At 40.2% G+C, this 129,974-nt stretch overlaps 1 protein-coding gene across 1 annotated transcript; it reads right to left on the minus strand.

Moving 5' to 3' along the window:
* Window positions 1-18,521: 18,521 nt before the first annotated feature.
* On the minus strand, window positions 18,522-118,998 carry cenpi (centromere protein I). The gene is made up of 20 exons (XM_063060812.1): window positions 118,819-118,998; window positions 110,297-110,422; window positions 109,856-109,974; window positions 109,397-109,504; window positions 104,807-104,855; window positions 102,558-102,604; window positions 100,876-100,965; window positions 97,386-97,508; window positions 97,024-97,173; window positions 95,414-95,534; window positions 93,299-93,390; window positions 91,830-91,941; window positions 82,932-82,996; window positions 67,338-67,447; window positions 65,858-65,993; window positions 52,092-52,216; window positions 40,124-40,172; window positions 30,908-31,141; window positions 28,269-28,307; window positions 18,522-21,936 (listed from the first exon to the last, which is right to left on the minus strand). Exons 1-20 carry the CDS (start codon window positions 118,907-118,909, stop codon window positions 21,829-21,831), a joined length of 2,094 nt encoding a protein of 697 aa, XP_062916882.1. The 5' UTR covers window positions 118,910-118,998; the 3' UTR covers window positions 18,522-21,828.
* Window positions 118,999-129,974: the final 10,976 nt, after the last annotated feature.

Here is a 129,974-nt window from a genome sequence, read left to right on the forward strand (position 1 = left end):
AATCTCCAGGTAAACTGCACTACCCAATGCAGTATTTCTGTAAAGCCTTTAAAATATCTAATTTCTAGTAAAGTATTCTTTGACTGGTGATATCTCAAAAATGTCTGGTACATTATGCGTTTGTCCATTTTCCCCATTTCTAACATGTTTCATCAAAGTTTGGTTTTTGTTTCCCCAGTTGTCTTTATTTTTTATTGCTTAGCTGAACAATAAAATTGTAATTTAGATTTGATCATCTGATTGCAGTTTACATTGTTTACTATGTTCCTGAGAATAATAAACAACCCTCAACCTGTGTAGTCCACACTTCTGGCAGGCAAAGTGTTATGTCCAAACTGTCACTGGGTTGCTTCTGACAGGTTGCAGCTGTATTTCTAGTTGTTTCTCTCACAGTTCAAACACCATTGTTGTTTATTAAAAGGAAGGGAGGAACACAATCCATCACCACTCTGCTTAAGAGCCAAGTAGTTTCATTCATCACTACCAGAAAAATATCTATTTGAAATTCAACAACTTGAACAAAAGACCTATCAGTGGAAATGATGACCTTCTTTCCTCAACTAATCAAACTGACATCAAACCAATATATTGTGAGTGTGATATTACAACAAATTTTTGCTTACAGTCTTTCAATGTGTAAAATTCACAGTCAAAAGCAAATTGGGCATTTAGACAACACACACAAAAAATGCCAGTGAACGCAGCAGGCCAGGCAGCATCTATAGGAAGAGGTAACAGTTGACGTTTCGGGCCGAGACCCTTCGTCAGGACTGCTGGACATTTAGAACTATAATCAATATCTCCATGAACCTAAGGAACACAATATTTAAAATTACACCTCAATTGTTTCCAAGCTATTTCTCAAACTTTGAAATTTGGGAATACCTTATCCAGAGTTAGTTCAAAGTTCAAAGTAAAATTTATTATCAAAGTACATGTACATCACTATATACTACCCTGAGATTCATTTTCTTCTGGGCACTCACAGTGAACTTGCAGTTTGAGTCGCTGGTGAGAAAGGCAAATGCTATATTAGCATTCATTTCAAGAGGTCTAGAATACAAGAGCAAGGATGTGATGCTGAGGCTTTATAAGGCACTGGTGAGGCCTCACCTTGAGTATTGTGAAAAGTTTTGGGCCCCTCATCTTAGTCGAGATGTCCTGGCATTGGAGATAGTCCAGAGGAGGTTCACAAGGATGATTCCAGGAATGAAAGGGTTATCATACGAGGAACTTTTGATGGCTCTGGGTCTGTACTTGCTGGAATTCAGAATGATGGAGGGGGGGATTTCATTGAAATCCTTCAAATGTTGAAAGGCCCAGACAGAGTGGATATGGAAAGGATGTTTCCCATGGTGGGAGAATCTAGGACAAGAGGGCACATCCTCAGGATAGAGGGCCCCCCATTTCGAAACAGAGTTGCGGAGAAATTTCTTTAGCCAAAGGGTGGCGAATTTGTGGAATTTGTTGCCACATGCAGCTGTGGAGGCTAGGTCTCTGGGTGTATCTAAGGCAGAGGTTGATAGGTTCTTGATTGGACATGGCATCAAAGGTTACGGGGAGAAGGCCTGGAACTGGGGTTGAGGAGCAGATAAAAAAATGGATCAGCCATGACTGAATGGTGGAGCAGACTCGATGGACCAGATGGCCTAATCTGCTCCTGTGTCTTCTGGTCTTATGGTCTAAGTACAAAGAAGCACAATGGAGTCAATTAAAATCCACACACAACAAGATGGGCAAACAGCCAATGTGGAAAAGACAATTGTGCAAATATAAAAAGATTTTTAAAAAGCAAACACAATAATAATAAATAAATAAACAATGAATATTAAGAACATGCAACAAAGAGCCCTTGAAAGTGGATCCATAGGTTGTGAGAACAGTTCAGTTTTGGGGTGAATGAAGATGAGTGAAGTTGTCCCCTCTGATTAGAGAGTCTGATGGCAGTAACGAGAAGAGAGCATGGCCTGGATGCTGGGGATTCTTGATAACAGATGCTGTATTCCCCTCAACATTGCTCCTTGTAGATTATAGAACATAGAAATATAGAAATCTACAGCACATTACAGACCCTTCGGCCCACAATGTTGTGCCGACCATGTAACCTACTCTAGAAACTGCCTAGAATTTCCCTAATGCATAGCCCTCTATTTTTCTAAGCTCCAGGTACCTATCTAAGAGGCTATTAAAAGACCCTATTGTATCCGCTTCCACCACTACCGCCGGCAGTGCATTCCACGCACCCACCACTCTCTGTGTGAAAAACTTACCCCTGACATCCCCTCAGTACCTATTTCCAAGCGCCTTAAAACTATGCGCCATTGATGTGATCACTGATTGGAAGGGCTTTACCCCTGGTGGATTGTGCTATATCCATTACTTTTTGTAAGCGTTTCTGTTCATGGACATTGGTGTTTTCATACAGGCCATAATGCAACCAGTCAGTATACACTTCATCATGTATCTATAGAAGTATTCAAAGTTTTAGATGACATGCTGGATCTTTGCAGATTTCTAAGAAAGTAGAGGCGCTGACATGCCTTGTTTGTAATGGCACTTACATACTGGACCCAGGACAGATCCTCTGAAGTGAAGAATTTAAAGTTGCTGACCCTCTCCACCTTTGGTCCCCTGATGAGGACTGGCTCATAAGTCCTCCAGTTTCCTCCACTTGTTGTCAATAATCAGCTCTTTGGTTTGATGCAAACAGAGTTTAATTCACAACATGAAGTGAGAGTGACTGCCTATAAAATTTAGGGAGTATTTGACCAAATATGGCTTTCAGCTGCTCTGGTCAAGCTGAAGTTAATGGATGTCAAGGGGATAACCATTGCAGTCATATCATGTACAAAAGAAGATGGTTCTGATGGTTGGAAGTTTATCATAGACATACCCAAGACTTCATTGCAGGGATTCCCCCGGGCAATCTCCAAGGCCAAGCCATCTCCAGCTACTTCATCAATGACTTCTCTTTCATCCAGAAGTGGGCACGTTCACTGACAATTCCACTCTAAGTGCAGTTTCGACAATTTCCTTTATTGTTGCTGCAACCAGAAATCTTGTACACATTTAAGAAACATTTGAGTGGTACAGTGTGTGGAAAGTGGGAACTTTCTATATGGACAAATTAAAATGCCAATATTGTTCCCTGTATGTATTTATCTTTGCGAGTTGTAACAACAATCTCCATTCCTTATGGTGTAAAATGTATTTTTATCTAATTTTTCAAGGTTTTTCATTTCTGATCAGTTAAGTGTGTGAGCTTCTGTATTCAGTTAATAACTGATGTGCATTTTCAGCTGTGCAATTTTCTATAAATTTTTATGATCAAGAAATAGTAGTCTGCAAGAGCAGAGGTAGATAAGTTGAAGCTGTCCCCTGTTGGAAGTAATCCCATTTTTTTCAAAGTTGTGTTGTCAGATATAATGCATAGACGTTTGAGATGTTGAAGTTTTTTTTCTCTCTCTGAACTGCTTTCTTATGATAACTGCAAGTAGACTTGACCTTGTTTTAATACTGACGATGAGGTAGCTTCTAATTGCATATGAGTTTCTAGACTGGTGTGGTTTTACTGAAATTGCTTTACCCAGTTCTCTGATCAGAAATGTAAGAAGGATCAGTTACACAATCTGTGATGAACTGAACTGAGGCCTTTGCAACAATGTTTAGCATTAATATTGTATGTTTAATATGATGAAATAGTCAAAGATGCTTCAACAGTCCAGTAGCATCATTTACACATTTTGCAATCAGAGGAGGACAATTCCTATATTTATCTGCAATTCTAAATACATAATTGATTCAAAGGGTTTTAAAGTACATTTATTATCAAAGTATGTATGCGATATACAACCCTGAGGTTCATCTCCATACAGACAGCCACAAAACAAAGGAACCCATTCAAGGAAAACATCAATCTCCCACGAGCAAAACACAAATTACGCAAACAGCAACTATAAACAGAATGAGCGAAAACACAGAATCTAAAACACAAAAACGAAAGGGTCCATATTCGCTTCAGCTCAGTGTTCATTATCTGCAGGCCGACCCAATTAAACGTTGCCCAAAAATAGCAACAGAAAAAGGAGTGCCCATAATTATAATAAAACACATCATTATGTGAACGACAGTCCAATCCACAAACTGCATTGATATAATCCTGCTCTGGCACCATCCTCCAACAGCATCGAGAAGAGAGAAATTATTCAAACACCAGGACTTCCCTTCGAGAGCAGTGAGCAAGAGGGGAAGAGAGACTGTCATACGCAGGCAACTTCTCCAGCAGCAACAAGCGAGAGGGTGGTAGACACTCATTCACCTCTGCACCCACCTCGATGTTTTCAATCTTCCTCGGCACTTTAATCAGTGAGAAATGGAGTCGATCATGGTCTCTCACCCTGACTCCAAGCTTCTTGGGCTCAGGGAGGCCACTCACAGCCTGGAACCCACTTGGAGACAGCAAAGCTCCACATTGCTCAATCAGCCCAAAAACACATTATCAAACTGTAAATCATAGGCTCCAACAATACCAGAATCATATTTGAAAGAAAAAGAAGACGTAAAAGAAGCAGTTTTGTGGTCCATCTTGAGGATGTCATCCATGGTAGCATTATTCGCTGGCGCCATAATCTTCAACAGATGCAGCCAAAATGTTTCTGGCTGTATTTCAGCTCAAATTTTTGGTTACCTGATACGTGATGAATGGAGCTGGAAACTGATCATGACATTGGCAACTGAATTAGAGAACTTTCTATTCTGTGGCAACCAGTGATTAAACTCATTAGTGCAACATATAGCTACTACAAATAAATGGTTGGCCAGAAAGAACGAAAATCAGCAAACAGGAATGGAGGTAGCCAGTGTGTGAGACTGTCACTGCAGCCCCCATTTTGTGAACTGTTTGATCTGATTCTTGCTCTGAGATTACTTAATCAGAGAATTGAATGTGAACTCAAGGAGTTTCAGCTAATGACCTGCAGAACCTGAGACCTTTCTCAGACGAGTAGCTACTTATTATATAAAGTGGCAGGCTTGCAGGAGAAGTAATCTGTAAACTCATTAGACTGTGTCTGGGTCACCTGGTTTGAACCAGTCAGAGCTGAAAAAAACAAGGTCACAAAGCTGAGGATACAGACCATAGAACAATGCTGGTTGTAGCCCTGGACCAGAGTCAATAAGAAGGTGACCCAGGTAGGTCAGGTGACCTTGAGCCAACAGAATGGAAATATATAATTTGAACTGATGAAAAACACTACAAGAGTCAGGAGGTTCAATGCAAAAGAGCAACAACTCTCCAGAAACCAACTATTGCTGATGTGGAGGACCCCATGGACATGTGGAAGTCAGACTGCAAGGAAGTCCGGCCAGCATAGACTCCTTTCCCAGGTATTACCTTTTCTCTTCATTGACTATTCATGGAAGGTCAGGAAATTCTAGTGGGTGTGCACACAGGTCAATAATTTATGAACCCACGTGCCTTTAGTTGAAAAAGTAGAGGTTACTTGTTGATAAATACAGATTCTCTCTCTGATCATTATTAATAAGTGGCAAATCCTTCTAACAAAATCAATTACAAATGCTCATGGTAATCTGTTATTGACAAGGATACTATGGGATCCTTGAAAAATCTGGCTGAGTGGTGTCACGACAACAACCACTGAATGTTAGCAAGACCAAAGGGTTGATTATTGACTTCAGGGAGAGGAAACTAGAAATCCATGAGTGTTGCTTTGACCCCAGCATCTGCCGAGTATTTTGTATTTAGAAATCCATGAGTCAGTCCTCACTGGGGATCAGAAACTTTAAATTCCTCGGTATTACCATTTCAGAGGTTCTGTCCAGGGTGCAGCATATAGAAATCTCAAGGCTACTCAGTCCTGTGTCACTCTCATCACTATCAGATTTTTCATCAACAGCATAGAGATTAGTGCTCTTTTTGAAAAAGCAACATGTCTTTTTATCTTTTATCTCTTCCCTGTGCTGTATGTTTATTTTTGTCTGCCCAACATGGTCTTTGCATGTGTCCTATTTTGCATTTTCTACAAGTTTTGCCTTTAAACCTGCTTTGGTCTGGTGTATATGCCACAACCGTAGCACAATTTGTTCAAACTGGCACTCATTTGCTATTCTATTTGCTTTAAAATACTGCTTAAATCAGGGATGTCAAACTCATTTTAGGTCATGGGCCGGATTGGGCAAAATGCAACTTCATGCGGGCCGGATCAGTTGTGCACGCGCGTGTTCCCACAGCTTTCATTGCCTTCATTTTTTCAACCTGCTGTCATGTGTCTCAGGAACTACAAAGTGTTTCACTTTACAAATTTTGTTTCTTATGAAGAAGATTGCCTAGCAAGCATTATTTTTATGATTGGTATTAACTTACAGTCGTAGGCTACAAGAAATTTGTGACGAGACAGAGAGAAAAACGATGCTATTTTGGCTAAGAGTGTTTTGGGAGCCACACCCTTTCCATTAATAAACCATTTGAAATCAAACATTAGCAGACACAAATGTAGACCTAACGAAACAAATTGTAAATGTAGGCTACACAACTGCACCTAATTTTTATTAGCCTGCTTCCAGCAATCAAACTCAGACAATGAACACAGTTAGCCTCTAATTTTTATTGGTGATCACATTTACAATAATAGAAGTTAAAAAATGAATGAATCACATTATTATGACACTCAATATTTCATAATGCATTTTGCTGATGTTACATACCCCATGGGTATCTTGTGACTGTCTTATGAGCATGATGTAATAGTCTTGTGGTGGTCACATGATGTAATTTTCTTGCCAGTGTGAGGTCACATGATGACCTGTTCTCAACAGGTATAAATGAGACCCCTGTTGTGACGCAGTTAGTTTTCAGTTTAGTTTTATGTTAGTTTGTCAGTTACTCCATTATGCTGCGTATTTGTCACAATGCAGCTTTGTTTTAAAACGGAGTTTTCCTTTCTATTGTAAGGTGGAAAGATTGGTGCTGGCAGTTTCGCCAATTGCTGCCAGGTTTGTGTGCTGCATCTATAACTTTCCCTTTTCAGTAGTATTGGAGAGTAAAGACATTATTAAAGGATGGGAACCTGAAGGATCAGAATAATGTTGGAGTCATTTGGCAGCTTTATAAAGGATCGACCTTATTAAGGATTCATTCATAATATAGTGACCTGTATCTGAGATAACTCCTGCAAGAGTGGGGAAGTTGTGCAGTGTTTACTCACCAGGAAAAGGTCATATTATTTCCATATTATTAAGCCGTATTATTTCCTTCGTGGTGAATCCTTTGGAGAATCAGCAGTAACGTCACGTCTTCGAAGAAATCCATTTCAAGAGAAGTCTCTCCTTATTGACTGTGTAAATCATTTGGACTTTCAAATTTACCACGTTAAGACTGGGTTCGAATTTACCACTTTAAGAACTGTTTTCGCATTTACCCTTTTAATAACTGTTCCAGGGTTGCCGTATAGCAGTTAACTTCCAGTTATGTTAGTTGTCTGAATACTTTTCGCTATTTGTTGAGCAGAGTTTAATAAATGTTTGTTTGTTTTTATGAAACCTGCCTCAATTGATAATTCATTGTTGCCAATCACGTCACACTTACATGTCTCAGTGCATCGAACAGTGTCACTCATTTTTCACTTGCTGCTTCCTGACACCTGATATCTCTTGGCTTTAACCAGCCTATCAAAATCAGGGACCAGTTTCTGGGCAGTTGTGATTTTCATAAGGTCATTCAGATGTCTGTGTGTCAGCTGCGAGTGCAGTTTGGATTTGTTAATATTCATTATGGAGAACGCCTGCTCACAGAGATATGTTGTCCTGAACATGCAAAGGATCTTTGAGACAAAGTCTGTCATCTTGGGGTACATCGGTCCCAGATATTGGTAGAATGAGTCCGGACCCACAGTCTCAAATTTATATTTCAAAGCCGAGTTACACTGAATTTCAATTAGTTCCATTTGGATTTCCTCTGATGCTGCGTTGATGGCAAACGGCGAGCAAAATAGTGAGAATTCCTTCTCGAGCTGAGTGAAGACTTGGAAACAATTCTGAAACTCACTTTTCAGCCGTCATATTTTGTCCTTGTACCTGTCCATGTTGTCATTATTCCCATAAGCGACACACATGGACTGCAAAGAGGGGAAATGAGCTGGGTTGCTCCAGGATAGTTGCATCTCCCACAGGCCTAATTTAATTTGAAAGGCACGAATGCTGTCGTAGTATTCTGTAACAAGTTTGTTGCGGCCTTGCATGTTAACATTAAGCACACTTAAGTGCCCTGTTATATCCACCAAAAATGCAAGATCATGAAGCCAATCTGGGTCATCCAACTTTGCCACTGGCTTCCCTTTCTCGTTCATGAATAGTCCAATTTCCGCACGTAATTGAAAAAAACGTTTGAACACAACCCCTCTGCTCAACCAGTGGACTTCAGTGTGGTAGGGTAGGCCGTGTCCAATATTACTTTTGGACAAAAGACTGTCAAATTGCCAATGGGTGAGTCCCTTGACTCTAATAAAATTAACCATTTTGATTACTACATCCATGACATTGTCCATTTTCAGGCTCCTGCTACATAACGCCTCTTGGTGTATAATACAATGAAAATTCCAGAATTCCTGCTCTGGATTCTCTGTCAGAACTTCCTCTCTGAGTTTCGCAACACCACCTGCCTTTTTCCTGACCATGGACAGTGCGCCATCTGTTGCTACGCCAACAGCGTGACTGCAGTCAACACCCAGTCTGTCCAAGGCCTCGATGAGGCTGGAGAAAACGTCGTTTGCCATTGTGGTGTTTGTCAAGGGCACCATCTCCACAAACTCCTCAGTGACGGTCAAAGATGCATCAACACCACGAATAAATATTACCAATTGAGCTACGTCAGTCACGTCGGTGCTCTCATCAACTGCAATAGAGAAGGCAATAAATGACTTCACTTTGTCTTTTAGCTGACTGTTCAAGTCTCCTGCAAGGTCCCTGATTCTCTCTGCCACAGTATTTCTTGACAAGCTGATATTACCAAAAGCCTGTCTCTTCTCATGGCACACCAGCTCAGCCGCCGTCAGCATGCATGCGTTGATGAATTCCCCCTCTGAGTATGGCTTCGATGCAGCAGCTATTTTGTTGGCAATAATATAGCTGGCCTTGACAGCTCCATCATGAGCCTCTCGACTTTTGGTGAATACTGATGCTGTTTTTTTCAGAGCTGCTTCAAGCTCGTTTACCTTTTGCGTTCTGAGTTGTCCTGCGTACTTGTCATATTTTTCTCCGTGTGACGTCTCGTAGTGTCGTTTGATATTGTACTCTTTTGCCACAGCATATCAGACACACAGGTTTGCCGTTGACCTCACAGAAGAAAAAACGATCTTTCCAATTATCGTTGAATATCCAATCTTCGATGTCAACTTTTCTTTTTTCTTGGAAAGCATTTTGAACCACAGCAGCAAACGGGCTCAGCCTTGCTACAGGTGTTACTTACCTGAGTACTCTATGTGTTTATACTGTGTCTGACGATGTAAGTGGGGTCCTAGTGGTCTTCAATGCAGGGTGATAGGTGCTTATGCACAGCGGGTGGTTAACTGCTGCCTATTGTTTTCTAAGTACACACAACAAGCTGCCGGGTCAGCAGGCGGCACAGACAGCAGTGGGAGAGAGAGCGGCTGCTGTACAGACACAGAATAAATGGTCATGAATATACTTTTTTTCCCCCAAATCATCCCGTGGGCCGGATTGGACCCCTTCGCAGGATGGATGCGACCTGCAGGCCGGTAGTTTGACACCCCGGCTTAATTCATTCAGATCCAGTTATCTGTTGTGCAATTGAAAGTGTCTATCTTTCAAGTGTAGCCAGTTCTGCTTTTTAAAAATTATTATTATCATCCAGTGCTCACTGTTTATGAACCATATTTTTTCTATTTTCTGCCTTTTTCGTAACTCAAACATCTTTTTGCCCTTGTGAAGAAACACAAGCTGTGCTTTTTAAAATTGAAACTTTTCTCTCTATCTATCTATCTCAGAAAACAAAATGGGAAGCATTTGTACAGGTAGGTAGTCGCTACTATAATGTTTTGTAATTCCAGAAACTGATTAAAAGAAAAAAACACGTTAACCAGAATAACTCATGTACGTTTTGTTTTACTTCAGTGAGCCGCACACATACAACGTGGTGGCATAATGATATATGCAGTCACGTACTTTTACACGTAACTGGTGATGAATTATGTAAACAACAAAGAGCGCTTAATCAAACAATATATTTGCAATATTACAGAAATATTAAATACACTACAAGAGCAGATATCTTCACTCAACTTCACTGCCTCCATCACTGAATTTTTCCTATAACCTATGGATTCACTTTCAAGAACTCTACAATTCATTTTATTAATATTTATTGCTTATTTATATATTATTATTTTGTATTTACTGTTTGTTGTCTGTCTGTCGGTTCTGTTTCTCGTATTTACTGTGAATCCCCACAAAAATGAATCTCAGGGTTTTATATGGTGACATGTATGTACTTTGATAATAAATTTACTTAGAGCTTGAACATTGAACACAACATGCTGAACATCCTACACACCTCCCCATCAAAATCCACTGATAGATTCAACATATGACTCATTAGTCAGCTCATAATCAACAGAATTATCCTGTGATCAAGTCATCCTCACCCTGAGGAATTCCAGAGAAGAAAATGACACAAATTGCAGTAGTTTTTGTTAGAATGAGACTATTAATTTCCAATCGATTTGCTGGAGAAGGGACACAGGTTAAGGTCTTCCAACAAAAGAGTGCTAAAGAGAGGCCAAACATTTATCTCTTAAGAATTTTGTGGTATATACATGGAACAGTGGAATACAAATGCTGACTGATACAAAATTTGAAAAGGAAATGAGTAAATTGTAAGTGTAGAACACAATTCAAATATCAGAATATGAAAACCTCAAAGCTGTCATCTGCAGGGCAGGCGTCTTCATTATGCCTAGCTACCTTTACAACAGAGGGGTCGGAACTACTGCCAGCTGTACAAGACATTCTCCCCCCACCCCCCATGCCTTCTGAGTTCAACCCTGCCTACTCATGGTGGTCATTCTGCTGATGATCCAGTACTGTAATGCATATCATGTGATGACTATCTGAGTTGAGCTCTGCAGCCTGACTCAGTGGACTTCTGGTGATTGAGCAGGCATACCTCCCTGACTGCATTATCTAAGAAGCTTGGAAGTTGTTCCTTTTAAACCAAACTGCTGGCCATTATCAGCTTTCTTCACTGGTTTTCCTTTTATCCTCTAACCGATCTCACCAGATGCAGACCCTTCTTTCATTGGCATGAAATTCAAAGTAAATTCTTTATTAAAGTATGCACGTCACCATACACTACCCTGAGATTAATTGTTCCACTAGCCTGATTTGAATCAGCATTATATTTGACATAGCACAATCCAATAAATCACAAATCTACAATTAAGTTACACTCTGTATTTGAGATTAGGTTGGGCGATTCACAAGTCAGTCAGTTTGTTGTCATTAAGAAATAGCATTGTTTAATTTTGATGGATTGATGGGAGAAATTCTGGGCATATTACCCTTTTGAAGAGCTGATGCATGCATTTTTAATCAAATGATGATTCTGACATTTAATATTCAAATATTGATGGAGGCAAATCAAAACATAGTAAAAATGTGCATATTCTTTATGTGTATTAAATGAATCATGTTGACAGTAAGACCATAGATGTTCAGAAGAAAGTACATAGTTGAACTGCAGTGGGGGAGGGGGGGCGAGGAGAGTGGCCACTATTAAAAGGGGGAGGGAAGGGATGGAACAGGAAGTAGCTGGTGACAGGTAAAAGTTCTTCAGAAGTACAGAGCCCCTTGGTTCTTTCCAGCATATTGAGATGTTAATTTTGGCTGTGTGTGTTCGCATGCGTGCACAATAAATACCTTTGTTGTACTGTATAGCCCCTTTAATGTTGTTGATATGTACAAGTGTATGCAGGAGATTTGGCGTACTTGTAGCTGATAAATTTGTGTGGTTCTGGTAGGCCCGAGAATCTCATTACTCTCAGGCTCAGGTAGTATGATTATACCAAGATATGGAGCCCAAGAGGGCAGGTGTCTTAAGAACTTAGCATGTATACCAAAAGAGGCATTGAGGATAAAGTTCAAAAAGGAATAAATAAATAAACCTTCTACCTGTCCTGTCCGTAAGCACATCCAGAATAGTCACAAATGTCAGGTAGATGAAAAACAACCCCTGCCCCATCAGGCATCTCCTGTCCCATCTGAGTTGTGTTTGTCACTTCAGTCACGTTGAAATCTGGAAAACTGGAGCACAATCCAGGGGACTACCCAAGAAAATAATAATGAGAGAGGGAGAATTGCATATTTAATCGATTGTGGAAAAACTCCAGCCTTTATTTGTACAGTTGGAAAGCTCTGATTGCTAAAATTATGTTGATAGCAAATAATTCTAATAGAAATGAAGTGTCATGGCATTGCATAATACAAAGTATTCAACTTTCTATAAATCTTAGGCCAAGTATAACCGTAAAGAGCAATCTGTAGACCAACCTACGCACTACTCCCTCCCCAATCAGCAGAAAGAACATTCAAGACATTGCAAAATGCAGCTTTCCAGTTATACAGCTCAAGCATTTCCCAGATTCATTCCAAAATGTAAGCTTAGCAATCTGAAATCATCAATACTTACGTAACTGTCTGGACATTTCTTTATGTTTGTATTACAGTTTGCTTAACCAGCTCAAAATAAAATCCAAAAAAATGCTGAAATACTGTTTTTGTTTCTATTTTTATTCCAGATTTCCAGTCGCTACAGTATTTGGCTTTTCTCGTTTACTGAATTCTGCTTGAACTTTAAACACAGTCAGCTTCAGAAATATACAAATTATTTCTATACAAATGAGCAGGAAACAATGTCCAAATAAATGAATGACAAAAGAATTACAGAACATTTGAATCTACATGAATCTTGTGTGGTTTCATAGTTCAGAACAACTGGGTTTTAAATAGCTCAACAAGACTGCATCCAAAATAGGTATAACAGAGTCAGCCCCAACATTACTATTTTAAACCAGACTATCCATTAAGTGCTTAGTACACTCTTGTCCTGCACAAAAAGCCAAAGTAATTAAGACCCTGCTTGAAATATTTGCATATCTTTATATCTTTAGTAACTTGTGGAGGATTCTTCCAAGTGCGGAATGCTTTTATTATTATTAATATTCCCATTCTGTGGATGGAAATAAGATCACAGATACCTATAAAATGTATAACCCACATAATATGATTTGGCACAAGATGCAAAGTTCAGTCAGGTTATCAGATTTCATTCGGGAGAGCCAAAAACCTAAATTTATTCTTGGGTTAGAGAGTGTATATGGAAAGGATAAGAGACTTCTGCTCTTGTTCAATACTAGCCGAGAAAAATGAAGTGAAATATATAAGCATCATTCTGAAAGCCATACATGCCAAGGACTCACAGATATAGAATTCATGCAGGAAAAACACCCAGCAGAATGACTTCAAAACTTTTTTTTTAATTTTAGCACTTATTAAGTCTCAAAGAGATTGCTGGAGTAAATTAAGTAAGAGCCACACAGCACAGAAACAGGGCCTTCGGCCCAACTGTTCCATGCTGACCAAGAGACTTACCTAAGCTAGTCCTATTTTCCCATGTTTCGCCTACATTTTCCGATCTATGTACCTGTCCAGGAATCTTTTAAATGCTGATAATGTACCTGCCTCAACCATTTCTTCTGGAGTTCATACCACATACTGACCACACTCTGAGTGAAAATTGCCCTCACTATAAACCTATGTCTTCTGGTTTCTGATTCCCCAAACCCAGGGAAAAGATTGATTACATTGCCCTTCATGTACTCCTAGGACCCCTGTTCCACAATACTGCCAAGAGTGTTACCATTCACTGAGAGTCCTATCCTTGTGTCTTTTCCTAAATTGCAACAAGCACTTAACCACATTAAAATCTATTTGGTGTTCTTTGGCCCACTTTTCCCAGCTGATCAAGATTCCTCTCTAGCTCCTGATAGACTTCTTCACCGTTTTGATTCGGAGCAAGAAGGCTGCAGGTGAACGGCTAAGGATTTCCAGAGCGAAGCCAGTTTTACTACTCGGGGTAAAAGAGAGGCAAGGCTGTGCAGGCGTGTGACATCAGCCACTAGAGCGGGAAAAGTTGAAAAAGACCACCATATCCAGCGGGCAGCAGAGTGATAGGGTTTTGGCTCAACAGGCTTAGGAGGTAACGAGGCGAGGTAGGTCCACCTGTGTTAATTGCGGAAGGGAAGTAGTATGTGTGTGAGGCCGGTTTTCTGTGCTCGGTATCAGATGTGGGAGGTCCTGGAGTCTCCCAGCCTCCCGGACGCCATATCTGCACCCGGTGTGTCGAGGTGCAGCTCCTAAGGGACCGAGTTAGGGAACTGGAGTTGCAGCTCAATGACCTTTGTCCGGGCAGGGAGAGTGAGGAGGTGATAGAAAGGAGTTATAGGCAGGTGGTCACACCGGGGCCACAGGAGACAGACAAGTGGGTCACAGTCAGGAGAGGGAAGGGGAAGAGTCAGGTACTAGAGAGTACCCCTGTGACTGTACCCCTTGACAATAAGTACTCCTGTTTGAGTACTGTTGGGGGAAGCAACAGTGGCCGTGCTTCTGGCACAGAGTCCAGCCCTGTGGCTCAGAAGGGTAGGGAAAAGAAGAGGAAGGCAGTAGTGATAGGGGACTCTATAGTTAGGGGGTCAGACAGGCGATTCTGTGGACGCAGGAAAGAAACTCGGATGGTATTTTGCCTCCCAGGTGCCAAGGTCCGGGATGCTTCATATCACGTCCAAGATATCCTGCAGTGGGAGGGAGAACAGATAGAGGTCATGGTACATATTGGTACCTATGACATAGATAGGAAAAGGGAAGAGGTCCTGAAAAAAGACTACAGGGAGTTAGGAAGGAAGTTGAGAAGCAGGACCGCAAAGGTAGTAATCTCAGGATTACTGCCTGTGCTACGCGACAGTGAGTATAGGAATAGAATGAGGTGGAGGATAAATGCGTGGCGGAGGGATTGGAGCAGGGGGCGGGGATTCAAATTTCTGGATCATTGGGACCTCTTTTGGGGCAGGTGAGACCTGTTTAAAAAGGACGGGCTTCACTTGAATCCCAGGAGGACCAATATCCTGGCGGGGAGGTTTGCTAAGGCTACTGGGGAGAGTTTAAACTAGAATTGTTGGGGGGTGGGAACCGAACTGAAGAGACCAGGGAAGAGGCAGTTGGCTCACAAATAGAGAAAGCTTGGAGACGGTGTGTGAGGGAGGACAGGCAGGTGATGAGAGAAGGGACTCACTCAGATGGACGGTTTGAGATGTGTCTGTTTTAATGCCTGGAGTATTGTGAACAAAGTGGATGAGCTTAAGAGTGTGGATCAGTACTTGGAGCTATGATGTGGTGGCCATTACAGAGACTTGGATGGCTCAGGGACAGGAATGGTTACTTCAAGTGCAGGTTTTAGATGTTTCAGAAAGGACAGAGAGGGAGTCAAAAGAGGTGGGGGCATGGCACTGTTGATCAGAGATAGTGTCATGGCTGCAGAAAAGGTAGACGTCATGGAGGGATTGTCTACAGAGTCTCTGTGGGTGGAGGTTATGAACAGGAAGGGATCAATAACTTTACTGGGTGTTTTTTATAGGCTGCCCAATAGTAACAGGTGTATTGAGAAGCAGATAGGGAAATAGATCCTGGAAAGGTGTAATAATAACAGAGTTGTCGTGATGGGAGAATTTATTTTCCCAAATACCGATTGGCATCTCCCTAGATCAAGGGGTTTAGATGGGGTGGAGTTTGTTAGGTGTGTTCAGGAAGGTTTCTTGACACAATATGTGGATAAACCTACAAGAGAGGCTGTACTTGATCTGGTATTGAGAAATGAACCTGGTCAGGTGTCAGATCTCACAGTGGGAGAGCATTTTGGAGATAGTGATCATAATTCTATCTCCTTTATGACAGCATTGTAGAGAGATAGGAACAGACAACTTAGGAAAGTGTTTAATTGGAGTAAGGGGAATTATGAGCCTATCAGGCAGGAAATTGGAAGCTTAAATTGGGAACAGATGTTTTCAGGGAAAAGTACGGAAAAAAATGTAGCAAATGCTCAGGGGATATTTGTGTGGAGTTCTGCATTGGTATGTTCCAATGAGACAGGGAAGTTATAGTAGGGTACAGGAACCGTGGTGTACAAAGGCTGTAATAAATCTAGTCAAGAAAAGAAAAGCTTACAAAAAGTTCAGAGAGTTAGGTAATGTTAGGGATCTAGAAGACTACAAGGCTAACAGGAAGGACCTTAAAAAGGAAATTAGTAGAGTCAGAAGGGGCCATGAGAAGGCCTTGGCAGGCAAGATTAGGGAAAACCGTAAGGCATTCTACAAGTATGTGAAGAACAAGAGGATAAGACATGAAAGAATAGGACCTATCACGTGTGACAGTGGGAAAGTGTGTATGGAACCAGAGGAAATAGCAGGGGTACTTAATGAATACTTTACTTCAGTATTCACTATGGAAGAGGATCTTGGTGATTGTAGTGCTGACTTGCAGCAGACTGAAAAGCTTGAGCATGCAGATATTAAGGAAGAGGATGTGCTGGAGCTTTTGGAAAGCATCAAGTTGGATAATTCGCTGGGACCAGATGAGATGTACCCCAGGCTACTGTTGGAGGCGAGGAATGAGATTGCTGAACCTCTGGCAATGATCTTTGCATCATCAGTGGGGACTGGAGAGGTTCCGGAGGATTGGAGGGTTGCGGATGTTGTCACTTTATTCAAGAAAGGGAGTAGAGATAGCCCAGGAAATTATAGACCAGTGAGTCTTACTTCAGTGGTTGGTAAGTTGATGGAGAAGATCCTGAGAGGCAGGATTTATGAACATTTGGAGCGGAATAATATGATTAGGAATAGTCAGCATGGCTTTGTCAAGAGCAGGTCATGCCTTACGAGCCTGATAGAATTTTGTGAGGATGTGACTAAACACATTGATGAAGGAAGAGCAGTAGATGTAGTGTATATGGATTTCAGCAAGGCATTTGATAAGGTACCCCAGGCAAGGCTTATTGAGAAAGTAAGGAGGCATGGGATCCATGGGGACATTGCTTTGTGGATCCAGAACTGGCTTGCCCACAGGAGGCAAAGAGTGGTTGTAGACAGGTCATATTCTGCATGGAGGTCGGTGACAAGTGGTGTGCCTCAGGGATCTGTTCTGGGACCCTTACTCTTCGTGGTTTTTATAAATGACCTGGATGAGGAAGTGGAGGGATGGGTTAGTAAGTTTGCTGATGACACAAAGGTTGGAGGTGTTGTGGATAGTGTGGAGGGCTGTCAGAGGTTACAGCAGGACATTGATAGGATGCAAAACTGGGCTGAGAAGTGGCAGATGGAGTTCAACCCAGATAAGTGTGAAGTGGTTCATTTTGGTAGGTCAAATATGATGGCAGAATATAGTATTAATGGTGAGACTCTTGGCAGTGTGGGGGAATCAGAGGGACCTTGGGGTCTGACTCCACAGAATGCTCAAAGCAACTGTGCAGGTTGAGAAGGTATACGGTGTATTGGCCTTCATTAATCGTGAAATTGAATTTAGGAGCCACGAGGTAATGTTGCAGCTATATAGGAACCAGGTCAGACCCCACTTGGAGTACTGTGCTCAGTTTTGGTCACCTCACTACAGGAAGGATGTGGAAGCCATAGAAAGGATGCAGAGGAGATTTACAAGGATGTTGCCTGGATTGGGGAGTATGCCTTATGACAACAGGTTGAGTGAATTCGGCCTTTTTTCCTTGGAGCAACGGAGAATGAGAGGTGACCTGATAGAGGTGTATAAGATAATGAGAGGCATTGATCATGTGGATAGTGAGAGGCTTTTTCCCAGGGCTGAAATAGTTGCCTCAAGAAGATACAGGTTTAAGGTGCTAGGGAGTAGGTACAGAGATGTCAGGGGTAGGTTTCTTACTCAGAGAGTGGTGAGTGCGTGGAATGGGGCGCCAGCAACGGTGGTGGAGGCGGACACGATAGGGTCTTTTAAGAGACTTTTAGATAGGTACATGGAGCTTAGAAAAATAGAGGGCTGTGGGGAAGTCTAGTAATTTCTAAGGTAGGGACATGTTCGGCCCAACTTTGTGGGCCAAAGGGCCTGTATTGTGCTGTAGGTTTTTTATGTTCTATTTACACCACCACCAATTTTAGTGTCATCTGAAACCTTAATAATCATGCTCTGTATATTCTCATCCAGATTATTGATAGTAAAGAGTCAGCCTACAATCCTTGGGGCATATAGGAATGGCTTTCAGTCTTAAAAAAAAACCCTTCCAGAATTGTATTTTGCTTTCCATTAAGCCAATTCTGTATCTAATTAGTTAGTTCTCATTGGATCCCATGTGATCTAACTTTCCACAGCAGCCTTCCATGCAGAATCTTATCAAAAGCCTTACTGAAGCCCATAGATTGTTTACTGCATTGTCATTATCAGCCATCTTGGTTACCTCAATCAAATTCATCAGATGATATCCCACACTCATAGCCATGTAGATTATCTCTAACCAATCTGCCTTTCCAAATGCATATATATCTTATGTCTCGGAATCCCCGTCAATAACTTACCTACTAGATATTAGGCTAACTGGTCTTTCATTCCGAGGTCTTTCTCTGCAGCATTTCTTAAATAAAGGCACTTTAGCCACCCTCCAGTCCTCCAGCACCTCACTGTCACTAATGAAGATGCATAAAATCTCAGCCAGGACTCTCACAATTTCTTCTCTAGCTTCTCACAGCATTCTTGGATATACCTGATCAAACCTGAGATTTATTTCTCTTCATACATTTTAAGACACGCAGCACCCCCTTTTCTGTAATATGAGCTATCGGCAAGACATCACCATTAACTGTCTCAGGTTCTCAAATGTTCATGTCTTTCTCCACAGCAAAAAGAGGAGAAATATTCATCACAAAACTCACACATCTCCTACAGCTCATGAAAGCCCATGATATTACAGGAAAGATACTAGCATGGACAGAAGATTGGCTTCTGCCAGTCAACTAAGGAGTGGGAATAAAGGGAGTCTTTTATGGTTGGCTGCTGGTGTTCTGCAAGGGTCAGTATTGGGTTTGCTACTTTTCAGGTTATACTGTATGTTAATGATCTGGATGATGGAATTGATGGCTAAATGGCCAAATATGCAGATAGGTGGTGGAGGGGCACATAGTGGAGGAAGCAGGGAGTCTGCAGAAAGACTTGCGCAGATTAGGACAATGGGCAAAGAAGTGACAGACGGAATACAATGTTATGATATGGATGATCATTCATTTTACCAAAAGGAATAAATGTGTAGACTTTTCTAAATAGGGAGCAAATTCAGAAATTGGAGTTGCAAAGCATCTTCAGAGTTCTAATGCAGGATTCTCCAAGGTTAACTTAGAAGATGTGTCGGTAATAAGGAAGGCAAATACAATGTTAGCATTAAATTCCTACTTTGTGTCATTAATAAATTTAGCAAATACACCTTTGCTGCCTTCTTTTGAGTTATTTACACAAACTGTAAAATAGATTTGCTAACTTACCATTTTGTTTTACAAATATTACAAATGAATTTTTGTATCTTCATTGTATTCTGCTTTTATTTAAAGCAACAGCAGAAAGACCCACTCCTCCTCTATGGGTCAGAACTGTTCCAATTGTAAATTTAAATTTGTCAGGACTAAGTAATTTAAGTGCTAGTGAAATAAACTAGAATTAGAAACAGAAACTATTTTAAATACCTAGTTAAATCTGTACATACACACATAATGCCAGGCATTATCAGAACATGTATAAATTAAAACAGCTTGAGTACTTCTTATAAATCTTCAGGATTAAATTTATTCAGGTTGACATCTACAACATCGGCAAAAGTTTTGCTGATCTCTATTTTGACAGGCAGAGTAGAAGAGGTTGTTGGCAAGATCTTTCCATCTAGATATAAACTCCTGACATGGAAGCAGTGGACAAAGCTTTAATAAATTGATCCAATTCTGATGAAAAGGGAATTAATCTGAAATATTGTTTTATTATTTCTTCATATAGGTCCCTAATGTATTTCAAGCATTTTCTATTTACTGGATTGATTCCTGGTTAGACTAGAAAGGACATACAATAACCTTATATTCCACCTGATATGGAAGATATTAAAGGGGCTTATTTGGGCAGCGAACAGATTATTTCCCTGCGTCAGAGTCAAAATCTAAGAACAGAGTCGCAAGGTAAGTACTTGGGCATCTTGGTCTGATGATAGGAGGAATTTCTTCATGCGGGAGGTTGTGAATCTTTGGAACCTAGATGCTGAATATATGTGCAAGGCTGAAGTGAAGATATCTTTAGAATGCAGGGGATGTACGTATTGAGTAACAAAGTGAAGTTGAAGGCAGATCAGTCACAATCGAGTCTTGGGTAGAGAAGCCTGGAAGGCCCATGTGGCCTACTTCTATTGCTGAAGCTATGAATCCCTGGGCCGAGGGAGGGAAAAAAATGAAATTTTGCTTCCTCCATCAATGCCTTTTTCTTTCTAACTGCAGTGGGAACTGAATTCAGAACATGTGTCAGGTAAATATACTACAGCCCTGTCATCATCCTTGCCGTTAAATGCAGTATTTAAAATAAGAAGTTGCTGGAACCACAGATATACCAATAAGAAAATGAGCAAAGGCATTCCTGCACAATTCATTTTTATACAGTATGCTTAAAGGACGCTTTAATATAACATTCATCTATTCAAGGAATAAAAATACATTTTTTTACATTTATTAAAAAGAACTCCTTTTCAACTTAAGACAACCATAGGCTTCAACATCTAAAGTGACTCTCAAGATCTGTTTCAGAGCCTTCTTTAATTGTTAGAAATAAATTTCTATTGAAATTACAACATATTTGGAAGAAAAATGCTTTCCCTATCTGATATTCCGTGTATAAAACTTGTTTTTTTGAAGATGCTGCTATTAATAAAAGTTAAAACACTGCAGTCACAAGTGGGGAAAGTCACAAAAACATTCTGCAAACATTTAACAATACCCTCAGCACACACTCTTTAGATTCTCCTCATTGATGTTGAAAAATTATGCACTCTTTTCACTTGTATTCCATGTGCCCTTTTCTATTGTATTCCAATATTATTTGCCACAGTAGCATTTCAGTTCAGAAAACTCTTGCAATCATCCATGCCTCGCAAAGAAACAAGCAATGCCAGAGAATACTAAATCATTTTTCTATTAAGTCTGTGGCTCAATTATTTGTGACCATAGTATCTGAAAGTTAAGGTATTCTCAGAATGATTATCTTGTCCAGTACCATTCTCAACCACTTGACAATTTCTACCAGTCTCTACTATTTCTTATTTACACACTTGCAGATTTTTCAAAATAGCACAATGTTTTACATTACAGGTACCCTTACTGGTATCATCCTTCTCAATAATGAGAGATCATCACAGTTTACCTTTCAATATAACACGGTGCATTCTAGCTTCTATAATATCCTTTGCAGACTTCAAGTTCCTTAATAGCCAACTTGCAAGAAGGATGTGTTTGGATTAACATGAAGACAAGTTTCCTTTCTGGAGGCTTTACCAAATCCTTCATTCAATATTACAATTCATTAATTCTGATGCCGAACACATTGCATGTGTAATTATTTGTAAAGCAGATGGACAGCCTGTATGTAAGCAAAGAGTAATTAAGTGCTGCGATATCACTCAATATGCAGATCTCTGCAGTGCGATGCTGTAGCTTAATGTCTTGAGCTGGATGACATACGGGTGCTGCCTTCAAGGAAGTATTTAAGTCCATTAAGCCCTTGGTTGTACAGATATTTCACATACCAGTTCCACACTTTTCCCTTAAAACAAAACAAATTAAAGAGTCAAAATCCATTCCATAAAATCAGTTCTGTCACTGGATAAACATGCTTGTTGAGATAAAATCTTCCACTTTATAATTACGGGACTTACATGCTTATTATTTAGAAATGATAAAAGCCGAGCTTTATAAGGCATTGGTCATACTGCTCTTGGAATGTTCTGAGCATATTTGGGCCCCTTATACAAAATCAAGGATGTAAAGCTAAGGCTTTATAAGGAATTGTTCAGACTGTATTTTGAGTATTGAGAGCAGTTTTGGGTCCCATATCCAAGAAAGAATATGCTTGTGTTAGAGAGGGTTCAGAGGAGGTTTACAAGAATGATCCCAGAAATGAAAGGGAAAATAAATGAGGTGTATGTGAAGGCTCGGGAGTGTACTTGCTGAAGTTTAGAAGAATGGGGGAGAATCCCATTGAAACTTCCAAATATTAAACACTTAAAATAAACTCAAGGCAAAAGTAACTTAAAAGGATTTCAAAATAAAGGAAAAATGAGTAAAAGAAAATACAGTTTGCAGGCAAAACAGGAAAGGAAACAGATTTAGCTAGAAACGTGAGACATAAGCAAACAAAGTGAGCCAAGTTATATTTATATTATATCTTTCATGTTCTGATGAAGCTCTTTAGAAACATAGAGACATAGAAAATAGGTGCAGGAGTAGGCCATTCGGCCCTTCGAGCCTGCACCGCCATTTATTATGATCATGGCTGATCATCCAACTCAGAACCCCGCCCCAGCCTTCCCTCCATACCCCCTGACCCCTGTAGCCACAAGGGCCATATCTAACTCCCTCTTAAACATAGCCAATGAACTGGCCTCAACAGTTTCCTGTGGCAGAGAATTCCACAGATTCACCACTCTCTGTGTGAAGTTTTTCCTAATCTCGGTCCTAAAAGGCTTCCCCTCTATCCTCAAACTGTGACCCCTCGTTCTGGACTTCCCCAACATCGGGAACAATCTTCCTGCATCTAGCCTGTCCAATCCCTTTAGGATCTTATACGTTTCAATCAGATCCCCCCTCAATCTTCTAAATTCCAACGAGTACAAGCCCAGTTCATCCAGTCTTTCTTCATATGAAAGTCCTGCCATCCCAGGAATCAATCTGGTGAACCTTCTTTGTACTCCCTCTATGGCAAAGATGTCTTTCCTCAGATTAGGGGACCAAAACTGCACACAATACTCCAGGTGTGGTCTCACCAAGGCCTTGTACAACCGCAGTAGTACCTCCCTGCTCCTGTACTCGAATCCTCTCGCTATAAATGCCAGCATACCATTCGCCTTTTTCACCGCCTGCTGTACCTGCATGCCCACTTTCAATGACTGGTGTATAATGACACCCAGGTCTCGTTGCACCTCCCCTTTTCCTAATCGGCCACCATTCAGATAATAATCTGTTTTCCTATTTTTGCCACCAAAGTGGATAACTTCACATTTATTCACATTAAATTGCATCTGCTATGAGTTTGCCCACTCACCCAACCTATCCAAGTCACCCTGCATCCTCTTAGCATCCTCCTCACTGCTAACACTGCCACCCAGCTTCGTGTCATCCGCAAACTTGGAGATGCTGCATTTAATTCCCTCATCCAAGTCATTAATATATATTGTAAACAACTGGGGTCCCAGCACTGAGCCTTGCGGTACCCCACTAGTCACCGCCTGCCATTCTGAAAAGGTCCCGTTTATTCCCACTCTTTGCTTCCTGTCTGCTAACCAATTCTCCACCCACACCCATACCTTACCCCCAATACCGTGTGCTTTAAGTTTGCACACTAATCTCCTGTGTGGGACCTTGTCAAAAGCCTTTTGAAAATCCAAATATACCACATCCACTGGTTCTCCCCTATCCACTCTACTAGTTACATCCTCAAAAAATTCTATGAGATTCGTCAGACATGATTTTCCTTTCACAAATCCATGCTGACTTTGTCCGATCATTTCACCGCTTTCCAAATGTGCTGTTATCACATCCTTGATAACTGACTCCAGCAGTTTCCCCACCACCGACGTTAGGCTAACCGGTCTATAATTCCCCGGTTTCTCTCTCCCTCCTTTTTTAAAAAGTGAGGTTACATTAGCCACCCTCCAATCCTCAGGAACTAGTCCAGAATCTAACGAGTTTTGAAAAATTATCACTAATGCATCCACTATTTCTTGGGCTACTTCCTTAAGCACTCTTGGATGCAGACCATCTGGCCCTGGGGATTTATCTGCCTTCAATCCCTTCAATTTACCTAACACCACTTCCCTACTAACATGTATTTCACTCAGTTCCTCCATCTCACTGGACCCTCTGTCCCTTACAATTTCTGGAAGATTATTTATGTCCTCCTTAGTGAAGACAGAACCAAAGTAATTATTCAATTGGTCTGCCATGTCCTTGCTCCCCATAATCAATTCACCTGTTTCTGTCTGCAGGGGACCTACATTTGTCTTTACCAGTCTTTTCCTTTTTACATATCTATAAAAGCTTTTACAGTCCGTTTTTATGTTCCCCGCCAGTTTTCTCTCATAATCTTTTTCCCCTTCCTAATTAAGCCCTTTGTCCTCCTCTGCTGAACTCTGAATTTCTCCCAGTCCTCAGGTGAGCCACTTTTAGGTTCAAAGTAATGCATCTTAAGTACTTTTGAAGTGTAATTCTAACGTAGGTTGCTATTTTATTTTAAAAATCCTTCAAATCTGAAAGAAAAGTAAAACCTAATGATAGCTTTTCATAATGGTATTGGTGGAGGGAGAAATGTCAGCTTGGATAACTCTTCTGCTCTTGTTTTAATCTGAATTTGGAAAGTTTTACATTCGCCTTAAAGAACAGATAGAGCCTTGGTTTAATTTTCTCCTCCAAAAGACATAGCTGTTTTTCTGCAAACAGAAAAATAGTAGGCCATTCAGCCTCAATAGTAAATTAAATTGAATTCTCCATCCCAGTCCATCATCTCTGGTTTCCGAAGTATTTCAAACTGAAACCCACATCAGCAAAGTAACAGCATCTTATTATCCTCCTAGGCACAGTGCAACCTTTGTAACTTCATATTGACTTCACTTTCAAATAACTAGCCTTTCCTAGCTACTCTGATACAAGGCCATTGCTCTCCCACAAATTCTACCTGACTTAATCACAGAGTTCTACAGCATAGAAATAGACCCTTAGGTCCAGTTTGTCTCCACCAGTACTGGTGCCTATCAAATTTGATCCCATTTGCTCACATTAGGCTTGTATCCCTCTACTCCTACCTATCCAAATGTCTTTTAAACATTGTAATTGTATCTGTCTCTTGTACTTATTCTGGCAGCTCATTCCATATAACCACCATCCACCGTGTGGAAAACCTTGCCCCTCAGATTTTCTTTGAATTTTCCCCCTCACCCTAAACCTCTGCCCACTAGTTTTAAAATCCAAACCTCAGAAAAACTTTTTTATTATTGTAACTTACAAAACAAATCAAACAACAAAAACAATATATTTTATGACAAATGTCAGTCATAATAAACCTGATTCTGGTTCTGCCGAAAGTAGATACCCTATTTCACTCACTAGGCAGCTCCAGTATTTCCTTTTATTTCAGGGTTTCCAGAAATTGCTGTATTCTACATGTCACAGTATTTTGCTTTGTTTACACTTCCAATCTTCTGTCCCTCCATTTGTATCTCCTCTGTACAGATCATGTATGATAAGTGCTCAGTCACCACCCTCTTAAATGGCATCAACAGCATGCACCATCCCAATTCTCTTGATATCTACTTCATTATGATCACTCATTTTGTTTTCTTCATCCATCTAACAAGTCAAAACACATTTTCCCTTTGTTAGAATTCTGATAAAACTTTAGTGATCCAATACATTAACTGTTTCTCAATCCCCACACACATCCTGGCCTACAGACCATCTCCAGCATTTTCATTTATCAACTATCGCATTTTCTGGCTTTTAGAAAAGCAGATGCAGGTTGGCTGACTGCTTGACTATTGCATCACCATTAGCAAGCAAGAATGATCTCATGCTTTCAGCTGCTTGACAAATTCTCATCCCACTCCTACTTTGATCCTGTATCTCAGTCCCAAGCAGCTGTGTGCAAACTCAAGGAACATTATTTCATCATCTAGCTTTCCAAGCTAAACATTAAAGTTAATTTCTTATAATCAGCAATTTCCAGCATTAATTATTTTTCATACTTTGATATGACAGAGAAGTAGGTCATCCAGTCTATCAAATATATGCTGACATTTAAGGCACTCCCAAGTATTTCTCTCTGGTACCAAAGTGGCAACTTCTCAGGGTAATTTCATGTTTATTAAAATTTCTACACCAACACATTTTAATGCATTTTTTTTAGATTTTTACACAAAATGATACATTTTCTAGTGAACCATCCAAGTTCAAAATGAGCATGCCATTTTATTTGGGATGAGGGAAAAACCCTCAGTCAGAGAGAATGCAAACTTCACACAGACAGAACCCAAAGTCAGTATCAAACTAAGTCATTGCAGCAGTATGACAGTAGCTCTACCACCTGTGTGTGCCAGTGCTGCCTTCTTCTAATACCGCTACTTCTGAGGAGGCTGAAGAGAGCTGGACTATGCACATCCAAACTCACTTCATTCTACAGATGCACAGGAGAGAGCATCCCAACAAGCTGCTTCACTGCGTGGTATGGATATTGCACTGCGGCAGACAGGAAGGTTCTACAACAGGTAGTATAAACTGACTAACTCATCACCGGTACCAGCTTACCTGCCATAAAAGACATACATACAGAAAGGTGCTGGAAAAGGGCCATTAACATCATGAAGAATCCCACCCACCCTATTGTTTGTCCCGCCTCCATCAGGGGGACGAGGCTACGTTGCAATCACGCTAGGACCACCAGACTCAAAAGCAGTTACTTTCCCCAAGGAGTAAGGCTGATTAATACCTCCAGCCACTAACCCAGCCCTTCACACCACTATTTTATCATTTCCTCTCAGTCACCTTATGTACAGAAACTCCCGTGCCTAGTGTCACTTTATAGACATACAATCTATGTTTTTTATTATTATGTATTCATTATCTTATTATGTTCTTTTGTGCTGCATCAGATCCGGAGTAACGATTATTTCATTCTCCTTTACACTTGTGTACTGGAAATGACATTACACAGTACTTAATCTTGACTAATTGCTAATTTTATTTGTCGTCTTCTTCTTACACCTCCCTCAGCTGTACATTTTGTAATTCATAAGCCGTCGTCACCTTCTTTCAGGCTGCACTTCCACACGACAACTCTCCTGGACTCCAACATATCTGCACTTCCTTCCTGTTCGCTTTACTTTTGCCTAGTTTTTCTGCTTGAATATTTTCGGCATTTTCTGCTTCTGTTTTTGAATTCCAGCACCTGCAGTATTTCACTTTTCCAGGAAAAAAATCCATTAAAGTTTATAGAAGTGAGGGATTTTAGTGTTATGATCAGAAAGGAGAAGATGAAGTTGTTTGCCAGAAAACAAAATAAGTTGAAGGACGTGATAGAGTTGTACAATACCATGAGAAGTTTGGGTGTGGTAAATAAACAGAGAATGCTCTTCTCATTAGCAGACATTTCAACACAATGTACAGACCAAGTACAGTGATAAAAGATATAGAAAAAATTCAAAGAAAAACATTTATGATAAAACCAGTGAATGGTTATGATCCGGAACTTGCAATGAGAGAAATACAATCTATTGTAGCATTTAGAGGTCAGTTAGATAGGGAATTAGAAAATGATTTACTAGAGTGCAATACATGTAAAGAGTAGGGAAATGAAACTGTCTGAAGAGATGGTATGTACTCTTTGGACTGAATGTCTCTGCGTCATGACAATTCAAAATACTGTAAAACTCTGCAATTCACTAACCAAATATTCAGAATTCCCACAGTAGGGCATCTGGCTCACCAATCAATGTTTCCTATACCTCCTTCCCACTCATCTGAGGCCCCAGTTCCTACACCTCATTTTTAACCTGCCTGGATCACTAGAAAAAGTTACCATACAAAAATAGGTTGAGGTATTAACAGAAATAACATCTATTTGAGTTTTACCACGTGCATGTTTCATCATACTGTAATTTTGGAAAATTCAGTAATTAAATCCTTAAAAGCCAGAATTTTAACACTGACCCAACATGAACAAAAGGATGTTAATAAATATTTTGTATAAGAGATGTTGTAGGAGCAAGAGACATTGAGAGAATAAATTATTTATACAAAATTGACCAACATCGTCAGATGCCGATGAATCAATGAAAGCTTATTTTCTCATCCACACTACATTCCAGGAAATACATTTTATTAGCATACCTGAATTACACGCAATCGTTTCTTTTCATTAGGCCAACCCTGCAAAAAGTTTAATAATGGAATTATCAGGAGTAAAATAACCAGGCACTTGACAAGCAAATATTTCAGCTGACAACGTAGCAAACTGGCAAAATCTACCAACCATTGAAGAATGCACCACTGTGAAATCAAACACAAAACACTTAAAGAATAATTCAATTACGAATATATAGAAATACTTGGTGGGAAATGTAGGGCTGATTTTATAAAATGTTAGAAACAAGTACACATAAAAAATGTAAGGAAAAATCAATTTACCCTAAAATCAAATGTGGCCAGTTTTTAGAGTTAAAGACCCTGGATGTAAAAAAATAACATGGAACAGTCTGTTGACCATGACACCAAAGTCAGTCATAAGACCATAAGATATAGGAGCAGAATTAGGCCATTTGGCCCATCAAATCTGCTCCGCCATTCAATTATGACTGATCCCTTTATCCCCACTCCTTGGCCTTCTCCCCATAACCTTTGATGCCATGTCCAATCACGAACCTGTCAAGCTCTGCCTTAAACACACCCAATGATCTGGCCTTCACGTCTGCCTGTGGAAATAAATTCCATAAATTCAGCACCTTCTGGCTAAAGAAATTTCTACGCATCTCTGTTTTAAATGGATGCCCCTCTAACCTGAGGCTGTTGTCGTAGACTTCCTCACAAGGGAAACACATCCTCTCTGTCTAGGCCTTTCAACATTCGAAAGATTTCAATGAAATGCCCTCCACCCTATATTCCAGTGAGAACAGACCCACAGCTATCAAACGTTTCTCATATGACAACCTTTTCATTCCCGGAATGATCCTTATGAACTTCCTCTGAACCCTCACCAATGCCAGCACATCTTTTCTGAGATGAGGAGCCCCAAACTGTTCACAATACTCAAGGTGAGGCCTCACCAGTGCTGTGTGAAGCCTCAGCATCATATCCCTGCTCTTGTATTCTAGACTTCTTGAAATGAATGCAAACATTGCATTTGACTCCCTCAGACTCTAACTGCAAGTTAACGTTTCGGGTATTCTGGATAAGGACTTTGCATCTCAGATTTTTTTGTATTTTCTCCCCATGTAGAAAATAGTCTGCACATTTATTCCTACTACTAAAGTGCATGACCATGCATTTTCCAAAATTGCATTTCATTTGCCACTCTGTTGCCCATTCTCCTAATCTGTCTAAGTCATTCTTCAGCCTACCTGTTTCCTCAACACTACCTGCCCCTCCACCAATCTTCACATCATCTGCAAACTTGGCAACAAAGCCATCTATTCCATTATTTAAATCATTGATATCAGCTGCAAACAAGGCATGCATCTACAATATACAAATCTAATTCTAAAATATTATCATGATTACAATATTTTCTCTGAGTTAACTATTACATATTTTATTTCAATTACTTACAGTAACAGCAATATTGAGGTTAATTTTCAAAAATTGCAGAATTTATATGGAATCATTTGTTATTAGTAAACAGTTATACTAGGATAGGCCACACTAGGTTCACTCTAACTACATTTAGACAGCCATACAATAATACGCTTCAAACACTCTTTGCAATTTCATATGCTGTAAAAATTCAAACAGTCATATTTCCATAATGGAAAATTATTAGTTATGCAAAATTGTAATAACCAGCAAGAAGGTGCAATACCCATTTAAAATAATTAAACAGTAACACTAACTTTAGATAATAAACAATATTCATACCAGCAAAATAATTTTTGTCTGCATTTCAAGAAAATCAAGCGACCTTTAGTTTTGACAGTGGAGGGGAAGAAGCTGTTCCTAAAAGGTTGAGTGTGCATATTCAGAGGAAATAAGGATGTTGAAAGCATTAAAGTCAGATGCTACTCAAGTTGGCAAGTAATATTAGTGTTGTAAGGTCACATAAAAGAGATATCTGGAGTAGCTTTTTGCTCCAGCTAAGTTAGGGAAGTTGAAAACAAGCACAATAAGAAACGAAACTAACTTGACCCTCAATTATGGTATGACATTCTAAATTAGCATCAAAGGGCTATCTCGGAGATAGAAATGTGCTCTGAGCAAAAGGAGGCAGAGTTGAAGGGCCCATACAGATTTACTCTTTATGCAATATGGACATTGAAGCACAGACAAGAAAGTAGTTCACTACTAATGTTCAAATAAAGCTTAAGATGACAGGGGGAGAAATGATACTGTAGCAGAATTTGTCTACTTTGCCTTTAAAAAAATCTGTTGGATAGAACTTCTTGATACCACTTTAGAAAGTTACTGGAGCTTGTAGTCCTTAGCCTCATGTTGCCTTTATTAACTTACATGACAAAATGTTGCAGTTTCCCCCTTCTAAAAAATTAGATTTGTACAAACATTAATTATGAAACTTCTGTTTTGCTCCATTACAAGGGAAAGGAAATAAAATCAAATCACAGTTGCAGACCCAGCTTTGGACTACTGCAGTTTCAAACTCAAGACTCCTATGAACATCACACTTAATTAATAAGATTATTCCACAATAATGATGGACCTATACCAATTAAAAAAGAAGACTCACTAACACACAAGTACATTTTGGCATTGATTGCTTGAAACCTCTGCTTTAAAGCTGTCAATTCTCAATCCACATTTACCTTCTGGACAAAATTTATGGCATGCCCCATGAGTGCTGGATGATTAACAATAGTAAAGCTGTCCTTGGAATCTGTAATCTTAGTTTGTGCCAACAGATCGTCTTCAATCCCAATACCCATCAGGCAAATATCTTGCACAAAGTTTTCAGATGTCCACAAACAGCTGACTGCTGCTTTCACAAATGAATTGTATTGCTGAAATGTTTTCCTGTTCACCTTTAATCCCATATGCAGCTGAAAAACATGGATATCTCAGGTTATCAAATGAATTATCCAAATTTAAATTTTAATACAAGTTCTAATTACGTCTGAATATTTTCACAACATATGAAAAAGCACGTAAAACACGTGAGTATCGAAATTAACTTGAATCTTCAGACAAACTCTGTATCTACAGGAACACTTCTAGAAGGTGCCTAGTTAATTTTTAGTTCCCTTAAGATGTGATGTTGCTGTAAAATATATTGAGACAATGGCTCAAGAAAGCCACAGCCAACCCATTGAGCCTAAAGTAAAAGCTGAAGAGCAAAGTTTTCTTGAAAAGAATCGTTTTCACTATTCTTACCAGAGCTGAAAATATTCATATATAGGCAAATACAGCAGACTGCAAACCTGAAAACCCTTTATAGTTTTCATAGTCATAGTCATACTTTATTAATCCTGGGGGAAATTGGTTTTCATTACAGTTGCTCCATAAATAATAAATAGTAATAGAACCATAAATAGTTAAATAGTAATATGTAAATTATGCCAGTAAATTATGAAATAAGTCCAGGACCAGCCTATTGGCTCTGGATGTCTGACCCTCCAAGGGAGGAGTTGTAAAGTTTGATGGCCACAGGCAGGAGTGACTTCCTATGACGCTCTGTGTTGCATCTCGGTGGAATGAGTCTCTAGCTGAATGTACTCCTGTGCCCACCCAGTACATTATGTAGTGGATGGGAGACATTGTCCAAGATGACATGCAACTTAGACAGCATCCTCTTTTCAGACACCACCGTGAGAGAGTCCAGTTCCATCCCCACAACATCACTGGCCTTACGAATGAGTTTGTTGTTTCTGTTGGTGTCTGCCACCCTCAGCCTGCTGCCCCTGCACACAACAGCAAACATGTTAGCACTGGCCTCCACAGACTCATAGAACATCCTCAGCATCGTCCGGCAGATGTTAAAGGACCTCAGTCTCCTCAGGAAATAGAGACGGCTCTGGCCCTTCTTGTAGACAGTCTCAGTGTTCTTTGACCAGTCCAGTTTATTGTCAATTCGTATCCCCAGGTATTTGTAATCCTCCACCATGTCCACACTGACCCCCTGGATGGAAACAGGGGTCACCGGTACCTTAGCTCTCCTCAGGTCTATCACCAGCTCCTTAGTCTTTTTCACATTAAGCTGCAGATAATTCTGCTCACACCATGTGACAAAGTTTCCTACCGTAGCCCTGTACTCAGCCTCATCTCCCTTGCTGATGCATCCAACTATGGCAGAGTCATCCGAAAACTTCTGAAGATGACAAGACTCTATGCAGTGGTTGAAGTCCGAGGTGTAAATGGTGAAGAGAAAGGGAGACAAGACAGTCCCCTGTGGAGCCCCAGTGCTGCTGATCACTCTGTCGGACACACAGTGTTGCAAGCACACGTACTGTGGTCTGCCAGTCAGGTAATCAAGAATCCATGATACCAGGGAAGCATCCACCTGCACCGCTGTCAGCTTCTCCACCAGCAGAGCACGGCGGATGGTGTTGAACGCACTGGAGAAGTCAAAAAACATGACCCTCACCGTGCTCACTGGCTTGTCCAGGTAGGCGTAGACACGGTTCAGCAGGAAGACCATGGCATCCTCAACTCCTAGTCGGGGCTTGTAGGCAAACTGGAGGGGATCTAAGTGTGGCCTGACCATAGGCCGGAGCAGCTCCAGAACAAGTGTCTCCAGGGTCTTCATGATGTGGGAGGTCAATGCCACTGGTCTGTAGTCATTGAGGCCGCTGGGGCGTGGCGTCTTCGGCACAGGGACGAGGCAGGACGTCTTCCACGATACAGGAACCCTCCGGAGCCTCAGGCTCAGGTTGAATACATGGTGAAGTACTCCACATAGCTGAGGGGCACAGGCTTTGAACACCCTGGTACTGACACCATCCGGTCCTGCAGCCTTGCTTGGGTTGAGACATTTCAGCTGTCTTCTCACCTGTAGAGCTGTGAAGCCCACCGTGGTGGTTTCGTGTGGGTAAACGGTATAGTCAGGAGAGCAGGGTGGGGGACTGTGAGGAGGGGTAGGAGGGGAGAGTGGAATATGTGTTGGTTGGGGGCCGACAACAGATGGCTCATGTGTGGGATGGGCAGGGGCCACACTGTCAAATCTGTTAAAGAACAGGTTAAGTTCATTGGCCCTGTCCACACTGCCTTCCGCTCCTCTGTTGCTAGTTTGCCGAAACCCAGTGATGGCCCTCATCCCCCTCCAGACCTCTCTCACGTTGTTCTGCTGGAGTTTCCACTCAAGCTTCCTCCTGTACCTGTCTTTAGCCTCCCTGATCCTGGCTTTCAGGTCACTCTGTATTGCCCTCAGCTCCTCCCTATTTCCATCTGTAAATGCCCTCTTTTTAGCGTTCAGGATGTCCTTAATGTCCTTTGTCACCCATGGCTTGTTATTTGAATAATAGAGGACAGTTCTTGTCGGAACACTGCAGTCCACACAGAAGTTGATGTAATCAGTGATGCACTCTGTGAGCCCATCAATATCCTCTCCAAGTGGCTCACAGAGTGCCTGCCAGTCTGTCACCTCAAAACAACCCTGGAGCGCCTCATAAGCCTCCTCCGACCATTTTCTCACTGTCCTCGAGGTTGCAGGTTTACTCTTCACCAGAGGCACGTATCAGGGTTTTAGATGCACCAGGTTGTGATCTGACCTTTCCAGTGGGGGGAGGAGAGAGGAGCTGTATGCATCCTTAACGTTAGCGTACACCCACCCTCACTGACCTGCACAGTACTTACAGCATTCTTTGTTGACAGAAAGAAGAAAATATTCCAGCTTAAAATTTGAAAATAAAATGTCAAACAAAAACTTAGCATTATTGTGTACAATGCTATGCATGGGTTTCAACTCAAGAATATGCTGCTTTATAACAATGATTGTAACATGGAGCAAAAGTTCACACAGCACAAAACATCATCAAAAGCAGGTCAAGGACACAAGAAAAATGAGCAGTTTTGAATTACTTGGCTTCTTGTGAACGTTCCACCATTCATCAAGATCAAGCTGATCTTCCAACTCAATTACACTTTCCTTGATTCCTCTAATATTCAGAAAGCTTATCAATTTGTATTTTAAATGCAATCAATGACTGAGTTTCAACAGCCCCGTGGTCTAGAGAATTCCAAAGATTCACCACCAACCTATGAGAGAATTTGCCCTCATTTCAGTCTCAACCTACCCCTTATTTTGACACTATACTCTTTAATTGGGGAATCATCCTCCCTGCTCCCACTCTGTTAAGATCCTCAAGTATTTTGAGTATTGGGGTAAAATTGCTTCTCATTCTTCTAAATTCTAGACAATAGGCCCAACCTGCTCCACATCTCCTCATACGAGACTGTCCCACTAAGAACCATTCTGGTGAACCTGCACTGTACTCCTTTCTGTAGCAAGTACATCCTTATTTGTTAAAAGTAAGAAGACTATATTCCAGGTATCGCCTCACCAAGGCCTTATTTAGATAATTCAGTAAGACAAACATAATTTATCTTCCATAAATAAAAGTCAACTCTGCTCAGATTATTCTTTGAGTGTCTTGATATCACATCCTTTTACTATTGCCCCCCATGCTGCCATCAGAATGACTACCAATATCAAGCTAAAGAGTTAGCAGACCCTCATTTTCTCATTCACCCCCTCCCCTTTTAAATAGGGTTCATATTTGCTATAACCTGCAGAAACCATTTCAAAATCTATAAAATTTTGGAAGATGATAGCTAGACTATCTATTAGGATCACAGGCACTACTTTCAAAACTCTAGGGGATGAAGATCATCTTGTGCGAGGGATTATCAGTTATCAAGTGCTCTGGTAGAATTTCAATACTTGTACTGATTTGTCTTACTTTTTCCATTTGTAAAAGACCCTTAATTTTCCTGTATCCCAGGTAAGCTTTATGTATTTCATGTATTTATTTATCTACCGTTCCCAATTATGAAATTCTTCTATGTCTGTAAGGAACCAATATTAGACCACAGTACTGTTAACTCTTCTACATCTATGATCCATGCAGGTTGACTCCCTTGTTCTACTTTCCCTATAGGAAAAATAAAACTGTCAGGCTTACTGCTTTTTCTGGCCTCTTAGATTTAGTATTGCACTACAAGGAAATATACATTTGGTATATTTGGTATATTAACTGAGTCATTTCTTTAGGTGTTAGACATGGAAATGTATGATGGTGGAGAAGCATATAGTTCCCCAATTTTACGTATCCAACCTGCACATCAAGATTCCTTTTGTTTAGATTTAAAACCCTGGTTTCAGATTGAGCTTCATTATTTTGAAATCCATGTAACATTCTATCATATTATACTTGCCCTTTCCCAATAGCTCCTTTACAAGATTAACCTTTCTTGCTCAACATACTGATTTAGAAACTTCTTGTATACATTCGACCTTGTTATTACTATTCTGATGACAAGTTTTTCCTCCCCCCTTCCCAGTGATTACTGTACAACCTATTAGATGCATCTCTGATTTCCTTTCTCATAACATATCCTAAACCATAACTATTATTCAATCTTATATACAATGTTTCTCAATGATTTCTGGTGCCCTCCTGCTTTGTTCCATTCAAAATTTCTATTTTACAATGCTATCTGCCAAGCCAGGTTCCTTTTAACCATTATACTGGATAATCCCATGAAAACACCATCCCTCCCCCTCCTCTTCCCAAATGTCAAATTTTTGTTTCCAACTTTAGTTGCCATATTTCCATCATGCCAATTCGATGAAACCCATTTGTGATTATTTGCATGATGAATTCATTCACTGTTAGCAAGTTTCCATTCTCCAACTCTTTGTTTCCACTACTTGTGTTGCTCACAGTATTCCTAATTTACACTTCCAATTTATTTTCCCTCTCAGCTGACACTTATTTCAGGTTCCTATCCTTCTTCTGACCTGTATGTATCTTACTTGCCTCAGTAATAGCTCCAAAGTCCCAGCATGCATGCATTAACTTGCTATATCCTTCTAGTTCTGTACTTATTAGCATGAAGTGCCGGGGGTAATTATGGGACAAAAACCTTCAAGCAGCAACCATCTTTACCAACATCTTCAGCTTTTCACTTCAACAGTTCACTGACCCCCACCTGTTTCAAGGAAACCTTCATTCCAGGCCCCAAAATAATTTAAAGTGTCCTGTCTCAATGTGGAATAACCAGTTGCTCTAACATTGGCTATATTGAAATGTTTTGAGAAATTGGCAAAAGGCCCACATCAGCACCAACCTCCAGGACAATCTGGACCCCTTGCAATAGACATACATGGAAAATAGGTCTGCAGAGTATGCCATCTCCCTTCAGACCATCTGCAACTGGGTTCTAAATTTTCTGACCTTGCGTATTCAAAACAAACCACCAGAAACCATAAACATTCATTGTCCATCAAACAACTCCACCTCATCACAGTAACCAAGCAATTTTGTAGTCAGTAGAAATCCAAAAGTCAGTCTCATTCTCTCGGCATTTTAAAGTGACAGTCCACAGGAAAAAAAAAATGAACCCTAGGGGTATATAACACTGTGCTCGGTGCTCCTGGTGTGGTCTCCTGTACATCGCTGAGACCCGACGTAGATTAGGAGCCCACTTTGCCAAGCATCTACGCTTTGTCCGGCAGATCAAAGGGGATCTCCCTGTGGCCACCTATTTTAATTCCACTTCCTATTCCCGTTCCAACATGTCCATCCATAGCCTCCTTCACTGCCGTGATGAGGCCACTTAGGTTGGAGGAACAACACCTTATATTCCATTTAGGTAGCCTGCAACCTGATGGCATGAACATCAATTACTCAAACTTAGAGGTGCCTGTAACAACATTCATTTACATATCCTGCATATTGGTCAAACCAAGTTAGCAGTAAAAGCGTGCAAGATGAATTCAGAATGTGTAATGTGGTAGACAGCATTCGGACTGGTTGCAGCACAACAAGATATGGCAACTCCAATGAACAGGATTACAAGGTTGTTGACTCAGCCAGTTAAATCACAGCACAACCAATGCTCCACACCATCAGGGACATCTTCAAGAGGTGGTGCCTCAGTAAGGTAGCATCCATTATTCAGCAGCCTCACCATCTGGGTCCCTACCCTTTTCTCATTGCTGTCACTGAGGTAGTGATACAGGAGTCTGAAGACCCACACTCAAGATTTAAGGAACAGCTTCTTCCCCCCGCCATAAGATTTCTGAATGGTGCATGAACACTACTTCAGTACCGTACTTTTGTGCTATTTATTTATTAGAGCGTAGCGCAGTATGAGACTTTCAGTCACTGATGTTGTGCCGATCTTTTAATCTACACCATGATGACTCTAACCCTTCCCTTCTACATAGTCCATAATCATCCATTTTTCTTTCCTCCATGAGCATACGTAAGAGTCTTTTAACTGTCCCTAATGTATCAGCCTCTACCACTATCCAGGCAGTCACAAGCCAGCATGTCAGAAAAAAAAACAAAAAACAACCTCTGACATCTTCCATAAAGTTTCCTCCACTCACCTTAAAAGGATGACCCCTGGTATTAGTCATTGCGACCCCAGAAAAAGGCACTGGTTATCCACTCTAGTTATGCCTCTTATAAGTCACCTCTCATCTTCTTTAACTCCAAAGAGAAAAGCCCTAGCTCAAGCTTCAAGAGATTGGTCATAGCTAGGATCAACTCCTGCCCAAGGACCTGGACCTGCTTCAAGTTACCTATCCCCACAATAGGTCTATAGTGGATGCAATCACACTGGCTCTCCACTCGGCCTTGAATCACCTGGACAATAGCAATACTTATATCAGACTACTGTTTGTTGACTGCAGTTCAGTGTTCAACTCAATCAGTTCTAATCAAAAAGCTCCAAAACCTGGGCCTCTGCAACTGGAATCTCGACTTCCTCAGCGGGAGACCAGTCTGTGGAGCGGAAATAACATCTCTTCCTTGCTGAGGATTAATGTTGGTGCACTTCAAGGATGTGTTCCCAGCCCACTGCTCCTCTCTCTACACCCATGACTGTGTGGCTAGACACAGCTCAAGTGCAGTTATAAATTTGCTGATGACAACTATTGTTGGCAGAACATCAGATGGTGATGAGGTGATGTACAGGAGCAAGATAGATCAGCTGGTTGACTGGTGTCGTAGCAAAAACCTTGCACTCAACGTCAGTAAGACCAATAAATTGACTGTGGACTTCAGGAAGGGTCAGGGGAGCACACAGCAGTTTTCATGGAAGGATCAGAAGTATTCATTTCCAAAGATGCTGCCTGACCTGTGAGTTCCACCAACATTTTGTGTATGTTGTTCTTGATTAGTAAGGGTATCAAAGCAGATGAGGCTGAAGAATAGGGTTGAGAGGGAATAAATCAGCCATGATCAAATTGTGGAGCTTACTCAATGGGCTGGATGGCCCAACTCTGCTCCTATGTCTACGGTCTCAAAGGGGAACAGACAAGCCATCAACAAAATGTTGGAATCCATATTAACAGCACATTTAATAATAATACTAGTCAAATCTACTGTTTCCTGAGGTTGCAACAAGCAGGGTGGATCAACAGAAACTCATGGAAATCATAGATTTGTATTCTCAAAACAATTTGATCAGGCATGCAAAGATTGAGGATTAATTAAAGACCAGGAAACAATAAATGGGTAGTTTAAGACCATAAGATATAGGAGCAGAATTAGGCCATTTATTCCACTGAATCTGCACCACCATTTCATCACGGTTGATCCACTTTCCTCTCAGCCCCAATCACCTGCCTTTTCCCCATATCCCTTGTTGCCCTGACTAATAAGTTGGAAGACTGGCTCTAGTAGGTCTCACTGAGCTCAGTATCTTTGGCCCTTTGTCCATATATGGTTTATATTAATAACTTCAATGAAAAGACAGTAACATGACAAATTTATTCATGATTCAAAGCAAGTTTGCAAGTATGCTATGAAGATTTGAAGTTTCATAGTCTTATCCTGCTTTTTCTTTTGGTCTTACCTTTAAGAGACCTTAAAATCTGAGTGTTTGACTTAGCCCAATAAATTAGACTGCAGCCAAGTATACTGTATCTTGCCAGGTGGTATACAAATTCAAACTCCTTCGAGGAGGATACAGGAATGAACATTTCCCTTCTAGTACTCGATTAAATATAATGTAATATTTACTTTTAGTCATATGGTACAACAAATCACTGAGTCATTTCAGCCTTTTTGTACACTTCTAGCATTCATTTGTTCTCTCCCCTCTCGCAGCAATTTTAGATTTCATTCATCTCCCCTACTTGCACATCTTCCAGACATGCCTTTTAGTAACATCTAGCCTTTATTATCTTTTTTCCTCGTCAGAACTAGCACCATTTGTCATTTAATCTCTCCAGTCTCTTCCCTATCACAGACTCTAGTTACTTCCATCTCTCCCAATTAACATTAAAGTTGTTTCATTTCCAACTGATAACTACTGATAAAAGGTTATCCATTTAATACAGCAACTCTCTCCCCATTTCCAGTCTTTTTAATTTTGTATTTCAGAATACTACAGTGAGTTGTATTGAACAAGTTGGTCATCTGTTGTCAAATTAAATCAGCTATAGTTGAAGGGTAGTTTTGGGAGGCTGCTATGTCTAAATCATAAAACTAGTTCCCAAAGTATTTGATTTACTTACAGGGACTCACCTTCTAAGACTGATCACACTTATCCAGCAGTTTACAAAGTATTCTGGAAGGATTCATATTTACACTTATTTAATAAATAAATAAAATAACCAGAGTTATTAGACTCACGGTAAACTTATCAATACTGATAACCATCCATGAGCAAATCATGATTATACGATTTTAATATACCATCAAATATGTGGGCTTCATACTAGCTAAGTGATTAGTAAAACCAAAATAGCATTTCACTATTTTAAGAAAGCATCAGAACCACACTGCGATGCAAATCTGAAAGATACAATTTTGCAATTCTCAAAGGCTCTTCTGCTATAATATCCTTACATTTTTGCTTGGATCCAAAGACTTCAAAGCTACAAGATTTGTACGATACCTGAAAAATAGAGAATTAATGTTTTTCTGTACATTTGTATATTATTTGTACAAAAGTAAGCTGCAGACAGAAATAAATTTGAAAAAGATTAAATATTTTTCTTCCTACCTATTTTGTTCAAAAAGACTAAGATTCAAAGAGGGTGTCTTATTCAGGTTGAAAAAAGGCTCAAACAACTAACATTTCAAGTAAACATTCATTTATTGGAATTGATGAGACCATTTTAATAAAAGTTATTGACCTGAAACATAATCCTAGTTTTTTTTTCTGCAGATGCTGCTGGCCTTGAGTATTTTCAGTATTTTATTAATATAATTTTCAGTAAAATCTTGCCTTTTCTACCAAAGAAGGGGGCTTGAATATTTAATTAAACAGGTGCTTTTAATCAGAATAGGGAAATGGGGAAGATTTGGGATAACATTATTGGACTACAAACTTTAGAAGACATGCTCAATGAAGAGTGAAGGGAGACAAAATATACAAAGTTAGAGTTATAGCTGCAAAGATTACAAGAGAGGGAGGAAGATGTCGGTTTGGCAGAGTTTCCAGAGGTAAGACGACACCAAGCCATGGAAAGATTTAAATGATGAAATCTGTATGAAACCTTGATGCTTAAATGATACAGGAAAACAGAAAAGTGGCATAGACAATGATACATATTTATTGGAAATAATCAACGTATATGAAACAAACACCTATAACCAGTCTCAATATTACTTGTTAGTGGCATCTGTTGATCAGCCTGAGCCAGCAAAATGCATTGAATCCCAAATTCAGATTTCCCCCTCTCATTAATATTAGAAATCCTGTTTTACGTGCTTCGATATTTTTAAAAATTTGATCGTGCTTACTAAGCTCCCACATATATAGTGTTATTCGGGGTGATATCCACTATTATCAAACTTAGTTTGTTATTCTGTAAAATTGTCAAACATCTCAAGCACTTGTCTAACCAGCAAATTGGAAATGGATAAATTAGTTTAGTGCAAGATATGATAGCACTGGGAATACTGTTTTGGCAGAAGCTTATCAAGCCACAGAAAATGTGCAAACTTCACACAGACAGTATCACAGGTCAGGATCAAACCTGGGTCATTTCATTGGAGCTGAGAGGCAGAAGTACTAATAGCTGTCCCACTGCACTACCATGAGTTGCAATAATTACCACTGAACTGCAAAGCTCTGTACCCCTGGTGTGAATGGACTACTTAGTGTGCTCACCCAGAGCACATTGCACGTTAAAGGCAGAACAAGAATAAGCATACTAAAAAGGCTTTAAATCATGATAGGAATCTGCAGAGAGAAAAATATTGCTGACTCACCATTGTCATGGTCAAATGATAAAACTACAATTAAGTAAGGCAGCACTAGAGAGACAGGCCGTAAGATGTAAATGTTTCAAGCAGGAGGCAATAATTATGGAAATTGGAAGGTGCATTACCAGCTAACTTTGCCAAATAGAACTCAAAGAAATTGAGGAAGGTGAGCAGTGTTTTTTCTTAAATTGAAAAAAATACAGAAAAGGTTTCAGACAGTTGTTTGCAGTCATTTGCATTCACAACCAAATTTAAAATTCCAAGTTTCAATGATGGCGAGGTAAAATATAATACTTACGCAAGGCCATTCAAGTTTGGTGACGCATCAAACTACATAAATCTTACGTAGTCCCTTACAATCAACCATAACTTGCTTCTCCTCTGCTTTATGGGTTTTGAGGTACATAATGAAGCCAATACAAGGATCAAAACTCTTTCACATCCAGTTGACAGGTCAGATGAGTAACTTTGGGTTGGTGCACTGGTTCTACCATTTATTCGGGACTTCTTTGTTCATTCAATAAATGGCTAAGGTCATTAACAGGTTGTCACTATCAACTCATATTTCTCCAACAATCCATTATTTTTCTTCCCATTTTTTATTTCCAAAGACTTTCCCATCATTACTGAGTGGACTACAGTTGCCTGGCATAAACTTCTACATTTTTTTGACAAGGGTGACACATTTATCATTTTCCACTTCTCTTGCACATGCCTTACATTGAGATCTGGAAGATTAGGAGCCCTCTTTCCCTCAGCAACTACAGATTTATTTGACCCTGACCAGGTGACATTTACACTGAGGGCAGACAACCATTCCTGTATTCAATATTCACCCCATCCATTACCTCCATAATTTTTATTGAAATTTAAGCAGCATTCTCTTCCATGATAAAAACACAAAATAATCATTTGGTATACATGCCTTGCCTTTTGCTCAATGCACAAATTTAATTTAGAATCAATTTGTCTCCATTGCTCTTAATATGTGCTTACTAAATTACTTGAAATCTCGAGTTAATAAGGGAAAGAGAGATAAACCATAAATTCCACATTATTCTTTGGCAAGAAGTGACAATGAACTTAAGATTTATCCAATCCATTTTGGTTAAGATTCCTACAAGTCTATTACATACATTGCACTACTGGAAGTAGCAACTTTTCATGCATGTGTATAGCTGAAAGATGATGGTCAACAACTTGGCTGACTATGGACTTCCACTAGTCTGTAACAGGTGCAAATGGAGATAAATAGTATTTGGGAGCAGAATATCAGCTATTTTTCTGATTCATGAACCAACAATTGTCAAATTGCTACCCTCATTTCCATTGATTAATTCAACATTTACCAAAGTACAAACTTGGGACCCCAGTCTATAAGATTTTGCAGTGTTACGAGATAGTACCTCATTTTACTAACTCACATCAATCAGTAAAGATACCAGGAAGATTACTTATTTCAGAAATTACAATCACCAAATAATAAAATCATTCTCTCATACTTGAGATGAATCAATAGTGCATTTCTCTAACAGCATCTTAAGTATAACAACAATTCAGAAGGTTATGAACATAAGAGTTTTTAAGAGGCGTAAGCTAATTTTCAAGTTAGTCACACACATCAAAGTTGCTGGTGAACGCAGCAGGCCAGGCAGCATCTCTAGGAAGAGGTACAGTCGACGTTTTAGGCCAAGACCCTTCGTCAGGACTCAAGTTAGTAAGTTAGTCTCTAACTTAAATGGAATCAGAGTGATAGGGCTGAGGATGGGGCAGTTGATAAGGTAAAACTGCAGTCAGTGGAATGAAGTGAAGTAAAACACAGGGGCAAAATTGAAAAGGGTGATGAATACAGAAATAAAGGAGTTATATTTGAATGCACAAGGTATATGAAATAAGACCATAAGACTTAGGAGCAGAATTAAGTTATTTGGCCCATCGAGTCTGCTCCACCGTTTCATCATGGCTAATATATTTCTATCTTGGACCCAATCACCTGCCTTCTCCGCGTACCCTATCATGACCTACCAACCTCTGCCTTAAATATACCCAATGATTTGGCCCTCACAACCACCTATGGGAACAAATTCCAGATTCACCACTTTCTGGATAAATGCCCCCTCATCTCCGTTCTAAATGGACGTCCCTCTATTGAGGTTGGGTCCTCTGGTCTTAAGATTCCCTCACCACAGGAAACATTCTGTCCATGTCCACTCTATCAAGGCCTTTCAACATTCAATCAGTTTCAATGATATTTCCTGCTCATTCTTCTGAATTCCAGTGAGTATAAGCCCAGAACCATCAAGTGCTCCTCATACAATAAGCCTTTCAATCCCAGAATCATCATAGTGAATCTCCTTTGAACCTTCTCCAACGTCAGCACTTCCTTTCTTACACAAGGGGCACAAAACTGCTCACAATGCTCCAAATGGGGTCTCACCAGTGCCTTATAAAGCCTCAGCATTACGTCCATGCTTTGATATTCTAGTCCTCTCGAAATGAATGCTAACATCATATTTGCCTTCCTAACCACCTGTAACTTCCTAAAATAACATGGGCTGTTAACTTGTTAAGCATCCTCTTTAATATTATTGACTAGCTTAACTTCATATTCGATCATTTGCTTCTTTATGACTTTCTTTAGTTGCCTTCTCTTGGTTTTTAAAAGCTTCCCAATCCTCTAATTCCCCACTAATTTTTATCTATTGTATGCCCTCTTTGGTTTCATCACATTGGTTTTGATTTCTCTTGTCAGCCACAGTTGCAGCAACCTGCCTTTAGAATACTTCTTTGGGATGTTCAGTATCTATATGTGCTTTCCGAATGGTTCCCAGAAATTGTTGCTCTGCATCATCCTTGCGAATGTTCCCTTCCAATGAATTTTGGCCAGCTCCTCTCTCAAGCTTCTGTAATTCCCTGTACTACTGTAATACTGATGCATCTGATTTCAGCCTGTCCTTCTCAGATTGCTGGGTTAATTCTATCAAATTATGATCACCATAAGGGATCCTTTACTTTAAGGTCTCCAAATCAATTCTGGCTCATTGCACAACACCCAATCCAGAATAACTGATCCCCTAGTGGGCTCAACTATGAGCTGCTCTAAAAAGCCATCTTGAAGTGAATTCTACAAATTTCCCCTCTGGAAATCCAGCACCAAACTCATTTTCCCCAATCTACCTGCATATTGAAATCCCTCATGACTATTGTAATATTGCCCTTTTCATGTGCACTTTCTATTTCTCGTTGTAATTTGGAGACCACATCTTTACTACTGAAAATACCACCAGGGTCTTTTTACCCTTGCAGTTTCTTAGCTCTACCCACAACAATTCTACACATTCCAACCCTATGTCACCTCTTTCTACTGACTTAATTCTTTTCAACAGAGCCACGCCACCCCACCCCCTCAGCCTACCAGCCTGTCCTTTCAATACAATGTGTATCCTTGGATGTTAAGCTCCCAGCTAAAATGTTCTTTCAGCCATGATTCAATGATGCACACAAGGTCATACGTGTCAGTAAGGTAGATGATCTTGTACTGCTGAAAAAAGATCAGAGTTGGGAGCTTACACCTTGTATCAAAATGACAGGCAGGTAGGCAGAGGGAGTGGAGTGGCTCTTTTGGAAAAAAATAAATCAAGTCATTAGAAAGAGGTGACACAGGATCTGAAGATGTGATTGAAAGATTTCCTTGTGGGTAGAGTTAAGAAACTGCAAAGGTAAAAAGACCCTGTTGAGTGTTATATACAGGCTCCCGAACAGTAGCCAGGATGTGGGATATAAATTTCATTAGGAAGTAGAAAAGGCATGGCAATATTGCAAAAGAAATGGCAATATTACAATAATAAGGGGAAGGATTTCAATATGCATGTAGTTTGGGAAATTTAGGTCGGTACTGGATCCCAAGAGGGAATTTGTGGAATGCCTACGAGATGATTTTTTGAGCAGCTTGTGGTTGAGCCCACCAGGGGAAGAGGCAATCCTGGATTGTGTGTTGTGTAATGAACCAGATTTGATTAGGAAGTTTAGGGTAAATAAACACTTAGGATGCAGTGATCATAATAATTCACCCTACAGTTTGAGAAAGAGAGAAGATAAAGTTAGATGTATCAGTATTACAGTAGAGTAAATGCATTTACAGAGGCATTAGAAGGAGCTGGCCAAAGTGGATTGGAAGGAAACACGAGTAGAGATGATGGCAAAACAGCAAATGCTGGAGTTTCTGGCAGCATTCTGGAAGGCACAGGATAGATACGTCCCAAAGACAATGAAGTATTTGAAAGGAAGATGAAGCACCCATGACTGATAAGGGAAATCAGCGTAAAAGCTAAAGAGAGGGCATATAATACAGCAAAAATTAACAGGAAGTTAGAGGATTAGGAAGCTTTTAAAAACCAACAGAAGACAACTGAAAATACCATAAGGAGAGAAAAGATGAAATATGAAAGTAAGCTAGCTAAAGATATCAAAGAGAATAATAAATGTTTCCAAATATACGAAAAGTAAAAGGAAGGCAAGAGTGGATATTGGACTGCTGCAAAGATAGTAATGGGAGACAAAGAAATGGCAGACAAACTTAATAAATATTTCTTGTCATTCTTCAATGTGGATAACACTAACAGTCTGCCAGAATTTTAAGTGTGCAAGGGAGCAGAAATGAGTGTAGTTGCTAATAATAAGGAGAAGGTGCTTGGGAAGCTGAAAACTCTGAAGGTAGATAAGTCACCTGGACCGGTTGGATTACACGCCAAGGTTCTGAAAGAAGTGAAGAAATTGTGGAGGCATTAGTAATGATCTTTCAAGAATCGCTAGATTCCGGGAGGGTTCTGGAGGACTGGAAAATTGTAAATATCATAAGAAGGGAGGGAGGCAGAAGGAAATCATAGGCCAGTTAGCCTGACTTCAGTGGTTGGAAAGATGTTGGAATCCATTATTAACAATTACTTCATTTTCCCTTCCGGGTTGAGCTGGTGGTATTCCAGGTGCTGATGCAGCAGGTCCCGGTCCAACTGTAAGCGTTGTTTGGGAGAGTGTGAGAATGAGATTTGGTTGGTTTGGCCTGTAGCATTCTTTTGTTCCATTAAAATTTTGGATGCAGCTGCTTATATAACTTGTGTTTGATCGCCTTACAAGGGCTGCAAAGGAATATTTTCCCAGCCTATCTCTTGTTTGGGTGGCTGGTTTTTTCGCTTTTGCATAAGCAGTTCACCAGCACTAGCGGTAATAGAGGTGCTTAGAAAAAAGTGAACCAATAATTAGAATAGTGGCAAAGTTGTTGTAGGCCTAATAAGGCGGGACCAAGAGTCGCTTCACTGGTATAGTTTACTGGCAGAGAGAGCTGAGTTTATCAACTTTGGCTCAAGAGGCTTCAGTGAGGAGGCACAGGAGAGTAGCAGGTAAAGCTTTTGTAGTGGTTGAATAAAAAAAGTCACCCAACTAAAATTAATTAAATAAAGTAGGGAAGATGCAGGAACAGGTGATATGCTACAGCTGCATGAAGGGGGAGCTGGTGGACCCCATTGTGTTGGCTACGCAGGCTCAAGGTTGATGACCTGGAATCTGAGCTTCAAACATTGCGACACATCAGGGAGGGGGAGAGTTACCTGGACGTTCTGTTTCAGGAGGTAGTTACACCCATTACATTAACTGCTTCAAATTCAATCTGTGGTCAGGGAGAAGAGGTGCGAGTGAGGCAGGTAGTGTGATGCAAGAGACTGCCGGAAGAGCCTCAGCCCTTGAGCTTGTCCAACAGGTCTGTGATTCTTGCTCCCTGTGCGGATGAAAATGAGGTCTGTAGGAAGAATGAGCAACCCAACTGTGGCATAATGGTTCAGGGAGCTATTCGGGGGGGGGGGGGGAAGAGAAAATAAATGTAGTGATAATTGGGAATAGAATAGTCAGGGGAATAGACAAAGTTCTCTGTCGCAGGGATAGAATGTCCCGAAGGCTGTGTTGCTTGCATGGTGCACGAGTTTGGGACATCTTATCTGACCTGCTGAGGAATTTGCAGTGGGAGGGGAAGATCCAGTTGTTGTGATGTATGTGGGTATCAATGACATAGAATGAGGAAAGAGGTTCTGCTGAGGGAATTTGAGCAGCGAGGGACCAAATTAAAAAGCAGAACCAAAAAAGTGGTAATCTCTGTATTACTACCTGAGCCACATGCAAATAGGCACAGGGTCAAGAAGATTAGAGAGTTAAATGCGTGGCTCAAGGATTGGTGTGGGAGAAACAAGTTTGAATTCATGGGAAATTGGTACCAGTATCGGGCAAGGAGGGAGCTGTTCCATTGGGACGGACTCCACCTGAACTGCGATGGGACCTGGATCCTGGCGAATCGCAAAACTAGGGCTGTGGATAGGGCTTTAAACTAAATTAAGGGGGGGGGGGGTTCAACAGATTGGAGAAGTATGGATAACCTAAAAGAGAAAAGTAAGGGTGGAGTGCAGAAAAGTCAAGTGCAAAAGAGACAAAGATTTCTATATCTTAAAAGCACAATGACTGTAAAGGCACTTTATCTGAATGCCTGTAGCATTCGAAACAAGGTCAGTGAACTTGTGGCACAAATCAGAATAATGGGGTATGATTTAGTGGCTATTACAGAAACGTGGTTGCAGGGTGGAGGGGACTGGGATTTAAATATCCAAGGGTATCAGGTAAAACAGAAGGATAGGCAGGAAGGTAAGGGAGGTAGGGTAGCACACAATTAAGGATGAGATCAGGTGATAGTGGGAGATGATATAAGATCTAAGGAGGAGAATATTGAGTCCATCTAGGTAGAGATTAGCAATAGTAAGGAGAAAAATCACTGGTGGGAGTTGGCTATAGACCACCGAATAATAACATTACAATAGCACAGGCAACAAACTGAGAAATATCTGAGGCATGTAAGAACAGAACAGCAGTTATAGTGGGGGACTTTAACTTGCACATAGATTGGGTGAATTGAGTGGTTGAGGCAGTCTTGAGGAGAACTTCATAGAATGCATACATGATAGCTTTCTTGAAAAACATATTACTGAACCTGCAAGGGAACATGCTGTCTTGGATCTTGTCCTGTGTAATGAGACAGGTAAAATTAGCGATCTTGTAGTTAGGGATCCTCTTGGAAACAGAAACAGTGATTTTAGTATGATTGACTTTCTCTTACAAAGAGGGTGCAATAGCGCAATTATGCCTAAACAAGGGAGACTACAACGGGATGAGGGAGGAACTGGATAGACTGGGAACACAGGCTATATGGTGGGACAGTTGAAGAACAGTGGAAGACTTTCAAGGAGATTTTATACAGAGCTCAACAGAAGTATATTCCAGTTAAAAGCAAGGACAGTAAGAGTGCAGGGAGCCAGCCACAGATGACTAAGGAAATAAAGGAAGGCATCAAACTAAAAGTTCATGCATACAAAGTCACCAAGAGTAGTGGGAAACCGGAAGATTGTGACTATTTTAAAAAGCAACAAAGAACCACCAAGGGAGCAATAGAGAAAGGGAAGATAGATTATGAAAATAAACTAGCACGAAATATAAAAATGGATAATAGAAGTTTTTATGATTATATAAAGCGAAAAAGCATGGCTAAAGTGAACATAGGATTCTTGGAGGACGAGAAGGGGGAGTGATATTGGGTAATGAGGAAATGGCTGAGGTCTTGAATGACTATTTTGTGTCGGTCTTCACGGTGGAGGACACGTCTAACATGCCAGAGATGATATGGATGTGATCGGAGTTCAGGTCCTCAACACAATAGCTATCACTAAAGAGGGAATGCTGCACAAACTTGTGGGCCTAAAGGTAGACAAGTCATCTGGTCTTGATGGAATGCCTCTCAGGGTACTGAAAGAAATGGCAGAGGTTATAGCAGAGGCTTTGGTGATAATTTACCAAAATCCTCTGGGCTCTGGGCAGGTCCCAACAGATTGGAAGAAGGCAAATGTCATGTCACTGTTCACAAAAAGGATGTAGGCAAAAGCCAGGTATCTTTAGTCTGGTTAGTTTAACATCTGTAGTTGGAAAAATGCTTGAAGCTATCATTAAAGAAGAAATAGCGAGGCATTTGGAAAGAAATGGATTCATCAGGCAGATGCAGCATGGGTTCAGCAAAGGTGGGTCCTGTTTGACAAGCTTATTGGAGTTCTTTGAGGATATAATGAGCGCAGTGGATAGAGCGGAACAGATAGACGTTATTTACTTGGATTTCTGGGAGGCGTTTGAAAAGGTGCCACATAAAAGATAGAGGATTGGTTAACCAACAGAAAGCAGAGTTGGGATACATGGGTGTTTCTCTGGCTGGCAATCAGTGGTGAGTGGTGTGTTGCAGGGGTCGGTGCTGGGCCTGCAACTGTTCATGCTATACATTAATGATCTGGAAGAGGGGACCAACTGTAATGTATCTGAGTTTGCTGATGACATTAAATTGAGTGGAAAAGCAAATTGTGCAGAGGATACAGAGAAATATAGATAGGTTAAGTGAGTGGGTAAGGGTCTGGCAGATGAAATACAATGTTGGTAAGTGCAAGGTCATCCACTTCGGAAGGAAAAATAAAAGAGCAGATTATTACTTAAATGGTAAAAAACTGCAGCATGGTGCTGTGCAGCAGGACTTAGGAGAGCTTGTGCATGAATCACAAAAGGTTGGTTTGCAGGTGCAGCAGGCTATCAAGAAGGCAAATTGAATGTTAGCCTACATTGCTAGAAGGATTGAATTTAAGAGTCGGAAGGTTATGCTGCAACTGTACAGAGTACTAGTGAGGCCACATCTGGAGTATTGCATGCAGTTCTGGTCTCCTTACTTGAGGAAGGATGTACTGGCTTTGGAGGCAATTCAGAGGAAATTCACCTGGTTGATTCCAAAGGTGAGGGGGTTAGACTATGAGGAGAGATTGAGTTAACTGGGTGTGTACTCACTGGAATTCAGAAGAATGAGAGGAAATCTTATAGAAACATATAAAATTATGAAATGGTTAGATAAGATAGAGGCAGGAAAGTCATTTCCACTGGTAGGTGAGATTAGAACAGGGCACATAGCCTCAGGATTCGGGGGAGTAAATTTAGGACAGAGGTGAGGAGGAACTGCTTTTCCCAGAGTGTGGTCAATCTGTAGAATTCTCTGCCCAATGAAGCAGTGGAGGCTACCTCAGTAAATATACTTAAGACAATGTTGGAAAGATTTTTGCATAGTAGGGTTATGGGGAAAAGGCAGATAGGTGGAGATGAGTCCATGGCCTACTCCTGCTCCTATTTCTTACGTTCTTATGAGGTTTTGGGGTACTTGGAGGCACATGATAAAGTAGGCCAAAGTCAGCATAGATGCTTAAGGGGTAATGTTCCCTGACGAATCTGCTGGAATTCTTTGAGGAAATAACAAGCAGGATAGACAAAGGAGTCAGTGGATGTTGCATATTTGGATTTTCAAAGGCCCTGGACAAGGCACAGCACATGAGGCTGCTTAACAAGATAAGAGCCCAAGATATCACGTGAAAGGTACTAGCATGGACAGAAGATTAGCTGATTAACTGAAGGTGAAGAGTCAAAATATAGAAGGCCCGTTCTGGTTGGCTGCCGATGACAAGTAGTATTCCGCAGGGATCAATATTGGGAACACTTCTTTTCACATTATATGTCAATGATTTGGATGGCAGAATTGATGGCTTTATGACCAAGTTTGCAGATGGTACAAAGATAGGTGGAGGATCAGGTAGTGTTGAAGAAGCAGGGAGTCTACAGAAGGACTTAGACAGATTAGGAGAATGGACAAAAAAAAAGAGGCACATGGAATATAGTACCAGGAAATGTATGGCCATGAACTTTGGTAGAAGGAATAAAGGCATTGACTGTTTTCTAAACGGGAGAAAATTCAAAAATCCAAGGTGCAAAGGGATTTGGGAATCCTTGTACAGGACTATAAGGCATTGGTCAGACCACACTTGGGAGTATTATTAGCAGTTTTGGGCCTGGTATCTAAGAAAGGATGAGCTGGTACTGAAGAGGGTCCTGAGGAGGTTTACGAGAATGAAAGGGTTAAGTCTGAGGAACATTTGATGGCTCTGGGCCTGTACTCGCTGGTGCCTAGAAGAATGGGGGTGGGGGGGCAGGATCTCATTGAAACCTATTTAATATTGAAAGACCTAGACAGAGTGGACAGGATGTTTCCAATAGTGAGTGAGTCTAGGACCAGAGGGCACAGCCTCAGAATAGAGGGAAATTCATCTAGAACAGAGATGAGAAGGAATTTCTTTAGCTAGAGGGTGATGAATCTGTGGAATTCATTGCGATGGACAGCTTCTGGGGCCAAGTTATTATGGGTATATTTATAGCAGAGGTTGATATTTTCTTGGTTAGTCAGGGTGTTAAAGATCACGGGGAGAAGACAGGAAAATGGGGTTGAGAGGGACAATAAATCAGATGGTATGACAGAGAAGACTCGATGGGCCGAGTTGCCTAATTCTGCTCCTATCTCTTATGGTCTCTGTAAGCTTAAAGCATTTCCTCCCTGGTGGATACCACTGGGAGTTTCCTTATATATTAGGATGACAAACTTTAGGATATTATATGTATTTCACAAATATCTTATACCAGTGGGATGCAACAAAGATAAACTACTTACCTATGCATAATATGGCACAGCTGATTCAGAGTCACTGATTCCAAACTCAGTAGTGCTGGATAGAAGATACCATCGGGTGGCATAATTACCATGGGTAGACCATATTTCAAATACATCTCGGAAACCTGAGAACAAAATATGATAGAACTATGACAGTATGAAACATGAAATGAAATTAAAAAGGGGGGATAAATTTCAAGTAAGTGCAGTATGAGCCAAAGGTCTTTAAGAGCAGAAAAATTTAGTCAAAAACACAGCTTTATGTCAAGACTGAAGTGTTAGTTTCCACTGTATCACTCACAACACGCTGGAGGAACTCAGCAGGTCGGTCAGCACCCATGGAAAAGATCGGTCGACGTTTCAGGCCGGAACTCTTCGTCACCCTCCCCCCACCTTCTTTATAGGGCCTCTGCCCCTTCCCGCTACAGTCCTGTCGAAGGGTTCCGGCCCGAAACGTCGACCAATCTTTTCCACGGATGCTGCCCGACCTGCTGAGTTCCTCCAACATGTTGTGAGTGTTGCTTTGACCCCAGCATCTGCAGATTATTTTGTGTTTAAGTTTCCACTGTATTCTGTATGGATCACGAAAGACATATGCTGTATAGAAAGTAATCATGAAGGCCAATGGTTATGTTCATATCTATTGTAAGATATTTGTATTTATAAGTAGAGATGTCTTTTTCTAAATATATAGAAATGGAAAGACCACCTCTGGAACCTTATGTACAGATGGGGGAAGCAGAGTTAGGGAGTACAGGCCAAGGATTGGTGTAGTCAGGCACAAATCTAAAAAATTATATTAAGTGAAAGGCGTGTTGGACTAAATTAGTAAAAATAAAAATTTAAAGGCGAGTAGAATAGAAATTTAAAGGCCGCATCTATCTGAAGGAGAATCGACACCTTGTAGCTCCCCAACAGGACCCACATGCAACACTAAAGCCTCAAACATTCTGTTGATGCACTTCACATGCTTGGCAGAATTTTACACGTACAAGTTAGAAATCATATTTTGTTTGACTTCATTGTATACACTAGCTACTTCTGTTCATTTGCATGTCAAGTCCACCAAAGTGGTGGCCAATGGATTTCTCATAAAACTAGCAAATGTATCCTCATCCCAAAAGTCTGGGTACCTGTATTTGACACACAAAAATTCAGAAGCAGCTTCTTCTCCTTCACCATCAGATTTCTGAACAGTCCATGAACACTATCCCTTTATTCCTTTCTTACACTACTTATTGACTTTGCATTTATATTAATTTTATGTCTTTGCACACTACTGCTGCCACAAAAAAGCAACTTCACGTCATTTAAGACAGTGATAATAAACCCTATTGATTCTGATTAACTTGTGCAAACATCTTCACCCTCTAGTGGTGGTAAACATGTATTAGAGTGAAGGCAGGACCACTTAGCATTAAAGGGGAAAATGTGCCACGAGGCAGAGGTGGAGAAAGTCCTTAATGAATATTTTGCTTCAGTGTTCACCAGGAAGGGACCTTGACAAATGTGAGGTCAGCACATAGGGCAGACTAATATGCTGGAACAAGTCAAGCTTAAGGAGGTAGTATTGGAGCTTCTGAAAAACATTAAGATAGATACGTCAATGGGGCCAGATGTGATATAACCCAGATTACTATGGGAAGTGAGGAAAGAGATTGCTGGGCCACTTACAATGATAATCTTGTCCTCTCTGGCCACAGGAGAAGTATCAGAGGTTTAGCAATGGCAAATGTTGTTCAAGAAAGATAATAGGGATAATCCTGGGAATTATAGACTAGTGACTCTTATGTCAGTGGGGGGCAAACTACTGGAGACAGGATTTATGAACATTTTGAAAAGCATTGCCTTATTAAGATAGTCAACAAGGCCTTGTGTAGGGCAGATTGTGTCTCACAAGCCTAATTAAGTTTTTCAATCAAGTGTCAAAACAAATTGATGAAGGCAGGGCGTTAAGATGTGGTGTGCGCAGATTTTAGTAAGGCATTTGATAAGGTTTCCCATAATAGGCTCATCCAGAAAGTCATGAGATCCTTGGGGATTTGGCTGACTGAATTCAGAATTGGCTTGCACAGAGAAGGCAGAAGGTGGTAGTAGATGGAGGGTATTCTAACTGGAGACCAGTGGTGACCAGTGATGTTGGGCAGTGGTTTGTTCTGGGACCCCTGCTCTTTGTGATTTTTGTACATGACCTGGAAGAGGAAGTGGAGGGGTTGGTTACTAAGTTTTTAGGTGACACGAAGGTTGGAGGTGTAGAGGATGTTGTAGGTTACAACAGAATTTAGACTGGATATAGAATTGGCCTGAGAAGCAAGAGGTGATATATTCTGGAAGATCAAACTTTATGACAGAGTACATGGTTAATGGCAGAATTCTTAGCAGTGAGGAGGAACAAAGCAATCACGGGGTTAAAGTCCATAGATCCCTCAAAGCTGCTGTGCAAGCTGATAAGATGGTTAAGATGGTTAAGAAGTCATATGGTGCACTGGCCTTCATTAGTTCAAGAGCCGCGAGGCTCCACAAACGTCCACATCAATCACAGTGTTCAATTCTGGTCACCTCATTCTAGGAAAGATGTGTAAGTTTTCGAGAGGGGGTAGAGAAGATTTATCAAGATGCTGCCAAGATTAGAGAACATGTCTGATGAGGAAAAATTGAATGAGCTACAGCTTTCTTCTTTGGAGTGACTGAGGATGAGAGGAGTCTTGATAGAGATGCATAATATTATGGGAAGCATAGATTGAATGGTCAGCCAGCAGCTTTTCCCCCCAGGTCTTAAAAAACCAACGTCAGAGGACATCCATTTGAGGTTAGTGAAGAAATGTTTAGAGGAGAATAGTGAATGCCTGGACCACACTGCCAGGGGTGGTGGTAGATACAATAGGAACAGTTAAAAGATAGACACGATTGTAAGAAAAATAGAGGATTAAGGGCTGTGTAGGAGCAAAGTGTCAGCTTGATGGTGGAGTATATGTCAACATAAAATAGTGGGCCAAAGGGCCTGGACTATTTTATGTTCTATGATAATTCATGCTATGAACATAGAAGACCCTTTAATGAAACTTTGACACCTAGATTCACTTTTAACAAAAGATTTCACAACAATCCCCGTCCAGAAACTGGCAATTCAAGACCATCTATGATCAGATATAATAAATAAATCAGATAGTTCATAATCAGTCCAACATGTCTAAACCCACCCAACCCAACCAGCACTCGACATGGAGTCCTGCAGGTTACAGCTCATGATGTATACATACACCATTTCTGCATCAATCATCCTTTCCGGCAACAAATTTGAGACCCCCATCAACTTTTTAAACACTGCTCGGGGAGAAGGGTCTGCACTGCACAGGCGCATGATGTAGCGCGCCAAGGTTTAAAAAGAGGAATTTTCAACGGTTCTTGTTTCAGTCGAAGCAAGCAGTTGAGAAGAAGGGTGTGTAGAAATCGGGTAGAAAAAGTCTTTTTTTTAAACACTGCTCGGGGAGAAGGGTCTGCACTGCACAGGCGCGTGATGTAGTGCGCCAAGGTTTAAAAACAGACCACCATATACAGCGGCCATCGTCGGAGTGGACTGAGTCAGAGTAGGGCAGCTTTGGCTCAACAGGCTTCGGCGAGAACAGGCAGAGGCCAGGGTAGATTCCGGTAAGTTTTTCGTTCAGATTGTTTAGAGTAGAGAGAATGCCAGGCAGGATGTTGGAACGCTCCTCTTGCAGGATGTGGGAAGTCAGGGAGCCCTCGAGTGTTCCTGACAACAACACCTGCAAGAAGTGCATCCAGCTGTAACTCCTAACAAACCGCATTAGGGAACTGGAGCAGGAGCTGGATGACCTGCGGATCATTCGGGAGAATGAGGAGATTATAGATCGTAGCTACAGGGAGGTAGTTACACCAAAGGAGCAGAGCACAGGAAATTGGGTCACTGTCAGGCGAGGGACAAGGAAAGGCCAGGCAGAGCGGGGTTCCCCTGTGGCCATTCCCCCCAACAACAAGTATACCGCATTGGATACTGTTGGGGGCATGACTTACCTGGGACAAGCTGCAGCAGCCGGATCTCTGGCACTGAGTCTGGTTCTGCAGTGCAGAGGGGAGGGTGGAAAAAGAGGAGAGTGGTAGTGATAGGGGACTCAATAGTTAGAGGTACAGATAGGAGGTTCTGTGGTCGTGACAGAGAATCCAGGATGGTTTGTTGCCTCCCGGGTGCCTGGGTCAAGGATGTCTCTGATCGCTTGCATGACATTCTGAAGAGGGAGGGTGATCAGCCAGATGTCGTGGTGCACATCGGTACCAATGACATAGCAAGGAAGAGTGAGGAGGTCCTGGAGAGTGAGTATAGAGAGCTTGGTAGGAAGTTGAAAAGCAGGACCTCGAGGGTGGTAATCTCAGGATTGCTACCTGTGCTACGTGCCAGTGAGGGTAAGAATAGGATGCTCTGGAGGATGAACAAGTGGCTGAGGAACTGGTGTAGGGGGCAGGGTTTCAGATTTCAGGATCATTGGGACCTCTTCTTGGGCAGGTGGGACCTGTACAAGAGAGACAGGTTACACTTTAACTACAAGGGGACCAATATCCTTTCAGGGAGGTTTGTTAGTGCTATTGGGGAGACTTTAAACTAGATTTGCAGGGGGTTGGGAACCAGAGTGCCAGAGCTGACAGTGTGGCTGGGGTGAAAATAAATGATGTTAAAAGTTCAAGCAAAGCCGCAAATAGAAAGGTTGTGAGTGGTGGTAAAAATCTTCTGAGGTGTATATATTTCAATGCTAGGAGTATTGCGGGGAAGGCGGACGAGTTGAGGGCGTGGATTGACACATGGAATTATGACATTATAGCAATTTGTGAAACGTGGCTACAGGAGGGGCAGGACTGGCAGCTTAATATTCCAGGGTTCCGATGTTTCAGATGTGATAGAGGCAGAGGAATGAAAGGTGGGGGAGTAGCATTGATTGTCAGGGAAAATGTTACAGCAGTGCTCAGGCAGGACAGATTAGAGGGCTTGTCTACTGAGTCCTTATGGATGGAGCTGAGAAACAGGAAGGGTATGGCCACATTAGTGGGGTTGTATTATAGACCACCCAATAGTCGGCGAGAATTGGAGGAGCAAATCTGCAGAGAGATAGCAGACAACTGCAGGAAACAAAGTTGTGATAGTAGGGGATTTTAATTTTCCATATATTGATTGGGACTCCCATACTGTTAGGGGTCTAGATGGTTTAGAGTTTGTAAAATGTGTTCAGGAAAGTTTTCTAAATCAATATATAGAGGTACCAACTAAAGGGGATGCAATATTGGATCTCCTGTTAGGAAATGAGTTAGGACGAGTGACGTAAGTGTGCGTAGGGGAGCACTTTGGTTCCAGTGATCATAACGCCATTAGTTTCAACTTGATCATGGACAAGGATAGATCTGGTCCTAGGGTTGAGGTTCTGAACTGGAAGAAGGCCAAATTTGAAAAAATGAGAAAAGATCTAAAAAGCGTGGATTGGGACAGGTTGTTCTCTGGCAAGGATGTGATTGGTAAGTGGGAAGCCTTCAAAGGAGAAATTTTGAGAGTGAAGAGCTTGTATGTTCCTGTCAGGATTAAAAGCAAAGTGAATAGGAATAAGGAACCTTGGTTCTCAAGGGATATTGCTACTCTGATAAAGAAGAGGAGAGAGTTGTATGACATGTATAGGAAACAGGGAGTAAATAAGGTGCTTGAGGAGTATAAAAAGTGCAAGAAAGTACTTAAGAAAGAAATCAGGAGGGCTAAAAGAAGACATGAGGTTGCCTTGGCAGTCAAAGTGAAGGATAATCCAAAGAGCTTTTACAGGTATATTAAGAGTAAAAAGATTGTAAGGGATAAAATTGGTCCTCTTGAAGATCAGAGTGGTTGGCTATGTGCGGCACCAAAGGAAATGGGGGAGATCTTAATGGGTTTTTTGCGTCTGTATTTACTAAGGAAACTGGCATGAAGTCTATGGAATTAAGGGAAACAAGTAGTGAGATCATGGAAACTGTACAGGTTGAAGAGGAGGAGGTGCTTGCTATCTTGAGACAAATTAAAGTGGATAAATCCCCAGGACCTGACAGGGTATTCCCTCAGACCTCGAAGGAGATTAGTGTTGAAATTGCAGGGGCCCTGGCAGATATATTTAAAATGTTGGTGTCTACGGGTGAGGTGCCAGAGGATTGGAGAGTAGCTCATGTTGTTCCGTTGTTTAAAAAAGGATCGAAAAGTAATCCGGGAAATTATAGGCCTGTAAGTTTGACGTCGGTAGTGGGTAAGTTATTGGAGGGAGTACTAAGAGACAGAATCTACAAGCATTTGGATAGACAGGGACTTATTAGGGAGAGTCAACATGGCTTTGTGCATGGTAGGTTATGTTTGACCAACCTATTGGAGTTTTTCGAGGAGGTTACCAGGAAAGTGGATGAAGGGAAGGCAGTGGATGTTGTCTACATGGACTTCAGTAAGGCCTTTGACAAGGTCCCGCATGGGAGGTTAGTTTGGAAAATTCAGTCGCTAGGTATATATGGAGAGGTGGTAAATTGGATTAGACATTGGCTCAATGGAAGAAGCCAAAGAGTGGTAGTAGAGAATTGCTTCTCAGAGTGGAGGCCTGTGACTAGTGGTGTGCCACAGGGATCAGTGCTGGGTCCAATGTTATTTGTCATCTATATCAATGATCTGGATGATAATGTGGTAAATTGGATCAGCAAATTTGCTGATACAAAGATTGGAGGTGTAGTGGACAGTGAGGAAGGTTTTCAGAGCCTGCAGAGGGACTTGGACCAGCTGGAAAAATGGGCTGAAAAATGGCAGATGCAGGCCCTGTTAAAGACCTGATTCATACGGAAATCTCAACTAATTTCCAGAAAATTGCCGATTTAATTGATAAGATGCAAACATGTATTGCGGAACATCAGTCGGCTATATCTGATCTTCAAAAATTCGCGCAACAAAGTGAGCTTAAGATGGGGAAAATCGAAGAAACAATTAATGTAATGAAGAAGAAACTTGACTTTTTGACTTTTAAAAACTCTGACTTGGAATCTAGAATGCGACGGCAGAATTTACGAATGATTGGCGTGAGGGAAGCCCCTGAAGGTAACAACCCCATGAAATATTTCTCCCAACTTTTAAAAGATGCATTCCCTACTGTATTTCCTGACCAACCACCGCTACTGGATCGTGTTCACAGAATCCCATCATACTCGTCTAGGTCAGATAGACCTAGGCATGTTATCTTACGTTTTCATTACTTTCAAGACAAGGAGAGACTGTTTCGATTCGCTCGATCTAAAGGTTTCATTGATTTTTCGGATCTTAAGTTCCGATTCGTGGAAGATTTCAGTAAACCAATCTGGGACCAACGGGTCCGTTACAGATCCGTGATGTCGGAATTCTATAAGATGGATTTAAGACCAGCGCTGCTGTACCCTGCACGTCTAAGGATTCGCATGGCAGATGGAGCCCTTCGTTTTTTTGATTCTCCATCGGATGCCCAGAGTTATCTGGATCAACTTTCATCTCCAACATCTTAATTGCTTTCTTTTTAATTTTCTCCGTCGATCGGAGGCTGTGAATTGGTTGGTTTTAACTTTTCTGTGCCCTATTTGGGCAGAAAAGTTTACTTTCGATTTCTTAATATGGCTACTAAACTTTCTTTTTAACTGCGTCATTTCTTTCTTTCCCCAGGGGATTCTGGGTGGTTACTTCCCTTTTGTCATCTTACGTATTTCCTGTGCGGCCTTAAATTTTGTAGTTTTTGTTTAAATTTTATTCTGTTTTGCTTTTTATAATCACTTTATGTTAATAATCCTATTTTTTTTTGTTGCTGTGTCTATTCATGAGTTTGAGGTTTATTGTGGTTTTTTTTTTAATATATATTTTCCGGCTTTTGTTCTGTTCTGTGTGTATTCTAATTGAGTTAACTTTTTTTTACTTATTTTTTTACTGTTTTACAATTAGCTGATCCTTTTCATATTTATACCTTTTTTTTAGGGAGCGTATACCGGAAGTCATGGGGGTAGTTTTAGCGCTTGCTTCTTTCTGGCGGGTCTGCTTTAGATTTTGCCTTGGGGTCTTGGGCTGGGGGGTGGTGGGAGGGGCTTCACGTTTTAGTTTGTTTTTCTTTGGGCTATATACATTATTGAAGTACTGGTTGCGTCCTTTTCCCCGGTATCTTTTGTATGTTCTGTTTCCTCTCCGGGTTTGTGGGTCGCGCCTATTGTCAATCCTCCTTGTCGTGGGTTGACTTTAGGATTTATGGAGTCTATTATTAATTTTGTCTCCTGGAATACTAATGGTCTTAATCATCCTATTAAAAGAAAAAAAGTTTTTAAAGTGTTCCGGAGACTTAAAGCACAAATTTTATTTTTACAAGAGACCCATGTACGGAGGGGGGACAGACTACGTTTTTTCAAATTCTGGAAGGGACAACAATTTCATTCGAACTCCAATGCTAAGATTCGAGGCGTCTCTATTTTTATAGATTCCTCAGTTACTTTTATACAACAGGATATTATCTCTGATCCGAATGGTAGATTTTTATTGGTTAGTGGTTTACTATTTAATAAAAAAGTAGTTTTGGTTAATGTTTATGCTCCTAATATGGATTGTCCGGAATTTTATAAATCATTGTTTGATCAGTTTCCGAATTTGAACGAGTTTTCATTGATTTGGGGCGGAGATCTTAATACCTGTTTATCTCCAGCTTTGGACCGTTCGGCTCCTTTACGGACTTTACCTAATAAATCTGCAAATTTGATTAATTTTTTCCTTTCTGATTCTGGGTCGACGGATATTTGGCGTTTTCTGCATCCTCAGGAAAAAGATTTTTCCTTTTTTTCACATGTTCATCATTCCTATTCAAGAATTGATTATTTTTTTATTGATTCTCATCTCATTCCTTCAGTGATTAAATGTGATTATGATTCTATAACCATTTCGGATCATGCTCCACTTAAGCTTTCTATTAAAATTATGGCCAATATACCAAACAATAGACAATGGCGTTTTAATTCGCTGTTGCTTCAGGACTCGGACTTTGTTAATTTTATGAATGAACAGATTGAGCTTTTTTTTATAATTAACCATACAGAAGATATTTCGGTTAACACTCTTTGGGACACTTTTAAAGCCTATATTCGGGGTCAGATTATTTCGTATTCCGTTGCTTTGAGGAAGAAACAGAAGCAGGAGGAGATGGCTATTGTGGACAAGATTAAAGAAATTGATAAGAAATATGTTATGGCTCCTTCTGAGGAGCTATACAAACAAAGAACTGAACTTCAAATGGAACACAGTTTACTACTCTCGTCCTCGATTGTAAACCAATTAAAGAAAACAAGAAGTGATTTTTATGTTCACAGTGATAAAATTGGCAAGCTGCTGGCTAATCAATTGAAATCTAATTATGTTAAATCTCAAATCAATCAGATTTATAACCAAAATGATCGATTGATATTGGATCATGTGGGGATTAATCAAACCTTTTGTGATTTTTATTCTTCTTTATATCAATCAGAGTCTCCTCGAGATTCTAAATATATGAATGATTTTTTAGATAAGTTAGACTTTCCTCAGATTTCACAGGATATGTCTTCTTTATTAGATACTTCCATTACAATGGATGAGATTAAGAATGTTATTTTTTCTATGAATCTGGGGAAAGCTCCTGGCCCTGATGGGTTTACCGTTGAATTTTATAAATGTTTTGCTTCTTTATTGATTCCTTGGCTCTATAAGGTTTTTGAGGCTTCTTTGAAACTTGGTAACCTTCCGGAATCTTTTAATAGAGCATCAATTTCTTTAATACTAAAGAAGGATAAAGACCCTGCTCAATGTGCATCTTATAGACCAATATCTTTATTAAATGTTGATTCTAAAGTTTTTTCTAAGTTATTAGCAAATAGACTAGAAAAAGTACTTCCTTCTATTATTTCGGAAGACCAAACGGGTTTTATTAAAGGTCGTTACTCTTTTTATAATATTCGTACATTGTTAAATATCGTTTATACTCCCTCACAAAATGTTCCTGAGTGTGTTATTTCTTTAGATGCCGAGAAAGCTTTTGATAGAGTAGAATGGCCTTACTTATTTAAGGTGCTTGAAATGTTTAATTTTAGCCTGAAATTTATATCCTGGATTAAACTGTTATATCACTCCCCTGTAGCCTCGGTTCGTACTAACTCTTTAAACTCACCTTTTTTTCCTCTCTTTCGTGGTACTCGACAAGGCTGTCCTCTTAGTCCCCTATTATTTGATATTGCATTAGAACCTCTTGCAATTGCTATTCGAGAATCTTCAAATATTACTGGGATAACTCGGGGATTAAAGTCCCATAAATTATCACTCTATGCTGATGATTTACTTTTATATATTTCTAATCCTGAGAGATCTATTTCTGCTGTTTTAGAGTTATTAGCACAATTTGGTCTTTTCTCAGGTTATAAATTAAATCTTAGTAAGAGTGAACTTTTTCCGATTAATAAACATCTTCCCTTATATTATAAATTTCCATTTAAATTGATTAATAATTACCTTTCATATCTTGGGATTAAAATTACTTGTAAACATAAAGATTTATTTAAGACTAACTTTTTACCATTAATAGACCATATTACTCAACTTTCATCTAAATGGTTTCCTTTATATTTAACTTTGATTGGTCGTATTAATGCAGTTAAGATGTTTTTTTTGCCAAAATTTTTATATGTGTTTCAGGCATTACCAATTTTCGTTCCTAAATCTTTTTTTGATAAAGTCGACTCTAAAATTTCTTCATTTATTTGGCAGAATAAGAATCCGAGACTGGGTAAAATACATTTACAGAAAGCTAAGAGAGATGGAGGTTTAGCATTACCTAACTTTAGATTTTATTATTGGGCTATTAATATTCGACATATGAAATTTTGGTTACTTGACCGGGATATACTATCTATTCCTAAATGGGTAGCATTGGAATTACAATCTGTTCAGGGTTATACACTTGGTTCTATTTTAGGTTCATCTCTTCCTTTTGATTCGAAACGCCTTAAGCAGGTCTCTAACCCGATCGTTAAATATGCTTTGCGTATTTGGTTTCAATTCAGAAAATTTTTTGATCTTAATCAATTCGGGTTAGCGATTCCTATTTTAGGTAACATATTTTTTCCTCCCTCTTTTACGGATCGCGCTTTTCAAACTTGGAAGACTAAGGGTATTTTACGGTTTTTGGATTTATTTTTAGATGGTTCCCTTATGTCTTTTGAACAATTATCTAATAAATATAACCTATCAAGAATACATTTTTTTAGATATTTACAAGTTAGAAATTTTCTAAGTACTATACTTCCTTCCTTTCCAATGCTTCCTCCTATATATATTTTAGATTCGATAATTAACCTTAATCCATGTCAGAAAGGTGCATCGGCTATGATTTATAATATTATTATGAAACTCAGGAAAGCTCCATTTGATAAGATTAGGGTAGATTGGGAACAGGAATTGGGGCTTACCATTTCTGTGGATGATTGGGGGCAGATTTTACAATTAGTTAATACTTCCTCTATTTGTGCTAAACATTCCCTAATTCAATTTAAAGTGGTGCATAGAGCACATATGTCCAAAGATAAGTTAGCGCGTTTTTACTCGCATATTAATCCTTTCTGTGATAGATGTTCGGGGCAGATAGCCTCTTTAACTCATATGTTTTGGTCTTGCCCTACTTTGGAAACTTTTTGGAGAGATATTTTCAATATTATTTCTAAGGTATTAAATATAGATATCTCTCCTCACCCTACTACTGCTATCTTTGGACTACCTAAAATTTCTAGTAATCTTTCCCCTTCAGCCCGTAGAATGATTGCATTTCTTACTTTAATGGCGAAAAGATGTATTTTACAACATTGGAAAGAGCTTAATGCTCCAACTACCTTTTTTTGGTTTTCTCAGACGATTTTATGTTTGAATCTGGAGAAAATTAGAAGTAACCTTTATGATTCTTCATTTAAATTTGAACAGATTTGGGGACCTTTTATTCGATATTTTCATTTAATGTAATATTTACCCTTCTTGTTTTTTTTTCACTGTTTTAATGGAGGTCGGGATTGAGGACGTGATTTTAAGTTTAACTCTGTTTGGTTTCAAGTTAGCCCATTGCTTTGCTTTGCTTTTAGTTAGTTGCACGGTGGGTTTTTTTTGGGGGTTTTTTTTTTTCTTTTTTTCCATTGATATATATAAAATCTAGTATACTATTATGTTATCTTGGTTTCTTATGCTTAAATTACATTGTTTGTAGTATTTTCTTTTTGGTATTGTTATCTTTTGGAATTTTATTATACTTTAACATTGTATTAATGTTTATATGGCTTACCTTTTTTGTATACTTACTCAATAAAAAGATTTAAAAAGAAAGAAAGAAAAATGGCAGATGGAGTTTAATACAGACAAGTGTGAGGTATTGCATTTTGGAAGGACAAACGAAGGTAGAACATACAGGGTAAATGGTAAGGCACTGAGGAGTGCAGTAGAAGAGGGATCTGGGAATACAGATACAAAATTCCCTAAAAGTGGCCTCACAGGTAGATAGGGTCGTAAAGAGAGCTTTTGGTACATTGGCCTTTATTAATCAAAGTATTGAGTATAAGAGCTGGAATGTTATGATGAGGTTGTATAAGGCATTGGTGAGGCTGAATCTGGAGTATTGTGTTCAGTTTTGGTCACCAAATTACAGTAAGGTTATTAATAAGGTTGAGAGAGTGCAGAGAAGTTTTACAAGTGTGTTGCCGGGACTTGAGAAACTCAGTTACAGAGAAAGGTTGAATAGGTTAGGACTTTATTCCCTGGAGCGTAGAAGAATGAGGGGAGATTTGATAGAGGTATATAAAATTATGATGGGTATAGATAGAGTGAATGCAAGCAGGCTTTTTCCACTGAGGCAAGGGGAGAAAAAAACCAGAGGACATGGGTTAAGTGTGAGGGGGGAAAAGTTTAAAGGGAACATTAGGGGGGGGCTTCTTCACACAGAGAGTGGTGGGAGTATGGAGTGACCTGCCAGACGAGGTGGTAAATGCGGGTTCTTTTTTTAACATTTAAGAATAAATTGGACAGATACATGGATGGGAGGTGTATGGAGGGATATGGTCCGTGTGCGGGTCAGTGGGACTAGGCAGAAAATAGTTCGGCACAGCCAAGAAGGGCCAAAAGGCCTGTTTCTGTGCTGTAGTTTTTCTATGGTTTCTAACTTCAGTGCAGAGACAAAGTTCAACCATCTCCACTTGAATCATTCTCACAATTACTTTAAATTTGTCTCTGTTTTTGATCGTTTAGTTGAAGGAAAGAAGGACTTACTATTCAGTTCAGCCTGGGAATGTTGGAAAGCTCACGAGGTCAGGGAACATCAATGGAGAGAGGAAAAATGTCACTATTTCAAGTTGATGACCTATTATAAAAATTGTCTTTTTCATGTTTCTTATATCTATAGCCTATATTTCAGAATAATTGCTGGTGACAGAGGAAAAAGGAAGATAAATTGATTAAAGAATCTACAGAGATTCCAGGTAATAGATCAATAGGTATATTCAGTGTCAGAGAAATGTATACAATATGCATACTGAAATTCTTTTTCTTCGCAAACATCCACGAAAACAAAGGAATGGCCCAAAGAATGAATGACAGTTAAATGTTAGAACCCCAAAGCCCCTCCCAAATTATGTATTTTTCACCACTCAAATTGTACTTCATTTATCAATAACCTAAATGCAGAATTTTTTTTTTTCTGATCACAGGTTTTGCTCACCATCTCATAGAAGTTGAGGATGAAGTGCAACAACAGACTGTTGCAAGCTTCTAGCTGTAGCGATACCGTAAACATTCTTGCACTAAATTCCACAAGATCAACCACAGAATTCATTAATCCAGAAAGGAAGGAGCTCCTGAAAGCACAAACATATTAATAAAGCCATTTAGTGTGGATAGTAAATCAATTTATCTCAAAGCAAACACGTTTAGGTAGAGCTAAAAAGATGTCTGGAAATTTACTTTGAACAATATTTCTTGGTTTTGAACCAAGTGTCCCAATTTAAGCCACTGAAAACATGTTTCCCCATCAGGTATCATTGTAAGAATCATCATCTCTGGCCTAAAGGTTCTTGATACCTAACTTAGAAGAGGCCTTTCTTCTCTTAATTACAGATGCTTAATTATTCAAAGCAATAATGAATTTAATAAACTTTCCAAAACATACATACTTAATATATGTTTAACCAATTTTTGTAAATGCACAATGAATGAAACATGAATAAGCAATAATTCAAATCTTGCATGCAGATCAAGCTACAAAACATAATAAGAGGGAAATTATTTAATGTACTGTACCATTCACAATTCAAATTAATACATCCAGTGCCAGTTAAATGTTGCGTTAAACAATCCTTTGAACCAAATTCATTCGAATGAACTATGAATGGTAGTTAGAATTAAGCAAGCAATCAGACCTCTAACATTACCTGTGGTGGTAAGAGATACTGTGGCCTACAAGAAGGACATGACAGAAGCCTAAACAGTCACATTTTGGCTGCAATTACAAGCTACACAATAGCTACTACATACAGCTCAAGTTCTGTTTTTATTTCTCTCAGTACAAAACCTTGCAGCAAGCTAGCTGTCACCTTACATCCTGATAAAAGTAAACAAAGGAAAAATATGGTAACAATGATAATCCAGATATACATGACAAGTTATGTAGATTCCTCTTCACTCCACGTAGCCCTTTCTCTTGGCAGCTTCTTGTTTTAGTTCGTTATCAGCAAGTGATTTCTGATACAATTTCACAACATGCATCCAAGGGAGATGGCAAAATCAGTTACACTAGTAATATTAAAGAGGCCTTTAGACTGTTACATGAGCAGGCAGGGGATGGAGAACGAGATGCATTTATTTTAAATTGGCATCATGATCAGCAGAGAAATCATGTGCCTGTATCTGTACTATACTGTTGTATGTTCTATAATAGGGCAGTGTTGGTATTTTTTCCTTCTCTAATGCAGGATTGCAGACACTAATTTCAACAATTCTCCTGTCTTCCTGCCCAAGATAAGCAAACTATCACCTCACATTGTACAAATTTTATTGGTTTTGCTAAACATTATACAATTTACAGCCACCAGGTAAGTAATTAATAATGTAAACAAAAGTACCAAAAAAAATGCCTAAAGTTGTAGTGTTCATAGGACAAGGCAAACAATCGTTTCCTCTGGAACTTACTTACTGATACTTACAGAGGACTCTCTGAATCACTGGGAGACTCTCTATCCATCTCTGTCACATACAAAGAGTACCAGGTCAGCCAGTTTGCCAGTAGGTTGGTGATGCTCTCAATCACACTGCACTGTACAGAAATATAGCGGGCAAGATGAGAAATCAAGAAATAACATGCTTTTAATTTATACAAATTGGAATCCCATTCTCCTACCCCTGTCAAAATGAAAAAGTAACATTTATACAAAAATGCTGGAAATTTAAGCAACACACACAAAATGCTGGTGGAACGCAGCAGGCCAGACAGAATCCATAGGAAGAAGCACAGTCGATGTTTTGGGCCGAGATCCTTCATCAGGACGAACTGAAAGAAGAGATAGTAAGAGATTTGAAAGGGGGAGGGGGAGGGGGAGATCCGAAATGAAAGGAGAAGACAGGAGAAGGAAGGATAAAGCCAAGAGCTGGAAAGTTGATTGGCAAAAGGGATAAAAGGCTGGAGAAGGGAGAGGATCATGGGACAGGAGGCCTAGGGAGAAAGAAAAGGGGGAGGGGAGCACCAAAGGAAGATGGAGAGCAGGCAAGGAGTTATTGTGAGAGGGACAGAGAGAGAGAGAAAAAGGAATAAATAAATAAATAAGGGATGGGGTAAGAAGGGGAGGTGGGGCATTAACGGAAGTTGGAGAAGTCAATGTTCATGCCATCAAGTTGGAGGCTACCCAGACGGAATATAAGGTGTTGTTCCTCCAACCCGAGTGTGGGTTCATCTTGACAGTAGTGGAGACCGTGGATAGACATATCAGAATGGGAATGGGATGTGGAATTAAAATGTGTGGCCACCGGGAGATCCTGCGGACAGAGCATAGGTGTTCAGTGAAACGGTCTCCCAGTCTGCGTCGGGTCTCACCAATATATAGAACGCCGCGAGCACCAGACGCAGTATATCACACCAGCCAACTCACAGGTGAAGTGTCACCTCACCTCTGAGGCCCTGAATGGTGGTGAGAGAGGAAGTGTAAGGGCAGGTGTAGCACTTGTTTCGCATACAAGGATAAGTGCCGGAAGGGAGATCGGTGGGAAGGGATGGGGGGACGAATAGACAAGGGAGTCGCATAGGGAGCGATCCCCGCGAAAGCAGAAAGAGGGGGGAAGGGAAAGATGTGCTTGGTGGTGGGATCCCGTTGGAGGTGGTGGAAGTTATGGAGAATTATATATTGGACCCGGAGGGTGGTGGGGTGGTAGGTGAGGACAAGGGAAACACTATCCCTAGTGGGGTGGTGGGAGGATGGGGTGAGAGCAGATGTGCGTGAAATGGAAGAAAAGCGTTTGAGAGCAGAGTTGATGGTGGAGGAAGGGAAGCCCCTTTCTTTAAAAAAGGAAGACATCTCCTTCATCCTGGAATGAAAGGCCTAATTTTTTATACAAAGGCTTGAATTTGATTTGGAACAAATCTCTATTTATACAACATTTCCTTCAGAACTTCACACACGCAACTAAAGTACTTCTTCTGCACTTAGAATTGAAAATACAACAACCATGTTATAAAGTGAAGGACTAAATAATATGTGCCTCTACTGTTTGAGAGATAAATAGGAAAATATTTCTTCATATTGTTTACATCTGAGTACTGTTTGAGAGATAAATAGAATATTTCTTCATATTGTTTACATCTGAGTGAGTTCTCTAAGAGAGGCAGCTTCTTCAGTATTGAACAAAACACCCATCCCCCTCTGCTTTCAAGATCAATTCTTGAGCATGTTGCTGCTTTCCAAGTGAAGTTTAGTCTTTCACACAATTTGGTGTTTAAATATGTGTATTAATTCTAAATTTTGCCTTACCACAGTTCTTAATCAAAGTCACAAATTAATCCCACAGGACTAAATGTGGCAAAACTTTCCATCACATTATATCGGAAGATTAACTAAATCACAGCCTCCCATGCATTTCTGCCAATATCCAGCTAGATGGCACCGCAGTTAATGCCTTCCATTCTCAATCAGTTACAAGATTACATGCAGTGGCTTCTCTTCTTCCAGCATGATAACAGCTAACTCCTAAGGATCTTCATTAGCTTCCTGCTAGTTCTCATCCAATTACTGCCATAAGGGTATATTAACAGAAAAACATGTCAGTCTCCAAACACATTGGGACAATACCCAAATCTTAAAACAACCACTCTCAGGCTCTGCCATCATATAAAAAGTGTCTAATAATTCGTCCTACATCCAGAATTAATGGAACAGAAATTTTCTGCATCAATCTATTCCATATAAACACCATATTGACAATGTTGCAACCACAGCCAATGCCATGAGTCCCCGTTCATCATCATCCATCTCTCTGGGTCCTTCGAGATCAAACAGGATAATTCACAATCTTGATGTCACATTGATCTCTCAATAAAGTTCCAAGTACAAATATACCATCACAACAGCATCCAATTTCTACATCCTCAATGCCATGACTCAGCTCATTTACCAAAGATATATTGTTTAGTACAATGTGAGATTGCTTAATTTCTTTGAAGACAAGAGGGATTGAGGATGCCATGAAGGAAGTAGTTTTATGGACTCAATCTTCCCAAATAGCACACAATGTATGCACACTTTTGAGATGCTCTGGATTCAACAACATTTTCCATAGACGTTGCCTGGCCTGCAGAGTCCCTCCAGCATTTTGTGTCTGTTGCTTTGGATTTCCAGCATCTGCAGATTTTTCTCATCAATATTGTCCAAATGTTTAGGATTGGAGAATTGCTTTGAGAACACAGCTGAAGCTTTGGGTGAAAATATGTTACTGGTCATTCCAAGGATGTGATGCATTGGCACAAGGACGCTACTTGGTATGTGCTCCAATTTCTATGAAGCCTGTGATGTCCATAAGAACACTGAAGCACATATTAATTGCATGGAGAAGTCTAATGTGGTATGAAAGAACACTAACCCATCTGGGCTGCTGTCTTAAGAGTCAAAGAAGTCCACCTTTCTTCATAAAGGCACCATATTTAACTTTTTCCATTAACATTGAACACTCCAAATCAACTATTTACCACCAACAGTACTAGCGCAGCAGGCAGTGCTGCTGCCTCACAGTTCCAGGAACCTGTGCCTGATCCTGACCTCTGTGCTGCCTATGTGGAGGTTCCAGGTTCTCTGAGACTGGTGTAGACAGAGTAGGGAGGCAATGAGAATCAGAGTCGAGTTCATGTTAGTGAATAGCTTACAGAGAAAGAAATGGGAAAAAGGATTAATGGAACTGGCATAGTTCTGAAGGCTGTCATTGACTTGATGGCCAAATGGCCTCTACACCATAGGTAAATATGAAACCACCTGCCTGACCATCTACTCCAACAAGTCATTTGTTCAACCATTCCTCTACACCTTCTCCAAAATCATCTCTCACTTGCTTTGCACGCTCTCCCATTAGTGTTACCGATATCTGCACAAAGTGGAGTATCAAAGGCTCTTCAGCAGGCCAGAAAATTTCTGTCAGCATTTCTTGAGAATTCATGTCTTTGCAAGTCACAAATCTGGTCAAGTTCAATAAGATATAGATTCAGGTTCTCATTTCATACAACACTGGCCTGTCAGAAATTAACTAACCACTGATGCTGGAAATTGCTCAAACTGCAACAAATGATGATAACTATAGCATAACAAGTATAAATCAACAAATGACTAGCCATTTAAAGGTAAATAATAACAGATACCAACAATACAACAACCTAGAAGAAAAAAAAGAACTGCCCACAATAATAGTAAAAGACAAACAGGACAAAAATAAAATTTGGAACAGAAAAAGGCGGCTAACATAAAAGCAGAACAGTAAGGCTGAAGTAGCAGCCTCATTACTGAGATATCCACTGAACACAGAAACAATAATAATGGATAGACAACCAGCATGAAGCAAAGCAGTTTACTGTGTTACGTACCCCGTAACTGGGTTGCCAAACCAGCAGAAATGGATCACTCAGTTGGAGTCTGGATTACTAGAACTAAGAAAGTTTTATTAAAGAAACAAGCAACACAGTAATCGAAAGGATAATAAATGCAACAGTTCAGCAATGATAAACACACATGTGCACAGAATTAAGATAACAGGATCAATCAAGCTCTATTGTCTAGGGATAAATGACCAATTTCAAAGTGACACAAAGTTCAGTCCAATTTAGTAGTTCAGTTCGCAGTAATCGTTGCCATGGTGATGGACAATGTTGGGGGAGGGAGAGAGAGAACGAGAACGACTGATCATTCAGACACGGCTTCCAGTCACAGACCTACGATATTGCTCACAAGCAGCTTTCGGGCGGGTCCTTTGTGATGTCACCTGAGGTCACCGACTGTGACCCCTTCTCCAGATGCAGTCGATCCTCTGCAGTGAACCCGGCACCCAAGCGAGGGTGGACACACACCGGGTTCCCGCTGATCGTACCTTTCCACCCTGTGCATTTATGGCCCGGTACTTCCCACCGACTTGTGAGAGGCGCACCGCTTCCAGGGTCTCGTTACCTCGGGTGTCGTGTGTGTCCTGCCTTAGCGAACCTGTCCCTTTTTATCCCCCTGCTGGGGTATCGCATGTCCATCACTTCAAACAGTTCAGGGTTCAAAGAGGGAGTCGCTCTAGACAGCTCTCTCTCCCGTCCCTTCATTACACATCTGCAGATCGCCTGTCCATCACTTCAAACAGTTCAGGGTTCAAAGGGGGAGCCGCTCTTGACAATACCCAGACTGATGGCTCCTTCATTAACACCTCCAAATGCTGCTTCATTGTGTGCCTTATCTCTCCCTCCCCTGAGGACAGGTGGCAGACCAACTGCTGATGCCACTGGTGCTATCCCAGGCCAGCAAACATCTTAATTTATGTGTATTCTCGTCACAACTGTATATGTAAATGAAGATGTAAATGAAGGAAGAGAAAAATATCAACAGGGTGTGAAGTGTGTGGGAGTCAAATAGTTAACAAGAATAGGGAAACAAATACTCATTAAAATGACCTTCATCGTCTCCATTTTGTGCTGTTAAGAGACAATACTTACAATGAGCGTCATAGGAAGTCATTCCTGCCTGTGGCCATCAAACTTTACAACTCCTCCCTTGGAGGGTCAGACACCCTGAGCAAATAGGCTGGTACTGGACTTACTTCCTAGCATAATTTCACACATTATTAATTAATTAATTAATTATGGCTTTATATTGCTATATCTATACTCTATTCTTGGTTGGTGCAACTGTAACAAAACCCAATTTCCCTCAGGATCAATAAAGTATGATTATGACTATGACTAATAGTGTATTCATTTGTTTTTTAGAACTTAGATGGTTTTGGGGGGGGGGGGAGAAGAAAAAGAGCAGTTATAGCACATCTCTAAGCACTTGCAGTGAACAGGCTTTTTTAACTGCTGCAGTCCTACAAGTGAAGAACTACATTGGTGTCAGGAAGTAAAAAATGAATAAATATGTTTCCAAGTCAGGATGGCATACAGATTAGTTTGGCAACTGACATGGGAGAAATTATGGTTTCAGAAATACTGTCAGAGTAGACTAGACTAGTGGCTGCAATATACTTTACAGATAGTACTACAATCAAAGTTGACCAGAGGCAATTTATGCTAAGGATGGTGGATGAGGTACTGATCAAAAAGGCTGCTTTATCCTGGTACACTGCACTGAGAACATTGGTGGAACTGCAAACATCCAGTCACGGGTCTATGCCATCACTCTTTGAACGTGTGCTTTATAGACAGGATGTTTTTTGAGATGTTTTGTGAGCCACTTACTATAGGACAGTGGTTCCCAACCACCGGGCCGCGAGGAAGCGATATGATTTGGAGATATGAGTCAGCTGCACCTTTCCTCATTCCCTGTCATGGCCACTGATCAACCATTATGCATGCGAGCTCGTGACCCGCGCGTCATCCGTGTCAGGGTGGGAAAGAGATCAACTCCTTGAGCTTGCAAATGACAACGGGCTGAAAAGTATGTTTGACATAACATCTCTGTCGGCATTTTGGATCAAAGTCAAGGCTAAATATCCTGAGATAGCCAGAAAGCACTGAAAACGTTGCTTTCATTTCCAACATTTTTCTGCGAAGCGGAGTTTTCTGCAATGAATGCAACGAAAACTAAACTGCGAAATAGACTGGACATAAGGAACCCCCTTCGAGTATCGCTGTCTCCCATCACCCCTCAATAGGACCGTGTTGTTGCAGGGAAACAAGCCCAGGGCTCCCACTGATTCAGCGATATTGGTGTGTTGCAATGATTTTATATGTTCATAAGGGGGAAATATGTGCTGTGTGTTTAATATCCAAATGTCACTTAAAATGTTATGATGCTATTGACTTATAAATAACCGTATAACAATTACAGCGTGGAAACAGGCCTTCTCGGCCCTTCTAGTCCATGCCGAACGCTACTCTCACCTAGTCCCGCCGACCTGCACACAGTCCATAACCTTCCATTCCTTTCCTGTCCATATACCTATCCAATTTTTCTTTAAATGATCATATCGAACCTGCCTCTACCACTTCTACTGGAAATTCGTTCAACACTTCAAGCTCCCCTGTCATCACTGACATCACTGACATCACTGTATTCATGCGAGGAAAATATGCGCTGTGTTTAATATTAAATTCGTTAGATAAACTCTTTTAGAAACAAAATTGAGTGTATTACCCACTTATCGCCTATATTCCAGTAGTGATTAACACCCACCCCCACGAACAGAATCGGGGGGGGGAAATCGGCAGGTCACGACGCGCATGCACACTGGTGCCCGCGCAAGGCTTCATGGCCATTGTAGCCTTTCTGGGTAAACAACGCATTTGACTGCTACTCTTGTCCGTTGGCAACCCTACTCCCCCCCCCCCCCGCACCCCCGGTCGGCCGGTCCACAAAAATATTGTCAATATTAAACCGGTCCGCAATGCAAAAAAGGTTGGGGACCCCTGCTATGGGATACCCAGGGTATTTCCAGCTGCTATAATCACATTACTTGTACGGCTGATCCAGTTGGCTATCTGTCAATTTATAGTGATAGACTCAGTAACAATAATGCCACTGAAAGCCAAGGGTAGGTAGTCTGACAATAGAAGTAATCATTCCCTGAAAACTTTCTGTGGTGTAAAAACTACTTGCAATGTATCATCCTGTGCCCAAATGCTATCCCAGTATTGCTGCATGCAGTTGTGGACAGCTGCATTTGCTTAGGAGATATGACTAGATTTCAACATCATGCAATTATCAGCAAAGACTCCTACTCATAATCTTATGATGGAAGCATGATTACTGATGAAGCAGTTGAAGATAGCGGCCCGAGAAATCAACCCAAAAACTCAAGCAGAGTTGTCAAATAGCCAGGATAATAATAATAAATTTGTGGAGCACTTCATACAGATGATGATGTTCAAAATGCTTTACAATGGGATAAAAGTGCAAACATGGAACTAAATAAAAAATTAAAATTAAAATTAAAAATAAAACTTGAAAATAAAAGACAAGAAGATGTTAGTTAAAGCAAGATTAAATAAATAGGCTTTTTGCTGGCATTTAAAAGTGTCAACTAAATCTGCATTCTATAGTTTTAGATATTGAATTCCACGGTTCAGGAGTGTAGTTTAAAAAAAATCCTGACCTGCCAATTATCTTTTCAGACAGATTGTTTAAGAGACCAGCAGAAAAAGACGCAAGAGGTTTATAGAACAAAAACCAGTCTGTGATGTACATTGGTCCCAAAGCATTAAGAGCTTTAAAAACATAAAAGATACTTTAAAATCAATTCTAAAAGATACAGGAAGCAAATGTAGGGTAACTAGTATGGTACTGATATGTCCCCTCATCATAGTTTTAGTTATAAATCTAGCGAGGACTATAAAAAGTGCATTGCAATAATCCAGTCAATATAAAGGGGTGAATTAATTTTTCAGCATCATTACGTGACAGAAACAAACATACCTTTGTAATATTCTTTAAGTGTAGAAATGTTGCTCTGGTTGCTTTCTTTATGAGGGAGTTAACATTCAAATCTGAATCAAGGATAACATCCAGGCTAGTTATTTCTCATTTTACAAGGGGAGCACATTTATCAAGTTTATCTCTTCTCGCTTTGAAACCAACCAGAACCATGTTTATTTTAGTTTAAGGAAACTATTGCTCATTCATGCAGCCATACCAGGAATCAGAAAAGATGGGTGTTATCATCAGGCTCCACAGAGATATACAAATTTGTATTATCTGAATAATTGGGAAAATCAAGTTATGCTCTCTAATGATGTCTCCTAAGGGAAGCATGTATAAGGAAAAGAGTATGGGACCAAGTGAGCTTCCCTGAGCAGTACCACAACATACCTTGTATCTCTTAGGAAATTGGTCTCCAAGAAAAACAAAAAAATCTCCAAGATATATTAGTGAAACCAATTAAGGGCACTACCAGAGAGGCTAACTCAATTCTGAAGATGATTTCGGATAATCAACCAACAACCACAAACAACAACTTCTTTTCAGCAAATGAGCTGGACCACTGAAGTGTTTTCCCCTTCATGCCCGTAGTCTTCAGTTTTACAAAGCATTCTTAATATCCATTACAGCCAGGCTCATCTCACTTCTTAAATTCAATGTTTTTGTGCACGTTTGGACCAAGGCTGGATCCAAGGGGTCCAGGTAAAATTCAGTCTGTGCAACAGTATAATATTGGCAACTGACGGCAAAGTTGCTTATAGTATGCATCACTTCCGATGATTCTGTCTTGTTGATTGAGCAGTAATTAGAAGTGTTTGACTTAACCAAGCTGTTGCCAACAAGAAATAGCTGTGCAAGTTTCCACATTGTCATTTGCTATAGGTGTTGTACAGGACTGGAGCAACTTGTCCAGAAATACAGCTAACTGTGGAACCCAAAGTCTTTAGTCTTATAACTGCCCAGTTCCTAAACAACAAGTGAACTAAAGTGGTGATCCACCACAATAGATCTCTACTCATTTGTACAACCATTCAATTGATTACAGGCTTCCCCCGCCATCCAAAGGTAGAGCGTTCCTACGAAACGGTTCGTAAGCCGGAATGTCATAAAGCGAAGAAGCAATTACCATTTATTAATATGGGAAAAATTTGTGAGCATTCGCAGACCCAAAAATAACCTACCAAATCATGCCAAATAACACATAAAACCTAAAATAACAGTAACATATAGTAAAAGCAGTAATGATATGATAAATGCACAGACTCTATAAATTAGAAATACTTCCCTACAACGATTGCCTGCACTGTTCTCCGCAGCGAAAATCTGACGCAAGCGCTCTCGGCAAAACACTCTCTCTAGTAACCTTTAAGCTATGAAGCTGCCAAATCATACCAAATAACACGTAAAAATACACAGCCTATATAAAGTAGAAATAATGTATGTAAAATGTAGTATCACTTACCAGAATTGGGACAGCGCCAAGCACAGTGATGATGGTGTGCTCCTGACGAAGGATCTCGGCCCAAAACAGCGACTGTACCTCTTCCTAGGGGGGATGCTGCCTGGCCTGCTGCGTTCACCAACAACTTTGATGTGTGTTGCTGATGATGGTGTGTTAGGCTGAGTCGGAGGCTGGGGCGGTGCAGTGGCACCCACCCTCCGGGCAGCGAACGGATACCAATCCGCGAAGCATGCAGGAGTCCAGTGGTAGCCGGGACGCACACAGCACATCTTTAAGAAAAAAGCTGAAATAAACATGCTAATTGATTAGGTGCCGTCCGGCACATAAATGTCGGCCCAGATCAGAGGCGACGCAATTGGCAATCGCCTTTGATCTGGGCCGACAATTACGTGCCGGGTGGCACCTAATTAATTAGCATGTTTATTTCGGCTTTTTTCTTGAAGGTGTGCTGGATGCCTCCCGGCTACCACTGCATTCTCTGCGAATCGGTATCTGTCCACGGCCCGGGGGTTGGAACCACTGGGGTGGTGGGACATGGGGGTGTCATCTCATCGTCGATCAGGGCAGGCAGGTCATCTTCTCCTATGTCTGCCTGCCTCGATGGCGAAGGTCGAGGTTCGTCATCTGCTGTGACTGATGTGGAAGGCTTGCTTGACTGCTAGCCTGGCGCATTTTTCTATCATACAGTACTTTGTAAGCATTCAAACCATCCTGCAAATATGCCCTAAACCGACATACCCTTTCAAAATTAAAGTCGTACTTTATCATTGCAGCGAAAATCTCACACAGTTGCTTCACGTTCGGTTTCTGGACGACTTCACTTTCGCTACTGCATTTGGTTTTGATTGTTAATCCTTTCCTCTTCCAATTGCATCAGCTCTTCATCTATCAGCTCTTGGTCATGGGATGCCAAACCTCTTCAACATCATCTTCGTCAACTTCCACAAGCCAAACTCACTTTGTCCCTGCTTCGTTCACCACGATCGAAACGCTTAATTATGTCTAGTTTTACGCTAAGTGTAACACCCTTACGAGCTCTTTTAGGCTTTTCCGATACCTTAGAACACATCTTGCAAACGGCTGCTCACAGGCACATGTTTAAGCAATGCCAGCGAGAATGCCATTCCGAATCCAGGGGAGAGCAGCTGCTTGGGGCGCGCGCTGCCTTTTTCATAACAGTGAAAACACCTTCTGTTAGCGAAAACAGGGAACTAATGTAGGTCTTTTGTAACAGTGAGGTTTTGTAAAGCGAACGTTTGAAAAGCGGGGGACACCCGTACTGGCATTTCTGCCAGGCATGTAACTGTCTCATCTCTTGTTGCAGACATGCCTTGTAAATGCAAATACCAAAGAAAGTGCAATTTCATGCATCCTATTTCCACTATTCAGTCCTCAGTTATGTCATTTTAAATCAAACCAGAATAAAATGGCCTTTTGTGCATGTAAATCTAGGTTTAAAGTTCCAAGCTACAAATATATCACTTTTCACGAGGAAAGCTGCAGATGCTGGAATATCAAGCAACACACATAAAAGTTGCTGGTGAATGCAGCAGGCCAGGCAGCATCTATAGGAAGAGGTACAGTCGACGTTTCGGGCCGAGACCCTTCGTCAGGACTAACTGAAAGAAGAGCTAATGAGAGATTTGAAAGTGGGAGGGAGAGGGGGAGATCCAAAATGATAGGAGAAGACAGGAGGGGGAGGGATGGAGCCAAGAGCTGGACAGTTGATTGGCAAAAGGGATATGAGGGGATCATGGGATGGGAGGCCTAGGGAGAAAGAAAGGGGGAGGGGGGAAGCCCAGAGGATGGATGGGGTACGAGGGGGAGGTGGGGGAGGTGGGGCATTAACGGAAGTTAGAGAAGTCAATGTTCATGCCATCAGGTTGGAGGCTACCCAGACAGAATATAAGGTGTTATTCCTCCAACCTGAGTGTGGCTTCATCTTTACAGTAGAGGAGGCCGTGGATAGACAGATCAGAATGGGAATGGGACGTGGAATTAAAATGTGTGGCCACTGGGAGATCCTGCTTTCTCTGGCGGACAGAGCGTGGGTGTTCAGCAAAACGGACTCCCAGTGTGCGTCAGGTCTCGCCAATATATAGAAGGCCACATCGGGAGCACCGGACGCAGTACATTACCCCAGCCGACTCACAGGTGAAGTGTCGCCTCACCTGGAAGGACTGCCTGGGGCCCTGAATGGTAGTGAGGGAGGAAGTGTAAGGGCATGTGTAGCACTTGTTCAGCTTACAAGGATAAGTGCCGGGAGGGAGATTGGTGGGGAGAAATAGACAAGGGAGTCGCGTAGGGAGTGATCCCTGCGGAAAGCGGGGGGGGTGAGGGAAAGATGTGCTTAGTGGTGGGATCCCGTTGGAGGTGGCGGAAGTTATGGAGAATTATATGTTGGACCCGGAGGCTGGTAGGTGAGGACCAGGGGAACCCTATTCCTAGTGGGGTGGTGGGAGGATGGGGTGAGAGCAGATGTGCGTGAAATGGAAGAGATGCGTTTGAGAGCAGAGTTGATGGTGGAGGAAGGGAAGCCCCTTTCTTTAAAAAAGGAGGACATCTCCTTCGTCCTGGAATGAAAAGCCTCATCCTGAGAGCAGATGCAGTGGAGACGGAGGTATTGCGAGAAGGGGGTGGCATTTTTGCAAGAGACAGGGTGAGAAGAGGAATAGTCCAGATAGCTGTGAGAGTCCATAGGCTTATAGTAGACATCAGTAGATAAGCTGTCTCCAGAGATAGAGACAGAAAGATCTAGAAAGTAGAGGGAGGTGTCAGAAATGGACCAGGTAAACTTGAGGGCAGGGTGAAAGTTGGAGGCAAAGTTAATGAAGTCAACGAGCTCAGCATGCGTGCAGGAAGCAGCGCCAATGCAGTCATCGATGTAGTGAAGGAGAAGTGGGGGACAGATACCAGTATAGGTTTGGAACATGGATTGTTCCACAAAGCCAACAAAAAGGCAGGCATAGCTTGGCCCCATACGGGTGCCCATAGCTACACCTTTAGTTTGGAGGAAGTGGGAGGAGCCAAAGGAGAAATGACTAAGAGTAAGGACTAATTCCGCTAGACAGAGCAAAGTGGTGGTAGAGGGGAACTGGTTAGGTCTAGAATCCAAAAAGAAGTGGAGAGCTTTGAGACCTTCCTGGTGGGGATGGAAGTATATAGGGACTGGACATCCATGGTGAAAATAAAGTGGTGGGGGCCAGGGAACTTAAAATCATCGAAAAGTTTCCGAGCGTGAGAAGTGTCACGAACATAGGTAGGAAGGGATTGAACAATATATCGCTTTTGTTAAGTTAATCAATGCTATGTTGTTTTGTTGCTATTTGGCTTCATGCAATTTGCTGAGGGTCTGCTAATCACTTTTCACTATCCCCATCACAAACTCTAAACCTTATTCTGTAAAAGAACTTGGGGTACTAAACTGTACTTATCTCTCTCAAATAGCAATAACTCTAAATCTAAATATAAAAAGATTAACCTTTCTATTTATAACCAGTAATCATAATCATCCAGGGACTTGGAAGTCACTCAAGTTATACCACAAGTCTGCACTCATCTGAACAACACCATCATGTATTAGCAATTATAGCAATCATCATCCTCCCATGTTATGAAACATTCATTTATAATCTGGTTGCAGTATTGTTCTTTAGATCAAGCAATTCCATTAGCTCTTTCATGGGCAGATGGCAGAAAAAAGGCAAAAACCTACAATTTTATTGATTAGCAGGAATTCCCAAAGTTATATCTGAAAGACTATGTTGTTGTACACATACATTTCAGAATCCACAGGCAAACCCACAAATCTGTAAAGTACACTACTGTAGATCACTTGACATATACATAATTGTTTGCTTCCCTGCTAACCAATTTGTAAATCAATATGACTTCTATACATCTGCGACACACTGCCAAGTCATTCTAAATGTTCGTAAAGTAGCAAGAAATCCAACCTAATGTAAAATCTTCCATGGTCTGTTAATGTCTTTCCCTAAATAGTGGTGGTGGTAAGTACCTTCTAGAACTGCACTTCTGATTGAAACAGCAACCCCAATGTTATGAAGTAGGAGGTTCAAGGATGAAGTAGCAGGGGTATATTTCAACTGTGATAATTCTCATAAATTTCTTTACATTTTAAATGTCGCCGTAAGTTTATCATAGTTTAACTCGCTTCAAAAAAGGTAACCAGCATGGAGCAAAGTATGGTTAATGTCGTTTGTACATGGTGGCTATCATCATTATTTGGGGAGAAGTTTGGAAGGTAATGTCACAGCTGAAGAGAAGTGTAAAATATCTGATTTACAGTGTCAAAAAAGTATTAAGGGGTTTAAGCATTTTGAAAGGGATAATCTAGCAGGCCAGGAAGAACTATATCTCAAGCTGTTAAAAGAACCAAGAGAGGGCATTTAGGATACTCTAATTATTTGTCAATACCAACCCCCCCCCCCCACCCCCAGCCATAAAAGTGGTGCAAGAACTCTTGGTAGCACTTATTGTGTGGTAAAACACAACCCCTCACCCAGAAAAGACAATAGATGGCAAAACATGTAACAGAGTTAAAAAGCTGATAGGATGTGTGCTTTAACAGCATGTTGAACAGGGCCTCGAAGCCCAGAAGGATGAGAATAGGCCAAATATATCTTTTTAACTTACATAGGACACCATTCAGCCGATTGTGTCTGTTGTGTTGTAAATGTTACATAGTTTTATGATAGTTGCAACTGGTAAACTTTGTGTTGATCCTATTTATTATTCACTGTTTTTCTGATAAACAATTTTCATTCTTTGTCTTATTTATCCTACCCCATTAATATCTTTTGTTATTCACAAGTCTTGATTATTTTCTTTCAGCTGGTATCAGCAATTTCTCCTCGACTCCATCCTTTGAGACCTTCTCTTAACCCTGCCCATCTTCCTGTGCAACTTATAATTTGTTTAACTTCAAACTCTTCCAATCTCAACCTTTGATCAAGGTATTTAGACTGGTGACACAAGTTGGAAATGATTAGCTTTAATGGACAAATGGCCCTTTCGCAAGTGCCACTTTTCTAACACTTGTTAACTATCCCATTTCTCAAATCATTTGTCTGTAAAGACTCAGAATGAAAATTACCCATTGCTCACCTCTAATCCTCAAATCTGTAACAGGAGAATGCTATTCTGCCAATCTAGATTGATTTAGGGGAAAAAAAGTGTCAAAATGAGTGTCTAGACTTGATGTTATCTGTTTCTGGGCAGGTTTCTGGGTACCAGTGACTCCTGTTTCCATCCAGGGGGTCAGTGTGGACATGGTGGAGGATTACAAATACCTAGGGATACGAGTTGACAATAAACTGGACTGGTCAAAGAACACTGAGGCTGTCTACAAGAAGGGTCAGAGCCGTCTCTATTTCCTGAGGAGGCTGAGGTCCTTTAACATCTGCTGGACGATGCAGAGGATGTTCTACGAGTCTGTGGTGGCCAGTGCTATCATGTTTGCTGTTGTGTGCTGGGGTAGCAGGCTGAGGGTAGCAGACACCAACAGAACCAACAAACTCATTCGTAAGGCCAGTGATGTTGTGGGGATGGAACTGGACTCTCTGACGGTGATGTCTGAAAAGAGGATGCTGTCCAAGTTGCATGCCATCTTGGTCAATGTCTCCCATCCACTACATAATGTACTGGGTGGGCACAGGAGTACATTCAGCCAGAGACTCATTCCACCGAGATGCAACACAGAGCGTCATAGGAAGTCATTCCTGCCTGTGGCCATCAAACTTTACAACTCCTCCCTTGGAGGGTCAGACACCCTGAGCCAATAGGCTGGTCCTGGACTTATTTCCTGGCATAATTTACATATTACTATTTAACTATTTATGGTTTTATTACTATTTATTATTTATGGTGCAACTGTAACGAAAACTAATTTCCCCCGGGATCAATAAAGTATGACTATGACTATGAATATACTCTCTTAATCTGTTACTGCCAGCAATTCCAATTATTTCATTAAGGTTTACCTGATACCAGTATTAAAATCAGTTTCTCTGCAAATGACGCAGAAATACTCAACACTATGCAGTATGTTTAAACAATTAACCATTTTTTAAAAAAAGAGAAGCAATGTTACTTAGGCAAACCTCCCTCTGATGTGGCAACATCACAGTTGAAAAGCCTTTGAGGGAAAAAGGTAAGAGTGCAAGTAGACGTCTACTTACCTTGAAATAAACTGAGGAAGTGAAGAACAGTTTCCGTAATGGATCAAAATAAAGGGAAATAATATCTGTAATTACACAAAACATTGAGCAACAATTTGAGAACAACTTCCACACAATTTGGCAACGAGAATATTTCACTGAAATCTTTACATGCAATCATAAAGGTGACTTGTGTGTTCTGTGCATTAATCCATGAGGCCCCACTGCATTACTGTCAACACACAAATTATTCAGCACCACCACTGATGACACTGATGAAGATGCAAATGCACGAAGTATATCCTTATAAAATCACTTCATGCTTATTGGAAGAATGGGCAAAAAAAGTGGCAGATGGAATAGAACGCTGGGAAATGTGCGATAATGCATTTTAGTAAAAGGAACAATAGTGCAGACTATTAACTAAATGGGGAGAATGTTCAAACATCAGAGGTGCAGAGGGACTTTGCAGTCCTCATGCAAGACTCCCAGAAGGTTAATTTACAGGTTGAGTCTGTGGTAAAGAAGGCAAATGCAATGTTGACATTTATTTCAAGGGGAATAGAATATAATGCTGAGCCTTCATAAAACACTAGCCAGGTCACACTCAGAATACCGTCAACATTTTTGGCCCTCATATCACAGAAAGGATGTATGGTCATTGGAGAGAGTCCAGGGGAGGTTCACGAGGATTATTCCGGAAATGAAGGGGTTAACATATGAGGAGCACTTGACAGTCTTGGGCCTGTACACTCTGGAATTTAGAAGAATGCAGGGGAATCTCATTGAAACCTACCGAACGTTGAAAGGACTCGATAGAGAACATCCTCTCCACATCCACCCTATGGTGGGAGTATCCAGAACTAGAGGGCACAGCTTCAAAATTGAGGAGCAACCCTTCCTTTAGTAAGGTAGATTATTTTTAGTCAGAGACCAGTAAATCTATGGAATACTCTGCCACAGACTGCAGTGGAAGCCAAGACCGTGTGTATATTTAAGGTGCAATTTGATCGTTTCCTGGTCCGTCAGGGCATTAAAGGATATGGTGAGAAGGCAGGTGTATGGGGTCGAGTGGGATCCGGGATCAGCTCCTTCATGGAATGGCAGAGCAAAGTCAATGGGCTGAATGGCCTAAATCCGCTCCTATGCATTATGTCTTATGGTCTAAGTTCAAATCTCACCTCAATTAAATAAATGTGAAAGAAAGAACCAACATAAATACTTTAAATGACAAAACATCTAGACTGCCATAATAAGGCATCTAGAACTCTAACATCCTTCAGGGAAGGCGAACTGGCATTGCAATATGGTTGAATTTTGGCTGCCTTCCAAAATAGCACATAAAGTTGCAGTTCAAAGGAATCATGGGTAATAAATGACTAGATAAGCGAAGACATATCTAAAAATTGAATAAAAAATGTTTTAAATCTCCATCCATATGAAAAATATTTCAGTAACAGGGTCAAAAGAGATTGAGGTACTTAAAACAAGTATGGAAGAGGCAAATTAAGAGGGCTACATGTCCCAACGGTGTAACAACTTGCATCTAATGGGTACAACCGTCATAGATTTTCTCATCATGATTTTTCCCAAAAGCGCCCTAGACACTAGAAAGGTTCCAGCAGATTGGGAAAGTTTAACTTTCTGTTCAAGAGGGGATACAGACTGCAGAGGAACAAGTGAAATCCACCAAGTAACAAGACATTCAGCACATTATTGCATATGGTCATGACTGATCATTTACAGCATTTCCCTGCCTTATCTCTTGGAACCACTTAAAATCTAAGCCATCTACTAATCGGTTTTGAATGCAATCAATAGATGACCAGTCACAGCCAATATAGTGACCCCACATATAAATCAATTGAAGAAATTTTTCAACACACACAAAATGCTGGAGGAACTCAGCAGGCCAAGCAGCATCTATGGAAAAGAGTACAGTCGACATTTTGGGCTGAGACCCTTCTGCAGGGACTGGAGAAAAAAAAAAACTGGAGTAGATTTAAAAGACGGGAGAAGGGGAGAGAGAAACCAAGGTGATAGGTGAAATTTGAAGGGGTGGGATGAAGTAAAGAGCTGGGAAGTTGATTGGTGAAAGAGACAGAAGGCCATGGAAGAAAGAAAAGTAGGGAGGTGCACCAGAGGGAGGTGATGGGCAGGAAATGGAAATAAGGTGAGAGAGGGAAAAGGGGATGGGAAATGGTGAAGGGGAAGGGGCATTACCGGAAGTTTGAGAAATTGATGTTCATGCTTAAGGTTGGAGACTACCCAAACGGAATATAAGGTGTTCTTCCTCAAACCCAAGTGTGGCTTCATCACATCAGTAGAGGAGGCAGTGGATGGACATATCGGAATGGGAATGGGGAGTGGAATTAAAATGGGTGGCCACTGAGATATCCCTCTTTTTCTAGCAGACGGAGCATAGGTGCTCGGTGAAGTGGACTCCCATTACAAACTCCATTTCCAGAAAAGTTGGGATATTTTCCAAAATGCAATAAAAACAAAAATCTGTGATAGATTAATTCACATGAACCTTTATTTAGCTGACAAAAGTATAAAGAAAAGATTTTCAATAGCTTTACTGACCAACTTAATTGTATTTTGTAAACATACACAAATTTAGAATTTGATGGCTGCAACACACTCAACAAAAGTTGGGACAGAGGCATGTTTACCATTGTGTTACGTCACCTTTCCTTTTAATAACACTTTTTAATCATTTTGGAACTGAGGATACTAATTGTAGTAGATTTGCAATTGGAAATTTTGTCCATTCTTGCTTGATATAAGACTTCAGCTGCTCAACAGTCCGTGGTCTCTGTTGTCTGATTCTCCTCTTCATGATGCGCCATACATTTTCAATAGGAGATAGATCTGGACTGGCAGCAGGCCAGTCAAGCACACGCACTCTGTGTCTACAAAGCCACGCTGTTGTAGCCCGTGCAGAATGTGGTCTGGCATTGTCCTGTTGAAATAAGCATGGACGTCCCGGGAAGAGACGTCGCCTTGATGGCAACATATGTCTCTCTAAAATCCTAATATACACCTCAGAGTCAATGGTATCTTCACATGTATGCAACTCACCCATGCCGTGGGCACTGATGCACCCCCATATCATCACAGATGCTGGCTTTTGCACCTTTCGCTGATAACAATCTGGATGGTTATTTTCATCTTTGGCATGGAGAACTCGACGCTCGTTTTTTCCGAAAACTAGCTGAAATGTGGACTCATCTGACCACAGCACACGGTTCCACAGTCTTTTGGTCCATCTGAGATGAGCTCGGGCCCAGAGAACTCACCGGCATTTCTGCATAGAGTTGATGTATGGCTTCCTCCTTGCTTAATACAGATTCAAGTTGCATTTCTGGATGCAGCGACGGACTGTGTTGAGTGACAATGGTTTTCGGAAGTACTCCCGAGCCCAGCTGGCTATAATTGTCACAGTAGCATGATGGTTTCTTAGGCAGTGCTGCCTGAGGGCTCGAAGATCATGTGCATTCAACAGTGGTTTCCGACCTTGCCCTTTACGCACTGAGATGTCTCTGAATTCTCTGAATCTTTTCACAATATTATGTACTGTAGATGTTGAAAGACCTAAATTCTCTGCAATCTTGCATTGAGAAATGTTCCTTTTGAACTAACAATTCTCTCACGAATTTCGGCACAAAGGGGTGAGCCACGACCCATCCTTGCTTGCAAAGACTGAGCCTTCGATGGACGCTACTTTTATACCCAGTCATGATACCTCACCTGCTACCAATTAGCCTGCTTAATGTGGAGTCTTCCAAACCGGTGTTACTTGAATATTCTGTGCACTTTTCAATCTTAATTTAACTCTGTCCCAACTTTTGTTGAGTGTGTTGCAGCCATCAAATTCTAAATTTGTGTATGTTTACAAAATACAATTAAGTTGGTCAGTAAAACTATTGAAGATCTTTTCTTTGTACTTTTGTCAGTTAAATAAAGGTTCACGTGAATTAACATATCACAGATTTTTGTTTTTATTGCATTTTGGAAAATATCCCAACTTTTCTGGAAATGGGGTTTGTACGTTGGGTCTCACCGATGTACAGGAGGCTGCACCGGGAGCACTGGACACAGTATATGACCCCAACAGACTCACAGGTGAAGTGTCGCCTCACCTGGAAGGATTGTTTAGGGCCCTGAGTGGTAGTAAGGGAGGAATCAGAATCAAGTTTATTTTCACCGGCATGTGACATGAAATTTGTTAACTTGGCAGCAGCAGTTCAATGCAATACATAACCTAGCAGAGAGAAAAAAATAATAAATAAAATAAAACAGAATAATAGTAAACAAGTAAATCAATTACACATACTAAATAGATTTTAAAAACATGCAAAAACTGAAATTTTGTATATTTTTTTAAAAAGTGAGGTAGTGTCCAAAGCTTCAATGTCCATTTGGGAAATCTGATGGCAAAGGGGAAGGGGAGGTGTAGGGGCAGGTGTAGCACTTCTTCTGCTTGCAAAGATTAGTGCCAGGAGGGAGATCAGTAGGGAGGGTGAATAGACAAGGGAGTCGAATAGGAAGCGATCCTGTGGAAAGCAAGAATTCGGGGGGGGGGGGGGGGACCCCATTGGAGATGGCAGAAGTCCAGAGAATTAGGTGCTGGACGCGGAGGCTGGTGGGGTGGGAGGTGAGGTCAAGAAGAACCCTATCCCTGGCAGGGTGGTGAGAGGATGGGGGTAAGAGCAGATGTGCATGTAATGGAAGAGATGCGGTTGAGGGCAGTATTAATGTTGGAGGAAGGAAAGCCCCTTGCCTTGAAAAATTAGGTCACCTCCTTTGTTCTACAATGAAAAGCCTCATCCTAAGAGCAGATGCAGCGGAGATGGAGGAATTGAGAGAAGGGGATGGCGTTTTTACAAGTAACAGGGTGGAAGAGGTAGAGCCCAGGTAGTTGTGACAGTCCGTGGATTTATAATAGACTTCAATGGACAAGCTGTCTTCAGAGATAGAGACAGCGAGATCGAGAAAGGGGGTAGAGGTGTTGGAAATGGACCAGGTAAATTTGAGGGCAGGGTGGAAGCTGGAGGCAAAGTGGATGAAATCAACAAGTTCAGCATGGATGCAGGAAGCAGCACCAATACAGTCGTCAATGCAGCGTAGGAAAAGTGCAGGTCGGTCATCAGTATAGGGTTGCAACATAGACTGTTCCACTTAGCCAACAAACAGACAAGCATAGCTGGGACCCATGTCAGTGCCCCTAGCTACACCTTTTGTTTAAATGAAGTGGGAGTAACCAAAGGAGAAATTATTTAGAGTAAGGTCAAGTTCCGCTAGGCGGAGGAGAGTGGTGGTGGAGGGGAACTGGTTAGGTCTGGTGTCCAGAAAAAAAACGGAGAGCTTTAAGGCCTTCCTGGTGGGGGATGGAGGTGTATAGGAACTTGGGGGGGGGAGGGGCACGGGACGTCCACTCAGACCATGAGAGGCCTGCATCGGGCACTTTCATGCCTTACAAGGCACAGATTGGAAGTCTATGTGGGGCGCCACTCCTCACACAGACTAGAGCAATGTGTCATTAAGTGCCCTGCTCAAGGGCACAAACATGCTGCCACAGCTGAGGCTCGAACTAGCGACCTTGAGATAACTAGACGAACGCCTTAACCACTTGGCCACGTGCCCAACTGGACTGGACATACATAGCAAAAATAAGATAATGGGGGCCAGGGAACCTGAAATCACTGAAAAGATCCAGAGCATGTGAAGTGTCGTGAATGTAGGTAGAAAGGGACTGAACTAGGGGAGATAAAGCAGAGTTGAGGTATGAAGATACAAGTTCAGCAGAGCAGAAACAAGCTGAAATCATGGGTCTACCTGGACAAGCCAGTTTGTGGATCTTGGGTAGAAAGTTTTCCTCATTTAATCCCAAGTGGCCCACTCACCTATCCATCTATTGTGATTTTGAGTCCTAGTTCAAGATTTCTTAGCCATGTGAAATATACTCTCCCCTCATCCATGCCACTGAGCTCTCTAAGAATATCAATGAGGTTACCACTGAGCTGTCTAACAACATCATTGAGGTCACCAGTCATTTTACCAAATTCTAAAGAAAGCACCCTCAGTGACTTAATTTTGATATGACCAAGCCAATATCTCAACAACTGGTGTCTAATGAATCTTTCCTCTCAGAGGTTCATGAATTTTTGGCATTCTATACTCTAGAGAGCTGTGTCAAGGGAATCTTTGAATATACAGTGGATTCCAGTTAATTGTTCCAACGTTAGTAAGACAAAACAGCTGACTGTGGACTTCAGGAAGGGTAGGACAATTCCTCAGAGGGATCAGAAGTGGACTGAGTGAGCAGTTTCAAGTTCCTGGGTGTCAATATCTCTGAGGACCTAACCTGGTCCCAACATATCAATGCAGTTATAAAGGCGGCAAGACAGCGACTATACTTCATTTGGAGTTTGAAGAGATCTGTAATGTCAACAAATACACACAAAAACTTCTATAGGTGGACCATGGAGAGCATTCTGACAGGCTGCATCACCATGTGGTATGGGGGGGGGGCGTGGAAACTACTGCACATGACTGAAAAAGGCTGCAGAGGGTTGTAAATTTAGTCAGCTCCATCTTGGGTACAAGCCTATAAAGTACCCGGGACATCTTCAAGGAGTGAGGTCTCAGAAAGGCATTATTAAGGACCTCCAGCACCCAGGGCATGTCCCTTTCTCACTGTTACCATCAGGTAGGAGGCACAAGAGCCTGAAGGCACACGGCGATTCAGGAACAGCTTCTTCCTCCCCTGCCATCCGATTCCTAAATGGATATTAAACTCATGAATGCTACCTCACTTTTTAAATAATATATTATTTCTGTTTTTTCCACGATCTTTAATCTATTCAATATACGTATACTGTAAGTTATTTACTTATTTATTTGCTTTTTCTTCTGTATTATGTATTGCATTGAACTGCTGCTGCTAAGTTAACAAATTTCACGCCACATGCCGGTGATAATAAACCTGATTCTGATTAATTGGGGTAGACGCTTATTTGGGACAACTTTTGAAGAATAAAATCTGATCGAGAAAATAGCCAGGATTCCCTTTGTTCATTTGGGACACTATGCTGCTTAAGTGGGACAGCAGACTGTGCTGAATAGTTTCTAACTAGCATCGGTCACATGAACCATTAGACACTACAAAGTGCTTAGAGCGAACAGTATTTAAATAGCATTAGTTTTGTGTGTTTGTGTTGAAAAAGCAGAAAAAGGCCTAAGGATTCTGCCAACAGTGGTGTCATCACAGAATTTATAGATAGCATTTGAGCAGTGGCTGCTACACAGTCACAAGCGTACAGCAGTGGGCTAAGCATGCATTGTTGAGGTACACCTGTGTTGAACATCAGCAAGGAGATGTTATTTACTGCCTGTGGTCTGCCAATTAGGAAGCTGAGGATCCAATAGCAGAGAGAGGTACAGAAACCCAGGTTTCGAAGCTCATTGTTTAGAACTGCAAGCAAGATGGCATTGAACACCAAGCTGTAATTGCTAAACATCAGCCTAATGTATGTTTCACTTTCAGATACTGCATTCCACATCAGAATTTACTGAATAAAAACTTGTCTAATCTTCTCAGATTAATAACTGATTTTAAAAAATGGTGGAAGTCCAGGCAATTTTCAAGGAATCAAAACAAATTAACTTACGTCTATTAAATTCATTAAAAGATACTTAATGAACACAGGTGTACACCAAATTAGAAGTAAGGTCATGTAGTGTCCATATTTAAAACCAATACATTAATGTCACGCAAATAATGCAAAACAAAATCACGATGAAACAAAGAATACCTGCATCATGATCTAAAACAGGAATACCATGACCCCACTAAAAAATTCCCACCTGCCACATGTAGCAATAAATTGGCTTACAACTCTGTGCAGAAAGGCCAACTGATGTCGGGAGTGCAGGACAAACAGTATAGCCTCTCATCTCTATGATGTGAGTCTATGAACTGCACCCTGGCTGGCAAGGTCAATGTGAGCCATTTTGGGGAAAGGGCAACACCGGCTCCTTGTATTAACAGATCACTCAGATCCTACAGGTTTGTCCCTTGACATTCTGTTGGATGCAATGGAAGCTGGTGTCTCCCCTTTCTTCATCTGGCTATCCAGTTCTCTCCAAACCAACTGCCAATTCTGAAGACTACAGATGACCTTGTAATCACATAATAATATCTGGGCTAGGAGAAGTTATCCTAGAAATAGCCTAGACTGATTGTGTTCACAGTGCAGTCTTGATCTGCACATCTCAGCCCTGACCCTAACCCAAAGTGCTCATGTTTTCTAAGATGTGTCCAATATCAAGTTCCCAGAGGTAGGCTCTCTATGTGAATTGTGGTGAAGAGACCAGTAGAGAAAAGTGGCTCATGCCTGTTTCTCAGAATAGCAGTACTGTCAATAATACATATAATGCTCTAAAAACCCATCATAGCGCAGATTCCAATTCAGTTCTTGCTCCTGGATACATACCTCAAGCACTACATGAACAGAAAGCTCATGATTATACTACTGTTCAACGTCCAAAACAATTCAGCTTTTCAGGGACGCATGATAAGCTTTTTAGTACATTAGACAACCAAAGAAATACAGAAGGAATCTGAATGCATCACAAAGCAGAGAGCTTCAGGGCTTGTCGTGGAAGCTTTGCAGTTTATAATTTACATTGTTGACAAATTCAGAAACGACATAACTGTTGTAATTTGCAGATGATAAAATGGGAGAAGCAGCTGAATCCCAGGGGACAACTTGAGAACAGCATATTCTTGTGGCAGGGGTAGATTAGTGACAGTTGAAAGTTAACTGACAAGCTTAGAGTGAGAACAAAGGGGTTTAAAAATGTGTGCCACTAGTTACGAGAAATAGCATACAAAATATGACAATTACCTACCAGAACTCGGTGGAATCCAGGTAAGCAAGGCAAAGATCTGAGAGCTACACCAAAAACTATCCCAAAGGGATAAGCTCTTGAACACAAAATCCTCACAGCAGGAGAAGCCTTCCTGAAAAAAGCAATTACATTTCAAGCTATAAATGGACTTACAAGCTACATGCATTGAATGCCTCTCAACATGTTTAAAAGAACTCTTTTTTTAACCAGGAAAAATTGTGATCTTCCTTTTCTTTTATTTTACATATCTAATGACCATCATTATATTACATCAATTATCAAGTGGAAGTCCATTGCCTGGTTCTACAGCCCCAAACTACACTTAATTAGACTGCAAAAGTCACAACTTATGGTCAAAACAGTAATATGTGTTGAAAAATTACTTAGCTGGTATTCTGCATACCACAAAAAAAGTAAAGCTATGAACTGATATTAAACAACACACATCAAAGTTGCTGGTGAACACAGCAGGTCAGGCAGTATCTATAGGAAGCGGTACAGTCGACGTTTCGGGCCGAGTCCTGACGAAGGGTCTCGGCCTGAAACATCACTGTACCTCTTCCTATAGATGCTGCCTGACCTGCTGCGTTCACCAGCAAATTTGATGTGTGTTGCTTGAAATTCCAGCATCTGCAGAATTCCTCGTGTGTGAACTGATATTAAACTTGTCTAATTATAAATCAATAGCATGAAACTTTCTATTGCCAACCCAAAGTTGCCCCCTTTTCTGCTGCTGTTGTGACATAATGAATACAACAGCCGCTTATAAACTTGTTCCTCATTAACTGTGACAAATTGTTCCAGCAGCAGCTTAATAATTTCAACCTTTATATGTGGCAGAACTCAAACAGATTTTTAACCACCAGAAAGTTCACTGCCCCATGTCAGAAGTTCATTTGAATATTCTGCCAGATGGAGATTATGGTTAATGGGGAAAACAACTTTCATAAGCCTTGGGCATCTGCTGAAAGGGGGTGGAAAGAAAAAGAAACATACTGGTAAAACTTAATTTAGAAATGTAATATTCACTATTGTGACTAATGCAATTGAATTTCCTGGATAACATCCTAAATCTACAAAGTGTTTCTTTCACTTTCAGTATTGATTAATCTTTACAATTAAGGCAACCTTTAAATTTCAATCAAATTAACAACAATCTTTGCTAATAAAGCAGATTAAGGAGTGGGGTAAAATTGGGGAAAAGAGCAAAGGAAACAGATGGGAAGTAAGAATAAATAAATTTCTGCTTAATGTAATCTTTTCCTTGAACATAACCTCTTCATTAGTTGAAATACTTATTTAATCAAGTAACCATCAATGACTAATACTCAGCTCTAAATACCTCTGTACAGATAAATAACAATAGTCAAGCAGTGTCAAAAAAGTTCCAAACTATCTTTGTTACTTTGTATTCAGTTTATAAAAGCAGATTTTTAAGTTACAAATTTAGCATTTTTCAATACTCTTACTTGTAGAAATTCCTGAGTTCTAATGATGATATTTAAAAACTTCTTGAATTCCTCCTCCTTTTGCAAAGAGTCCCCTTTGCAGTCTGCAAACTCTAAACAAAAAGATAATTTTTTAAAAAAGCATGTTTGGTTTGAAATGAAACCCACAAAATCCCGAAAAAAGGTTTAAAATTACCAAATCCAAAGCTCCCTCTATTCATCATGAATACTGTTGGTTAATAATGGCCATCAAATGCTCAGTCAATAAAATTAGCATGGAGTTGAAAATATCAGAATAGCAAAACTAATGAAGAGGATCTAGATAACTTTTTCTTTTACAATCTTAGAGATCAAAAAATTTCACTATTCATAGATAAAAGTATATTGAACAGAAGTTCCAGAAATTCTGCATGTTATTTAAGTAAATACAGATGCACATTCCTTTATCCGAAATTCTGAAATCCAAAAAGCTCCGAAAATCAAAGTTTTTTTTTCGCCAATAGCTGACGTCACTCAGGTGTGACGTGGCAGCACTAGCAGAGGCCACCAGACGTCATTTGTGGCTCAGCGCTCGTACTGGTTACACATGCATTTGCTGTTCGCTGATATTTTGTGTTCACTGTTGACTTTGTGTTTAATTTCACTGTGAAAATGTCAAAAAGAGCTGCAGACACTCCTATGGGTAACAATGAGAAAAAGAGAAGGGATCTTCTCTGTCAATAATGCAGAAAGTGGAGTTATTGCAGAAGCTTGATCGTGGTGTGTCTATGCGGCGTCTTACTGAAGAAAATAGTGTCGGAACTACCACTGTATATGATTTAGATAAACAGAAAGGCAAGTTACTGAAGTTTTATAGTGACAGTGACGTTCTTCATTTATTCCAATAAGTCATTTACCATGTGTTTGATTCGGTTTGTTTGAAGCTGTATATTTTTATGTTTTATTGAATGTTTTGGTTGGAAGTAAAATTTCTTCTTGTCATTATTCCCTAAACAATACAGTATAACAACTATTTACATAGCATTCACATTGTATTAGGTATTATAAGTAATCTAGAGATGATTTAAAGTATACGGGAGGATGTGTGTAGGTTTGGTGCGCCACTGGGTCTTAAAGTCCACCACACTGAGACAGGTTAAATAAGGGACTTGAGCATATGTGTTTTTTGGTATCGTGGTGGAGGGGTGGGGCGGGTGGTGTGTGAAATCCGAAAAATTCTGAATTCCAAAACGCAACTGGCCCCAAGGATTTCGGATAAGGGATTGTGGACCAGTATACAATTATCTCTCTTGCTCTGGACTGCCTATTCTATCTTTCATTACTACTTGGGAAAAGACATTTAAACAAAAACTTGCAATACTCGTGTAAGGGGTTTCTTCTTTTATGTTACTGCATAGGCCAATTAAAATGGCTTCTGTTTTATATTAGTTGCTGAGAAAGTTCTCTCGCTAGCAGCTTGTTTGGGTTATATTATTGATAAGAGAGTGAACAAACCAATTGGGATAGATGTTATTCTTTCTTGTGTGTCTGTAAGCTATTGTGATGCGCAGGTTTTTTGGGCAGAAGGCGCGATGGGGAGAGAGAGGGTGGACGCGGCTAACCGGGTCGGACCCCGAGCAGGAGTCCGAGGTCCAGGGTTTTTGGCGAGGAGAGGGAACAGAGACAGACTCATGTGGAGCATCTGGTCGACCACCGTGGTTGGTCCCAGGTGGCGGATCGAAGTGGCCAGAGGGGATCAAATGGTGAAAAGGGGATCATTACTAGAGCTCCAACTGTTTGTGCACGAAGAGATTCAACTTTGATAAGTTTGGCACTTTTTATTTTCCTTTTATATTTTATCTCTATTAATTATATAGTTCCAGTAATATCTATAAATTGTAATTAATTAATAGTATATGGTGTTTTGTCTGCTATTTGGCAGAGTGGGGTACGATCACACAGCATCCACACAAACTTAATTACCCAGTTTGGCGGGGCCGAGGGCTGCTTTCCCTAGACAGTGAGTTGAGCGACCCTGAGGCTTACCAGGGGGGCTACACTCGTACCCTTATTGTAATTCATTATTTGTTGACCTAGTGTTATGTGTTTTAAATTTTGGCTTCAAATAATACAATAAAGAAACCTTCATTGTCTCACCCTCCTGAAGAGTTTGAGCCAGCCAAAAATCCAGACGAAGAAAGGCGGAATCATCTTTTACCCAATTAATGTAATGAAGTAATAGAGGAGACCTTAGCACTGAACCCATCTGTGCTGGAAACTGAATGAATGGGGGGAAAAAAAAAGGTACAACTTACACAGATGAATAAAGCATCATCAGAACATGAAAGACAACAACTAGTTCTCAAACATGAAGTGAGTTCCAAGACAAAAAATAGACCACCTTCTTCATTTAAATGCTTGAAAATTTACTCCCTTTGGGGTTGAGGGCACAATCTGCCACAATATTTGAATTTTGGTGTGTGCTATTAGCTTATCTGTATTGAACAAGAAAGACAATGAACTAACATCAATATTGGTAAACCAAGGTGAAAATAATTATCAGAATATTGATTTTGCTCTTCCTGACCATAAACCAAAGACATCTACTGAAATAGAAACCCATGACCAATTAACCTACCAACCGGTACATCTTTGGGCTATGGGAGGAAACCAGAGCACCCAGAGGAAGCTCATGCGGTCACGGGGAGAATGTACAAGCTACTGCCAGGAACTGAACCCAGGTCACTGGTACCATAAAGCTTTGTGCTAACCACTATGCTACCGGATTACAGTGTTATTTCTCAGGAACAGTGCTGAAATCTGTTTTTTTTTGTTTTATATTAAATGACTTGTACATATCTGTAATATTGGTAAATAATGAGGAAGTAGTAATAGATACCATGAAGATACAAGTACATAGTGGCAGAAGAAATTTTATTCAATGAAATGATAGCCCTTAACAGTCAAAATAAAGACAACGTACTAAAAGGCTGAGTTCTAAAGAAAATGATGAAACAGAGATAACTGTGTAAACATCTTTGTAAGTAGAAAGCAGTACTGATAAAATGATTAGTTAGGAAAACATAGGAGATCTAGAAATTGTTAAGTAAAAGCAGACAGTACAAAAACTGAGAAGTCAAGCTGACCTCATAGAAAACAGTGCAAAAGTAACTAGAACAATGCATTCCATTTCAATTGCACACTTTGGGAAGAATGTGAACAAAGAGGTGTGCAAAGTATTTATTCCAAAGAAATTTTCCAGTCACTGGGGATTATACTAGAAAGGAAAAAGCTTTTCTTCTTGGTTCGGAAGAAATTAGATTGAAATATACAAGATCGTGACGAGTCTACGGGGCAATGTTGAAAGCTGTTCCCCTTATTACACAGGCTGAAGACTGAGGACCCAGATTTAATATGTTATGGAATACATTAACTATTGATGGTGTAAAGAAAGAGAATCAACCAACAGAGAATTGGACAAGCACTTGAGAGAATAGTTTTCAGGGCAATGGGTGAAAGAGAAAGGAGATAGGACAGATAGAATTGTTCTACTTGGAGTTATCACAGAATTGGCGGGTTGCATTGCCTCCTCCTATGCCATAAGCATTACAGGAGGATGTAGAGTTGTTAAATCTAATAGCACAACTATAAAAAGCATTTATTCTGCAAGTAGGAATGATTTTATAGTGTTCCATTCTTTAGAGTTTAAAATTATTTAGTATACAGAATATTCCAAGGTCCATTACTTCAAATGCCTCCTTCCTTACCTCAATCCAATCAAAGTTCTGCAGTAGTTGAGAGAATGTGGTTAACTGCTCCAAAGGAAAGGTTTTGCTCTGAATTAGGAAACAAGGCAGTTCAGTCGTGTATGCAGCACTACTGATACTTGGGATAATTTCTTGATGCATCTTTCTCCTCTGCAAAAGTGAAATTTAGGATTAAGACAATTAATGAGCACCTCAATCTATAACCCAAACGTGTCAGCTTTCAATTTCATTACTTCACACCTGCTGTTAATGTCACTTTATTCTGGCCAATTCCATAAAACTAATTTATTTGTTATCAAAACATTAGAACAAATACAGTAAAATTAGAGTTTATTCAGTGACAATTAGTGAAATTTACTTACCCTTTTTTGCATTGGAGGCTCTATTAAGTTTACCAAACCTCGTGTTTTGGACAACTGCCTGTGACCATTGTTTTGGATCCTTTCAATGAATTTTTTCCAGGGAGAACGAGACTCATGAAAATTCTGCTCGGAAACAGTGATTTATAGTTATATGATAAAGTATATTTTGTAGTGCACCAATCCAAAAGGTCAAACATATCACCAAAAGTCAAAATTTAAAAAAAAGAAATGCTCCAAATCTACACCAGCTCATTTGAAGTAATAAAAAGAAGAAAAACAAAGTCTTTGATATTTGGTACCTGGGTTTAGATCCAGTCATGACTGATGGGGCTATGCTCTATGCAATACTACATAAGCAAAACTGAATCCTATACAAGTAAATACGCTAGAAGTATGAAAGGATATAGGATTAAATTTAAATTTTAAAAAAACTTACAATACAGTAAATCATATGAACTATGCAAATCTTTCAGCTTCCAAGAACCAGCTAAAGCACCACCTTTTTATGTCCAATATGCTGTTGTATTCCAATACAGCTGACTTCTGTGTTATGGAAGTCTGAGCAATAAAAAATTGCCCTTACAGAAGTCACAAATCAAAAAATCTGAGATACAGAAAGAAAATTCATTCTTACGAAAATTGTGAAAAGTAAATAAACAACTTTTTTTCTCAATGTCTACTTCTTTACAAGTGTAGATTTTATGGAAAATTGTGATATGGATCTTTTTCATAAGAAAAACACCACCTTAATGCAGAGAGGTTGCCTGTAAATGTCTTTAGAATCTATATAAATGGCCTGTGATGACTCATACTGAACATTTCAAAATATTTCACAAATTGAACATTCTTTCATACATTCCTATCTCACTGGTACAGGCTAAAAGGTATTTTGTAAGTTATAAAGTATTTTTGACAACTGAGAGTGCTTGGAAAACATGTTTATAATAAGAAGTTTGGTTCAAACACACTGCAGTATTTTAAGTACATACATATTGTTAATTGCAGCATTCAACACGAAGTACACCATTTTAATATTAGTTTTGAAGTTCAGTTCTTGTATGAGCAAGGCATAAGATATCGTGTACTCATGAGATTTTGAGAGTGCTGGAAACCCAGAACAACAAACACAAAATGCTAGGAGAACTCAGCAGGTCTGGCAGCATCCATGGAAATGAATAAACAGTTAACAGAAATAAGATGGCAGGAGGGGAAGGAGTACTAACTATAAGGTGATAAGTTGTTGATGGTTAGGAACGGTTCTGCGAGACAGTGGAAGAGAACAAGTCAGGTCCATTGTCAAAAGGGGAGAGCTTTAAGGCCTTCTTGATGGGGGGGATAGAAGTGTATAGAGATTGGACATCTATGATGAAAATGAGGCGATTAGGGCAGGGAATTGAAAGTTGTTGAGAAGATCAAGAGCATGTGAAGTGTCATGGATGTAGCTGAGAAGGGACTGAAGCAGAGGTATAAAATGGAGTTGAGATATGCAGACATGAGAGCAGTGTTGCAGGAACATGCAGAAACAATGGGTCTACCAGGACAGTCAAGTTTATGGATGTTCGGGAGGAGGTAGAAAAGAATAGTGTGGGGTGAGGGAACTAGGAGATCGGTTGCAGTGGATGGGTAAAGGTGTCTGAGAGTTGTTGCTTGGGCTCAGAAAGGTAGATGTCAGTCAAAAAAAAATTCTCCCCCTCCCTCTTCTTCAATTTCCCACTCTGGCCCTCTTTTACCTCTTCTCCTCACCTGCCTATCACCTCCCCAGGTACCCCCTCCTCCTCCCATGGTCCCCTCTCCACTCCTAGCAGATAGCTTTTTCTCCAACCCTTTGTGTTTTCCATCTATCACCTTCTTGCTTGTTCTCCTTTCCTTCCCTCCCCCCATCTTCCTATTCTGGCATCTTCCCCCTTCCTTTCCAGTACTGATGAAGGGTGTTGGCCCAAAACATCAACTGTTTATTCATTTCCATAGATGCTACCTATCAGCTGAGTTCCTCCAAGATTTTGTGTATGCTGCATAAGATATTGTACATGAGCTACTTACTGTTAGTGCATACAACAGGGAACTATCAAAATGTTAGTCATACGCAGATCAGGAAATTTTGATGGAGAGAACGCAACCGGTAAATGCATAAAGCTAAAGTAAATAAGACACTTATTCCAATGCACTTCGGTAATTCTATGTTTGACAAACCGCATTAATGGTGCCTGTATACAATGCTCCTTTGGTCGACATTTTCTGGATAGATCATGAAACCATATTTTTCATTTCTTTTATGTCGTTTACTTTTGTTTCTTGTCTTGAATGTGTTTCTGGAACTGTTGGAGCCTGTGTTTTGCAGTTTGGAGATCGATTGGGTACTTCAGCGCTCTGAGGAGGATCTGGGAGGCAGAGGGAGCAAGAGCGAACCTCGTATCTGGCAGGCTGCAGGACAGGTGCAAGCGACGTTTGGCTCAATTTCACTAATTAAAGCTTCCATTATTCGCCAATTAAAGCAACGAAGAAGATTGAAGCGAGTGCAGAGGGGTGAGCACCAGCTGCTCTGTACCGGAGGGGAAAGTCTGCCACTGCACCCAAACAGTGTTGCCCAGGACTTTAGACTTCCCTCCCCCCCAACCCCCACCCACTCCAGTCTTATAGTTTTTATATTCTGTGCTTTATTCAGCGCTTTTACACCCAATCTTCTTGGTTTTTACTTGTGCGGGGAGGGGGTTTTGGGGTTGATGTGCCTGTTCCATTTTGTTCACTTTTTTTTGTGTGGGAGGAGGGATTTGCAGGTCAATGTGTCTGATCCATTTTGTTTGGGTTTGTTTTGCACAGGAGGAGGGATTTAGGTGGTGTTGATGTGCCTGATCCGTTTTCATTCATTTTTTTGCGGGGAGATGGGATTTGGGGGTTGATGATCGTGCTGCCTTTCTTTTCTTTCTTGGTTTCATGGCCACCCGGAGAATTGTAACATTTCAGAGTTGTATACCTTGATAATAAAGGAACCCTTGAACCTTTAATGTTTTAAAAATGTTTCAGGACCAATACTGTTTGAATATGGAGTAGTTTTTGGTACTCAGGGACAGGTAATAATGTTGATCCACAGCACATTTTTTCTGCAGATGCAAGTACAATCTAACTTCATATTATTGTGAAATAGCCTCAAAAAATTTTAGAATATTTATTCAAGCAATCTGCTATTTGGATTTTAAAGAAACAAAAATATAAATACAATACATTGATGTTTAATGACTTCTTAAATCCCAAATTATTCACCCAGAGATCCAATTGGCTGGCCACATACAAATTTGAATAAACCAAGTAAAAAATAGAGAAAGGAAAATCCTCCCTCCGCATCCTCGCAGAAATGCAGATTTTAATATTGGTCAAGACAACAGGAAACTGAAATTATCTCAAAAAGGCAAATTTGTGAAAAAGAGAAAAAGCACCCACGACCCACACAGAATGATACAAAAGATTTTTTACAAGTTATATGAAAAGGACTTACTTTGGGTTTTCCAGATAATGTCAAAGAAACATATTCAGGTGCATGGATCTTATACAACAAGAGAAGGGCCACCAAGTGTGTCTGCATTCCCTATAAAAAAAAGATCATATCTGCATCTGCTTAATCACAAAACCAAAAATTCAATACAAGCTCAGTAGCTTTTATATAATTTCAACTATCTTCCTTCATTCAGATACATAACACCAACAGGTAATTTAACCAATTAAATAAATTCTTCCATTCAGTTTGATCCTGACTGCCAAGTACCTTGTCTATTTTTATTGAATTTTTGACCAAATGATTTCAAGATCTTCTAGATCTTGGAGTCCTATGATCATTTCAAAACAACATTTCTAAATTTTACTCATAAATAGCTTAACTATAATTATATTCAGACTCTTCTTCTAGATTCTGTAACAGAAAATGAATTTCTGCATCAACTTTTTTTTAATCCAGCAGTGATTTAATTATCTCAAATCTCTGGATTCCTGAACTGAAGGGTTTACAAGCTACCACAGAGGCCCTTGTAATTTAATCCATTAAACCTTGGTATCATTTTACAGAACCTGTGTTGTGCCTGCCCTGGGCAGATAGTACTTTCCCAAGAATTACCAACCAAGATATAATATGACTGTCCAGATTTGATTGGATAAAGACCCAATACATTCTAATACCCTTGAGATAAAGGCCAATATCCTACTTGTCAATGTGGTTACTCCTTGGGATAATTTAAATAACTAAATCTACTGCTATATTGTTTCTACAATCATTAAAGGACAATAATGCAGAAGTAACAGCTAGTTTGATCTTCTTTTGGTATGTAATCTAAAACAGCATATTGTGCTAAAACCCTGAACAGTTTATAGTAAGACTTGTTACCTGTGTACTCAAATCTACTGCAATAAAATTCAACACATCACATTTTTTTTGCTTGTTTGCTGCATCTTTAGTTATTCCACAGCTTATACTTAAGATGTGGTCCCTCAAGATGTCACAGCACTCAGGTGTGGCCTAATCAGACTTTTGTATTGTTATTATAACCCAGGACACCTGCCAGTTTAAAAGACAACATTCCATTATCCATTGAGATAATTTTCTGTATGTGATTTACAATAATATTTCAATGATACAAATAAATAATCCCTAAATATTTTTGGACCTTCAGTCCTAGTTTAATCCCATTTGGATGGTTCTATCATTTTGAATGCATGAGCTCACCTTTGGCAACACCAAAATTAACTTGCCATTCTGTCATGGCTTCTTTGTGATTTTAGGTTGCAGGAATGCTGAAATTGTCTTGGTAGGCTTTTAGAGCTCCAAGCATAAAACTGTAAGTCACAATTAGGCCATTTAGCCCATTGAATCTGCTCCACTATTTGATCATGCCTAATTTATTATCCTTCTCAACTTCATTCTCTTGCCTTTTCCCCGTAAACTTTTACGCCCTCACTAATCAAGAACAATCAACCCCTGTTTTAAATATATCCCATGACTTATTTTCATATTCAATCATAGGAGTAGTTGATCTTTTCAAGATTTTCATAAGGCATTAGCAAATTCATCAAAATTTTAGCTGAAGTTACTGGCTGTATCCTATATGCTGTTGAATGTCAATGGCAATAAATATTGAATGAAGCATAATACTCTTAGAAGTAGACAAATCAAACCAATTTTGCACTTACCATTTTGGACTGTAGATCTATTAGCTTCTTAACTCTGAATCGTTTAACTGATAATTGGCAAGAAAGCACAAGGTATTAGATGAAAATATGGCCACTCTTTAAAAAAAACCTTCCTTTTGTTTCATATCATGTCAGTGAGAAACATTCTGGATATTTTGCTGTGTATAGGTCTTTTACAACAGCATTTTTATTACAATTGAAACCCTCATAGCGAAGTTGCAAGCTGTAGTTTGCAACATGATGAAATAGATGTGAATGATCAGAGAGTTTGTTAGAAAGAAGTTTATCCAGGTTTCTCAAGCAGCATATCAACCAAGCAAAATCGATGTCATATGACTACTACAGTATATCTGATCATGACTATCTCATGGTATTATAGGACAAGTATTTCCATTATGCTCATCTAGCAATCTTAAGTAGGGCAGTGACAGACCACCACTAGCTGTGCAAGAATCTAACCAGTAGCTTCAATTAGCGACAACAAAACAGAATTTTCTTATTTTGTAATGATCAACTTTTACTTGAATTTACAGATTATGAAACAATCACTAATGTCCACCAATTACCAGCTAAAACAATCTCACGTACTGGTGACAATCATGTTATCAGACCAGCTCATCCCTGTCCTGAGTATCAGTTGTTTGGTAACTGGCCAAGTCACCCTTCCCTAACTACAGAACCTCAGTAACAGTGGGAACTTTTAAGGCCAGATTCTGCAGGCCATTAGTTGGCTTCATTCACACACCCGCTTTCCCTTTGTTTTCCCACAAAAGTTCACACTATCCTCAACACCCATCTTCTGGTTGATGCAACAGATGCAGTTTGTTAAATCTCCAGATCCCTTGGCTTTGAGTACTCAAAAAATCTGCTCACACTGCATCATCCTGTTTGTGTTTCAGCCTTACATTTATCTCACTGCAACTGAATATATCAGAAGAGCTACAATTCTTCAGAAGCTTCCTCACTCAGAGGATGGTGAGAGTGTGGAATGGGCTGCCAGCGTTAGTGGTGGATGTGATTTTGACTTCAATGTTTAACAGAAACTTGGGTAGATACATGGATGGGAAGGGTATAGAAGGCTATGGTTTGGGTACAGGTCAACGGCAGTAAGCAGTTTAAATGGTTCAGCATGGACTAAATGAGCAAGATGGGCCTGCTTCTGTGCTGTAGCTTTCTATGACTCCAATTAAAAATGCACCATCTATTATGACATGCTCTGGGTGATTTTGCGCATCTTTATGCATATAAATGCCTCCTTTTTACTTTTTCCCTTCCATTTCCACCTCTTTGCATCATTTGTAATAATTCAATGAGTTGTCTGATTTAATGAGCTAATCTATTCCCTTGAATAAAATATAATTTCCTTTGATACTTGACCAAAGGCAAAGCAATCCCCATATTATAGATGTGAAGAGAGAGCAAAGGAAAGTGGTGAGGTTTGTATTCCTAGAAAACAGCCAATATTACATTTTCCCATAATGCAAAACCTTGTCGTTTGCACATGGATTAAAGAAACAAGTTGAAAAAAATTGTGCTCTTCTATTTCTGCTCCCCCAACAAAAATTCTGCATGACTGAATTTTATTCCTTATCTCAATTTTTTTAAGTAGTAATATGTGAATTCTGAAAGTAAAAAGTTTCATAACATGGATGTGCCTGTGTTTTGGGTTTGATCTGCATTTTGGAATGGCTGATGAACAACTTCACTTCAGTAACAATTTGAGATTCATCATTTCCAAATGTGTGCTCAGAGATCAATCCAGATTTGGGGGAGCCAAGGTTATTACCTTCCAACTTGTCAGCATTTTCTCAGTTCAAAGCCAAGCTTCACAGAAAAAAAATTCAATCCAAGTCACTTGATTTCCTCACAGCATAATGGGATCTTATGCACGGTAATTTTTTTTTAAATGCCTGAAAGCCCCATAAATGTCTTTACAATACCATTGAGCTATTAATACAGGTTCACTTAAACATGTTTTTGCTGCAAGCTTACCACCAACATCAAACTAATTATACTCTGGAAAAGATGAGATGGAAACATCTGTGCTATAAACTGGCTGGAACATTTCCTTCAAGATAAATGAAGAATTGTGGCATTGATCAATTGACTGATTAAACTTATATTTTTAAACTTAGAACACTGAACAGATTTCAAGTGCAATTTGATTCTCAAGTTACTGAATGCTGTTGTAATTATGATACACAATTGAAGCATTGTAAAATACAACTGTGACAAATCAATATACATACCATTTTCCTTTTTTGTCAACAGGTACAATAGGTGACATATATATGGGCACTGGAAAGAAAAAAGATCTTATTTAATTCACACTATTAGAAACATCAAAAAGATAAACATTTTTCATACTTTTTAAAAAGTTTCACCTTCAAAATATTAACCTGAATCTTATTTTAAGCATACCTGTATAGATTACAGATATTTGGTTATTTCTCATTATAACAGATTCTTTATTTATAAAGAATTATAACAGATTCTTTATTTAATTAAACCTCTTGCATTTAGAATGTCAAGGAGAAATTTAACTGTGGTGTTTAAAGTAGAAAAGGAATTTAAGGATTTAGGTATGAAGAAACTATATTCAGAGAAGATATTATCATGTTGCAAAAGGGCCATTTTGTAATGAAATTAGGAAGCACTTTCCATATACACATGCACACAAAAAGAATTCACAAATCTATGAATACAAAGCAAATATAAATTTTCAGGACTGAGAAATATACCCCTTTATAGATGATAGATTTTTTTTTAAATAAAAGAGGCAAAAATGAAATTAAGGTACAAATCAGCAAAACTCCTTCAGGCATGAGGGGACAAACGATCTCAAGGCATCTCTACACTGCAGTTCTACTCCAGATAGTATTGTGCATTTAATATCATAGACCATCATGGAGTGTTGACATTTTAAAGAAAGATGTCCACACTGCAAATGCCATCGTTAGAATTAAGACTCTGCACTCAGCGTTTCACTCATTATCAAGCTATAGCAACTTTTCTCAACCTTTTTGCCCTGGAGGAACCCTTTAAATAATTTTCAGGTCTTAGGGAACCCTGTATAAAAATTATTATATCTACAGTTTACAGTACATTAGCATGATCAGTAACTTGGAATATAATCCAAAAATGATTGTCAATGCTCTTTTGAGTGGAGAATGAATTTTTAGCAAACCATTCTTGAAAGAAAAGGTAGTTAAGCTTAGTTTACCTTTCTTGTAATTAATCCTTCTCTCCCCCTTTCATAAATTTTAAAAACTCATAAGGCAAACATAATAAATTTCTGTTTAATAACTGCATTAAGCCAAAATAGGATTTAATTTTTCTAAAGGTCGACTTTCTAGGAGGTGCTCATGGAGTAAGGTACACTTTGGTTTTGCTCCATTCCCTTTACTTTTTTTAACCCGTAACCACCCTTATTCATTTTGTTTAGACCTACACTAAAGGGTTTATATACAGTTTTTTTTAACTTCGATTTTAAGTTGTTGGAAGTGGCAACTCTCAGACGAATAGACGTTAAAAACAGCAAAGATTCCGATGGCAAGGAAAGGAAAAATGGAGACCCTAAATCACCTACGGATATCCCATTAACTTCTGACACAATTTCGAACCCTCCAGATGAAAAGTTCAACTGTCAGGATGAAAAATTTGACCATAGATTTTCAGCGATGGAAGGAGTTTTAAAGACAGTTGAAGATAATCTTAGGTCACTTAGACGTGAATTTGAACAACAACAAACGAGAATCTCAGAACTCGATGAAGCTGCTCGCCGAAGGGATCGAAAGATTGAAACCTTGGAGCAAAATTTACCTTCGATATCTCAAATGTTGCAACATTATAAATCCAAGATTATCGACCTTGAAAATCGCTCCCGGAGACAGAATTTGCAGATAATCGGACTTACCGAAGGCGTTGAGAAGGGGGATCCGGTTAAATTCTTTTCTCAATTTTTAATAGACGTGTTTGGACTGGAAGTCTTGGATACCCCTCCATTAATTGACCGGGCCCACCATATTCCTTTCGCCAAATCAACCATAGGTTCTAAACCAAGAGTTGTTATTATTCAGTTTCACTACGTTCACATCAAGGATCATCTGATATGAGCTGCTCGAAGAAGAGGAATGATTGAATTTCAAAGTTTCAGATTTCGTTTGATTGAGGACTTTGGTCCCGAAGTTTTAAGGGAATGGATGGCTTTTAAACCAATGTCTTCAGAATTTTTTCAAAAAGGTTTCAAACCAGCTCTCCTTTACCCAGCTCGTCTGAGAGTTGTCCTTCCTGATAATTCCCACCGTTTCTTTAAATCCCCAATCAAGCTCAAAAATTTCTCGATGATCTGAATTTGCCTCCTAAGATCTAATTACTTTACTGCTTCTTTTTTTCATTTTTGTTCCTATTGGGTTTTTTTTGTTAGTAATAGATTTACAGCTTTGGATCCTTGATAATCCGAGGGCTTACGTTCTTGGTTTGTAGTGTAGGTATTTTTTTAATATACTTCTTGATTAAAGTTTTTCTTTCTTAATGACTCTGTCTGTTTTTCTTTAATTTCTATTTTTATTCTTACTTTCTCTGCTTTTGAAGGTAAATAAGTAGAAGACTCGGGGCTTAATTTTGTTTTTGAAAGGTTTGGGGAAGTATTTGGTTCTTTTTGTCTCTTTACATTTCAAGATGGCGTTTATGCCTTTCTTCCCCTACGCTGTTTTTTCTATCTAGTTGCATCATTTTCTTACTGTTTCGATTTGAAAAGTACTAACAATATTAACTGACACTTTTTAAAAAATACTAATAAGATAATATTTTGTCCTATGCTTTCGATAACTGTAGCTTTCATTTATTTAGATCAATTTTTTGGGGGTGTTTTTTCATATAAATATGTATCTTTTGGGCTGTCTTTTAGAAAAATGGGGTGAGATTTAGTGTGAGATTATTTTTTTGGCTTCTCTTTGCCTTTCTTCTGGGTCTTTATGGGTGGGGGGTGGGGGTCTTTCTATTTTTAGTCTAGTTTTTTTCAAAGAGGCTAACTTGTAACTACAAATATGTCCGAAATGTCGTAACTTCCAGTTCCTCTTCAAGCCTTTTTTCCCTCTTCTGGAGTCATGAGTTTCTACTCTGGTTAACCCTTTACATACCAAATAGTTCACTTAAGTAATATGCATAAGATTATTAACTTTGTTTCGTGGAATACAAACTGTTTAAACCACAGGATTAAACGGAAATTTTTTTTTAATGTATTCCACAGAATGAATGCCCACATTATTTTTGCACAAGAAACTCATGTGAGGAGAGAGGATAATCAGCGTTTTTTAAGGTTTTGGCAGGATCAACAATATGATTCGAACTCAAATGCCAAAGTAAAAGGAGTTTCCATTTTCATAGACTCTTCAGTATCATTTATTCATTATGAAACTATTTCAGACCCAAATGGTAGATTTTTGTTACTTACCAGTATACTTTTTAATAAAAAGGTTGCTATGGTGAATGTTTATGCTCCAAATATTGACCATCCCGAATTTAAAAAAAAATTCTTCTAAAGGTCAGCTTTGTAAATTAATTTAAATCAAGGTTGTCAATTGATTTTAATTAATGCTATTTATAACATGAAAACTTAATTGCAATGTTGAAGCTGTGTATTGTGACAACATCAGGCTTTTCTTTTGTTTCCACTAGAGAAATGAAACCCCTCACAGAGCCAACCATTGATGGGGCACCATCAGTACAGATGCCAACACAGTTCCTCCAAGAAAAACCTTTTGTTTCCAGATACGAAGACCAAACGTTAAATATATCTTGGCCTTTGCTTGTTTCGGCAGCTCCTTGCAACGGAAAAAGTTTTCTTGTATTTCAGTATCATTTACAAATCTTACAAATGCTACATGATATTTATTGGTGACTCATCAACCTGGAGAGAATCTGTTGTTCTTCAGTTTATCACGTCAACTTATCGTACTGTTTGAGAGAGAAACCTTTTCAATTTCTTGTATTGCATCTTGTCCTAATATTTTACCCACTATAATTTTACATGCTTGGTGGTATTAGGTTACATACTGGTAGTATTAGGCTCTCACCAACTGTGTGACTTTTAAGTAGCCTTCATGATAAAGAGACTTTTTTGTGACCATTGTTGCATAATAAGAATAGCATAAAAAACTGAACAAGAAAACCATAAAAAAATAAAAACTTCACAGTACAATTCACTTCTAGCCGACACAATCCACCTTCTGCAATGTTTACAACAACAGCAAAGCAGCAGGCCAGCAGCTGAGTTGTGGCAGGTACAAATTTCTTCTTTAGAATGAAAATTTCCCTCCAATTTTCTACTACATTGGTAGAGTTTGTTCACTCCCATAAGTCAGTCAATGGCACGCAAGGGGAAGTTGTGGGAGGTAATTCGGGAGGGAAAGGCTGATGTCACAGCCCAAATTGGGCAAGTCCATTCAATACTCAGAAAATGCACTTTACACTCATTAGCCTACTGTCCTCCCCTCCATACAATACAACGCTCACCATCAGCCAACCGTCCTTCCCTCAGTGCAATACAGTGCTAACATCATCTATGGTCTCCCTTACCTCGCATCAAAAACTGAGAATAAACTTGGTTTACTAACACTGCGAGCTCTAGCATCGTGAAGTTCAAAAAACAATATTTATTTATTTTTAATCACGATCTCTCACAGAACCCCTAGCGACCACTCATGGAACCCCAGGTTTCCGCAGAACCCCAGTTGAGAAACCCTGAGCCATTGATTCACTTTCACATATTATCAGTAAGTATATTGCGCTATGGCACATAAAATTTACCTGATGAGAAAATCTGAAGTATTTCTTACCAGTTTGTCATTCTGAAGGAAGAAGAAAATCATGCCGTACAATGAATGTATATGTTTCTTTGAATCCAACAGATCAAACACAGCTAACAACCACTTGAAAAATAGTACCTGCAGATCAGAAAAGTTAATTTTTCATCATCATTTAGTTTATATGTCACTTCCATATTTCCAAATCTTCTCCATATTTGTTTCACTTACTAATCTTTAATAAATCACTTGGACTATTTCTAATCTCAGAGCAAATTTTAAATTGTAATTGGTTTTCCTTTTGCCATTCATTGCTTACTAATGGTCATTAATGGAAGTACAGTTGAGATATAAAAGTGATTTGAATGAAATTCTGTGAAGAAAATCACCTATGAAGTAAGCATCCACTGTAGCTCAGGTGCAGGCCTGAACTTAAAACTGTGTCTTAAATAAAGGCACAGTTCCCTGTTCTGCAAAAGCATTTTGACTCACCTGGACATTAACACTAGGTTTCCTTGTACATATCCAGGAGATGGCTTTAGTCACTGCATTTTCAGGAACTACTGATGCAGGAATAAGGCATCTTAAGATGCGTGTATTAAGCCTGTCAACTTTAAAAGAAAGCATTCATTTCATCAGACCCACTGTACCAAAATGAAAACATTTAGTTACAAGAGAAGAATGTGACAATGTATGAAAATATTTTACACTTTACCATCTAAAAGTCTAATTTGCAACTGCAATTTGTTCAATTACACCACAGATGGTGTCATCAAAATTTTTGATATTTAATAAAACAGGCTCAACTGAAGTTTTCCATAACAGCATTACAATTAATATTCACTAAGGAAAAACAAATTATTATATACTTTTCTATATCATGCTTTTTAATCCTTTTTAAGTTTTCTTTTGTACGTCATTAAGTTTGGTTACCTAGTCTGGCACTCATAGCCACATCCAGAAGTGCTTCAATCACATCCGGTAGCAAACCCTTCTCAAAAGCAATGCCTTCAATTGTCTCCAGATAAAGAATTCCTTTTGATGGATTTTTCTCCTCCACTGAACCAAAATAGAAAATACAATTAATATGGTCTTTCTCTTTTGCACACTTAGATCCCATCTCACGCAGCCTCTGCTAATTTATAATTTACATCTTGGATGGGAATCACAAATAAGAAACCATGTTGAATTTTTCTCTCGTTAACGCAGAAGCTCCATGACCGGTCAATTGTAGATTCTACTTGCTAAAACATTAGTAATAAACAACATAAATGGAAACCACAATCCACCAGCTATAATATTATCACTAAAATCCTACTAAAGTACAACAACCTAAAGGCATTGTTCATAAGAAACAAAAACAGGACAGCCATTAAACCCTTTATGCCTGCTCGGACACCAAGTGAGATCATAGTTGTGTACTACTTTAACCTTCCACAAGTTTATACCCTTGCCCTCATTTTAGACACCTCCCAACACAAAACCATTTGCACTATCTGTACAATTTATCTCAATCCTCCTCCAAACTTACATACATCTATTATGTCACCCCCCACCGCCCCCCCCAGCCGCCCGCCTCTACCACAGCAGAGAAAACAAAACTAGCACACATCTAGTCTCAGAACCAATATGGTCCATGTTAGCAATTTTGGGTTTAGCACATTTAGCGGGCAACTTTGGCCACCTGTCTTCACATCTGAATTGTGGATTTGATTTTACTGCATGTCTGAACAAGGAGTTTACAGACTAGGCAGACCAGGAAACAGGAACTTAGCTGATTGTCTGCATATGCAAGAGTCCAATCAAAATTTCATTGCATGGATGTGACAATGATTAACACTCATTTTGAGTGTGATGGTGGGAAGATTGTAAATATGGATTTGTTTGACCTGTCCTGAATTTTCTTTGATCCTTAGCACATAAAATGTGTGTAGCATTGGGCATAGACAGACCTTTCAACCTAAAGAATTTCCATATAATGCATGTTCTATCTTGTTTTGTCGAATAAAGAAGCTGCTTCATAACTACTAGTTCTTTGGTGATTTCATTCACACAACATCTGGTGTGATTTGGTGTCAGAAGTGGGATACCTTTGTGCAACCCATCGTGTGACCAGCAATCTTAGCAGTCTAAATGGGTGAGTATTTTTAAAATTAGCACTCACACTTGGATTTGTTAGGGTCAGTGGAATACGAGAAGATGAGGTATCACAAACACAGAGAGCTGAACTGGTAGATATAAAAGTAGTGTGCGCACAAGTATGTGTGTTTATGTAAGAGACGAAACTTTGTGTGTTAATTTGGTGAGAAGGAGCTAACAGTTGTGAAGCATTGTTATTGAAGGTTTGGGACGTCGGTGGGGGGCGTGTATACTCGTTCTGAAGGCTGCATTTTAGCATACACATTTTGCAAGTGCGATTCAAAGGAATACAGCAGGCATCACAAATTCAGGTTGTGGAGTACATACTCTGTGGTTTTAAGTACATGCTATTTAATCAGTACCCGTCATTTATATTTTGCACAATGTGGGAATTAGAGTGGAGTTATTTTGGGGAGAGGTTTTACCCAGGTATATCTGTCAGATGGCACCAGCTGAGGTCAGGCAATGTCAGGTTGATTACCCTAATGATCTGGACCAGCCCTTGACTCTAATTATGACCATTTATAAGTCTTTCACACCTGGGGAGAAACAGAGCATTTTGTCAGAGTTGCCTTTACTTAAAGTTGCATGTGGGGATTCAGAATTCTGGTGCAAGCTTGAGGAAATGGTTGAAATTCACCAGATGTACCATAAAGATATACACATGTTGGTAAAAGCAATGTGCCCAATGAAAACGTGGAGCAGTATGGCCCAGGGGGTGCAGGATGGTAGATGGGCAACTACCAGGAACACCAGCAATGAAGAAAGATATTGCTCTCTTAAAGGGGAAGTGAGCAGCAACTGGGGGGAGGTGTAAGTAACCGGGGAACGATAATGGCAGTGATTCAAAGAGCTGATGAGACAGCTATGGATTATGCAGAAAGTAAATATTGAGTGTATGAAGAGTATTCAAAGTTGGACCACTCTTCCTGAAAATGATGAAGGAAGGTCTGAACTCAGCCCACCAGGAAATTTCAGATTTAGGGATAGCGGAGGGGTCAATCCACTCTAAGGTAGGTTTGTGGGCTGGTATGATAGACCAAAGAAAGTGGAAGAGAAATCGTAAAGTGGCTATAGTGGGTGCAGCTGCTGTGATGTCACAGAGGTTTTGTTTTGTGTGCTGGCAGCCAGGGCATGAAGCAAGGTACTACTGGAATGGGCGTGGGAGGGTAAAGGAGTTGATAATGCTACAGCTGTGGCCTATCAGGACATGGTTGGAGGCAGTGTCTAAAAAAGAAAGAAAAATAGGTGAAAGTCAAGCATACACACAATCTCTCACCCTGTCGGTGCCCAGTCTGACCAATCTGACTGTCAATCAGATCATAGAGCTGATGAAGACGGCTTCTGAGTCAGAAAAAGATGAGCTCCTACCACCTACGCTGATGACCCATGGATGTACACAACAGCATTGTTATGGGGCTGGCATTGCAATATGTTAGTTGACACTGGGGCATTGGTATCAATAATTGACCTTCTCTTGCCAACAACCAGATATGTTATTTATATTACGGGTGGAGGAAGAAAAACAGTAAAAGCAGAGAGAAGCGAGTCGCAAATAATCCAAATCTGGGGAATGTGGCTTCCAATGTATTTTTGGGTATGTCCAAATAATGAGGGTATTATCCTTAGATGAGACATCCGAAGAGAAGCAGGAATCATTATAGTTTCAGGAAAGGGAGAAGTAATACAGACAAGCCAGGGGCAGCGAACCTGTACAACCAACAGAGAACACAACCTAGCCAGCATAGATGCACTGACAGCTGTTCAGGGTATAGTGAAGGAACTAAAACACCAGGGGATACTCAGAGAGACTGCGCCAACTACTGACTCGCCTATATGGACAGGAAAGAAGCCTGGTGAATCATATCAGTGAACAATAGACTATACTGCCCTTAAGGCCACACTGAGATTGTGGGGAACTGTGCAACAATCCTAAATGGCATGTCTCCAGGACACAAAGTTTTTTCAGTTTTGGATATTGTCAGTGGATTTTGAGCACTCCCCTTAGCACCCAAGTTCTAAGACCAGTCTGGACCTGGTTGGGCACCAGAAATGGTGGACCATGCTCCCCAAGGGTTCCACAATAGCCCAGCCATTTCTCATAAGGTGATGGCACAGACGTTGAAAAAGCTCAATCTAACACCGTACTGGTTGACCAGCTTACAGTATGTAGATGATCTACTAATTGCTTCAGAAGATGAAACAGGTCGTTTAGGGGCAATAGCCAGTGTAGAGATACTGCTAGACGAGGGGTTTAAAATCAGTCCACACAAGGTGCAGGTAGGAAAGCAAACCGTACAGTACCTGGGCTACACCATTTTGCAGGGGAGGAAGGTCATGTCAGATGATAAACAACACTCAATGCGCTGGAGGAACTCAGCAGGTTAGTCAGCAAAAGTTGAAAAGATTAGTCGACGTTTTGGGCCAAAACCCTTCGTCAGGACTGAAGGAAGAACTTTGGGGAGGGTTTGAAGAATGCTGGTAGTTGAAAAAAACAGTAATTTGAAAGACAAAGGGGTGGGGGAGGGGAAGCAGGGAGGTGATTGGCAGGAGAACAATGCAAAGTAGTAGAAGGAGGCGGAACTCTGAGGGAAGTGATGTGAAATAGGAATAGAGGAAGGGAGGGGGAGGGAATTACCGGAAGTTGGAGAATTCTATGTTCATACCAAGGGGCTGGAGACTACCTAGACGGTATATGAGGTGTTGCTCCTCCAACCTGAGTTTAGCCTCATCATGGTAGTAGAGGAGGCCATGTATGGACATATCTGAATGGGAATGGGAAGCAGAGCTGAAGTGGGTGGCTACCGGGAGATCCTGTCTGTTGTGGCAGACGGAGTGGAGGTGCTCGACGAAGCGGTCCCCCAATCTGCGTCAGGTTTCACTGATGTAGAGGAGGCCGCACCGGGAGCACCGGATGCAATAGATGACCCCAACAGATTCGCAAGTGAAGTGTTGCCTCACCTGGAAGGACTGTTTGGGGCCCTGAATGGTGGCAAGAGAGGAGGTGTAGGGACAGGTGTAGCACTTACGCTTACAGGGATAAGTGCCAGGTGGCAGATCCGTGGGGATGGATGTGCGGATAAGTGAGTCACGGAGGGATCGATCTCTGCGGAAAGCGGAGAGGGGTGGAGAGGGAAAGATGTGCTTAGTGGTGTGGTCCTGTTGAAGGTGGATGAAGTTGCGGAGGGTAATGTGCTGGATCCAGAGGCTGGTGATAAACATTCAGCCATCAGATGATTGCCCCGACCAGTAAGCATAAGGGGACTGAGGAAGGTAATGGGTCTTTTTAATTATTGCCATAACTTCATACCAATGTTCTCAGCACTAGAGGCCCTGATATAGGAGGGAAGCTCCCTCTGGAGGAAGCAAGATGAAGGCCAGATAAGGAAAAGACTTTTACAGATATCACAAAAGCACTGGACCCTGCTGCCACACTAGGATTACCAGATGCGGTTTGTCCCCTTCAACTATACAGCAGCAAGGAGGGAGAGTACTACAATGCAGTAATGGTGTAGGACCATGGGGACACAGAAAAGCGAGTGGCATATTATTCAAGGGAACAGATACCCAATGCAGTAGGACTTCCTCACTGCATAGCAGCTTTAGACTGCACTGCGTGGGCAGTGAATCAGTTGTAATGATAGGACAATTCATACTAAACTCGGCCCATATCACTGTAGAGCTCCTGAATACAGGGTGGCTGAGAGCAGTCACAAACAGCTGAAGGGCAGATGCGCAGCATGGGTACCTAACACAATAACTGCTGAAAGCAGCAAGTCTGCCAGCGGAGGTGGCAGGAATAAAGTAAAAGCTCACCAGAAAGGGGAGAGTAAGGAGCAGAAACAAAATGTGTGGACAGACATCAATGCGAAGAAGGCAGCAGAAGATCAAGAGGCAATTGAAATTGAAAGCGTGCAGGAAGAAACAACGGAAGCCAGTTTAGAAAAATTATATGAAAAGGCAGGAGAGAAGGAAAAATGGAGCAAAGGAGAAATCAGAAGGGAGCTGAACACCAGGGGAGGAAGGAGTCATGTATTAGGTGGATACTACTGAAGTTATATCACAGGTGATGGCACCAGGGAAGGCAGAGCATGATCACAAGCCTCCCACAGGACTGGTGGTGTCCGCTGCTGTATCATTTGTGCCCAGCATAACCCTGGTAAGGGCATAACACGACAGCTGGCAAACCTGCAATGGCCAAGGGGATTCTGGGAAAACATCCAGATGGACTTCATATGTGGGGGGGGGGGGCGGTGGGTGGGTGGAAGCTACTGTCTAGTAATTATGGATCACTTCACCTGGTGGGTAGAAACTTTCCCAACAAGTTAAAGCAGAGGCAGCAGATTCCACAACTTCTATAGCATGGAAGACTGAGAAAGATTGCACAAGGTATCTGAAGGCAGTCACCCCAGCCTGCATGGGGAATGAATACAAATGAGCTGATCCCTTTCAGCAGTTGGGCCAGCAATCCAGTGGACAATTTGGAAGGGGGTACAACCGGGGAGAGGTCCTTGCAGCCATTCAAATATAAATCACCCCAACCCCTTCCTGCATGTTGATATGGGGGCCTGTGAGCCTGATGCACTTGCCTTACTGGTGCCCCTAGAAAGAGAGAGTTTTAGCTACCAGAGAATGAAGGGGTGAAGATGGGGAATGTGATTAAGCTGCAGTCAACCAGCAAGGGAAGAGACAACAGACATACGAATGAAGACACATCTCTAAAGACTGTGTTCAAATTTCTGAAACAATTTCTCTGCTTAACATTTCGTAGGTAACAAAAAAAATTAGAGATAATAGAGTAGGTGTAGATGCACATAAAGAAATTGGGGGGGGGGGGGGATTCCGAGGCAAGGCATTTCTGCTGCCCTACTTGAATAGATCCTCCTTAACATTGGCCTTTATTGGTACAACTTTATTTTTGTCCAGGAGGGCCAAGAGGAGGTACTGTTAGAGTGATTTTTGTATTTAGCATATTTAGAAGACAAGTTGGGCCTCCTGTCTTTATGTCTGAATTATGGATTTGATTTTAATCCAGCTCTGAACAATAGGTTTACAGACTAAGCAGACCAGGAAACAGACACTTACCTGATTGCCTGCTATGCAAGAGTCCAATCAACATTCCATTGCATGGATGTGACAGTGATTAACACTCGTTTTGGGTGTGATGGTGGGAAGATTGTAAATATAAATTTGTTTGACTTTTATCTTTAGCACATAAAATGTGTGTAGTGTTGGGAATAGATAGACCTTTCGACTGACAACATCTCCATATGATGCCTGCTGTGTCTTGTTTTGTTGAATAAAGAAGCTGCTTTATAACTGCTAGTACTTTTCTCCGGTAACCTCATTCACACAAGACAATAGTTCTGCACCCTCTCCAGCACATTTCCTATATAATGGTGACCAGAACTGTACACAATACTCCAAATGTGAATTTACCATGGCGTTCTTGCTTTTATATTCAGTGCCACGGTTGATGACAGTAAGCATCCCACATGCCTTTTTCGCTACCCAGTGCTGGCACCTTCCAATCCGAAGGGTCTCGGCCTGAAACGTCGACTGTACCTCTTCCTAGAGATGCTGCCTGGCCTGCTGTGTTCACCAGCAACTTTGAGGTGTGTTGCTCCAATTTAAAGTATGTTTTCAATCTTTTCTGGTTCTAATGAAAAGCCATTGACCTGAACACTAGATCTGCTTCGATCTCCACAGATGTGACCTAACTAAATCATCATTATCCTCCAAATTTGAGACCTAAAAATTCCAGCATTTTTCTGTGCACTCCAACTAAATGATTGCACTCACCTAGCCTTCACCCTACCTACAACATCACGAGTAACTATGCTCGTCACCAGAAATGGTCTTCTTCAGCAGCACATTTTACACCAAGCAGTGTTCTATAAATGTTATCTTTAAATCAGAATCAAAAGTTACACTACTATCAGAAACTTTGCCCTTAAGATCAAAGATTTCCTATTCATTCCAACTATTCTTTCAATCATTCCAACTATCACCTCAGGTATAAGATTCCTTGTGCTTTGGAATCTTTTTGCATTTTTCTTTCATAAAGCCATTACATTGTCCAGACACTACACCCATCTTTTATTATTCATTGCCTTTGTCTCCCTTTAACTCTCACCATCATGTGTCATTTAATCTCTTGTAAACTCTAATACAAATCCTAATACCTTCTCTACAATTCGAAATTTACCGTCAACTTTTCTTAGTTCTCAGGTTCCTCAGTTTGAAAAATTACCCTTCTCACCCCACAGAGCTTGTCCCAACGTTTTGTTCTGATTTCGATCCCACATCTTTCAGTTCCCATAAAAACATAAGAAATAGGAGTAGGTCATCCGGCCCATCGAGCCTGCCCTTCATCTACCTGCCTTTTCCCCACAACCCTTAATTCCCTTACTATATAAAATCGTACCTAACTGTTTCTTAAATATATTTAGTGAAGAAGCCTCAACTACTTCCCTGGGCAGAGAATTCCACAGATTCACCACTCTCTGGGAAAAACAGTTTCTCATCAGTCCTAAATCTTCTCCCCTGAATCTTGAGGCAATATCCCCTAGTTCTAATCTCACCTACCAATGAAAACAACTTTCCTATTTCTATCTTATCTATCCCTTTCAAAATTTTGTATGTTTCTATAAGATCCCCTCTCATTCTTCTGAACTCTAGAGAGTATAGTCCCAGGCAACTCAATCTCTCCTCATAGGTTAGCCCCTTCATTCCTGGAATCAACCCGGTGAACCTCCTCTGCACTGCCTCCAAAGCCAGTATATCCTTCCTCAAGTATAGAGACCAGAACTCTTCCTCAATGATTCTATGCTATTTTTAAATCACATGGAAGAGGATCAATTTCTCTTCCTCAGCTGATGCAGCTTCTTGACCCAACTCCTTTCCTCCCACAGATGCTGTCAAACCTGCTGAGTTTTCCTAACAGATCTAACTCCGGATGACAGCACACACAGTCTTTTGTCTCTACACATCTCTAAACAAGCACTTCGGCTTCCACTGCAATTTACGCTGATGATCAATTCCATCAGGCAATCCTCACCGAGTACCCAGACACCCCCGAGCATCAAATTCAAGATCCCATTAACAGATATGGCCCGATTTCACCCAGCCTACCTCACCATCCTTTGCAGCGCCAAGTCCTGACACCCTGCTCGCTCCTTCATTCGTTTCACTTGACTTAAGTAAGTTGCAGCCAGGCTTTGGGGAGGGGGCAACCCTGACAGCCAGGCTTGCTCTCCTCCACACGGAGTTAAGATGACTGAAGTGGAATGGGATGTGGTCCCTGTTACACTTACCAGTGGTAAAGTACTCGACCGCTTCCTGCAGCGACTCCGTGTTAACGCTCGCCTCCCTAAGCCGAACATTCGGCCCACGGCTCCGATCCATTATCGTGAAAAATACCGGGGCACATTCAAATCCGCGCGCGCACCACAGGCCGTTGGCGCTTGCGCAGCGCAACGCGGAGGAGGAGCTGACGTCCGATGTATGCGACCGATGGGCTCAGAGCATGCGCATTGACCCATTGGGACGGGCTACAGGGATCTTTCCCATCAGGGTGGAGTGGGCAACTGAAAGAAACCAGAAACAGTTAATGTTCGTATTCAGTTCACCAAGTAAAGAACGCCAATTCTTTTTATTCTGTAATGCAGCAGAAAAATGCTGGAAATATTCAACAGGTCGGGTACCAGTTTTGGAGACAGGTAGACATTTCAAGTTAATGACTGTCAACGTATGATGGTGACGAAGGAGGAAGAAGGTTGCTGCAGAAAGCAAAGAGAATGTTTGCGTTTTGGTGAAGTCCAGGCTTTTCAGGTCATACAATGAGTTGAATGCTGTAACCGCAGCCATGCAAAAGTTAGTGTTTTTGTGCCAAAGCTTCAGGGCCGAGGATCCACATCATGCTTGCAGACAGCGTGGAATTCCGTCTGATGCTTCTGTCACGTTATACACTAAACTAACTCATAGCTACTACTACTCAAACTATTTTGGTAGTTTGTCAGTAAAAAAAATTGAAAATGTGGCAGCCAAAACAGAGACTTAATGGAATTCCGAGATAATAGGGGAATTCCAGAAATACCCAGTAGATCAAATAGCCTATGTGGAGAACGGGAGAGAAATGAACTTTGAGTCTGAGTCAGACTTTGGGTCAGACAGGAAACTGGTTATTAGACATTGTTAAAATCAATTCTAAAGTTAAAATTCTAAAGGGGACAACCTGTTAGATTGATGTTCTTTGAGCTACATTTGGTCAGAGTAGGATGGAAAATTAAACTGACAGGTGATTCAGTTGCCTCTGTGGATTGATTGGTTGTAGACCATGGAAATGGGTTGTTTGGGCCAATGTGTTACAGAGGGCTATCAAATGTCTTTAACTGTATCAGTTCAATTTCCAGCCACTCCCCCCAGCTTTCTCCACTCCAAGGAAAACAGATCAAGCCTATCTACACAAACTGAAAACACAATGTTGTGAATGTCCTCTGCAGTGCCTCCAGTGCATTCACATCTTAGGCTCATTAACAATAACATACGTCTTGAAATTTGTTGTTATGTGGCAGTACAGAGTGAGACATTAAAATGACTATAAAATACAATAAATAAATAGTGCTTAAAAGGGATAGCGGGGTAGCTTTCATGGGTTCATGCATGATTCAGAAATCAAATACCAGAGAGAAAGAAGCTGTTCCTAAAACCTCGAATGTGCATTGGAACCTACGTACCAGGCTATGATGAACTGGTCAGAATGCTCTCCGGGTGCATGTGTAGAAATTTGCTAGAGTCTTTGGTGACCTGCCAAATCTCAAACCCCTACTGAAATAAAACTGCAAGTATGCCTTCATGATTGCATCAATGTGTTGGGCTCAGGGTAGATCCTCTTAAGTGATGATGCCAAGGAACTTGAAGCTACTTATCCTTTACATTGCCGATCCCTCAATTAAGATGGTGTGTGTTCTCCTGACTTCTCCTTCCTGAAGTCCACAATCAATTCCTTGGTCTTGCTGATGTTGACTACAAGGTTGTTGTTGCAGCATCACTCAATCAGCTGATCTATCTCACTCCTGGTGACCTCTTCATCAGCATCTGAGATTTTACCACTTGGTGTCATTGGTAAATTTATAGATGCCCTTTGAGCTGTGTCCAGCCATGCAGTCATGAGTGCAGAGAGAGTACAGCAGTGGGCACCTATATTGATTGTCAGTGAGGAAGAGATATTATTACCTATCTGCACTGTGTCTCCCAATGTGGAAGTCAAGGATCCACTTGTAGATGGAGTTAAGGAGGCCCAGGTTTTGAAGCTTGCTGATTAGACTAGGAGTGCAAGTAAACTATTGCTTCACCTAGAAGAACTGTTTAGGTTCCTAGGATGTGGGAAGAGATAAGTTAACATTTCATTTTGATGAATTTTCATTGAAATTGGAGAATGGAATTTCTTTGATCTGAAATGCTATTTTGATTTCTCTCTCCACAGATATTGTTTCAACAGTTGAATATTTTTTTTCTTTTCAGTATCTGTAATATTTTAAATTTCTAAGGATGTCTCAGAATGGATAATGCAAGCCAGGAAAAGGTTCCTTGGAATTTAGGAAGAGAGCAGATATGTAGCTTTCAAATATTAAGGGAACTGGGGGAAAAATATTACTTCCTGGAATTTTGAAGTTTTAGACAAGACTGGATCTGTCAAGGGTAAAGTTAGGAATCAATTATGGCAGGAACTAAAAAGATTGCATTGGTTATTGATTCTTCTCCAACTATAAATTAAATAATTAAGATAGTTAAACTTTTGTAAACCAAAAATATTACATGATGAAGAAAATGTATCAAATAGATTTCAATTCAGTTAGATCATAACAGGTTCATTTCAGAGATATTTAACACATTATTAAAACAGTATGATTTTTTGTCACTCAAGCAGATATATTGACTTATTCTCAGTACTTTACATTATTTAAAATACTTCAGAGTAATCAACTATATTAATTATGAAATTTTAATTCTTTAAAAACACCAGACTTACAGACATTACATACAGTCAAGCTCCCATAATATTAAATTAAAAAGTCCAATGTACCTACATATGTCCACTCCTTAAAATGGTAAAACTAGTTTACCCTCCACTTTTAATAGTTCTTCTTATGAGTCTTTGGAATCCTGGGAAACTTGGGGTCCCAAGTCCATAGATTCCTCAAAATTGCCATGCAAGTTAATAGGAAGGTTAAGCAGGCACTGTCAAGATTCAAGATCATTTATTGTCATTCACCACTACAAAAGTGTAAGGAAGAATGAACGTTTGTTACTGCAAATCCAATGCAACATTAAAAAAAACACAATAACCATAAAGAACCCAAGAAAAAAATAATAAATATAAATACATAAGATGATCTTATATATATGGACTGATGCTGTGTAAATAAAGTGACACTTGGTCACTTATGGTCTGTTGACCTTCATTAGTCGAGGGATTGAGTTTAAGAACTGAGAGTAATGTTGCAGCTCTATAAAACTCTGGTTAGACCACATTTGGAGTGTTCTATTTAGTTCTAGTCACTTCATTATAGGAAAGATGGGAAAGCTGTAGAGATGGTGTAGCAGAGATTTTCCACAATGCTGTCTGGATCAGAGAGCATGTTTTATGAAGAAAGGTTGAGTGAGATAGTAGTTTTCTCTTTGGAGCGAAACAAAATGAGAGGTAACTTGTTAGAGTATAAGATTATACACTAGAGTGTGTAGAGTACACAGCCAATGACTTTTTCTCCAGAGCAGCAATGGCTAATACCAGGGGACATCCTTCTATGGTGAATGGAGGAAAGTTTAGGGGAGATGTTGGGGGTAGATTTTTTTTTATCATAGGAAGTGGTAACTACCTGGAATGCACTACCAGGAGTGGTGTTAGCGGTTGATACAGAAGGGACACGGATGAAAAAAATGGAGAGTTATGGGCTATGTAGAAGTGAAGCGTTAGATTGGTCAAGAAGTAAGTTAAAAGAACGGTTCAACATCGTGGGCCGAAGTTCCATACTATGATATTACACCTGATTCTGATTTTGTGCCATACTGTTCCATGTTTTGTGTTCTATGTCTTGTGTGTTTTTGACACCAATCATTAAAATATGATGGCAGTATCAATATTTTTGTGTATATTCTGACATGGTCAAAATCAACTTATAGCTGTTTGTAAAAACATAACCTATTTGTATCCAAAGTTCCCCTGTATACCATGAATATGACATCAAATGCAACTGTGTAACTGTTGAGGTGTCTATCCGCACAATTCTTTTTTGGTAAAGCTAGGGAACTTGGAATACCAATAATGTTTAACATTTTTGGTAATTTTAGTAAATAAATATTTGTTATATGTTGTGCTGTAGTAGATGGTGTCATTGCCCAAATCCCTCAATTAAGCCCTAGACCAGGGATGGCAAATCTTTTTAAGAGCATGTGCCAAAATTGGCAATAATCTTCTAAAAATGTTCCTTGCATTGGCATGGAAATGTAACAAAATGACATTTTTATCTGAAGCAAAATGTAACCTGTATTATATCAGAGGGCTTTGCTAATAGTATTCCTGCAACATTGTGCCAATGGACCTTGAATACAGTATATGACAAACTGCAGAAAGACAAGCAGATGTGTTACTGGAAGAATGCCAAGGACAATAATTAAGCAGATGCACAGAATGTCCTTGAACTGAATCTTAACACTTGGGTACAAAGGAGTGATTATGCTGTCTGTGTTTTCAAAGCTACCACTGCCTCTTGTGCAGTGCTAGTCTTCCCTTGCAGCAAGTAAAATACACAGTTTTATGATCGATCCACTCTTAGTTAATTATTGTTTGTTATAAGGTAGTGAAAAGGTGTTCAACAGAACTTGGGGTTGCACTGAGATGACATGTTTACATGTGGGAGCGGACGAAGGAGGATTCTGATGACCATCTGCTCCCAGCGAAACTCTGGTGGAGGAGTAATCACCAAAAAGTAAGTCTGCTTTTTGCTCTGTGTGGCCTTCCCAGGCAAGTGGCAAATACCGGGTTCTGCTCCACTTCCATTCTGGATCAGTTTATCTCTCCATGATTCCAATACCTTCAGCGTGGCAACCAGAAACATACGGGTACACCCTTGGCGTCAGGACGCACGAGATTTGACCTGTAAGAGTATCAGGGATGCACCAAATTTGAATGTTAAGAGTGTCAGGGATACATCTGGCGTCATGGGCGCACCAGCAAAAAGAGTAAGTAAGAGTGGTATTTGTGGAAACTGAGCTCATAAATTTAACCCCTATAGAACACTGTAGTAAACAAAAGAAAGAGAAAATCGGTAAGTAGGGTGAGGAAGAGAGACTAGAAATTGGTAATAATGAGACAAGGGAAGCCCTTCCCTGTCTCAAATAAGGGGACACAGGTATGGTATATGTTGAGTAATTATGGAAGGGATCAGTGGAAGAATTATGGGTGGGGAACCAAGGAGTGTATATTGACCTTGGACAGCAGGAGAGTTATGGGTCTTGGTAGAACAACTACTCGATCCAGAGATAGGTTTCGAAAAAGCTATTCACAAACTTAAAACTATTGTTTTGTGTCACAAACCTAGTATTTTGGATTTGGAAACATTAATGAGGCATTTTTAAATTAAAGTCTGTCACTGGTTAGCCCCAAGTACAAATGTTATGACTTTAGAAGTCAGGGTTTTCAATAACACTGTAACAGTGCCGGCCGGGCTAGAACCTTCCACCATGCCAAATGAAGATTTTTTTTTGAAATATGTATGATGCATTAGTGCTGCCTTTCCTTTAAAGACTAAATTGTTTAAGATTACAGAGACACAACATGTTAGAGGTGAGTCTGTAGAAGAATATATACAGAAGATAGTACCGAAAGTGGAACTATATTCAAGCAGCCAAAAGAGCGCATTCTGGGACCTGCAATTAGGGACACTACCTCACTTTTTCTTAATATACAGTACTTCTGTTTTTGCACATTTTAAAAAATCTATTCAATATACATAATTGATTTACTTGTTTATTTATTATTATGTTTTATTCTATTTATTTTTTTCTCTCTCTGCTAGATTATGTATTGCATTGAACTGCTGCTGCTAAGTTAACAAATTTCATGTCACATGCCGGTGATATAAACCAGATTCTGATTCTGATTAAACAGTGCCACCATCCAAACTCAGGAGAATTACATGACTCCAGGAACAGCGGCACCATCAGGACTCTGGGGAATTACAGAATGGACATAAGAGGACTCTACAGTGTCCCCTAGTGACTCACATGAGAATGACAGGGCTGAAACGAAAAGATTGACAACTACATTAGATAAAACTATTGTTAATTAATGTATTGACAAGCTAGTGGCAGATCAATTGACTATTGCTCAACTGCTCAACAGTTCTCTGCTGAAGGAGAAGTACTCAGGTGACCCTGTGACTCTTAATGAAGAAGTGTTTTAAACTTTAAAAGTGACATTGTGTACTGCACCTGCATTAAGTATCCTTGATTCAGCTGGAAAATTCACCCTGTATGTCAATGAGAAACACATAATAGTAGTCTTAATTCAAGAACATGGAGCATCCTGCTGCTTATTACTCTGCCGATGATTTGATTCTATACACTGATAGCTCCCTAGTGGTTGAGAGAGGGATTCAAATGGTTGTTCCTAGAACCGAACTGCTGACATCAGGCAACATATCACAGCAACTAGAAGGGCAAGGGCCCCCATATGGAGAGCAGTAAAGGTACATGTACTGAACTGACAAATCTCAGTCCTCCCTGTCGACTAAATGGCACTTATTGGGTATGTGGTTACCAGGCCTATCCCTGGCTATCAGGCATATCTCCTGAGCATGATGGGAAGTGGAAGAGCTGTTGTTATCTTGCTTACGTAGTGCTCCACAGGTGACACTTGGTGTCACTACCTCACCACCCTCTGGACTGGCAGCAGCAGAGGCCCAGAGCAGAAGCTGAGAGATTCCGGATGATTACTTTTCTGGGATATGGGACTGCGAGGCTGTCTTGGGAACTAACTAATATAGCATCAGCTTTGGAGAAAATACCAAATGGAACCACAAATGTCTGATCAAACTCAACAAGAATTAACCAAGTTGTCATCAGAACAAATGTTTCTTCATACAGTAGCATGATAGAACAGAGATGGCTTTGGATTTGATCAGAAAAAGGGGCACTTGTGTTGCTGTACTTACATACCTGATGAATCAGAAAATATAACTAACTTGTGAAATCACATCTGAGAAGCTACCAAAGAGGTTAAGAAGGTAGGGATCAGTATCACAACTATTACACTCCAGGACACTGGGAGGATAGTGAGCAACTATTCTGTATTATGGTATAACTATTGGTATTATAATAATGACTGTTTTAGCATTTTTGTGTGTAATAACAAGACGAAGGAGAGGAAATGAATGGGTAGTCATTGAAGTGGATGGAGTAAAAGGGAATTTTGGGTAGGGCTTTGAAACTCCATCATTGCTTTGCATACATATATACACATATTTCAATTACTATGTTTGATGAAACATAGAGTTGTCATGAAATGACAAAAAGGAGGAAATATGGAAATGTACTTATAGTAACAAAATGCTATTTTTGTCTGAAACAAAACGGAATCTATGTTGTATCAGAATGTTTTGTGCGACATTATGCCAATGGACCTTGAGTATATGATAAACTGCAGGAAGACAAGCAGATGATTTACTGAAAGAATGCTGAGGACACTGATTAAGCAGATGTACAGAATGTCCTTGAACTAAAGCTAACACTTGGGTATAAAGAAGTGATTTTGCTGTTTGTTTTTTCAAAGCTATCACCAGCTCTTGTGCAGTGTTGGTCTTCCCTTGCAGCCAGTAAATTCAATGTGCATTTGATTGATCCACTCTGAGTTAATTGTTGTTTTGTTATAAGATGTAGCATAAAGGTGTTTGACAATGGCATGATAATTTTGAGCAGAAATTATCTTGATTAATGAATTAGTAACAATAATTATAGACTTTTTAAAATGAAAACAGATGGGTCCTGTTCCTTATGTACACGAATTTGTTTTCATCATCATCATCAGGTGCCATGCCCTGTTTGAGCTTTGACTGCCATGGCCCACACACTCCTGTTTCGGGTCAAGTGGATCAATTCATTGGTATTCATTTCCAGTTCTCTGGCTGCTGTCTCCATCACCATTTGTCTTTGTCTTCCTCTTGCTTTCTTCCCTTCAATCTTTCCCATAGTTACCGTGCATTCTAACTCCTCTTTCCTAATCTCATGTCCAATGAAGTTACATTGCCTTTTCATGATCTCATACATTATATCTCTTTTTGTGTTTGCTCTGTTCATGACATCCTCATTAGATATTCATTTCGTCCATGATATTCTTTGCCTCCTCCTCAAAAACCACATCTCTGCTGCTACAATTTGTTTCCTCATGTTACTAGATACTGTCCAACATCCTGAGCCATATAACATAACTGGATAAACATAACAGTACTCTGAGGTGGGTGGTCATGCCTAGTTTAGTATTGGACAGTATACTCTTCATTCTCGTAAAGGTGTCTTTTGCCATCCCTATTCTTCTTTTGATGTCCAAGTCGCACCTGCCATCTGATGTCACCCAGCTTCCTAAGTAGCAAACATTCTGTACTTGTTTTATGTCTTCCCCATTTACTCTCAGCCTGCAGATAGGATTCTCCTTCTTTTTGGATATCACCATACATTCCGTCTTTTTGCAATTGACAGATAGTCCCATTTTTGCACTTTCTTCAACAACTGTATCAATTAAGTTTTGTAGTTCTTCCTCCATACTTGCAATTAATACAGTGTCATCTGCATATCTGAAATTATTGTTGTTTTCACCGCCAACTTTGATTCCCAAGATGTCTCTTATTTTTTGTAATATTGTTTCACTGTACACATTAAATAAATCAGACCCTTGTCTAACGCCTCTCTTGATTTTCATAAACTGACTCACTTCTCCATCTATTCTTACAGCGGCAGTTTGTTCCCAGTACAGATTTCTGATTAGGTGGAGGTCTTTCGAATCTAGATCTAGAGTTTTCTGTAATATTTCAAATAACTTATTGTGCTTCACTTTATCAAATGCTTTTCTGTAGTCGATAAAACAAACAAATCTTTTTGCACTTGAATAGCTCGTTCTGATAGTATCCTTTGCGTTTCTTGTACCTTTGTCTTTCACAAAACCACATTGTTCTTTGCCTATTTCAGCTTGTATCTTACTTTTAGCTCTTGTCATCAAAATTCTTAGAAGTATCTTGGTGATATGACTCATTAAACTTACGGTCCTATGTAATTCACATTCTATTGCTCCAGCTTTCGTAGGAAGTGTGATAAATACTGATTTTTTCATCTCTTCTGGTATTATTCCAGTCTCATAAATGTCATTGATTAAATCAGTAAGTTTTTCAATTCCATAATCTTCAAGGGCAATAATTTGTTCTATTACTAATTCATCAGAACCTGCTGCCTTTCCTTTCTTCATCTTATTTATTGCATTACGAACTTCAGATTTTAAAGTACTTGGACCTTCAATGTTTTTCTTAATTTCTGATTTTTCGCCTCGATCATCTTCAAACAATTCCTGAATATACTCAGTCCATCTGTGAATAATCTCATCTTTTTCCATGATAATGGTACCATCCTTTGCTTTCAAACATCCACCTGAAGAACAGAGGAGCTTTTTACCAGTGATATTCTTGATTTGTTGATGTAACCTTTTTGGATCAGTAATAGGGATTCTTTCTATTTGCTCACATTCCTGGTTTAACCATTCTTCTTTGGCTTTTTGACAAAAGCTTTTAACTTTTTTATCTAAGGACTTATATTCTATAGGATTTGCTTTCGTCCATCTCCTTTCTTCCAATAGATTTTTGATTTCAGCTGTCATCCATTTATTCTTTGTGCTTTTTTCTTTTTTAGGAATCACTGACTTTGCTGATTCTACCAAGGCATCCTTGAGAGAGTTAAATTTCATTTCTACATGATTGCTATTGTCTTCAACAGATTCTATTTCTAGACTTTGAAATCTATTCCTTACTTCAATTGTAAATTTTTTGACTTAAGTCTTCTTCTTTAATTAATTGCAAGTAGTCAAGGGAATGTTCAGGTTTTTGCTTCTTTAGTTTTTTAAGTTTTAACTTTACATGACATACTACTGGGTTATGGTCACTATCACAGTCTGCACCTGGATATGTTTTGCATTGAGTTACTGAGTTTCTAAATCTTTGGTTTATAGTAATAAAGTCAATTTGATTTCTAGTGTTATCACCTGGACTTTTCCAGGTCCACAAGCCTCTTGAATGGTTTTTAAAGTAGGTATTCATAATGACCTGATTATTCATCTTGCACCATTCTACCCATTTCTCACCTCTTTCACTTCTTTCCCCTAGTCCAAATTTTCCTATGGTATTTCCATCAGCACCTTGTCCTACTTTAGCATTTAGATCTCCCATGACAATAACAATACCTTGAGATTTGCATCCATTCTTTGTTTTACTTTTAATAAAAGTATAACAGAAATAGATTGAAATAAATGAAGCATTTTTCAAGTTCAAGTTAAAGTTTATTGTCATTCAACCATACTGCCAAACGAGACTTTATTCCTCCGGGCTAGGGTGCACAACACAGTACATATAACTCACACACATAACACGTAAAATAATATTTAACAAATAATAAAGTGCATACTGTATATGATACAAGTTAGATAGCACTACTGAAGTTGGGTGATAGCCTACTGTTGCTTTGTAAGGCAAGATATATGACTAAGTACTTTATTAATAACACTTTTTCTGTGGTAAATTGTGGTAAGCTACCACCATGAACAATGAAGAGGCAAGCGAAGGCAAGGCTGACTCAATGGTTGAGCCATGTGGGTGCAATGTAAAGTCAGAGCATAGCATAGTCGAGGAGAAGCAAGGTCAAGGCACGTTGGAGTGAGCAGATCAGAGAGGCTTCGGTGCAGAGGAGTTTCAGAACCTGTACACCTAAACCAAGAGCAAGATTGGATCAATCTAAGCGTCAAGCCAATTTGGAAAGGTCAAGAACAGCCAAGGGCTGGGCAGCTGGGTACAGGCGCAGAGTACATGGCTATGGTGAGGCCTAGGTCCTAGTGTTCAGACAATTTAAACACAGGCCCAGAGAGACTGAAAGGCAAGGTGTCAGGACCGGAGGCGAGGTTCAGGCTGGTTCTGCTCACAGTTCCACGATGTTTACTTCTCCTTCCTCGGAGCTGAGGCTGGGAGACTGCTCGGTGCTTTGTGTTTGTGAGCTTCATGGCGATTTGCCGTGCTGTGTGATGAACTGAGGCTGTGGGCCTACTCCAGCTGCTCTGGGTCTATGGACTCAATTTGGTTCTGGAGAGCAAGATTTGTTTTTTTTCTCTCTCCGCAGTGCTGAAGCTGTGAGACTGCTCCTCGTTTCATGTCTGCAAGCTCTG

The sequence above is a fragment of the Mobula hypostoma genome, chromosome 10, assembly GCF_963921235.1.
Source record: "Mobula hypostoma chromosome 10, sMobHyp1.1, whole genome shotgun sequence".
NCBI classification, from domain to species: Eukaryota; Metazoa; Chordata; class Chondrichthyes; order Myliobatiformes; family Myliobatidae; genus Mobula; species Mobula hypostoma.

Excerpts from the sequence above, each read along its gene's own strand:
- cenpi (XM_063060812.1), bottom strand. The coding sequence starts at position 118,909 with ATGGATCGGAGCCGTGGGCCGAATGTTCGGCTTAGGGAGGCGAGCGTT. Across the intron at positions 109,505-109,855 it reads AACCTAGTGTTAATGTCCAG|GTACTATTTTTCAAGTGGTT; the intron begins GTGAGTCAAAAT and ends TCTGATCTGCAG. Across the intron at positions 104,856-109,396 it reads TCCTTCAGAATGACAAACTG|TGCCCATATATATGTCACCT; the intron begins GTAAGAAATACT and ends TTTTCTTTCCAG.